General features: G+C 34.1%; 6 protein-coding genes, 2 long non-coding RNA genes and 4 pseudogenes across 12 annotated transcripts; 4 read left to right on the plus strand and 8 right to left on the minus strand.

The window, feature by feature from the left end:
- Window positions 1-11,572: 11,572 nt before the first annotated feature.
- On the plus strand, window positions 11,573-14,088 carry LOC146911567 (uncharacterized). Its single transcript, XR_015020291.1, has 2 exons — window positions 11,573-11,646; window positions 13,767-14,088. It is a non-coding gene; the product is annotated as an uncharacterized LOC146911567 (long non-coding RNA).
- Window positions 14,089-23,157: 9,069 nt separating this feature from the next.
- On the minus strand, window positions 23,158-43,543 carry LOC146911568 (exportin-4 protein). 2 transcript variants are annotated; one of them, XM_085730215.1, is made up of 33 exons: window positions 42,780-42,971; window positions 42,575-42,688; window positions 42,407-42,494; window positions 41,008-41,116; window positions 40,799-40,897; window positions 39,126-39,168; window positions 37,655-37,726; window positions 37,458-37,553; window positions 36,994-37,224; window positions 36,672-36,855; window positions 35,728-35,839; window positions 35,547-35,633; window positions 35,325-35,454; window positions 35,147-35,243; window positions 34,994-35,056; window positions 34,480-34,589; window positions 33,181-33,285; window positions 32,280-32,356; window positions 30,892-30,967; window positions 30,394-30,615; window positions 29,358-29,429; window positions 28,263-28,331; window positions 28,128-28,195; window positions 27,942-28,044; window positions 27,733-27,864; window positions 27,252-27,395; window positions 26,378-26,485; window positions 26,218-26,268; window positions 26,068-26,145; window positions 25,875-25,988; window positions 25,200-25,396; window positions 24,817-24,886; window positions 23,158-23,882 (listed from the first exon to the last, which is right to left on the minus strand). In XM_085730215.1, the coding sequence occupies exons 2-33, from the start codon at window positions 42,656-42,658 to the stop codon at window positions 23,694-23,696; spliced, it is 3,480 nt and encodes a 1,159-aa protein (XP_085586341.1). In that variant the 5' UTR covers window positions 42,659-42,688; window positions 42,780-42,971; the 3' UTR covers window positions 23,158-23,693. The 2 variants fall into 2 exon arrangements, with proteins under 2 accessions (XP_085586341.1, XP_085586340.1); XM_085730214.1 differs by having other exon boundaries at window positions 42,575-43,543.
- Window positions 43,544-45,885: 2,342 nt separating this feature from the next.
- Window positions 45,886-48,231, plus strand: LOC146911569 (L-type lectin-domain containing receptor kinase IX.1 pseudogene; annotated as a pseudogene). Its single transcript, XR_015018069.1, has one exon. The product of XR_015018069.1 is annotated as an L-type lectin-domain containing receptor kinase IX.1 pseudogene (transcript).
- An 831-nt stretch (window positions 48,232-49,062) lies between these two features.
- Window positions 49,063-51,419, minus strand: LOC146911570 (L-type lectin-domain containing receptor kinase IX.1 pseudogene; annotated as a pseudogene).
- Window positions 51,420-58,242: 6,823 nt separating this feature from the next.
- Window positions 58,243-69,047, plus strand: LOC146911571 (putative serine/threonine protein phosphatase 2A regulatory subunit B''delta). 3 transcript variants are annotated; one of them, XR_015020483.1, is made up of 14 exons: window positions 58,243-58,529; window positions 59,506-59,745; window positions 60,443-60,548; window positions 60,792-60,888; window positions 62,792-62,897; window positions 63,317-63,407; window positions 64,435-64,576; window positions 64,713-64,860; window positions 65,007-65,116; window positions 66,021-66,177; window positions 66,453-66,578; window positions 66,677-66,827; window positions 68,162-68,220; window positions 68,541-69,047. XR_015020483.1 is itself a non-coding variant. In XM_085730217.1 (13 exons), the coding sequence occupies exons 1-12, from the start codon at window positions 58,368-58,370 to the stop codon at window positions 66,815-66,817; spliced, it is 1,626 nt and encodes a 541-aa protein (XP_085586343.1). In that variant the 5' UTR covers window positions 58,243-58,367; the 3' UTR covers window positions 66,818-66,827; window positions 68,523-69,047. The 3 variants fall into 3 exon arrangements, 2 of the variants coding, with proteins under 2 accessions (XP_085586343.1, XP_085586342.1); XM_085730217.1 differs by lacking the exon at window positions 68,162-68,220 and having other exon boundaries at window positions 68,523-69,047; XM_085730216.1 differs by lacking the exon at window positions 68,162-68,220.
- A 3,307-nt stretch (window positions 69,048-72,354) lies between these two features.
- On the minus strand, window positions 72,355-72,896 carry LOC146911572 (RING-H2 finger protein ATL16-like; annotated as a pseudogene).
- Window positions 72,897-77,589: 4,693 nt separating this feature from the next.
- LOC146911573 (uncharacterized) lies at window positions 77,590-78,525 on the plus strand. Its single transcript, XM_085729527.1, has 2 exons — window positions 77,590-77,922; window positions 78,148-78,525. The coding sequence occupies exons 1-2, from the start codon at window positions 77,590-77,592 to the stop codon at window positions 78,523-78,525; spliced, it is 711 nt and encodes a 236-aa protein (XP_085585653.1).
- A 3,243-nt stretch (window positions 78,526-81,768) lies between these two features.
- On the minus strand, window positions 81,769-82,299 carry LOC146911574 (RING-H2 finger protein ATL39-like). The gene has a single exon (XM_085729528.1). It carries the CDS (start codon window positions 82,297-82,299, stop codon window positions 81,769-81,771), a length of 531 nt encoding a protein of 176 aa, XP_085585654.1.
- Window positions 82,300-94,577: 12,278 nt separating this feature from the next.
- On the minus strand, window positions 94,578-95,288 carry LOC146911575 (RING-H2 finger protein ATL38-like). The gene has a single exon (XM_085729529.1). The coding sequence runs from the start codon at window positions 95,286-95,288 to the stop codon at window positions 94,578-94,580; it is 711 nt and encodes a 236-aa protein (XP_085585655.1).
- A 2,105-nt stretch (window positions 95,289-97,393) lies between these two features.
- Window positions 97,394-99,388, minus strand: LOC146911576 (uncharacterized; annotated as a pseudogene).
- A 521-nt stretch (window positions 99,389-99,909) lies between these two features.
- LOC146911577 (uncharacterized) lies at window positions 99,910-102,627 on the minus strand. The gene is made up of 4 exons (XR_015020484.1): window positions 101,869-102,627; window positions 100,778-100,864; window positions 100,649-100,664; window positions 99,910-100,326 (listed from the first exon to the last, which is right to left on the minus strand). It is a non-coding gene; the product is annotated as an uncharacterized LOC146911577 (long non-coding RNA).
- A 10,689-nt stretch (window positions 102,628-113,316) lies between these two features.
- Window positions 113,317-115,975, minus strand: LOC146911578 (serine/threonine-protein phosphatase PP1-like). Its single transcript, XM_085730219.1, has 4 exons — window positions 115,541-115,975; window positions 114,807-115,366; window positions 114,176-114,397; window positions 113,317-113,713 (listed from the first exon to the last, which is right to left on the minus strand). The coding sequence occupies exons 1-4, from the start codon at window positions 115,713-115,715 to the stop codon at window positions 113,690-113,692; spliced, it is 981 nt and encodes a 326-aa protein (XP_085586345.1). The 5' UTR covers window positions 115,716-115,975; the 3' UTR covers window positions 113,317-113,689.
- Window positions 115,976-120,803: the final 4,828 nt, after the last annotated feature.

The raw sequence follows: 120,803 nt of genomic DNA on the forward strand, positions 1-120,803 counted from the left end.
GGTACCACATGCATTTGCATATCAAGAAGTTTCATGATGTTTAAGTTGTCAAGTTGTTGAGTTGATAGAGTTGCATGGTCTAAGATGAGTTGTGTTGTCAAGTTGGTGTTGAGTTGATAGTGTTTCATGGTCAAAGATGAGTTGTGTCGTCAAGTTGAGTGTTAAGTTGATTATGATTTGTGATGAAAATTAGTAATGATATTTGATGATTGTATTTGTTATGAAATGAAAAATATACTGATTGTTAATTGTTGACATGTTATTAATGTTTAAGTTGTTAAATGCATTTTATTGGATTATATGCTTAATGTATTGATTGTGAAATCTCACCCCTTCTGCGTATATGTTGCCTCGACCGTGGGTAATGTGCAGGTAATAAAGATTAGAGGCGTTCGTGAGTGGACTCCTCACTTGGTGTCTAGGTGCTCTGATACGTAACGGGATGGGGGCTTGCTTTTACTTCTATTCCTTACGTGTCTCTTTTATGAACTAATTATGAGATTTTCCAATAAGGCCTGCGTGCCAAGACTTTTAAATGCTGAACTATTTTCCGCTGCATGATTTTAGATATTGATGTTGAATTTGAGAGATAATTATTATTATCCATTTTATGTTTTAAAAGAAGTATGTGACATTCCGTTTGTGATCAAAATACTCTGATTTTAAATGAAATTTTTATGTTGGGAAAACGGGGTGTTACAATTGGTATCAGAGCAGGTCGGTCCGTCCGGCCAAGTAGTGAGTCGAGTTGTGTCTTTAGGAGTTGGAATACCACTATTATGATATTCTAAATGTTGTGTGTTGTGCAGAGAAGAGACCTGGAGGCTGCGAATCTTATTTGCTATAAGAGGACTAGAATGGCTGGAAGAAATGATGCTGCGATTGCTGCTGCTTTGGAAGCTGTAGCCCAAGCTGTGGGACAACATCCAAATGCTGGTGCTGGTGCGAATGCTGATGTGAGAATGTTGGAGACCTTTCTGAGAAATCATCCTCCTACCTTCAAAGGAAGGTACGACCCTGATGGAGCACAGACGTGGCTCAAGGAGGTTGAGAGAATTTTCAGAGTTATGCAATGTACTGATGATCAGAAGGTGCGTTTTGGAACGCATATGCTGGCTGAGGAAGCTGATGACTGGTGGGTGAGCCTCCAACCTACCCTAGAGCAGGATGATGCAGTTATTACTTGGGCTGTGTTTAAGAGAGAGTTCCTCAACAGATATTTTCCTGAGGATGTTTGTAACGCCCGTCTTAATTATTTGATTAATTAGAAATATATTTATATATATGATTTAAGTGATTTTCATGATTGATATGTGTGAATTTTATGATTCATGCAGTTGAGTGGTTTATATGATTTATAAATAAATTATGTGGGGTATATGATGTTGTGAAGTTGTTATGACTTATTTTATTATTAAATAAAATAAGATATGAAAATTAAATAAAAATATTAGAATTTGGGATGTGATGTGAAAAGAGCATTTTTAGAGGTGTAAAGAGAAATTAGAGTGAAGTTATAAATAGAAGGAGTTAGGTTGAGAAAAGTTTTTAGGCAGAACGTACGTTTTTAGAGAAAAGGGAGAAAAAGGTCAGAAAGAGAGAAGAACAAGAGGAGGCTGTCGATTTTCTTCAATTAACAGGTAAGGGTGAGACTAATTTTCAATATTATTAAGGGTATAATTCTGTGGAATGAATTTAGTATAATTAGGTTGAGGTTTTGCAAGATTATGAGACTTAGGGTTTGGGTGAGAATTGATGATTAGGTGAAGAAAGGGCTTTTGTTTTCCATTGTTTTTCATAAATTTTTCTTGCTTTAATTATTGCCGTGATTATATGTTGAACTTCATGTTGAATTCATGATTAATATTTGGTTATAGCATCATCCTAATCGTATTTGAGTTTATCGTTATTTTCAATAATATAATATTTTTGATCTATTGAGTTTTCTTTTCATTCGACTGATATATCTTGATCCATCATCCTGCGTGATACATATTTGAGATGGCTTTAATTTTACCTATTGTTTACAAAGCCTATTTGATATGATGCCTATATGCCTATCCATGCCTGCATGAATTATTTTTGTTAACGATGCCTAGTTGTGAATTGGTCTGAATATAAATAAACATATAAATAATGTTCTTTTCCTTGATTTATGATCGGTGCCAATTTTCTTCTCTGTTTATATTATTGATGCAATTATCCATTCATATATGAATATTTGAAAGAATGGTTTGAATTCTAGTTTTACTTTCCGCCGCAAGACATTTAGGATTGTTCGAATTCTCTTAGTTTCATTTATTATTGGATTAATAAACATGACTTTAGGGGAAATTCTTGTACTCCATAATGTTGCAACTTCACAAGAATTGTGTTATCTTATTTTATTGATTAGTTAAGCCTGGTTAGTCTAATTTTAATTACTCCCTTCGTTATGTTTTTGGTTCTTTCGCTAGTGGCTAATCTAATTTTTGTACTCACCTTCACCATGATATCCGTCAATGCTATAATTACTTCAATTTAATAGCGTAGGGTATCCTGAAGCCTAAAGTTCATGCTCATGTCTTCTTTGTGACAGTTTTCGATTTTTTTTTTTTAAGTTGAAGCCAACCTTATGTTATTTAAATTCTAAGTCACAAGATGTTGCCTACTTTTATATAATTGGTTATATTTATTTAATGAATTCCGAGGATAGCAGATTAGGGTGTGCAGAGCATCATTATAATTGGACCGTGAAATCTCTCAAATGTCTTGATCTATTATTTTAATTTATTTGACTATTTGGGATTAAAATTGATGCAATGAAAAAGTAGATATAAATTTATTAGTACTTCACTTGATGTTTTAAATTGTGAATTATTTGATGATGTGAAATTGATGTGTTAATTGATGATGTATAACTGAAGTGCTACTTAATGATGTGTATTTGATAATGATGCTATTTAAAGATGTATTATATAATGAAGTGCTATTTGGAAGATGTGTGATTTAAAAATGTGTTATTTATGATGCTTATGTTGATGCGATGTTTAAGATGTTGATGTTTATCGTTTGATGCTGTTGACCATTAATGTCATAAAGTTGTAAGTGTCGGTCTAAGTTGTGAAGTCGTAAGAAGTTGTCCAAATTATTGGAATCATATAAGTTGTTTAAGAAGTTCAAGATGTCTAAGTTGTAGGAATTGAGTCCATTGCATACTCATTAAAGTTGTGGGCTTTAGGCCCGACAGCCTTTGTGCTCATTAAAGTTGGGGGCTTTAGGCCCGGCAGCCTTTGTGCTCATTAAAGTTGGGGTTGGGGGCTTTAGGCCCGGCAGCCTTTGTGCTTATTAAAGTTGGGGGCTTTAGGCCCGGCAGCCTTTGTGCTCACATGTCGAGAGCCTAATTACGCTCATTTACGTTGCTGATTGGTACCACATGCATTTGCATTTCAAGAAGTTTCACGATGGTTTAAAGTTGTTAAGTTGTTAAGTTGATAAGAGTTGCATTGTCAAGTTGAGTCGTGTTGTCGAGTTAAGCGTTAAGTTGAACATGATATTTAATGATGATGATATATGATGATGGTATTTGATTATGCAATGATAATATGCTAAATGATAAATGTTTGATATGTTAATAATGTTTTATGTTGCTAAATGCATTTTAATGAATTACATGCTTAATTTATTGACTGTGAAATCTCACCCCTTCTGCTTGAAAATGTTGCCCTTCGTATGGGTAACTTGCAGGTAATAAAGACTAGAGGCGTACGTGAGTGGACTCCTCACATTTTGTCTAGGTGCTCTGATACGTAACGGGATGGGGGCTTTCTTTTACTTCTGTTCCTTACGTGTCTTTATGAACTTTTTATGAATAAATGTCGAACTAAAATTATGAGATTTCAGATGAGGCCTGCGTGCCAAGACTTTTAGTATGTTGAACTATTTTCCGCTGCATGATTTGAGATTTTTGATGTTAAATACTGAGAGATAATTCTTATTATCCATTTTATGATTTTCAAGAAGTATGTGACATTCCGTTATGATTTAAAATACTCTGATTTAAATGAAATTTTTATGTTGGGAAAAACGGGGTGTTACAATTGGTATCAGAGCAGGTCGGTCCGTCCGGCCAAGTAGCGAGTCAAGTTGTGTCTTTAGCAGTTGGGATACCATTATTATGTTATTCTAATTGTTGTGTGTTGTGCAGAGAAGAGACCTGGAGACTGCGAATTTTATCTGCTATAAGAGGACTAGAATGGCTGGAAGAAATGATGCTGCGATTGCTGCTGCTTTGGAAGCTGTAGCCCAAGCTGTGGGACAACATCCAAATGCTGGTGCTGGTGCGAATGCGGATGTGAGGATGTTGGAGACCTTTCTGAGAAATCATCCTCCTACTTTCAAAGGAAGGTACAACCCTGATGGAGCACAGACGTGGCTCAAGGAGGTTGAAAGAATTTTTAGAGTTATGCAATGTACTGAAGATCAAAAGGTGCGTTTTGGAACGCATATGCTGGCTGAGGAAGCTGATGACTGGTGGGTGAGCCTCCAACCTACCCTAGAGCAGGATGATGCAGTTATTACTTGGGCTGTGTTTAAGAGAGAGTTCCTAAACAGATATTTCCCTGAGGATGTTCGCGGAAGAAAAGAGATCGAGTTCCTTGAGCTGAAGCAAGGAAACATGTCGGTGACAGAGTATGCAGCAAAGTTTGTGGAGCTGGCTCAGTTCTATCCACACTACACTGGGGACAATGCTGAGTTCTCTAAGTGTATCAAGTTTGAGAATGGTTTGCGTGCTGATATTAAGCGAGCCATTGGTTACCAACAGATCCGTGACTTTTTTGCTTTGGTGAGCAGATGCAGAATCTATGAAGATGACAGCAAAGCTCATTATAAGATTATGAGTGAGAAGAGGGGTAAGGGCCAACAAAGTCGCCCAAAGCCTTACAGTGCTCCTGCTGACAAAGGAAAAGGAAGAGCTAATGATGAGAGGAGGTCAAATAAGAAGGATGCTAGTGCTGAGATTGTTTGTTACACTTGTGGCGAGAAAGGCCATAAGAGTAATGCTTGTACTAAGGATATTAAACGGTGCTTTCGTTGTGGCAGTAAAGGACATACACTTGCAGAGTGTAAGCATGGGGACATTGTGTGTTTTAACTGCAAAGAAGAGGGTCATATTGGGTCTCAGTGTACGAATCCGAAGAAGACTCAGACTAGAGGGAAAGTGTTTGCTTTGACTGGTACTCAGACTGAAAATGAGGATCGTTTGATCAGAGGTACTTGTTATATTAACAATACTCCTTTAGTTGCTATTATTGATACTGGTGCTACACATTGTTTTGTTGCTTTTGATTGTGCTTCTAAGTTGGGTCTTGCTGTGTCTGATATGAGTGGGGAAATGGTTGTCGAAACTCCAGCTAAGGGTTCGGTGACTACTTCTCTTGTTTGTTTACGATGTCCTTTGTCTATGTTTGATCGTGATTTTGAGATTGATTTAGTTTGTCTGCCTCTGAGTGGAATGGATGTAATTCTTGGTATGAACTGGTTAGAGTACAACCATGTTCTCATTAATTGTTTTAGTAAGTCGGTGCGTTTTTCTTCTGCTGAAGAGGAAAGTGGAGCAGAATTTTTGTCTACTAAGCAGCTGAAGCAATTAGAACGCGATGGAATCTTGATGTTTTCCTTGATGGCATCCTTATCTTTGGAGAACCAAGCAGTGATTGATAGGTTGCAAGTGGTGTGTGATTTTCCTGAAGTTTTCCCTGATAAAATTCCTGATGTACCACCAGAGAGAGAAGTTGAATTTTCTATTGATCTTGTTCCGGGAACGAAGCCTGTGTCTATGACACCTTACCGTATGTCAGCTTCTGAGTTGGCTGAGTTGAAGAAACAGTTGGAGGATTTGCTAGATAAGAAGTTCATTAGACCGAGTGTTTCACCTTGGGGAGCGCCGGTATTGTTGGTTAAGAAGAAAGATGGAAGTATGAGGTTGTGCATTGATTATCGACAACTGAATAAAGTAACTATAAAGAATAGATATCCACTTCCTAGAATTGATGATTTGATGGACCAGCTGGTGGGTGCACGTGTGTTCAGCAAGATAGATTTAAGGTCGGGTTATCATCAGATTAAAGTAAAAGATGAAGATATGCAGAAGACGGCCTTTAGGACGCGATATGGTCATTATGAATATAAGGTGATGCCTTTTGGTGTAAGTAATGCGCCTGGCGTGTTTATGGAGTATATGAATCGCATTTTCCATGCATTTTTGGATCGCTTTGTGGTTGTGTTCATCGATGATATTTTGATTTACTCTAAGACAGAAGAAGAACATGCAGAACATTTGAAAATCGTTTTGCAAGTGCTGAAAGAGAAGAAGTTGTATGCTAAATTGTCTAAGTGTGAATTCTGGTTGAACGAGGTAAGTTTTCTGGGCCATGTTATTTCTGGTAGTGGTATTGCAGTCGATCCATCTAAAGTTGAAGCAGTATCGCAATGGGAGACTCCTAAGTCAGTTACAGAGATTAGAAGCTTTTTGGGTTTGGCAGGATACTACCGAAGATTTATAGAAGGATTTTCTAAGTTAGCACTTCCGTTAACACAGTTGACGTGTAAAGGTAAAACCTTTGTGTGGGATGTTCATTGTGAGAACAGTTTTAATGAATTGAAGAAGCGTTTGACGACGGCTCCAGTTTTGATTTTGCCAAAACCTGATGAACCTTTTGAAGTGTATTGTGATGCGTCCAAATTGGGCTTAGGCGGTGTGCTTATGCAAGATGGTAAAGTTGTTGCTTATGCATCAAGACAGTTGAGAACTCATGAACGAAACTATCCTACTCATGACCTTGAATTAGCTGCAGTCGTATTTGTCCTTAAGATTTGGAGACATTACTTGTATGGTTCGAGATTTGAGGTGTTTAGTGATCACAAGAGCTTGAAGTACTTGTTTGATCAGAAAGAATTGAATATGCGACAGCGGCGGTGGCTCGAATTGTTGAAGGATTATGACTTTAGTTTGAATTACCATCCGGGTAAAGCTAATGTTGTTGCGGATGCCTTAAGTAGGAAGAGTTTACATATGTCTGCTGTAACAGCCCAAATTTCCTATTATTCTATCTTAATATTTTTGTGATAAATTATTTTTATTGTGTGTTTGCTCTACTATAATAGTTTTTTTATGTGTTTCCTTGGTAATTTATTTATATTCAGGATTATTCAAAGTATATCTATTTATAAAAAAAAAAAAAAAATTGTACATATAGTAATAATTATGAGAGATACGAAAGGCTTCCTAATGTGTATGTATACCGATATATTAACCTAATACACTAGTGGACTGTGGGTAGATTGATGATGGTATCAAATAGAGCCTTAAACCAAATGCTCATATAGAGACTACATGCCTAGTTAGTAATCACTAGTTATATAGGTTACCTGTGCTATTCGCTTAACCTAACCGGCAAAACATCTGAGACAAATTATGAGAAGACAGAGCCGCACACCCACAATTTTCGTTTATAAAACTACTATCGTCACCTCGAAATTATGATTTACTGAACTACCATAATAGGATTGAGAAACAATCATATATTTTTCATCTCCGCCATAGGATCCTATATTTTCACCTTCGCGTTTTGATATCGCCGCAAACTCGCCGCTGACCAATTCAGTTTGACCCAGTTCATTGTGTGGATCGTGGATCTTTCGTCGCAGCTGGAATTTATGTATCGTATGAGATCATCAAACCAGGTATGGGGTGAGAGAGAAGAGTTCGAGATCATGAGTGTAAATTAATTGGGATGAACGGGAAAGCCGTATTTCCCAAAGTTCATTCGGGGCTCACCGCGACGGTTGTAGCCCTTTGAGAGAATAGTTAATTAATGTGCAAATTTAGATGTGGGAGGTTAAAAGAAGAATTAGAAACATTATTAAGGTGTTGCTTGATTTACACTATGTGAATATGTGGTATTTGAAGTCATGGATAAATTTGTGGGTGCTTATGCTTGATTTGCTGCAACTATTTAGATTGATGACTTATTTAATGATTGATATAGATGTGATGTTATGTATTAGAAGTTGGAATTGTAGTGGTGCCGTATGCCTAGTATAAATAATAGTTTATTTTTTTAAGCGATTTTATAGAGATAATAATTGAAATTATTCTTACTATCTGATAGTGTAAATGAAATATATTATTTGACTATGTGATATTTGAAGATGTATATGATTTAAAGATGTGGTATGTAAAGATGTGATATTTAAGAAGTATAGTTGATGTATTATTTGACTAAGTGTAATTTGTGAATTACTTGATGATGTGAAATTGATGTGTTAATTGATGATGTATAACTGAAGTGCTATTTAATGATGTGTATTTGATAATGATGCTATTTAAAGATGTGTTATATAATGAAGTGCTATTTGGAAGATGTGTGATTTAAATATGTGTTATTTATGATGTTTATGTTGATGCGATGTTTAAGATGTTGATGCTTATCGTTTGATGATGTTGACCATTAATGTCATAAAGTTGTAAGTGTCGGTCTAAGTTGCAAGAATTTAAGAAGTTGTCCATGATTATGAAGTTGTATAAGATGTTCACGTTGTTGTCTAAGTTGTAGGAAGCTTGAGTCCATTGCATACCCATTAAAGTTGGAGGCTATAGGCCCGGCAGCCATTGTGCTCATTAAAGTTGGGGGCTTTAGGCCCGGCAGCCATTGTGCTCATTAAAGTTGGGGGCTTTAAGCCCGGCAGCCTTTGTGCTCACATGTTGAAGAGCCTAATTACGCTCATTTACGTTGTTGAATGGTACCACATGCATTTGCATATCAAGAAGTTTCACGATGATTTAAGTTGTTAAGTTGTTAAGAGTGCATTGTCAAGTTGAGTCGTGTTGTCGAGTCAAGTTGTTAAGTTGTAATGTTTTAACGAATTACTTTGTGATGTCTATTAATGTAATTGTGTTAGACGATGAAGGTGATTATTTGTTGATGTTCTTATGAAGACGGTTATTGGTGACTACATGTGTTGTGACTAGTTGGAATTGAATTGTGACATTGTGTTTGTGAAGTTTTTTTTTTGGTTCTTAAGTTGTAATGATATTTCCTACTAATATAGATTGAGATGATATAGTATATTCTTCAAGGTTCTGAATATTATGTTTGTGATGTGAAACGACTTTGACTTAATTGCTTACGCGTTCTTCTCATTTTTTTATACTATTACATGTTCTCGGAACTCACCCCTTCGTTGTTTGTGTTTGCTGGCTTGGCCCTGCGGTTGCGAAACCGTAGTTATATAGGTTATGAGTCTTGGAGTCAAGTGCATGCCTTTCGTGAGGACTTGTCTTGTGTCGTCGGTTATTTTTGGGAAAAGCACCGCTCTGATAGTGACACGGGAAAAGGGATATGCTTACTTATTTAATTTTGTGCAAGAAAACCATTGTCTATGATGTAAAATGAAACATTTTCAAAAGAAAAAGATTCGATGTTATTATTACTATAATTTTTAATGAAGTGAAATATGAATTATGTTTGTTATGAGTCAATGTGATATCCTAAATTTTGTGGAAGAATTCCTATATCATTAGAGAAGTTTTTATTTGACACTTTCTGCTGCGAATCAAACTCTATTTTTAATTAAATAATAGCAATAATTATTCTTGGGATTTAGGGTGTCACATCTGCTATGATGGTGAAGGAATTTGAATTGCTTGAACAATTTAGAGATATGAGCTTAGTTTGTGAAATGTCGTCTCGAAGCGTTAAGTTAGGAATGCTGAAAATTGATAATGATTTCTTAAAAGATATTAAGGATGCGCAGAAAGCTGATGTTAAGTTTGTGGACTTGTTGGTTGCTAGTAATCAAACTGAAGATAGTGACTTTAAGGTCGATGATCAGGGTGTGTTGAGGTTTCGAGGTAGGATTTGTATTCCAGACAATGACGAGATAAAGAAGATGATTCTTGAAGAGAGTCATAGGAGTAGCTTAAGTATTCATCCCGGAGCTACAAAGATGTATCATGACTTAAAAAATTTGTTTTGGTGGTCTGGATTGAAACGTGATGTAGCACAATTTGTGTACTCTTGTCTGATTTGTCAGAAGTCGAAGGTAGAGCATCAGAAACCTGCTGGGTTGATGACACCGTTAGATGTACCAGAATGGAAATGGGACAGTATATCCATGGATTTTGTGACGAGTTTGCCAAATACTCCTAAAGGGAATGACGCAATTTGGGTGATTGTTGACAGATTGACGAAGTCGGCACACTTCCTTCCGATTAATATTAGTTTTCCTGTGGCTCAGTTGGCAGATATTTATATTCGAGACATTGTGAAACTGCATGGTGTTCCTTCGAGCATTGTGTCAGATAGAGACCCACGATTTACTTCTAGATTTTGGAAGAGTTTGCAAGAGGCTTTAGGTTCTAAGTTGAGATTGAGTTCGGCTTATCATCCTCAGACAGATGGTCAGTCGGAAAGAACGATTCAGTCACTTGAGGATTTGTTGAGAGTATGTGTGCTTGAGCAAGGTGGAACTTGGGATAGTCATCTTCCGTTAATAGAGTTCACTTATAATAACAGCTATCATTCAAGTATTGGGATGGCACCTTTCGAGGCTTTGTATGGTCGGAGGTGTAGGACTCCGCTGTGTTGGTTTGAGACAGGTGAAAGTGTGGTTCTAGGACCAGAAATTGTTCAACAGACTACTGAGAAGGTGAAAATGATTCAAGAGAAGATGAAAGCGTCGCAGAGTCGACAGAAGAGTTACCATGATAAGCGTAAGAAAGACCTTGAGTTTCAAGGGGGAGACCATGTGTTCTTGAGAGTTACTCCAACGACCGGTGTTGGTCGTGCATTGAAGTCAAAGAAGTTGACTCCAAAGTTTATTGGTCCTTATCAGATATCTGAGAGAATTGGCACAGTGGCTTATAGAGTTGGCTTACCACCGCATTTATCAAATTTGCATGATGTGTTCCATGTGTCGCAGTTGAGGAAGTATGTCCCAGACCCGTCCCATGTGATTCAGAGTGATGATGTGCAAGTTAGAGACAACCTTACAGTGGAGACCTTACCTTTGAGGATTGATGATCGTAAGGTGAAAACGTTGAGAGGCAAGGAGATACCTCTAGTGAGAGTTGTTTGGAGTGGAGTAACTGGTGAAAGCTTGACGTGGGAGCTAGAGAGTAAGATGATGGAGTCTTACCCAGAGTTGTTTTCTTGAGGTAAATTTTCGAGGACGAAAATTCTATAAGTTGGGGAGAGTTGTAACGCCCGTCTTAATTATTTGATTAATTAGAAATATATTTATATATATGATTTAAGTGATTTTCATGATTGATATGTGTGAATTTTATGATTCATGCAGTTGAGTGGTTTATATGATTTATAAATAAATTATGTGGGGTATATGATGTTGTGAAGTTGTTATGACTTATTTTATTATTAAATAAAATAAGATATGAAAATTAAATAAAAATATTAGAATTTGGGATGTGATGTGAAAAGAGCATTTTTAGAGGTGTAAAGAGAAATTAGAGTGAAGTTATAAATAGAAGGAGTTAGGTTGAGAAAAGTTTTTAGGCAGAACGTACGTTTTTAGAGAAAAGGGAGAAAAAGGTCAGAAAGAGAGAAGAACAAGAGGAGGCTGTCGATTTTCTTCAATTAACAGGTAAGGGTGAGACTAATTTTCAATATTATTAAGGGTATAATTCTGTGGAATGAATTTAGTATAATTAGGTTGAGGTTTTGCAAGATTATGAGACTTAGGGTTTGGGTGAGAATTGATGATTAGGTGAAGAAAGGGCTTTTGTTTTCCATTGTTTTTCATAAATTTTTCTTGCTTTAATTATTGCCGTGATTATATGTTGAACTTCATGTTGAATTCATGATTAATATTTGGTTATAGCATCATCCTAATCGTATTTGAGTTTATCGTTATTTTCAATAATATAATATTTTTGATCTATTGAGTTTTCTTTTCATTCGACAGATATATCTTGATCCATCATCCTGCGTGATACATATTTGAGATGGCTTTAATTTTACCTATTGTTTACAAAGCCTATTTGATATGATGCCTATATGCCTATCCATGCCTGCATGAATTATTTTTGTTAACGATGCCTAGTTGTGAATTGGTCTGAATATAAATAAACATATAAATAATGTTCTTTTCCTTGATTTATGATCGGTGCCAATTTTCTTCTCTGTTTATATTATTGATGCAATTATCCATTCATATATGAATATTTGAAAGAATGGTTTGAATTCTAGTTTTACTTTCCGCCGCAAGACATTTAGGATTGTTCGAATTCTCTTAGTTTCATTTATTATTGGATTAATAAACATGACTTTAGGGGAAATTCTTGTACTCCATAATGTTGCAACTTCACAAGAATTGTGTTATCTTATTTTATTGATTAGTTAAGCCTGGTTAGTCTAATTTTAATTACTCCCTTCGTTATGTTTTTGGTTCTTTCGCTAGTGGCTAATCTAATTTTTGTACTCACCTTCACCATGATATCCGTCAATGCTATAATTACTTCAATTTAATAGCGTAGGGTATCCTGAAGCCTAAAGTTCATGCTCATGTCTTCTTTGTGACAGTTTTCGATTTTTTTTTTTTAAGTTGAAGCCAACCTTATGTTATTTAAATTCTAAGTCACAAGATGTTGCCTACTTTTATATAATTGGTTATATTTATTTAATGAATTCCGAGGATAGCAGATTAGGGTGTGCAGAGCATCATTATAATTGGACCGTGAAATCTCTCAAATGTCTTGATCTATTATTTTAATTTATTTGACTATTTGGGATTAAAATTGATGCAATGAAAAAGTAGATATAAATTTATTAGTACTTCACTTGATGTTTTAAATTGTGAATTATTTGATGATGTGAAATTGATGTGTTAATTGATGATGTATAACTGAAGTGCTACTTAATGATGTGTATTTGATAATGATGCTATTTAAAGATGTATTATATAATGAAGTGCTATTTGGAAGATGTGTGATTTAAAAATGTGTTATTTATGATGCTTATGTTGATGCGATGTTTAAGATGTTGATGTTTATCGTTTGATGCTGTTGACCATTAATGTCATAAAGTTGTAAGTGTCGGTCTAAGTTGTGAAGTCGTAAGAAGTTGTCCAAATTATTGGAATCATATAAGTTGTTTAAGAAGTTCAAGATGTCTAAGTTGTAGGAATTGAGTCCATTGCATACTCATTAAAGTTGGGGGCTTTAGGCCCGGCAGCCTTTGTGCTCATTAAAGTTGGGGGCTTTAGGCCCGGCAGCCTTTGTGCTCATTAAAGTTGGGGGCTTTAGGCCCGGCAGCCTTTGTGCTCATTAAAGTTGGGGGCTTTAGGCCCGGCAGCCTTTGTGCTTATTAAAGTTGGGGGCTTTAGGCCCGGCAGCCTTTGTGCTCACATGTCGAGAGCCTAATTACGCTCATTTACGTTGCTGATTGGTACCACATGCATTTGCATTTCAAGAAGTTTCACGATGGTTTAAAGTTGTTAAGTTGTTAAGTTGATAAGAGTTGCATTGTCAAGTTGAGTCGTGTTGTCGAGTTAAGCGTTAAGTTGAACATGATATTTAATGATGATGATATATGATGATGGTATTTGATTATGCAATGATAATATGCTAAATGATAAATGTTTGATATGTTAATAATGTTTTATGTTGCTAAATGCATTTTAATGAATTACATGCTTAATTTATTGACTGTGAAATCTCACCCCTTCTGCTTGAAAATGTTGCCCTTCGTATGGGTAACTTGCAGGTAATAAAGACTAGAGGCGTACGTGAGTGGACTCCTCACATTTTGTCTAGGTGCTCTGATACGTAACGGGATGGGGGCTTGCTTTTACTTCTGTTCCTTACGTGTCTTTATGAACTTTTTATGAATAAATGTCGAACTAAAATTATGAGATTTCAGATGAGGCCTGCGTGCCAAGACTTTTAGTATGTTGAACTATTTTCCGCTGCATGATTTGAGATTTTTGATGTTAAATACTGAGAGATAATTCTTATTATCCATTTTATGATTTTCAAGAAGTATGTGACATTCCGTTATGATTTAAAATACTCTGATTTAAATGAAATTTTTATGTTGGGAAAAACGGGGTGTTACAATGTTCGCGGAAGAAAAGAGATCGAGTTCCTTGAGCTGAAGCAAGGAAGCATGTCGGTGACAGAGTATGCAGCAAAGTTTGTGGAGCTGGCTCAGTTCTATCCACACTACACTGGGGACAATGCTGAGTTCTCTAAGTGTATCAAGTTCGAGAATGGTTTGCGTGCTGATATTAAGCGAGACATTGGTTACCAACAGATCCGTGATTTTTCTGCTTTGGTGAGCAGATGCAGAATCTATGAAGATGACAGCAAAGCTCATTATAAGATTATGAGTGAGAAGAGGGGTAAGGGCCAACAAAGTCGCCCAAAGCCTTACAGTGCTCCTGCTGACAAAGGAAAAGGAAGAGCTAATGATGAGAGGAGGTCAAATAAGAAGGATGCTGGTGCTGAGGTTGTTTGTTACACTTGTGGCGAGAAAGGCCATAAGAGTAATGCTTATACTAAGGATATTAAATGGTGCTTTCGTTGTGGCAGTAAAGGACATACACTTGCAGAGTGTAAGCATACGGACATTGTGTGTTTTAACTGCAAAGAAGAGGGTCACATTAGGTCTCAGTGTACGAATCCGAAGAAGACTCAGACTAGAGGGAAAGTGTTTGCTTTGACTGGTACTCAGACTGAAAATGAGGATCGTTTGATCAGAGGTACTTGTTATATTAACAATACTCCTTTAGTTGCTATTATTGATACTGGTGCTACACATTGTTTTGTTGCTTTTGATTGTGCTTCTAAGTTGGGTCTTGCTGTGTCTGATATGAGTGGAGAAATGGTCGTCGAAACTCCAGCTAAGGGTTCGGTGACTACTTCTCTTGTTTGTTTACGATGTCCTTTGTCTATGTTTGATCGTGATTTTGAGATTGATTTAGTTTGTCTGCCTCTGAGTGGAATGGATGTAATTCTTGGTATGAACTGGTTAGAGTACAACCATGTTCTCATTAATTGTTTTAGTAAGTCGATGCGTTTCTCCTCTGCTGAGGAGGAAAGTGGAGCAGAATTTTTGTCTACTAAGCAGCTGAAGCAATTAGAACGCGATGGGATCTTGATGTTTTCCTTGATGGCATCCTTATCTTTGGAGAATCAAGCAGTGATTGATAAGTTGCAGGTGGTGTGTGATTTTCCGGAAGTTTTTCCTGATGAAATCCCTGATGTACCACCGGAGAGAGAAGTTGAATTTTCTATTGACCTTGTTCCGGGAACGAAGCCTGTGTCTATGACACCTTATCGTATGTCAGCTTCTGAGTTGGATGAGTTGAAGAAACAGTTGGAGGAATTGCTAGATAAGAAGTTCCTTAGACCGAGTGTTTCACCTTGGGGAGCGCCGGTATTGTTGGTTAAGAAGAAAGATGGAAGTATGAGGTTGTGCATTGATTATCGACAACTGAATAAAGTAACTATAAAGAATAGATATCCACTTCCTAGAATTGATGATTTGATGGACCAGCTGGTGGGTGCACGTGTGTTCAGCAAGATTGATTTAAGGTCGGGTTATCATCAGATTAAAGTAAAAGATGAAGACATGCAGAAGACGGCCTTTAGGACACGATATGGTCATTATGAATATAAGGTGATGCCTTTTGGTGTGAGTAATGCGCCTGGCGTGTTTATGGAGTATATGAATCGCATTTTCCATGCATTTTTGGATCGTTTTGTGGTTGTGTTCATCGATGATATTTTGATTTACTCTAAGACAGAAGAAGAACATGCAGAACATTTGAAAATCGTTTTGCAAGTGCTGAAAGAGAAGAAGTTGTATGCTAAATTGTCTAAGTGTGAATTCTGGTTGAACGAGGTAAGTTTTCTGGGCCATGTTATTTCTGGTAGTGGTATTGCAGTCGATCCATCTAAAGTTGAAGCAGTATCGCAATGGGAGACTCCTAAGTCAGTTACAGAGATTAGAAGCTTTTTGGGTTTGGCAGGATACTACCGAAGATTTATAGAAGGATTTTCTAAGTTAGCACTTCCGTTAACACAGTTGACGTGTAAAGGTAAAACCTTTGTGTGGGATGTTCATTGTGAGAACAGTTTTAATGAATTGAAGAAGCGTTTGACGACGGCTCCAGTTTTGATTTTGCCAAAACCTGATGAACCTTTTGAAGTGTATTGTGATGCGTCCAAATTGGGCTTAGGCGGTGTGCTTATGCAAGATGGTAAAGTTGTTGCTTATGCATCAAGACAGTTGAGAACTCATGAACGAAACTATCCTACTCATGACCTTGAATTAGCTGCAGTCGTATTTGTCCTTAAGATTTGGAGACATTACTTGTATGGTTCGAGATTTGAGGTGTTTAGTGATCACAAGAGCTTGAAGTACTTGTTTGATCAGAAAGAATTGAATATGCGACAGCGGCGGTGGCTCGAATTGTTGAAGGATTATGACTTTAGTTTGAATTACCATCCGGGTAAAGCTAATGTTGTTGCGGATGCCTTAAGTAGGAAGAGTTTACATATGTCTGCTATGATGGTGAAGGAATTTGAATTACTTGAACAGTTTAGAGATATGAGCTTAGTTTGTGAAATGTCGTCTCGGAGCGTTAAGTTAGGAATGCTGAAAATTGATAACGATTTCTTGAAAAGTATTAGAGATGCACAGAAGGTTGATGTTAAGTTTGTGGACTTGTTGGTTGCTAGTAATCAAACTGAAGATGGTGACTTTAAAGTCGATGATCAAGGTGTGTTGAGGTTCCGAGGTAGGATTTGTATTCCAGACAATGACGAGATAAAAAGGATGATTCTGGAAGAGAGTCATAGGAGTAGCTTGAGCATTCATCCGGGAGCTACAAAGATGTATCATGATTTAAAGAAGCTGTTTTGGTGGTCAGGATTGAAACGTGATGTGGCACAATTTGTGTACTCTTGTTTGATTTGTCAGAAGTCGAAGGTAGAGCATCAGAAACCTGCTGGGTTGATGACACCGTTAGATGTACCAGAATGGAAATGGGATAGTATATCCATGGATTTTGTGACGAGTTTGCCAAATACTCCTAAAGGGAATGACGCAATTTGGGTGATTGTTGACAGATTGACGAAGTCGGCACATTTCCTTCCGATTAATATTAGTTTTCCTGTGGCTCAGTTGGCAGATATTTATATTCGAGACATTGTGAAGCTGCATGGTGTTCCTTCGAGCATTGTGTCAGATAGAGACCCACGATTTACTTCTAGATTTTGGAAGAGTTTGCAAGAGGCTTTAGGCTCTAAGTTGAGATTGAGTTCGGCTTATCATCCTCAGACAGATGGTCAGTCGGAAAGAACAATTCAGTCACTCGAAGACTTGTTGAGAGTTTGTGTACTTGAGCAAGGTGGAACTTGGGATAGTCATCTTCCGTTGATAGAGTTCACTTATAATAACAGCTATCATTCAAGTATTGGGATGGCACCTTTCGAGGCTTTGTATGGTCGGAGGTGTAGGACTCCGTTGTGTTGGTTTGAGACAGGTGAAAGTGTGGTTTTAGGACCAGAAATTGTTCAACAGACTACTGAGGAGGTGAAAATGATTCAAGAGAAGATGAAAGCGTCGCAGAGTCGACAGAAGAGTTACCATGATAAGCGTAAGAAAGACCTTGAGTTCCAAGAGGGAGACCATGTGTTCTTGAGGGTTACTCCGACGACCGGCGTTAGTCGTGCATTGAAGTCAAGGAAGTTGACTCCGAAGTTTATTGGTCCTTATCAGATTTCTGAGAGAATTGGCACGGTGGCTTATAGAGTTGGATTACCACCGCATTTATCGAATTTGCACGATGTGTTTCATGTGTCGCAGTTGAGGAAGTATGTTCCAGACCCGTCCCATGTGATTCAGAGTGATGACGTGCAAGTTAGAGACAACCTTACGGTGGAGACTTTACCTTTGAGGATTGATGATCGCAAAATGAAGACGTTGAGAGGCAAAGAAATACCTCTAGTGAGAGTTGTTTGGAGCGGCACTACTGGTGAAAGCTTGACGTGGGAGCTGGAGAGTAAGATGATGGAGTCTTACCCAGAGTTGTTTGCTTGAGGTAAATTTTCGAGGACGAAAATTCTATAAGTTGGGGAGAGTTGTAACGCCCGTCTTAATTATTTACTTAATTTAATAAGGATTTATATATTTATTTATATATATATTTATATGATTTAAGAATTTAAATAGTTTGCATGATTTATAGATAAATTATGTGATTTTCTAGAATGACGTGAAGTATATTGATGTTGTGAAGTTGTTATGTTGGTGTGACTTATTTTATTATTAAATAAAATAAGATATGAGAAATAAAATAAAAATATTAAAGATTGGGCTGCGTGGTGAGATGAGCAATTAGTAGTGAGAAGAGTAAAAAGGAGAGATAAATAGACAGACATAAGTTAGGAAAAGTAGTACGTACGTTTTTGGAGAAAAAGGGAGAAAAGTCAGAAAGAGAGAAGAACCAAAGGAGGGCTGCGATTCTGCTATTATCAGGTAAGGGTGAGACTAATTTTCAATATTATTAAGGTTATAATTCTATAGGATGAATTTAGCATGATTAGGTTAAGTTTTGGTGAGAATTGAGAATTAGGTTTAGGATCAATTTTGATGAATGAATCAAGAACAGATGTTAGATTGATGCAAAATTAGTGTACAGACCTTAGATATGACTTAAGATGATAATTAGATGCTATTTGGATGAAGGAATCATGAATATAGGTGAAAAGTTGTGATTTTTAGGTTTCTGGCCGTACTGACATTCATCGCTCGCATCTGCGAGCAAGAACACTCGCACCTGCGAGCTAGAACCCAGAACTCGCAACTGCGAGCAATGCAACTCGCAACTGCGAGTGACCTGTAAGCTCGCAACTGCGAGCAGAATAACTCGCCACTGCGAGTAAAGACTTAGGAACCCAGAACGCATGCTTTGCTCGCCATTGCGAGCAAAGTTACTCGCAACTGCGAGTTAGGCTGTTAGTTGCCCAAAATTGTCCCGATGCGATCCTTTCGCACGTATAGTCTTGAGCTGACCTTAGAAGTAAGAATGAGGGTGATTTAGAATGTTTCCAGATGTTACAGAAGTCTGTTTATATGACTGAAATGATTAGTAATGTTGCATGAATAATGTTATGATGTTTTATGATATTTATGTTGATGTAATCCATTCCTTAAATGATGTTGAGATATTCCAACACTGTTATATGTTGTAAATCTGTTGCTGTTCATTGCTGCTGACCTTTAATGTCTTGAGATTGCATGAGTCGGTCTATGTTGCAAGAAATTAAGAAGTTGTCCATGATTATGAGTCGTATGAGTCGTTCATGTTGTCGTCTAAGTGGCTAGAAGTTTGAGTTCATTGCATACTCATTAAAGTTGGGGGCTTTAGGCCCGGCAGCCTTGTGCTCATTAAAGTTGGGGGCTTTAGGCCCGGCAGCCTTTGTGCTCATTAAAGTTGGGGGCTTTAGGCCCGGCAGCCTTTGTGCTCATTAAAGTTGGGGGCTTTAGGCCCGACAGCCTTTGTGCTCACACGTTGAAGAGCCTATTATGCTCATTTGTTGTTGATTGGTACCACATGCATTTGCATATCAAGAAGTTTCATGATGTTTAAGTTGTCAAGTTGTTGAGTTGATAGAGTTGCATGGTCTAAGATGAGTTGTGTTGTCAAGTTGTTGTTGAGTTGATAGTGTTTCATGGTCAAAGATGAGTTGTGTCGTCAAGTTGAGTGTTAAGTTGATTATGATTTGTGATGAAAATTAGTAATGATATTTGATGATTGTATTTGTTATGAAATGAAAAATATACTGATTGTTAATTGTTGACATGTTATTAATGTTTAAGTTGTTAAATGCATTTTATTGGATTATATGCTTAATGTATTGATTGTGAAATCTCACCCCTTCTGCGTATATGTTGCCTCGACCGTGGGTAATGTGCAGGTAATAAAGATTAGAGGCGTTCGTGAGTGGACTCCTCACTTGGTGTCTAGGTGCTCTGATACGTAACGGGATGGGGGCTTGCTTTTACTTCTATTCCTTACGTGTCTCTTTTATGAACTAATTATGAGATTTTCCAATAAGGCCTGCGTGCCAAGACTTTTAAATGCTGAACTATTTTCCGCTGCATGATTTTAGATATTGATGTTGAATTTGAGAGATAATTATTATTATCCATTTTATGTTTTAAAAGAAGTATGTGACATTCCGTTTGTGATCAAAATACTCTGATTTTAAATGAAATTTTTATGTTGGGAAAACGGGGTGTTACAGAGGCCATAGGGTGGGAAAAGTAATACTCATTCTTCAATTATAGGTGTTGTAACGTTCAAATAATGCAATCTAGTATGAATATCAAAAACCCAGTGACTCTAGGTAAAATAAAAAGAGCGTATTACCCAGGAGCGGATCCACACATTTAATATACGTGGGGTTAAAATTTTGAAGAAACAATAATGCAAATTATATTAAAAATAAGAAGAGTTTTTTCTATCATGTACAAATTTGTATATGTTAAGAAATTTAAAATGGTAAGTTTGTCTTATAACTTGTGTATTTTATCTTAAATAATAACTTTTTAATAAACAATTGATGTTTTTCAATGAAAAGTTACTTCCTTTTCGCATATGGTGCATCCATATCAGACACATCAATATCATGCTTATTGCAAATTTTAATAACTTTAGATATAAGTTCTTCTTATCCCTCATTCCTCATTTCTTATAATTATTTTTTGGTATCATTAACAAGTGACAAAACATTCAAAAGATCTTATTTTTAACATGTGTTTTATTTATTTAAAAAAAAAGGAAAATTTCATGTGGAGCTTTAGCTCCACATTGCTCTCAAATGCATCCGCCCCTGGTATTACCGAGCATCCACATCCATGCCACATATATTGGTTGTATAAATGGATTCCACTTAATATATTATAATAGCTTACACTTTCTAATTATTTAAATCACTCAGCTACATTTTTTAAATATCCATACCACATATCTAAATTTTTAAAATGGGTCCCACAATATACATCACAAATGTATTTTATATTAATATGCAACAACCTTTCAAATCATAATTTAATTTTATCAAATGAATTTTATATTAATATGCAACAACCTTTCAAATCATAATTTAATTTTATAATAGTTTATAGATTCAACAATGTATAAAACCACCGTAACCTTGCGGGGGAACGGTTACCATGTCAAAATGTCAAATATCCTTACTACACAAAGTGGCATAGAGATAAGTAAAGACACTCAAAATTTCAACCGATAATGGTGTTCTTAGTGAGCTAACTCAGTTAATACATAAATATCAATGCATTCTGATTTGAATTTTAGATTTTTCACTTAATCATCTTAAAAGTGAAATTCTAACCGCTAATATGTTTTTATAAAAGATAAAGAGCTGAATTTTATAAGCTTTAAAATGGGGAGAGCCGACCCAATAATCTTCAAAAATAAGTAAGGCTTAAATCAAATTCTGATATATATGGTCTTATTTTGTGAGTATATGAGACCATTTTGCTTAAAAAAATTAGTTAATTTTTTTTGGTAGGCCTAAAAAAACAATTTAGGTAGCCTTTTTCCTTCTTAAGAAGACGACTTTAGTAGCCTTTACCATTGAACCACCTTGATATTTACACTTAATTTAGTGTTAGGTGAAGTTTAAAATAACTTGAAAAAGAATATTTTTTGTCGACCTTTCGATAATCCGGAGTTTGATATTTCAATATGAACTTGAACACACAAAAACCAAACAACGTCACACTAAGAAGACATACAACATAAAATACCACTCAAACAACGAAAACACGAAAAAGCATGAAACAAAAACTTGATCTAGTCATTGCTAATAATGATTTATGCTAACATGTGCCTTTAAGGGACATGCTAATGTTTTCATTAAAAGCAAGTATTTATTGGGAAAAAAAATTAAATTCCAATTTTTGTGAAATAAATTGACACAATTTCTCGTGCTTAAGTTTTATATTTGGTATCTTAACATGTAGCATAAGGATACATGTTAGCATTTTTCTTAACTAAATGATAAAACAAACATTAAATTCGTATGTTTATGGATTTTAATTTATAAGAATCATATAATCTATCTCTAAAAAAAAAAAATCATATATAATCTATCCCAAAAAAAGCATATATAATCTATAAATATCGTCTGCACCCTGACCTATACCAATCGTGCATATTGCACATGTTACTATTATAATTTGAATATCGCATTTTTTAATTCGTTAATTATTAAGAAAAGGATGCGCTTATATTGTTAAGTTAGTTAGTCTCTTTTGTGGCAAATGGTGTATAGCCAGAACAAATGGTCACCTATATATGATTAGATGATGATTTGGAAGTTGGAGACTTAAATAAAATATCGAGATATTTTTCCAGAGTCACAAGACCAAATAAATAGTCTTTGGACACACTCGCATGAGGTCTAGAACTAGAATAGATCAAATGATATGAAATGACGTATGTATAGTATATCGTACAAGCAGCCCGCAATCGACGGTCAACCTTTCAAATGCAAATCAATGCAATGTAAGGAAGGACGAACGGTTTCCTTCTACTCTACATTTGTTGTACTGCTGCATGTCGGCAGAGCTATTACCGCCTTGATAATTGAGCCATATTTGTATTTTGTAATTTGGAACTTTACAAATCGTTGATAAGATCTTCAATCAACATTTAATAGATACACACACGCATTGAAAATTTGACTTGCGTCGATTTCCATTTCTCTTGTCAGATAAGAGATGCTTGTGGATGATCCCTTGTGAAAACTGAAAACTGCCCCTTTGAGACCGTAATTCCATAGGAATTATTCGACCAATTGTATACACCTGCTAGTTTCAGATTTATTTGCATTGAGGGGCCATCCCTATCCAATTTTGATCTAAGCATAACAATGTGTGCAAAATGTATGTCGTGACAAATTATGAAAGGATAATGACCTTTTCCAGTCAATCAAACCAAGAACTCAGCATAATGTTTTTTTTTTTGGTACAAAAACTCAGCATAAATTTATACACCACATATCAAAGTTAATATAATACACATACACATTGATGTGTGAAGAGCTTCTTAACATAAGAGGGAGAGGCATCCAAAATAAGATGCAGGCATATATTGATATTACAACCGTAATTGGAAGGAAAAAAATGGATAAAATAACTCATTTAGCATTCTGATACTGTCAAGAATCAAGTTTCCTATAACCTTAAGTCTGCACAAGCTTAGAAATGGTACAATATCTCTTAACAGATTGTCCGCTTGCGCAATAGAGCATAAATATGAAACATACACTCTTTTCAAACTAAGGAAAATATACATCTGCCCAAAATGCAGTTTGAAGAAAAGAATTTTACTTGACAACCACTGTCACTAAATTGCTCCTTGGATCTTCAGATAGGTTTTATGCTTTTCTCAAGTCATGACTAACCAATGAAAAGCTTTTGCATACAACCTTAGTGATTTGTCAATCCAAGAAGGCCCAGCATAGCGTTGGAACGTTTTCTGTAATGCCAAAAAATTTTGCTTGCCTCTATTTCTTCTCCAGCGGCTGGTTCAAGTAGTGAGGTCAGCTCTTCTTTCGAAGCTTTATACAATATAAGTCACATAATTATTCACACGGTCTTTAAAAACCCGCGAACTTCAACAAGGAAGTTATTCAGATTTTTCCTAAATCTTTGGTAATTTATTCGATCAAGGGAGAAAGAAAGCTGATTTGCACTAGTAAGGGACTGCAACGCATTTACCAGCCTTGATCTGAGATTTGGATTTGCTTGTCTCTCTATCAATTCATTGCCCAATCTCTGTAAAGAAAAAGGACCTCTATGGAATCATTCAATAAATGGAGTAAAAATCATAGTAGGAAGACATGGGTGTGTGTTAGAATAGTGCATAGTGAATAGGTATTATTTACAAACTTTAAAAAATGCAAGTCCAGGCAGGGTAACCGACAATAATAGGATTAATGTTGATTCCAATCGGTGCTCCATTTTGGTTAAGTGCAGCCGCAAAAAACTTATTAACTTGAAAGTGTAGTTGCTAAAACAGAACAATGAGGAATCCACATTGATTTTAAAGGGATTTAGATGGAAATCGAGCAAAAACCTAGAAGTAAAACCCTGATAGGAAAAGTTACTTGCATATTCGTCATCAAATTTTGGCTTAAATAACTCTTTTATCTCAATAATATATATATATACTTTGGTTTCACATTCTAGAGATAAAAAACTTGTCAGTTTGAATAGTCCTTATTTTGGTTTAGTCCCTACAATATTTGTCCATATTAATATTATTCCCTGCCATGTGTGTTGATTATTCAGAGCTATCGTTGATTTGTGATATGGCTTAGACAATCATCCCATCTTGAGCTAGATTCAACGGCCAAAGTAATTCTTAAAAGGCTTGGGATCTGAGTTTTTTCAGGTCCAGGGTTGGATCTGATTTTAAAGATTAGCCCCGACCAGAATTTAGGAGTAAATATGAACAAAAATATCATAATGATTTGTCACAACCTGTCCCATAGGCACCTCTGATTCCAAAATGGTTATAGGAAAAAAATATTATAGGGACTAAAACCAAAAAAACAAGGAAAAAAAAGCAATTTGCCTATGTTTCTGGGACTAATACTAACAGTAATTTTTTTTGTAAGGGAGTATACTGAAAAAGGTGTATGTTAAATGGACTAAAAAGTTATTTACAGTTTGGAATTTTTACCAAATCCATGTTAGAGCAACATACCTGATACAGGCCTTTTTCACAAAGGATTAGGGGAAGGAGAGCATCTGCTGCAACACTGATTAGATCAGAACTGTAACAAGGCAATACTATTAGTTACAATGTGGTTTTGCAGTAGTATTGACTCATGATATATTACCTACTTTGAGATTTAAACTAGAAAAGAAGGCACTAACTGGTTCGCAACTCTAAATCATCCGGCATATATTATGAATTCATATGAAGTACTGATAAGTATGTGGATGTACTTTATGTAACAATATTTGATTTACATAAACTAAATTCCAACCCTAAACAGAGATAACATCATTGGCAGGCCCAAACGATGGCAGGAATGGGTAAAAGTAAGAATACAGAAAGAAAAAGAAATTCATTTGCATTCTCACCTGTAATCCTCAAAAAAGAGTAACTGCAGCAATGAACGAAGAAAGCGGCTCAAAAGACCTTCCTGAACCTCCCCACTTGAATCCTTAAGACCCATTGCATGCGCACCCAAGCCAATATTACCATTACCAGTCTCTTTGTAGTGGTAAGAAGCAAGAGCTTGCAGAGCTCTGAGACACTTACTAACCACATCTACATCCTGCAACAATCACTAAGGAAATAACTATTTAGACTTCAGAAGTATAGAATGTAATGAAGAAATTTTCTACTTTTTCTCTTTTTCAAAATAAGAAATTTATTAAGGCCATTTGAAGAGAACGATAAATTAGTGAAAATTCTCGACACTTAGAAGTTTCTCAATGTCAATCTTTGTAGCCTCTTACTGTGTCTCATTACATAGACTTAAACAGTACACTTTTGGTTTTTGAAAACATATAATGCTTTATGAAATAATCCCCATTTCAATTTGTCTGATTTTAGTCTAAATTTAACAACAACAAAAATAATGTCTCTAGTCCCTCACCAAGAATTGCTTTTAAGGATTGAAAACATTATTTTTGTTATATGTAGGGACTGAAAAATGCCATATTTTCAGAACCAGAAACATGGTTAAACCCATCATCAAACAATGTCGATTATTAAAAGAATAAAAGCCACATCTACAAATATATTATGACCTGATGGTGGAGACCAAAATCAAGAGTTCCGAGTATATGATTAAAGGCTTCACTATTTAGTTGTGCAAATGTTTCTGGATAAACCTCCAACAAATGTGACAAGAGAGAAAAATACTGCAATAAATCATATGGTATCAGCTTTGGGAAAACAATGAATTCAGTATTCCTTCTACATTGTACATCAATATCTTACATCATGACAAAGTTTGGGATATTTCAAAAGGTCCATCGAAATCAGCGGTGTGACTATGTGAAGTCCAAAGTAAACCACCTACAAGATCAATGCTTTAGAGATTCATTATCTAACGTTACATGAAACAGCAAAATGTAATAATGATACCACCTGAGATATGTTAGTGCCTTGGGCCTCAATTGAATCTGACGAGAAATCAATCTGCCAAATCAGTTATTTTCAGTTAAGTTGGTCCTATTTTAAGTAGCATGAGGTAAAGGTAGATCTCTTTCCAATTGCCAATCTGAAATTTACAGAAAGAAAACCTTACCATGTCTTTAGAACAAAGACTTGAAAGAAGTTGAAGAAGCGCACGCAAATCTTTATACTTGTCTGTTTGTGCCTCACTAAGTAAGCTGCTTGAAAGACTTAGCGATATCTGAAAGAGAGCAAAAAGGGACTTGATGGATCTTTGTTTAAAATAAAGAAAAAGTAAAAGCAAATTAGCAATGACTGTGGGTTTTCTTTACAAATATTGATAACAATATCATATTGGTTTCACATGACATAACGAAAACGATTATCTTATTGGATTATACAGATTAAAAAGAAAACTAAAGCAAAAATAAAGGACTGAAAATAAACATGGTTCTTTGTATCTCGTAATATATAACTAACAGACAAAAGCGTAATCATTGACTACTAATACTGCAGGTAATATGATTCTAAAGATTGTCTTTGTTGTCAATCTAATCTCACAAGATTAGTAAATTGGTTCAACCAGATTGAAACATCATTAGTACAATTTGAAATCTTTAAAAGGGATTAAATTCCAAGTTGAAGAGGTAGCTTGAGGATACAACCTATAAATCCTTATTTACCCCAAACAATAAAAATCCCTAAATACATTAAAAAAAAAAACTTCTAAAAGAGACGGAGCTAAAAACCTATTCATACAGGAATTATTCTATTTAAATCAATTTTATGATAGCAACTGAATGCGCCCAAACAAACTTAGAACATGGAAGCGAAAAGTAAGTCTCTACAATTTTTGAAGTACCATAACAAAAGTTCTAGCCATGTCTAAGGCAATAATGCCATTCAGAGCAACATTCAAAAGAGTATATCTTCAACTAGTCACAATGTTCCTCCCAAGCTGAAGTATTTTCCCACATAAAACAGCATAAGTGATAAAAGAAACTTACCTTGCCAATATTGTGAGATGAATACAGCTGAAGCAAACGCATGCAGAAATTAACAACGGCAGCAGTTTCTTGGGCCTCCAAGTATGTAATTTGTCCATCAACCCAATCGACTACAAATTTTAGTAGCAGGTAGACAACTGCAGACTAAGCAATAGTAACATTCAAGTACAAAATAGCAAGTTTAGACACGCATGTCTAATTGAAGATAAAATGAAAAGAAATAAAAATTATAATAAACCTAGAAAAGGGACATATTATAAGGATAATATGAAAATGTTCACCAAAAGTATAAGATAGTCCTGGAAATCACACTTGTGTAACAAGAGCATCAAGGATATATATATATATATATATATATATATATAACTAGATAATGTTGTTTCGATATAAGTATTGAATTTTGTTATTTTATTAATACTAATTAATTATTTTATTAATAATCAATACTAAACAAATTAATACAAGAAAATGTGAATGTTACCTCATGTTTATATACTTCAAGCAAAACTAGTATGGGATTCATTACAGAGAACCCCAGCTCATATATAGCCTTCTGTGTTCGAGGTTCAGAAGCACTTGCAGCTCCACGTAGCCGTTCTAACATGCAGCTGACCTAAAGGATATCAATGATGACATTGAGGAGCTATTTTTATATAAACATGAGAAAAAAATAATTGTTTGTGTCCTCACCGACAGGAGGATATCTGGTTGTTGGGCAATGTTTTTAAGATTACTCTTGCTAGACATCTCCACTATATATGTTGCAATATGACCCATGAGATTCCTTACATACCTTATATACAAACAGACTAAATTTTACACGGTGTCGTGAAATTTTTGAAACTATAGAATAAGAAAATTGAGATAAATACTCACTGACTCGACTCTTCAGAATTTCTCACACCTGAAGCTGATCGAACAAGTGTTTGTGCAAGAGATCTCTGAAGCATAAAACCAATGGCATTTAGGCAATAGCTGACAGCAACAAAGTAGCTAGTAGTGGAAGTCGATATGAGAAATGTCCAACAAGAATAAAGTCTTTTCAGTAGAAAATGCATTCGCCAGTTCATGCCATGAATTCTGCATAAGCAATCAGAAATTCAAGACAGTGATGCTCCAATAATATTACTTTTGTTTAAGCAATCACTAGCGTAAAATGTGAAAGGTTACTGAAGGTGTCCTGGATACATGAAAGTAATGGAACAAAAGCAGAAAGTATGCAATGAAAGAAGCATTTGCTATATTGAACTTAGAGGCATTTAATGAAGTGCATCAAATGCCTCTAAACCATTTCCCTTGAGGAACTCACTAACAAACCATTAATTAACTAGGATTTATGTTTATACAGTTTTAATTTCCTTGTAACTAAGGGAAAATTTTATCGGACAACTGTAAGACCGGCTATGTTGAATGGAATGGAGTGTTGGGTGGTTAAGAACCAACACGAGAATAAAATAAGCGTAGGGGAGATAAGGATGTTGTGTTGGATGTGTGGTGAGACTAGACGGGATAGGATCACAAGTGACAACATTAGAGAGAGAGTTGGGGTGGCGCCTGTAGTAGAAAATATGGTGGAAAATAGGCTTGGGTGGTTTGGGCATGTAGATAGAAGACCTGTAAATTCTGTACTAAGGTAAGGAGAGTAGATCAGATGGAGGATAGTCCGATCACTAGAGGCAAAGGAAGAACTAGAAAAACTATAAGAAAAACTATTAGAAAAGATTTAGGGATTAATGAGCTGGATCCAAATATGGTTTATGATAGAACATTATGGCTTAATTTGATCCATTTAACTGACCCCACTTAGTGGGATAAGGATTGGTAGTTGTTGTTGTTGTTGTAATTTCCTTGTAACTCTTTAATTAGGAGAGAGATAGAGCTTATATATTTGAAACAGTCCCTATAATTTACAAGACAATAATTTTTTCAGAGTTTCCCTCTTCACCTTTTAACCTTCATATGCAAGCAGCTACCTACTAAACTTGAATTGCGCATTAACAAAAAAATTATATCATTTCAAAATATATACAGATTCTTAAGTTTGCATCCAGATAAAGTTGCAGATTTTGATGTTTTGTCAATATAAAAGTACAAGTACTAACTCACCAGGGCAACAAGTTGAACACATATATGCCTTTGTTGCACCAGTGAATGAAGTAACATATAACATGTGAGGCCCTGGAAAAAAAGAACAACCACGCAGCAAATATTAAATTAAGAACAACCATGGAATCAGGGGGTTTTCTATTTATTCCAGTATTTCCCACAACAACATTTCCAAATTAGAAATAACTAAATGTACATGTGTTTAGTCTATGTTAAAGAGTCCCACATCGGATAAAAGATGACATGAACATGTGTTTATAAGTTGGGGCAATCATCACCTCACAACCCAGTTTTGTGGGGTTGCGTTACGCCCAACCACAAAGTTTAAGGTGGTACAGAGCCTTTTCCAAGATCCATTGGGCACCTGCTATCAGGTTTCCGCTATCGGGCCACCCACCATTTATATCTACGCACTAAGCTCAACAGTGTTGGGCGTGAAGGTGTGTGTTAAAGAGTCCCACATCGGATAAAAGATGACATGAACGTGTGTGTATAAGTTGGGGCAATCCTCACCTCACAAGCCAGTTTTGTGAGGTTGTGCTAGGCCCAACCACAAAGTTTAAAAGCCTCATCAAATTATGGATACTATAAATCACATGAAAATGTTCTAGTCTGTTTTCTTAAACATCCCTTCAGTCCTCCCAAAATTTCCATGACTTGTGATCTTAATATAAATCACATGGCCTATACCAAATTTTGGATGGAAAAATATACTAGACTTTTTCTTTTTTTGATCATGGAATGATAATCTCCCATGAGGATTAGAAATTGATAATCTAAAAATAGATCATCTAGAGTGTGTAGGATCAGATTGATCATCACTATTCACAACACCTATGATATATGTTTACGTAATATATTTATATTGACAATTTCAAATACATAAGCATGTGAGGACTGTAACTGCAAACATCTGAGTTTGAGTGTATACTTTACATTAGTAAATACAGATGGACCAGGTAACAACTATGTCAAATACTTGATTTAAACGAGAACATCCAAAATAATGAAAATGATAGGAGTTTAAAACACAAACCTGCAAATCCTTTTCCCCTGGATATGATGTAAGTGTGATCAAAGATATACGAACAATAATATCAAGAATAACTCTCCCTTGGTTATGCTCTCCAAAGAAACTAAGCAACACCTTTTTTGAACTATGCTCATAATGATGACCTGAATCTAATATTTTCTCTCCAATCCCATCGGAAGACATTAGATATGTGCTAGACCACCTTGCAAGGAACCATATAATTGACTGCATAGAACATAAATTTAGAAGAGTGATAAGGTAAAGCAGTACCTTGTCGGAAAAGGCATATATAATGTCATACGCAACCAAGATTAATTTCGGTGTAGTTTTTAAAAAAGTGCAATTGTTTAAATAAAAGAAAATAGTTATTGTAGAAAAAATGGTGCACTAGATCATGGGTATAGTATAATAAAGTTCTGTACATGGAAGTTCTGTACATGGGTATAGTATAATAAAGTTCTACTACTACTAAGATAAATGAATAAAAAAAAAATACATTACCTCCATAAGCCGGGGACTAAAAACTGATGCTCTCATTTCTGGATTTAGGCACTGCTCAGCAAATTTTATGATTGTGCTGCATTAATTAATAAGAAGCGAGATATTATGGCTTTACTTCAATTGGATCAATTATTATATCAAATGCAATAATGAAATGTATCCAAGTGTTATCTTGATTTTAAGATTCCATTCTTAAAAATCCAAGGAAGTACCCATACCTTAGCAGTTCATTAATTCAGAAATAACAAGATAAAAAAATAACTGACTACAGACACATGCATACACACACAAATAGACAGACCAAGTGGAGACAGGAGTGGGTCAAAATAACTATTGCAAATTTAACTTTGTAGAGGATATCATTCTCACAAAATCTACCCCTCTATTCCTTTTCAAGTGTCGCTTATGTAGAAAACTTATATTATATTCCTATACGTTTATCGTTTTCAAAGTTCAATGTAACATTAATTATTGTTTTCTCAACAATACCTTTAACTATTTACTGCAAAGGGGGAAATTAGTGGAATAAGATAATATATAGTTGAAGGTATCATAGGAAACAAATAAACAATTCAATAAAAAGTAACAATTAACTGTTTTTCTTGGTGTGTTTAAATAACCTAAAAACGACACCTAAAAAGGAACGGAGCAGGGAGCATTAAATATTTGAACCCTGCAAAAACATGCTCATTACATTAAATTTTATAAAATTTACTGTCGAGGGCCTTAAAAATTTACTTTTGGACAAAAGAAAATATTGTTGATTATTGTCTCTTTATTATGGTTGATTTAGTTTCCGTAAGTAATACCAACTGTTTACTCCAAGTTTCCTAAAAGCTGGTAAGAAAAACATGACAGGCAAGTCTTCCAATTTTTGCACAAATGTCAATCGATCCCCATTCATAAAAACACAATGCTACAGTGTGCACATGCTTGGGTGTAAATATAGAGATATACACCTACATTCCCCATAAGCAAGGAGGCCCAGAATAACAGAACTATACATAAATTTCAACAACAGAGAACATTAGTTCAGTAAAGGGACAGTAAACTCATTTTACCACATGCTAATTGATGTACTTATCAACCAGAGTAGGTAAAGTAAAATTTACAAAAACAGATATGGGGGCTGTTCATTCAACTGTGGTTTCGAAAGGCAATATGGACCAAAAGGAAGAAGTGACTAAAAAGGAAAAGATCAAATGTAAGATGAGAAGTAGATGATAAATCAACAATTCGTAAAAGGTACTATCAACTAGAATTTTAACAGAGCCAAAGCAAAAAAATGCTAATATCTGAACGAGGTTCACAAACATAATTTACAGAAAATCTTAGCAGGAACTCGGTACAAACAACAAATTCCAGAAAAGAGAAGAGAAGTACTGTACCTGGAAAGTAAAATAACAGGATGTTTATCTGCTTCCACAGAATTAACAACAAATTGAGTTTGTATGGCATTAGGAACCTAAATATCACACATGACAACCTTAAATTAATGCTTGCATTACACATCGTCTTCAACATGTGAAAAATAATAAGGGTTAAAGGTATTAATGTTTGCTCCATGTCATAGAGCAAACATGTGAAAAATAATATAGGTTAATGAGTTGGATCCAAATGTGGTTTATCATAGAACATTATGGCGTAATTTGATCCATGTAGCCAACCCCACTTAGGGGGATAAGGCTTGGCTGTTGTTGTAAAGGCATTAATGTTTGCATTACACATTGCCATCAACATGTGAAAATAATAAGGGTTAAAGGTGGAAAAATAGAAGATGATGCACTGTTCTATATGAGTTTGTATGGCATTAGGAACCTAAATATAAAACATGACATAGCCTTAAATTAATGTTTGCATTACACATTTCCATCAACATATGAAAAATAATAAGGGTTAAAGGTTGAAAAATAGAAGATGATGCACTATTCTATACAATTGAGAATACTGAGATAGGATCCAAAAGCTTCCAGTCACTATAACTATCTCTTGATATAAGCAACAGCCTCAGTTAACAGTTATCGTTTCTGTAGATGAACATCTTCCATTGCAATTTGCAAGTATCAGTAGTTATAGAGATGATCATAGCCTCAGTATTCAGTTTATTAAATAGAAAATTTTTCTCGCATTCCTATTCTCTTTTCTATGTATCATGCTGACATTGTTTGAGGAAATCTGGAGTTTTTTCTGTCTATTAAGATTCCTTTCATTCAAAAAGAAAAAGAAGATTTGTAGTTTACTAAAGAACATTTCTGTGTCATAGAATAAGGAGAAACTACATCCACATACCAGTGGCATTTCCCCCTCCCCTTCATCTGCAATTACGTGGCCAATTATGAGCAGCAATGAATAAAGTTCTTCCATAGTTTCAGTCAAGTCAATAATGCCTCTGCCCTACAAATCAAGGGAATAATTTGAGCTATGGTAATAGCTCTGGTAACTTAACATAGAATATTTATGATAGACAGATGAGATAATACAAAAACACAAACAGACAAAGAAAATAATGAGAAATTCTATGAGATTAAGTTGAATTGAAAAATTCGAGTAAACATTTGAGATATATATTATTGTGCTTAGTGTGACTCATTGTTTTTAACAGTGGTTAAAAGTTAAAACTCAACAAAAATTCATGGTATAAATTAATTAATAAAGAACAAATAACCAACTCATTTTTTGCATTATCAGGATCTACAAACTAGTCTTGGTAGATACCAAACATTCACAAAATTGGCAGGTACCAAGCATTATTCTTTGGTCTTGTACACCCATGACTCTGTATGATTACATGGGTAGTGGACAGTATGTTAAAAGCTGAATTAAAATGTTTGCTCGATGTTTAAAGCTGGCGCCTTTTCCTTGTAAGAGCAGCTCTAAGGCAGGGAATCCTAGAAAGATTGATTTATCTTTTGTTGGCAAACAGATGGTAAAAAAGTTACATTCTAACAGCAACAATCTAGGGCAAGGAATATGGTTGTAGTTAGTTAGTTACTTGCTAATTAGAGTCTCGTTACTAGATTCCTTAGAATAAGTTCGGTGGGTTATGACAGGTGGAGTCGATTTTATATACGGTAGTGTAGTAGGAGAGGTGATAAAATTGAAGAGCTGGAGACTGGTCGCGGTTTCATGTTGTGGACATTGTGCTTGGAATGAAAATGAAATATAGTAATATTTCTGAGTTGAGAGCTCCTTGCTTAATTACTTTTGAGGATTCCTTATATCAATATATGGAATGCAGTCAAGCAGCCTTCCATTGTCACTCTGTCAAGCAACCTTCTTTACCTACCTCCTGTAAACTGGTGCTAATTACCTCCTCCTCAATCCCTACCTACCTCCATATACTGCTTCTTTCCACCCTGCGACTAACATCACATTTTTTGCAATCTGAGCAATCACTGATCACAGTTTTGCAGTTTAATCAATTACCAATACCAATTATCGCAGTCTGAACAATTGCTAATCGCAATATTTTGGTCTGAAAATTAATAATCTTTCTGAAGAGGGGAGGAGCCAGACAAGTATATTTGTAGAGGGCCTATTTGAAATTCTCATCCAAGAAATTATCCTCTAACATAGTATGAAACCAACCTGATTCAGGCGTGTGACTCGCTCTGAAAACACACATGTGAGCAAAGGGATTGTAACATCAATAGAAGCTCTTGCAATAAGCGCATATGAGCTTAACCTTTCGTCCATGGCTGCGTAGAAAACATCATTTGTTTTCAAATAGAACAAACGAAAGAAATAAATGAGATTGTACTGTAGGAAACTATGGTAAATAACATAAATAATTTAAGCACATCATAACTTCAAATTTACTTTTCATAGGTGTTAACAAAAAACACTAAATCATTTTCAAGGCAAAATCTTTCAATTTAAGCTTGAAATTGAGTTCTCAAACAAGCCTTGGCACAATACAAGATTGGACTCAGTCTGCTGTCTCTGTAAGACTGTAACTGCTTTGTGACGACGTCTGTATTATTACTTTAGTACAACAACTTAACAAAGTCCAGTAACAGGAAAGCCAATATTGACAAAAACAAAAAATTACAACTGAATTATGGCGCATGCAATTTTATAAATCTTTGTCAAATTTCCATACCAGATACTGAAGAACGAAGATAATCTGAATCACCCTCATCATTAAATGCTGATGCAGAGGCCACTAAATAGAAAGAAGAAGAAAAAAAACTGTGAGGAAAAATAAAGCAAGTAATACAAAAGAAAATAAAAAAGCACTATATATAGGCTTTACTTCTTAGCTCGCATTCTACAATGAAACCAAAGAGATTGGCAGCAGCTTTTATCCCTTCCGATGGAAGCAAATCATTCACAGTTATGGTATTTATCGGCTGAAGAACAATTTAAATCGTTCAGAGTAATGACGAAGTCGGAGAGAAAATTATTTTATATAATTATATTTGAATTAATACCATTAGAAGGGCAGTCCATGTATCCAGTAAGATATCACGAGCTTCCCAGCTCCAAGTCTCCTCTTCTGTATTGAGGACTTTAATAACTTCAGACATCCACATTGACAAAAAGGTAAGAGTACCAATAGCCCTGGAGCATCAACCAAAATGTTAACTCATTTCAACTATCATTATGATAAACAAAGAAATGCCTACAAAAAAATCAAAATAAAATTGAAATACCTCATAGATTTTAAGAGATTGTCAAACACATAAGGAGTTGTTACATTTGCAATAGCCAATATTGCACGGCAACCATCAATCATCTCACTGAATGAAACCAGAACCAATTTGAGGGTCAGATGTAAATAAATAGAACTGTGTAGAGGCAGGTATGTGCACAAGTATGTGGGTCATTCCAAACCTATCACTTTTCCCATTTTCAATAGCTTTTGATACAGCATCAGGAGGGTCTACCCACTCTAGTATCCCAGAAAGGAGTTGCAGGAGATGCCTTTCATGCATTTTCCCATCATCTAAAACACGGTAGCAAATAATCAGAGAAATTCAAATAAAAGTCCCTAACTGAACAGGGGTCGTTTTAGCAACTAGTTATCTAGTTAAGAACTGAAAATGTAGTCACAGGTGTTCATACTATCAAAACATTATCTACTTCTAGAAGGTTAGCCGGATCCCTACATTCTCCTCCCATTCTTTCTAGAAGATATCTCAAAAGAATGATAAAGTTTGTTTATGGGCTAATTAGTTTTGTGAAAAGTCCCAAATTTGATGAGATATGCCTTGAAAATATGTTTATAAGTGGCGGGCATTTATCACCTTATAAACCAGTTTTATAAGGGTTTTGGGTTAGGCCCCAATTTCCTAACTCATGCTTACAAAATCGGCTCATAAGGTGAGGAGTGCCTCCTCTTTATAAAGTCTTATCAAGAGTCTTATCTATCCGATGTGGGATTTGAATTTTTCCCAATAGGCTCAACCCAGACTCTGAGATGGTAACAGAGCTTATCTAAGATCTGCTGGGCCACCCGCTATCGGGCCACTTGGGTCACACTCTTGATGTCCAGTCCTGGGCATGAGGGGGATGTGCTAAGTGTCCTACATTGGATGAGATATGCACTAAAAATATGTTTACAAGTGGTGGACAGTCCTCACCTTAAGAAGTTTTATTCAACATTTTTATCAATGATCTTACTATCAGTAAAACTACTGGACACCTCTATAAAATCCATCCATCAAAATAACTCCCTCTCATCGGAATGAGGCATAATATTTATCAACTTGGAAGATCCTAGTTCTAAGAAAATACACATACAGTCAGCATAAAGACGATGGAGGAAACAGTTATACCAGAAAGAAATACAGTTCCTGTCAGAGAGCAAAATTGTACAATTAGCTTTCGAGCAGAGACTGCAATAGGGCAGTCAAGCCAGTAGCCTTCATATGTGAACTTCGGCCTCAATGCAACATATAAACTCAAAAGCCATCCAACATGACCACTCAATATCAACACATCACGCCAGTCTGAACCAGGCTGCATGTAAGCATCAAGAACAGAATTTTGAGCCATCAGTGGGAGACTCATAACATGATTTTCTAGGAACGACTGTAATGTAATTCTGATGTTTTGCCCAACGCATGGAAACTGTTAAGAAGCAAACCAATTGATTACCTGAACAAGGTGACATTCAGACCTTCTAAGAGAATCCCCATCTTGCCCAACTCCAGAAGAGAAGACATTTATTTTTGTGTCACTGGTATTGCTAGGAAAATCCCAATTCAGGATTTGAAGCATGAGATCCAGTGCAGCAGTACAAACTTTAACCTCAGGTACAACAGAGTCAGATTCAATAATCCTATTTGTGACACTGGAAGCAGCTTCTTGGGTCCATTGGTAGAATGTCTAGAATATAGGTAATAATAATACAAAGAAAAAAGGGAAAACAATTAATCTAACCCAGCAATCAACTTTACAAGCATAAATAACTGTCATTTTTAATAATAAAACCCCAATTAACTTAACAACAAAAGTGTAAACTGCAATGTAGAATGAATATTCAAATGATAAAATTTCAATTAACCTAAGAGCAAAAAGTGAAAACTGTAATGTAGAATAAATATTCTAAATGGAAAGACCTTCAGGTAGTCCCGCTCAAGGGATCTCCTACACTGCTCATGAAATTCCCTTGGAAGGCCCATAGCACTTGAAGTAGAAGGAGAAAACTCAGATACCTATAGATATTTAATAAATATATAAAGCTGGTATCTTTTACAGCTGTCACAATAAAAGGAAATGGCACAATTTCTATAAAATAAAATGAAGTATTACATACCAATGATTCGAGAAATTTGATTCCAGCAAACTGCACATCTACTCCATGAATGCCCAAAATTGCCTGGTTCACCTGCAATATATTTGAAGATGTCAAAGACAATCCTATTACATGAGTAGCTTCAAGTACACCTGCTCCAATTTTTACTGCCCTATAATCAATTTGGTCCCAAAGTAAGGAATAAACAGCTACACCAAGAGTTAAACAAAACTGAATTACTTAAATCAAAATTTATTTAATTCCTTAAAGTGATGATATTTGTACAACCATTTTGTAACAGCTTCTGGGACAGCTTTTTTTTCCTCTCTTATCGTTTTTTTTTTTGAATCGGCCAATATTATTCACGTCGAGCAGTACTAATAACAGTACCACTCGCGGTAGCGAAAAGAAAAATACAAATGCACCGTATATAGGCGAAGCACAAATAAAACACCTACTAGACAAGTACCCACAAAAGTCCAATAAAATGCAATCACCACTAGGCTAGTTATGATGCTAAAGTATGCAAAAAGGACAGAAGCACTAATACTAAGTACCAAGGCACTAAGTCACTTCCAAACCCAACATGGTATACCCAGGCTTCAACACCAGCACACAAACACAAAACAAGCCTAATGCCCCACCACTAACACCAATATAAAAACCAAAACCCCATAATTGAAAGCAAACAGCCACCAACAGAAGTGAGCACACCCTGGCTTCGCACAAACAACCTCTAAGCAAGCTAAAACCATTACCTCCTCACGCACTCTTGTGGATTCCAACTCCACTCATAATATAGGCAAGTTTGCATAGAAAGTCTACTCAAACTCCACCTCCAAGACATCACCATTATTTCCGGTAATAATTCATCAACATGTTTCACTTCATTCCGGAAAATTATGTGATTCCTCTCTTCTTATTGTTCAAAAACAATAGAGAGAAAAAGGAAGTGAGTGAGTATGAGAGAGAGTTGTCCAGAAGTTGTCACAAAATGGTTGTACAAATATCATTTCTCTTTAAACTATAACTCTCCCTCTAGAATTTGGGGAAGACTTTACATGTTGGGTAGGGAGTCGGTTTAAGTAGGAAAATAGATGAGGTAAACTTTGACTTGTCTATTACAAATAAAAGATTACGCCTTAATGCATTCTTAAATATATTACTATAAACTGTTCAATAATTTAGTAGTGCACAGGAATAATGGATTTCATATGTTCATATCCCATGCCAGAGCTGCAAGCCAATAGTTTCTGTTCAAAGAGAAAACACAACCTACGCACTCATATTTACTCCAGCTGTATAGTCACCAGTTAATCAATTATGGGGGATTTGGACAGCCCACCGATACATTTCATGCATATAATTAGCGTTATGAAAATATTCTTCATTTTGAGTCCAGAAACATGAGTAAAAGGGGAAAGAAGAAGAAGAATACGTGCAAAAAGATTAAATAGCCAAAAGAAACTAACGACATAGAATATGTGGGCACCTGATAAAAGAGTGTTTCCTTCTCCGCAGCAACTACCTCAAGCCTACATATAGAAAAAAAATTGGCAAACCAACTATAAGATGAATATACAACCTCAAAGTTTAGCTAATACTAAAATGCAACAACATAACGATCTTTCACTCTTGGTTAAAATTATCGCCTTGCTATGATATATACCAAAAAAATAAAAGAACTTTTCCTATTATGTGTTTCCAATTAGAACATGTCCAACAAAAGATATATCTCAAAATCATTTATTTTTTGTATCTAACTAGGTCAAACTTGTTCATAGTTATTCTAGTAAAGCCAATCCCTAAAGAGGATAACATAAATATCAGAGGTTCTTGTACCTACTGCATTTGATTTTAAGCAGCATCCATATTGTAAATTGGAGGTGCTATTTTTTGTAAAGTAACTTTGCATTTGCACATACGGGTCTCTCTTATAAAAACACACATCTCAAGGAAAGCAAAAGTTCTTTGATAAACAAGTAAAAGTGCTACACTATACATATTAGGAGAAAACTAAGTAGCTTAACTTCTTTATAAAATAAAACTGGTTGACCTTCTCATACTAAAAAGAATTTAAGCAAAGTATATCCGTGACGATAAAATCTTATATTTCCTCTTAAAAAAGTTAAGGAATTTCATTGACCTAACCACTTGTTTTTTGCTAGGTAAAACAACCAATACTAGCCAATACCCGTTTAGTTTGCAAATATTCAATTACAAAGATTTGTACAAGGCATATTTCCCATGGAACTCAACCAACCAAAAAAACAGTGAAGAACGAGATTTGTACAAAACTTTGTACAAGGTCACAACTCACAAATTGACTGGGATCAATTAGAAAGAGATTAAGAATGAACCATTTAGACCTCAACTATCTTTTTTTTAGCATTCTAATTGTTTCTCAATAAAATCATTATTGTTCATTATGATCTCAAAAAATACATATTATAGGTCAAAATAGTTGGGGAAGAATGATGACATGATCAGACTATTCTAATTCTAAGTCGCTTGGAGCTTTTTAAATATTTCATGTCCTCAGCCTACTCTACACACATTTTTAGGGTTTCGGGATTACTTGTTGCAACTTGCAAACAAAGTTTTGATTTTATTTGATTGACATATAATTAGGCAACCGTATCATATATTTACAATACAGTGTTTATATAATAATTTATTAAAAGCAACAGATATTTACTTAAAGCAATTAAATTTTAGAATTTCAGAAAAAGAGAGCCTTAGCACAATGGTTGGTGTTGCTGGAGTATGACTGAGAAGCCACAGATTCAAGTGATGGGATTAAACTCTTGTATGTGTTTGTTCTATAGCATGTATATATGTAACTGTTGCTCTTTTCTTGTGACGTGTGAAATTCCTAACTCGGCAATAACTTTGGGTACTTTTGGTAACTGTCTGTCACAGTAGTCCCAACAGTGACTGTGTGTATGTGTTTTGGTCCTTAACAGAATAATTGTATTGAGAAACAGAAATACAAACAAGTTTCATTCAACACTATTCTCTCTCCCACGTCATTTTCTAAGAGATTATAGCAAAAAAAATCTATGGTTCAATGTTCTATTATAAATGAGACAATGTTGTAAATGCCGGTTAATATTCAGACAATTTTCTGAACTGAAAAAACAATTAACAGAATGCACTACTTACCAGCCCCTTTTCATCAATTGAGCAGCCACAGAAGAAACTTTGGCTTGGACATAACTATCAGGAGAACTAGCATGTTGCATTGCATAGCAAAGACAAAAACTGCAATATATATTTTCGGAACAAAAAGGGCAACATATATATTTAAAAGGTTTTAAATGTATGTATCAAAAAGGGTAACATAATTTGTAGATTGAAAGGTTTAAGCAGACCTAATCAAGCTTCTTTTGTCATCAGCATTAAGAAAACCCCATTCTCTGATAGCAGCTTCTCTGATTGCTGCAGCAGCTTGAAATCTTGCAGTTGCCACCAAGGAATTTTCTGCATAAACAAAATCATTACAGTATCAGCATGATCTAAACCAGAGTAATGCACAAACTTTAAGAGGCCACCTAATAAAGTCTAATGAATAAATATCACAGACATAGATTATTCCAAAACCAAATAACAAATAAGATGCCCCTATTCTTATTTTTTATATAAGCTAGCAACATACTCTCTTTCTAGCACTTTATCCATGATTGAAAGAAATTCAAGTGGGTCCGACCACATTGGAGATGAGTGCCACTATATAGGGAATGAAATCCACGAAATTTAGCGGGATCCACATAAATTTTACCCAATCATAAATAGTGTTACTCATGGTAGTCAAAATCGTGATTTCAATCATACGATTTTGCGAATGTGCTTGCCCTCAGTGATGAAGAGTATACACAAAATCAGTTTTTGGAGAATCGCTGTTGTTAATCGTCCAATCATTTGATCTGCAATCTTTCTGGAGTTTTTGCGATTCTGGTTTGGAGTGGTGTGCAAGGGTGGTGGTCGTGCAGCGGCTGCTAGGGTTAGGAAAAGAACCTATTTTCAGCAAGCAGATCAGAAGAAGACCCATTTACGCGCGCAGACCTATTTTCTGCTAGGGTTTAGGAAATAGGGTTTTTTGTTAAAAATAAAAATAAAAAATGCCTATTAATTATTTTTATTTTAAAAACAGTGTGTGACTTTTTTCTGCCCTACATTAATTTATGCAACCTTCTTGTTCCCTACGGTTGTTTCTGTCCAGCCCTTCCTTGTCTGTTCCATCATTCTTCTTTTTTATTGTCCGTCACTGTCCAATTTCTCTCATTTGTTTTGTTTTATGATTTATTAAGTTATGAGTTTGTAAGAACTTGCTTACGGACTTTCTTATACTTATGAATTTAAATTTATACAAGTATTTAAAGTGTGCTTTAAGTTTCTCTATATCTTACTTGTGTTATTTTGTATGCATATGTATGAGTTTTTTTTTACACAATCTTAGAATCGTAAGTTTTAGGATTTTACTTCCCTTGTCTGATTTTAAGTATCTTGAGTGTTAGAGAGTGTATAGCTACTAGCTAGCAGTCTTCATTCTTTTTTTAAAGGACAGGTGTGAAATGCAAAAGCACCTATACAACAAGATTCTAGCCTATAAATAAACCTTGAAACTGGTTTGGAAATTAAAAAGAACTCCTGGATCAAAAGAGAGTGATAAAAAAACAGCAATAGATCCCGGCATGGTGCTATATGATGGTTGAGTATTGATCCATTTAAACATAATGAAAGTCAAGAATGTAAAGTGTGTGAGTGACTAACCAAGAATGAACTGACAAGTCTTATATGGTTGAGAAGATTGGCCTAATGACAATATAATAGCTTCAGAAGCTGCTGGATTGATTTGCATCTGAAAATAACAAATACATAACATGATTATATTGAGCATTGCGATTACGGTATATTAATAAGAACAAAGAGGAATCGAACCTGAATGGAGTTGCTAGCTAATTCGATGGCTCGCATGGTAGAGTGAAGTTCGGAGAAATCGGTATTTGGAGTAAAACCTTGCATCTTCTTCTTCTTCTACGTTGAATGCGAAACCTAGTTAATTAATCGAGATTCAACTTGGAATGATGTGATGATGCAGAAATTCGGAATCAAATCAAATCGCAACGAGAGTGAGAGAACGAACGTTGTTTGTTTGATTTGTAGAATCAGAGAGGAGAGTGAAAGCGTCGTCGTTCGTCGTTTTGGTTGTTGAGTTGAGTTCAGTGTGCCCCTCTCTCTCTCTCTCTGACTGAGCCCGAGGGGTTTTACTAACTGCTCAGTGCTCGCTCACTACTTCTGTACTCTCCTCCTTTCCTTCTGCTGTCTCTCTCTCTCTCTCTGCATCTAGAGCCCAACGCCTTTTTCTTTTTTATTTAAAAAAAAAAAGTTTTTTTTTTTTTTAACCTTTTAAATATATCATCGGGAAAAAAACTACAAAGAAACCAGACGGGACAAGATATAGTCTGAAGATCACCGACTAACGGGAAACAAAGATTAGCCAATGCATTAGCAGATCAGTTTGTTTTCCAAGAAATATGGATAAAAACGAACATTTCAATCTAGTTTGAACAAATCTCTGACATTTTTGTTGGCATTCTTGCTCTATATCATGGTTTGGATTTGTATTGGCAAGTTGGTCATCGTCGTGTTGTTTGCTATTCAGATTCTCTCTTTGTGATTCAGTTGGTTTGTGACCCCTTGAATGTGTTTTATAGGTTTGACAAGTTGATTAGTTTGACTAAGAAATTATTGAGTCGGGATTGGTTCGTTGAGTTGATTCATACTCTCCGGAAAGGCATCTTCATTGCTAATTGTTTAGCCAAGTTGGGTGCTAGAAGTTCTTAGAATTTGGTGGTCTTAGATGCGGCCATTTGGTTTTGTCTTCTTCTTTGCTTATTGATGCTTTGTTTTGTGCATCTCTTTTCTTAGGCGTTAGCCTTTCTTTTTCCTATTTTCTTTTTGCGTTTTTTCTTTTCTTTTCTTTTTTTCACTTGTAAACTGAAAAAGAATCTTAGAGATTTGTTTTATTTTACTTGATAAAAAAATAAGTAAACCACAAAAATGAGCTCTCAATTTGATTAGAATATGAATATTTTAACCAAGTAATTGAACTCAAGTGGTCAATTAACTCCCTCTAGGACAAATCGTTTGAGTGAATTATAGTTCAATTTCTGGTTGATACAATTATTGACCAGACTTTACTTATTATGTCGAACTCTGAATTATTAGGACTAACTTTTCTTAAAAATTGGAGGATTAACAAAAAAAAAAATATATAAATATTTTAATTTGGTTCTCAAATCTAGAAAATATCTCTCGAGTTTGTCTTTCTCACAAAGTTCATTATTAAATGATATTAATTGTGATTGTCATGACGCGTTGACGGTAATGTTGGAAATCAAAATATTTTAGACTGTATAGCAACACTTTTAAAAAGAAAAATCTTCAAAGGACACCAAGGTTGAGGCATAAATCTCTAGCCAAAAGATCACATGGGTGCATGTACACTTCTAATTTGTTCCATAAGAATGTTAACGTTTTAATTTAATCTCCAATTTCGTTCAAATTTATCCTTTTGTGAAGTCAGACAATAAACGACGTGGATGGTGAAGATGTAGATATCAAGTGTATTGATAGCAATCCTAATAGCATAGAGAAGAATGCACAATGTTTAAAATTGAAAACACATTGGACAATTATGTGCCCTGACCCTTGTGCGCATTTCCTTCTTGCTAACGCTTTATCTTGCTTTAGTATAGTTTGATCACATGTTAACAAAAAGTCTCCTATTTTAATGACATTGATGAATGTCCTTTTTGTAGAAATTGTGATATTTACACAACCAAAAATAGTTGTCAAATACCACACCGTATGCAATTAAACTGTATTTTATCCCACATGCAAATCAAGAAAAAGACAGAAAATAAATAAAAAAAAATTAAAAAGTAGTGTGTTGGTAGAATTATACATTGTCCTACAACTTTAAAGATGTCAAAATAAAATTTCTCCTTTTGTATAGTAGTATTTTTTTAGATAAAAGGGTGATAATTATTTTCACAATGCACATCATCGCACTAATAGGATTTGAGAATTACTCTTCTCACTTATAAAATTGTTCATTCGCTACATCATGGAAATTTAACTGCCGCTCGATATTTTTTAACAGCAATTAACTGTTGCTGACACTTTTAAGATCGGTTGAAGCGACTTAAAAAATGATTAAATCGATTTAAAAATAACTGCAGCTATAGTGAATGAGTAATTTCATAAGAGAGAAGAGTATTTTTAATAGAATTTTGATACTAATTGTCCTGTATGAAATTACTTTTGAACAACATAATATAGAAAACTATACCATGTAGTAACTAGTAAGCTGTGAGGTTTGTTGCAGTAAGCTATAAAACGTGGGAATGTGGGTGGTTTTTTTTTTTTATATAAAAATAATAAAATTAAATTAACAAGGTTAAAATCGGAAGAAATTATAAGAAGGTATAAGTTATAAGCTTAAAAATTACATGAAATAGCATCTCAGGAATAGCTATGAGCTCACGATTAAAGCTTGTTAATAAACACATCACATTTTGATTCAACAAACTAAAGCTAAATTCAATAAGCTATTAGCTAGCTCTTATTGTTACCAAACACAGTCTAAATATCGGGAAGCATTTGGGTGACATAACGTCACCGTGACATTAAATCTGGGCCACACAACACATACAACACATCTGGGTCACACAACACAACACATTTGTGTGGCCCAGATTTAATGTCACGGTGACATTATGTCACCCAAGTATTTTCCCTAAATATCCTCTATGCCAAAAGCAAAGAATACAGTAGTCCTTAATCTGATTAAATGAGCTATTTTTTCACATCATTAAGCATGGGAAATATTATGAACAAACGTTTGAATGTATGTTGAGGAGTAGCATCCAAACTAACAAGGAAATATTTTTTCTTTAAACAAATAAACAGAGTAATATATTTTTTCTTACTTTCCCAGCATTGAATACTCAAATGCGTTATACAGAGAAGTTGATTGTGTTTTTTCACTTTCAACAAACAAACAGACCGGCCTGTGAATGTGACTTAGTCTATAGTTTACTGGCATTGTTTATTAATATAAAATATAAAAGGACGTGGAAGATTAACTCTAATGCTAGAGGTTGATCATGTATTCCAATTTGCATATGGTCACCACTCACTAATTAAGAACTAAGCCAACCATACAAATCCAAAAGTAATATAAAAATATATAAATAACGATCAATGTACAAAATCATTGTCCTAAAGTTTTAAATAATTATGAATATCAAAGTTTGACAATTAAGTACACTTGAGTCATTTGCAATGAAAGCTTTCAAAATCAATTCTCACATAGAGATGACTACTTACCATATTGGTCATCAAGCAATTGGCATCATATTATTGCTCCAAATGATTACTTCAGTAAAGCCAATCTCATTTAATTATGAAGGCTTTAAATATGATGATGTGAAGCTAGAAGGAGATGCTTCTTTGTTGGATTCATACATTCAACTTACTTCAACCTCAAGATACCAAAGCAATGCTTTCAGTGTTGGGCGAGTCACGTGTTTTGAGCCATTGCAACTATGGGACAAGACCTCAAGAAAAATCACTGATTTCACTACTAAATTTTCCTTTGTAATTTACTCAAATGAGACTGGTTTTGGAGATGGATTAGCATTTTTCATTGCAGATCCAGAACTTCCATTTGTTGGCTATACGAAAGAAGGCGGTGGTCTTGGTCTTGTGGATAAATATCAAATATTGAATTCTACAAAACATTCATTTTTAGCAGTGGAGTTTGACACACACCAAAATGGTTGGGATCCATCCGGCATACATGTAGGTATAAATTTCAACTCTGTGGTGTCTCAGAAAACTAAACCATGGTTGATTGATATTAGGAATAAGAAGACTTATTATTCTTGTAAAATTCAGTACAATTCAAGTGCTCATAATTTGAAAGTTTCTTTCACCGGAAACATAGTCAATGATAAGCCTGTAAAAACTTACCTCTCATATAATGTTGATTTGAGAGATTACCTACCTGAGAGGGTTATTTTTGGCTTTTCAGCTGCTACAGGACTAATGTTTGAAATGAATACATTAAAGTCATGGTCTTTCAATTCAAGTTTAGAAATTCAGGATGACAAATTGTCCTCCCCAATCTCAACAAATCCTAGTCCTTCACCAATTCCCAATAGTCTCAAAATATCTAGCAACAAACGTACTGTATGGCTAAGGCTAGGAGTTGGCGTAGGTATTGCATCAATTTTCCTTATTTTAGGATGTTTTTGTTTTTTGATGTGGAAGAGGGCTAAAGGGAAAAAAGAAGATTCAATTTTTGACATGAAAATGGATGATGAATTCCAAAAGGGAACTGGACCTAAAAAGTTTTGCTATAACAAATTGGTGTGTGCAACCAATAACTTTGAAGAAACACAAAAGATAGGACAAGGTGGTTTTGGCGGTGTTTATAAAGGCTATTTGAAAGACATAGATTCCAATGTTGCTATAAAGAGAATATCAAGAGAGTCTAAACAAGGGATAAAGGAATATGCAACTGAAGTGAAGATCATTAGCCAACTTAGGCATAGGAATTTAGTACAACTAATTGGTTGGTGTCACATGAAAAAAGACTTCCTCCTTATATACGAGTTCATGCAAAATGGTAGCTTAGATTCTCACCTATATCGCGGAAAAAGCATATTGACATGGCAAGTGAGGTACAACATTGCTATGGATTTGGCTTCAGCATTGTTGTATCTTCATGAAGAATGGGAACAATGTGTGATTCATAGAGACATAAAATCCAGCAACATTATGTTGGATGATAGTTTCAATGCAAAGCTTGGTGATTTTGGGTTGGCTAGGTTGGTGGATCATGAGAAAGGATCACAAAGTACCACGATTATTGCTGGGACTATGGGGTATATAGCTCCTGAATATTTCACAACAGGGAAAGCTACAAAGGAATCTGACATATACAGTTTTGGTATTGTTTCATTAGAGTTGGCAAGTGGAAGAAAACCAATTGATCGTAAGGCCAAGGAGGGTCAAGTGGCTATATTTGATCGGGTCTGGGACCTTTATAGAGTAGGAAGGTTGCTTGAAGTAGTAGACACAAAACTTGGGGATGCATTTGACGAGGAACAAATGGAGCGTTTAGTGGTTACTGGTCTTTGGTGTGCTAATCCAAATTATTCATGTAGGCCATCTGTAAGACAAGTGATTCAGGTGCTTAAATTTGAAGCTCCTTTACCAATTTTTTCAGAGGAGATGTTTGAGTCAACTTATCCTACTACAACAATGAGCACGATTTTTGATCCAGTTTCTTTTCCTTCTGAGGCTTACAATTCTTAAACTGAGATAGAATAATGTGATGTGACATGTTTTTGAATTTTGGTGTGGTGGTGACATTCCATCAAGTCATTGTTTGGTGGAGAGCTGTGTAGTAGTTCCATTTTTTTCAGTTGTGTGTAAACTCTAAATATCATTTAGACAGTGGGTGTGCATTTGTTTTCTCATGGTAACATGTAAGTTTGTGATACAAGCAAGGCATTTTTATATAAGCAACTTCGTGTACACACACTAATGTATGCAGAAGAATATAAAAAAAATAAACGAGCATATTTACAATTAGAGACCTTAACATGTCACTTAAACATCTTATAGCAGCTCATATATAATAAAATGGTTGGATTACTTATAAATGGAATGAATTTCTCTATAATAAATAAAGATATATCGATAAATGAGTCGTCATCTCTCTAAACCAACCTCTCCATTCGTGAAAGAGGGCCAAACCCCTTACAAATCATCCATCATCCATCATCATGGTATGGATGTGTGGCTTTTTCTGCACTTACAGCATCACCACAGTCTTAGTCGTGAAGCTCCTACCTATTTCTGTTGAGCTATTCATTGCTAGCAAAAATGGGCTTGATATTTATTACTTTGGAACCGGAATCGGAATCGGACTCTCAATCCCCCTTAACCTTTATTTATGAAGGCTGTTTTCTCTACGGCGTTAGAGATACTAACATAAATAATTTTTCTTGGTAAGTTTGTTGTATATGTTACTTCAGTAAAATTAATAAATAAATTTTCTTATATATTCCTATCATATAAGTTTATTTGGCCAAATCTATGGTGCACACAGGACACAAGTCTTCTCTCCTAAAACAAAAGGACATATGTCTTGCACCATGTACAAGGGTATTTCTACTATTGAGTCAATATATTTTACTATTAAATTAAATGAAACATGATGGGATTTAACGATACAACAATGGAAAATAAATTTGTGCATGGTGCAATACCAATTTGTTTGTGCAGACAAAACTTGCTGCGTACATTCTTCTTCATCAAGCTACTGGGGGGGCACATGAAGCTATATATACGAGAATGCTTTTATTAAATCACAAACTTATGTAATCAGGAGAGTACAAATGTGCGCGAGCACACACACAAAAGTTCAAATGATCTTTACACATAACATATAACTGCAAAAGGAAAACTACACACTTTAACTGTCAAATAAATAATAATGACTAGTGCAATGCCACCACCACACCAAACTTAAAAAGCATTGACATCTAGTTCACCCATGGATCACATTATTATGAAGAAGTGTAAGCCACCGAGGCAGAAGAATCTGGATCAGGATTTGGACTCTTAATGGGAGGCGGGAGAATCGGTAAAGGAGCTTCAAGTTTAAGCACCTGAATCACTTGTCTTACAGATGGCCTAAACGAATAATTTGGATTGGCACACCAAAGACCAATAACCACTAAACGTTCCATTTGTTCCTCATCAAATGCACCTCCAAGTTTTGTGTCTGCTACTTCAAGCAACCTTTCTAATCTATAAAGCTCCCAAACCCAATCAAATATAGCCATTTGATCCTCCTTGGCATTAAGATCTACTGGTTTTCTTCCACTGGCTAATTCCAATGAAACAATACCAAAGCTGTATATATCCGATTCCTTTGTAGCCTTCCCTGTTGTGATGTATTCAGGAGCTATGTACCCCATGGTCCCAGCTATGATTGTGGTGTCTGATTGTGATCCTTTCTCATGATCCACAAGCCTTGCCAATCCGAAATCCCCAAGCTTGGCATTGAAATTGTTGTCTAACATAATGTTGCTGGATTTGACATCCCTATGAAGCACACATTGTTCCCATTCTTCATGAAGGTACAAAAGTGCTGAAGCCAAGTCCATAGCAATGTTGTACCTCATTTGCCATGTCAATACGCTTTTTCCACGGTATAGGTGAGAATCTAAGCTACCATTTTGCATGAACTCATATATAAGGAGGAAGTCCTTTTTCTTGTGACACCAACCAATTAGTTGTACTAAATTCCTATGTCTAAGCTGGCCAATGATCTTCACTTCAGTTGCATATTCCTTTATCCCTTGTTTAGACTCTCTTGAAATCCTCTTTATAGCAACATTGGTATCTATATCTTTCAAATAGCCTTTATAAACACCACCAAAACCACCTTGCCCTATCTTTTCTGCTTCTGCAAAGTTATTTGTTGCACTCACCAGTTTATTATAGCAAAACTTTTTAGGTCCAGTGCCCTTTTGGAATTCATCATCCATTTTCAGGTCAAAAATAGAATCTTCTTTGTTTCCTTTAGCTCTCTTCCACATTGAAATACAAAACCATCCTAAAATAAGGAAACTTGATGCAATACCTACACCAACTCCTACCCCAACCCATATACTACCTGCTTTGCTATCAGTTTTATGGCTAATTTTAACATTGGGAATTGGTGAAGGACTAGGATTTGTTGGGATTGGGGAGGCTTCAAATGGAGATGTTTGATTTAAACTTGAATTGAATGACCATGACAGCAATTTATTCATCTCAAACATATATCCTGTAGCAGCTGAGAAACCAAAAATAACCCTCTCAGGTAGGTAATCTCTCAAATCAACATTGTATGAGAGGTAACTATATGAAGGCTCACCATTGGTTATGTTTTCAGTGAAAGAAACTTTCAAATCATGAGCACTGGAATTATACTCAATTTTGCAATGATAAGCCTTCTTATTCCTAATATCGATAAACCATGGTTTAGTTATATTAGACCTCAAAGAATTGAAATTTATACCTACATGAGTGCCTGGTGGATCCCAATCATTTTGGTGAGTGTCAAACTCCACTGCTACAAATGAATATCCATTAGAATTCAATATTTGGTAATCATTCACAAGACCAAGACCACCTCCTTGTCTTATATGGTAATAAAGTGGAAGTCTTGGATCTGCAAAGAAAAATGCCAATCCATCTCCAAAATAAGTCTTATTAGAGAAAATTACAAAGGAAAATTGGGTAGTGAAATCAGTGAGTTTTCTTGAGGTCTTGTCCCATAGTTGCAATGGCTTAAAACATGTCACTCTCCCAACACTGTAAGCTTCGTCTTCGTAACTTGAGGTTGAAGTCAGTTGGATGGATGAATACAGCAAAGAAGCATCTCCTTCTAGTTTCACATAATCATATTTAAAGCCTTGTTGGTAATTAAATGAGAGTGGCTTTACACAAGTAATCATCATCATTTGGAGCAAGAAAATTATTCCAATTTCATGGAGACCAACACGGCTAATAGCCATCTCTAGGTGAGAGTTGATTTTGAAATGTTGTCATACAATGTACAAATGATTCATTTATGTACTTAATTGTCAAACTTTGATCTTCATAATTATTTAATTTTGGACAATGATTTTATTCATTGTTTATATATGCTTTTTGGATTTGTATTGTTGTCTTAGTTTTTACTCGATGTGACCATGCAAATTGGATTAGATGAGCAACCTCCAGCTTAAGAGTTCATCTTCCACACCCTTTTTATATTAAATAAACAAGGCCTATAAACAATACAATAAGACAATTTTTTTTTTCCTTCACGTTACACAAGAACTGGTAAACAAAAGTTCAGCAGAGAAAGGTTTAAAAAGAAGTTTATAATCTTTTTTTTGTTGGTGGCCGGGGTTTGAACGTTGGTGGCCGGGGTTTGAACCCCGGACCTTGCATATTTTATGCATTGTCCATACCAACTGAGCTAAGCTCACGGGACAAAAGTTCTATAATCTGTGTTTGGTGAAGGAGGCGGAGAGATTGTTTTAAACAAAAATGTTTCGGTCACACTTTATTTTTCAAAAATGTTTAGATCATGTTGAAAACTTTAAAAATTATGGTTAATCGTGTAGTTAAATTAAACAAATTTTGACCGCAAATTGAACTATGTACTCAGTTGAATTATACTCCCTCCGTTTCAAAATGAGTGTCGTTTTAGGCTTTGGCACACAGATTAAGAAATGGAATGAAATAATCATTGGATACAACGCTTTTACTAAACCGTCCTTACTTTATTAGAAAAAGACAAACTTAAAGTTGCATTGAAAATTGTGTGAGAGAAAAGTTTGAGAGGGTAAAGTTGGAAGAAAAAAATTAAAGTTGTATTGGAAATGTAAAGCGACATTCATTTTGAAACAATTTTTTTGGCTAAAGTGACACTCATTTTGAAACGGATGGAGTATAATATTTTTTATTTTATTTTACTGCAAATTGAACTAACTATGTACTTAACTTGATTATCCGATATTTTTAAACATGATTAACCAGGTATAACGAATACAAGAAAAATGAGTAAATGAATATCATTTCTTTATTTTAGATTTGCTTTATTGAATTAAGTATTCTAATCGAAGTGGAGGTGAAATATGTCATAATAATGCTTAAAAAAGAGTAAGTTAGTTTGGGTTTGAATACAACGAGAGTGCAACATTGTTAAATTTTTTGAAGAAAAAGTTTTGTCACTCATTACAGTCATATATGATCCAAGATATGAGTCTTTGCAGTTGCACACAAAGGATATCCAATTCACACAAAAACTAGTAAATTAATTTTAGATTAACTAGAAGTGAATTTTTTTTTATGCAATCTAAAATATTGAAATGGTACACATGAGTTGACTTAAAAATAAAGATCATAAATGTTGACACAAAACATTTGAAGGACCATTGTTTGAAGAAAAATTGAGACTAAAAACAAATATGATATATTTATAGGGACTAAAATGGCTAATATGTTTAAACTATTGAAAATGTTTGCTAATTTTTTTTTGAACAATCAAAATGTTTGCTAATTTAGAATTGAAAACAATAAAAAATCTGATTTAATAACAATAGTAGTAATAAAAAACATCTTTCACATTTAGCTAAAAAAAATATTGATTTTTTTTTCCTTTAGCCTCGCTTTTTACTAAATACTCATTCCGGTCATATTTATAACCAAAAATGTATTTTTTAAGTTTATTGAATACATAATATAGTTAGTCTATTTGTAGACGAATGAATCTAAAAAATACTTTTTTACTTCTAAATGTGAACAGAGGGAGTAATCTTCTATAATATATCGACTAAACTAAGGGTAAATTTGTTTGAAAAAATATCCGATTAAAGTTTAATGGTAGTTTTTTTTTAGATAAGTTATTAATAGTAGTTGATTTGGGATTATCATTATATAAATATGATATAAATATATCATTTTTAACAATAATAATGGTCCAATGTAACTTAAAGTACTGTTTGGATTTTCTTTTATGACACACCTTAACCTATATTTAGTTTCATGTTTGGAGTAGCTATAAATTTTATTCTCGAGATATGAAATTAATTTTAACATATTTGATTGCTTTTGAGTATGATTGATTTTCCTTCTAAAATTGATTACAACTTGAAACAATGATCTTTAACTTTTGAGTCAAAACATGATTTTCACGCTAAAGTTTTTATTTGTTTTTTGAAAGATTTCACCTTAAAGTTTGTTGTCAAACTCATTTTTACTAAATGCGTCTAAAGATAATCTACTTTACATTCAACCTAACTTTAAGTAAAATCAATTTTCATTCGAAATCAATTTTTGTCACAACAAAACCAAGCATGCGTTTAAAAGATTGTAGATGCAATTTTATTATTATTATTATTATTTTATAGACAAAATGATTTTATTTTTGTTTTTTTTGATGTAATTAAAAGAAGATAATTGCTAACAATTTCCTTCATGATAATCACAAGCTTTTATTATATTTACACATGAATGAAAAACAAATGGGCAACAGGTTGCGCCGTTAATTTTTTTTGGATGACAAAACCAATCATATGGAAACAACATTCATAGACATAGATGACACAATGTTGTTATGCATAATCATTTGAACATCATTTAAAAAATTAAAAGACAACTTTTGTATAAAAACTGACTTATTCACTCTGACAAGTAATTAATTTGTATTTCTATTTTTTTAATGAATTCTTTTTAAAGGCACCTTAGCATGATCCTTTTAGAAAACATATATATATATATATATATATATATATATATATATATATAGGGCCGGACCCTGGGGAGTGTAACGCCCACTTTTTCATAATTGTTATTTGAATTGATTTATTAGAATATTATGTGAAATATTATTAATATATGTTATATTGGTGAAATATATGTTAATAGTTATTAAATATGTATTTTTCTAAGTGGGGGAGAAATATTATTATTAGTAGAAATAATTAATTATTAAAGGAAAGAGTAGGACTGTGGTGAGAAGAGCAATTAGAGAAAGAATAAAATCAGTAAGTGGGAAAGAAAAACATAACGCGTATAACTGAGAAAGGAGGGGAGAAAGCAGAGAAGTCAGAGAGAACCCTAATTGGACGAACAACGCAACTGTTGGAATTCAGAAAACTAATCTAAGGTAAGGGTGGGATTCCTTTCAATAATCTTGATATGTAATTCTGAAAATTGGTGAATTGTTGTTCTTGAGGTTAGGGTTAGAGAAGTTATGATAATTGATGAATTATGATGAATTATGTTGTTGAATGCATGGTTATATGTTGTTTTACTTGCTATGTTGTATATAGAATCTGTAAACATTGTTCTAAATCATTTTGGGGGTTTGGGTGATTGAAAATTGGTTTTTAATAGTGATTCTTAGGCAAAAAACGCATTGATAAACTGATTTTTGAACTGCTGAGAAGCCCAAAATCAGCCACCGAATTGTCAAAATCGGCCACCATTTTCTGATCTAAATTTCCAGTTTTAGTTCTGGAAAAATCGGCCACCGATTTGTCAAAACCGGCCACCGATTTTCTGACAGGTCAATCTAGGAAATACTCACATTTTTCACCCGTTTCTGTTTTGAATTAGCCTTCGGTGTAAACATAAAAGTTGTAGATAATTGAGTTAGCTTTCTAATGGCTAGAAAATTATTTGTAGATTTTGAGTTATGATGAAAATAGTCCAAGTGAGTCTTCAGAAAATTTTAAGAAAACTTAGCATGACTAATCTCTAGTTAGTCCAAAAGCTTATGGTTGGTTTCCCAACTTCAAACTTAAGTGTTAGTGATTTAATTGAGGTGTTTTATGGGTATTTAACTTATGTTCTATTGATCAAAACTTAATTGCTATTGAAGGATGTTTTGAACTTTGAGAGGAATGTAATTGATTTTATATATATGCTATGTTGTTGATTTCCGTTGTTGACGTTGTTGTATCGTCTAATGTCGAAGTTGGGGAGTGTGTCATAATTGTTTTAGGCACATATGTTGTTGTTGTAGGTGCTGTTGTAGTTGTATGTTGATATACACTAGTTGAGTCCATTGCATTTAGAGTTGTGTTGTTGCATAGTTAGCGATGAGGGCTTAATGCCTGACAGGTCCTTTATGACCTTAGCGATGGGGGCTTAATGCCTGACAGGTCCTTTATGACCTTAGCGATGGGGGCTTAATGCCCGACAGGTCCAATTATGACCTTAGCGAAAGGGGCTTAATGCCCTGGTGGTACCACATGCATAATGAAGTTGTCTAAGTTGTTGTTGAGTTTGTCTAAGTTGTTGTTGAAGTTGTAGTCGCATTGTTGAGTTGTTGTCGTCGTTGTTGCATGGTCGAGTTGTCGGTGTCGTGGTTGATAATGAAATTGTTGTTGTTGGTGTTCTTGTTGCTGAAGATGATTATGTTGATGCTATATGCATTCTTTTATATACATTTCAATGATGCCTGTTGTGAAATGTTGTATTTTCATTAATTTGATGAATTATATATTATTATTATTGGATAAGTTTCTCACCCCTTCTGCTTGAAAATGTTGCCCTTCGTATGGGTAACTTGCAGGTAATGATGACTTGTAGGTTTGGTCGGCTCAAGTGTCTAGGGCTCTGATACATATTAGGATGGGGATTCGTCGCGAATGTTTTCGTTTTCTTCATTTCTTTTATGTATCATATTTTTGGGAAAAGACTTAATAATGGAGTTTATCGTTGTTGAAAATAATGTTGATTACGTTGAGGCCTTTGTGCCAAGATTTTCCTTTATGTTGGATTTGGTTGAAATTGTTTTCCTTTATGTTGGATTTGGTTGAAATTGTATTTCCTAAAGAATTATTCCGCTGCAGTTTTGGAGATATTTAAAATGTTGATTTAAATAAATAGCTATTTTCTATTTATGAAATTTTGATTAGCAGTGTGACACTCCGTTGTATGGTTTACTCTGATTCTAATAATTAATATTACGTTGTTGGGAGAACGGGGTGTTACAGGGAGTGCAAGAGGTTCTACAGAACCGAGCCTCCAAAAACGATGGGCCTCAAAATTTTTTATAAAACCCACCGCCATTTAAATTAAAAAATTACATGTTACTTTTTTTTTCTTCAGTACACGTATGAGTTTTTTCTAGACTCTAGTTCTACTTTCTGGACATAAATTTGATGCTATCAAACCACCATCAATTTGTATAATCACTTAATCAGTCAATTTGAAAGGCTATTTCATTGAAAGAATCACAACAATTATTTCTTTTTCGCATAAACTATTCGTTTTCTCTTTTCCTACAACGTAGGAGTGACATTCCAAATGACACCGTTGGGTAAATTTCACTTCTCTTTCATTTAATTTTATTTTGTTTTGTTTCATGTTTAAAAGTTCTTCTGATTCTGACTTTTTAATGAAGCTTAGCTACAAAAAAAATGCATTTTTATTTTACTCGGGCCTATTTTAAAAATAGAACCGAGCCTCCTATTTTACAGGAACGACCCTGTATATATATATATATATATGCCACAAGTTGGAATGTTACTTGAATACATAACAACGTTAAAAACACTGGGGAAGCGTTTATTGGCCACTTAGATTTCACAAGACCCGAAAGATTAATATTTGCATTTAGGTTTCACAACATTAAAAAAGAAAATACTTGATTAAAAAAATTATTTCATAAAAACTTGTGTTTTATAAATAAATAAATAAAGATATAATAAATGTTCACAAATCTTAGTTTCACTGACAAAAATGACAAAACTATCGTTTCAAACGTCACAACCAAGATTCGAATTCTGACACCTCTATCATTGTGTGAGTTTATAATAACTTTGTTATTTTATAAAAAAAAATGTAAATATAAATTTCTCCATAAAAATTTTGAAACAAACACTTTGGTTGTAGCAAAGTTGAAAGAAACAATATCAAAAGACCCAAACCACAAACCACATCACATGGTCGAAACATGGAAGTGGAGTTGACTAAATGTACACTCTCAAAGATGTTACTAAGACCATGTACAATGGTTTTTCCCTTTCAATACCCTTCAACACCCACTTTTTCAATTCCCAACACTCCACATCATTTTCTCTCTCTTAATTCAACACCCATTCAATTTTTACCTCTCCAATGGTTTTCATTCAACACCCTACCCCACCACTTTTTATTTCTTATTCTTATTTAATTTTTGTTTTTATAATTGCATAAAATTATAATTATCGATTATAATTAAATTAAAATAATACAATTAACAATTTATTTTTTAGTTTTTTTTGGAAAAACAAAATTTTGTAAAATAATTTATTTTTATTTTCTTAACTTAAAATGCAATACAACAAATTAAGCATGTGACACACAAATAACTTAAGAGAGTGAAAAACTTGGTTTTTTTTCTGTGTCCAAATCAAATGATCCAAGTCTCTATTTGTAGAGAAAACAAAATCACGAATTTTGGTAAAAAAATAAATTAAAAAACTTTTTATTTACAATGAAATAATTGAGTCCAAATTATTAAGAAGATAAAAATCCAAGCAGCCAATTGTAGCAAGCCACGTGGCGTCTGCGGGCCAGCTTTCAACATGTTGAATCCTTTCAACACCCTCTTTCATCCACATCATCTTCAACAACCATCTACAATGGTTTCAACATGTTGAAAATGGCATTCAACAAGCCATTGTAAATGGTCTAACTGATGATTGGATTCATAAGTATTGTATTGTATCCACACGAAGCCACGTGTCACCGCTAAAAAAATCCAAAAAAATAAAGTATACTACAATTTCAATTTTTTTTTACTCTTTTTCGTGTCACAGGATTTTGATTGGAGTATTTCATTTTTGTTTCTAAAAATAAAATAAAAAAAAATATACAAGCAACGTAAACGTAACACATCAATCTCTTTGTTTGTTGTTTTTTTTTTTTTTTTTTTTTTCTGAGTATCTGCACTTTTATTATTTTTATTTTTGTTTCCATAATCATCAATCATCGTGTGGATCTCTGCATAAAATTGTTCAGATCTAGGGTTGGTGTTGAATTCACATTCCAATTCACGCGTTTTGGATCCAAACGCATTGAAATATCGAATCCACGATTCATTTTTGTTTTGATGAACATGGAGGAGGCGGAGGCAGTAGTTAACGATGCGGCGTCGTTGGATGTTGAATTGTTGCAGCTTCCAGAAGTCTCTTCTTTGGCTCTCAAGCCTCACACCACCTTCGTTCAGACACTTTTCGATCACTGGCTTTCGCTTCCCGAAACCAATCGTTTGGTATATTTTTTTTTTATTGAAATCAATTTATTGTTATCGTTGTATTCTTCATTTGGATCTTATTGTTTATTTATTTATTCATTCAATGAATGGAACGGTTACCGTTGGATATTAATAATTATTAGTGTTCATTTAAGTACTTAATTGTAGTAATCATTAGCACTGTTATTAAATAGCAGCTATAGCGTAGCGGAATTTAGATAATTGTGATGTTCTACCTTGTGTTGTTTTGTTCTATCTAGTACTTATTTTTTTAACGGATCAAATGCACCCTTAGTATAAAATGTTGTCAAATAGCGGCGCTCTATCCCTATTGCATAGAGGAATTTTAACAATCCACTTTTTTCTGCTATCCGCTATTGACATCATTGAATAGTAGTAAAACCCACAAGGTCTGTGTGGGATGTGCATTAATTATTGTTTATATTATTATGTCAATAAAAGATAGCCATCATCATGGGATTCTGTGCATCTATCTCATGAGAAGCGAGAACGCAACAACTTTTCCTAGATATGCTCACCATATTCATTGAGTAATATCGATCACAGATTGCAGAAAATAGTCGTGTTTTAAATTCCGCTAAGCTACAGCGCTGTTGTAGACACTATTTGACAACACTTTATACTTAATCGCGTACTGTAGTGGAACAATAGTAGCTTGCTTGAATTCTGCTACGCTATTTGACAACATAGGAAGTAATGAATTTGAACTCTTATCCATCACTCTCGTTCTGTCTCTAATCTTCAGAGTAGTCATTGTAGTTTATTCTTGTAATTAAAAGGACTATATTAAACTCTTGATGTCTACTCTCCCAAGTGCCATGAATGATGTATAATGTATTGATGATACTTGAAGTGGGTGAATGAGATATTAGCAATCAAGTAGATGCGTTTTTATTTTATTCTTGAGTTTCTTCTACAAATATGATGCGTGCATTTGTGATTTTATTCGTGTCTAACTGGCTCTTTTGTGTAGGTAACATCATTGCTAAATGATGCAAAGTCTGGTGTTCCGTTGAATGTCCCGGGGAATTGCTCGAGTCCAAATGCTTTGAGCAATTCTTTGCCTTCTATGTTTCCTGCTGGCACTGCACCACCTCTTTCACCTAGAAGTTCATCTGGTTCTCCTCGCATAGTGAAACATAGAGTTGGCCCTTCTAATTTGGGTTCTCCTTTAAAAGTTGTTAGCGAGCCGGTTAAAGAACTTATACCTCAGGTGAGACTCGTCCGATATGTTTTCTTAATGTTTTATATGATAGTAAAGGTTAACTCACTATAACTACATCTAAAAGGAGGATATGATATGCTCCAAAACTAAAAGTGTAAAATAAATCAGAGAAGGTGAATTGATTTTTAGCCTAAAAAAGATACAACTAAGGTACCCAATTTCTATGTGGTAATGAAATGGAACCTTCCTTGAAACAATCATTATCAGAACACAGAATTGATGCCATTCATAGAATCCTCTCCCGTAACTAATTGTGGAGCTAAAAGACACACTAATGTGCCAGCATTATGCTCCAGGCATATGCACCGAAGGACTGCACATTGCCACAAAAAACTTTTCCCTCCATGTTTTTGCTGATGCCAATGCTATTACTACCAAATAGGACACATCCAATACTCATAAAAAACTGTGTGAACTAGCAACAAATCATTCATATTAATCCCAGTACATACAGCTGCCCAGTTTTCCTAAAATCTTTATTTCATGATACTTTTTTTTGTGCCTCGTCTGCTAAATGCGCGCGTGTGTGGTGTGGTGTTTGTCGATTCTCGCCCTCGCTCACCCTGTTTTCATTTTATGTTCATGTTTGTAACAAGTAGTTTTGTGCTTGCAGTTCTACTTTCACATTACTCACCCTGTTTTCATTTTATGTTCATGTTTGTAACAAGTAGTTGTGTGCTTGCAGTTCTACTTTCAGAATGGACCTCCTCCTCCCAATGAACTGAAAGAACAATGCTTGCTTAGAGTTGACCAGTTATTCCCTGATCACTTGCATGGTTTGCAGATACATGGTAAGATATTGCTCATAAATGGGTTATAGCCTGATAGGCCGGTTGCTAACTCGGGATTTTTTTTTCCCAATTAGCAGCACACTTTAGCTGTTTAAGCAATCACATGCCCTTCCGATTTTGAGTAAAATTAACTTATTTTTAACGTTTCCAGGAGAAAAAAAGTGATTAAAGTTCACTCTATAACATACAAAAGAGTTGTAATAATAGCTCAGTTCTGATTTTCATTTTTCTATGGTATGTCAGAATTTAAGTCAGTTACCAAGGAAGTATGCAAGCTGCCATCTTTTCTTTCCACATCTCTTTACAGAAAGATTGAAAATGGAGCTGGTATTGTGACAAGGTTTGCACTTTAAACTTTTGTAGCACAACTTTCATACTTCTCTGTTCCATGAATGGTGGTACCCAAATTTAGTTGTTTAGATGGTTAATAGGTTGTTGTCTCAAGTGTTGTCAATTACGCATCGCGGAAAATAATGGGTTGTTCAAATTCTGCTATGCAAAATTGCTATAGGTGCTATTTGACAAAATGTTGTACTAGATAGAATATTGTGCAACAATAGCGGTCTGTGGTTTAAATTCCACTACACTATAGTGCTATAACGCCGCCATTTAATAACACAGGTTATTTCTAGATGCCAACGGCCTGAAATACCATAAAAATTGTTGTGTGCTAATACTAAATAGTATTACTGATTAAGTGATTATTCAGAAAGGAGAAGTACTCTTAGGAATATACTGCACCTTTATCCCTGATTTAGAAATTGCTTGAAAATAGACATTCATATTGAAGTTATGTGGTTGTGTGAATCTGGAAAACTTCACATCTTAAGTTTAATATTGAACCTTTAGTGGCAAAACTTTTAATAATTTTGTACATATTGAATTCAGAATTCTGAAAAAGATTCCCATTTGACATCTCGGCAGTGTAGTAAAGGAAACTATTGTCATTTAATAATGAAGGGGTACATTAAAGAAAAAAAAGGAAACTATTACTACCTCCGTCCCTATATGTAAGAACCCTTTTGCAAAATTTTCATGTCCCTTTTGATAAGGCCCTCTTCAAATTATACGGTACATTAATTTTTCTTCTCACAAAAATACCTCTAGTTAAATGAAGTGAATTAAAAGACCAACAATTTCTATTAGAAATCTAAAACTATTCTAGAGAGAATGTAAAGTGGTAAATTATGAATTTGTTATTGTATTCAATCATTGAATTATTGAATGATTACAAATTACAATGAATGATGAATCTATTTATAAATTTAGGGTTTATTATAGATTCATCAATAGGCACAATGTTGGTCAGTTAGTTGCATTTTGTGACAAGGGACATTATCCCATACATGTAGTGTAGGGTATTGCTAGTTGAACTTGAGTGAGTGGATTCACTCTTTTAATAATTTTGGTAAGAGAATGTATATTGTTGACAAATTTAATGTAAACTTTTTTTTTCTTCTTAATTCTTGTGCATTGGCCAAAAGGGCTTACACATAGGAACAGTGGCAGTATCATTTAAAAAATGAATAGCGCTGTGTTGAGGAGACTGTTGAACTAAAAAGTTTTGATCTAGTCCCTGAACTAAATATTTTCAACTTTTTCCGCACTTTCTTTTTCTTCAGTATTAACAAACATGGCTAAGGCATACACAACGTTGATTGCTTTAACTTTCAATGTTAAATAGATTTTACTAACAAACCTAAGCTAAAGATTGTCAAGTTTGTCAGAGTAATTTTAATAAGAAAGAACATTACATTTTTTCTCTTCACATTCTCCTTCTGTTAACTATGTTCTTTGTAATAAGACATATGACTACAATACAATATCTGACACCGTACTGTCCATGGATGTAAACATAGAAACCATCAATTAAAATATAGAGGCAATTTGGTGGAACGAAAGAAATGCCCTGAGAAAAATGGTTCTGTACACGGTTTGGCTGAGTGTGTCTTTGTGGGCCTGCTGTACTTGGTGCTGAACAAGAAGTTAGTCTTGCAAATAGCTGTTTCATTTCAATTGGGCAGTATGCCAATGAATTTCTTGTTTGAAAGATCTTATTTATTATTATTAATAAAGTAAACTTGCTTAACACTTCCCTTCCCTTCCCATACTATAAGGATTATAATTTAATGGTCTTGTTCGCCGTAATTATTATTTCTTATTACTCATGCTTTAATCTTTTGATGTGATGTTCCTGTAGGAAATCATTTAATCTTTTGATGTTTGATGTAATGTTCCTGTAGGAAAGCATTTATTGATTATTGGATTAATGGAAACATGTTGACGAGGGATATAGCGACCCAAATATACACAATTTTGAAGCAACCACAACTCAATTACCTAACTCAGGTTTGTTGCTTCTATTTCTTTTTTCTTCTCTGCTTTCCATTTCATTTATTTCTCGTCGCCTTGACATTACATTCCGTTATGGCCTGATGAAATCTATCAAATATATTATTTATTCAATTCCCATTTGATATCAGGATGGGTAACCTTGGCGCAACTGGTAAAGTTGTTGTCATGTGACCGTAAGGTCACGGGTTCAAGTCCTGGAAACAGCCTCTTGTGTAAAAACAGGGTAAGGCTGCGTACAATACACCAAATGGTGGGACCCCTTCCCGGACCCTGCATATGCGGGAGCTTCAGTGCACCGGGTTGCCCTTTAATTCCCATTTGATAGCAAATGACTTACCTTTTTATTGTCAAATTTATTGATTATCTTGGCTTTGATATTATATTCACACCCATCTTTTTATAATTGATATCAGGATGATTTTAAACCTATACTACGTGAGCTTTTGGCAACTCATCCTGGGCTGGAGTTCCTGCAAAGCACACCTGAGTTTCAAGAGAGATATGGTTTGTCTTCCATCTTTGCTATAGCTGTGCATTTAGAGGTTCATCGAATTGTAGGAATCAGAAAAAGAACTTGAGGTTCTCACTATACTCGGTTTCGTAAAAACACTTTTGGGGTTATTACAAGGCACTGAATGTGTCCCTCTAACCTTAGAGCAGTTTGTGATGGTTGGCAGTGGGAAGATTTACTTGGTTTCTAATGGAAATTTAACAGGCATTTCTGTCAAGATTCTGACTGAAAAGTTAGACATTCCATGCCCTAGGAGAGTTGTTTGCTGTGCTAGGTTCACTGAACTATCTTTTCTCTTAATTTGACCCTAATAATGGAGGGGTTAAGTTGAAAATACAGCAGTTTTCTGGCAGTGTGCAGATTTACTTGGTTTCTAATGGAAATCTAACAGGCATTACTGTCAAGATTCTGACTGAGAAGTTAGACATTCCATGCCCTAGGAGAGTTGTTTGCTGTGCTAGGTTCACACTGTGAAGATTTACTTCGGATTCCGACTTCACATTATTAGCATTAAGTAAATCTTGGTTTCTTAATTTGACCCTAATAATGGATTCCGACTTCGGATAATTACTTATGGTTTTATACGTTTTGTTGAAAACAAGATTATCCTCCTTTGGTTATATGTATTTGATATTTTTGGAAAGTAAAAAAGGGTGTGGGGTGCTCTAAGCCAGGGTGCAAGTTTCTTAATGGATTCTTGTGCACAATCTTTGACATTTATTATGTATTTCTTGCATATTTTTCAAAAAAAAAATTTCTTCTGTATTTTGTTGGTTGCTGTCATGTATCTATCCAATTTTTTCCTTCAAAACGTAACACGCTACTCCACCTTTCGAAGCAATGGTCATTGGTTGCATATACTAGACGCTCTTTAACCATTGACTTTACTCCTACCTAGCCAACCCACTTTTCTGCCAACTCCATTTGTTAATCATCTTTACACTTTTCACACTCAATACTAGTCTTCACTCTTTGTCAGTGGTGCAATGTTCTCATGTACTTGCTTTTTCAATGGCCCAGCTGAAACTGTGATATATAGAATATATTACTACGTCAATAGATCAGGAAATGGTCGTCTTACCCTGAGGGAGCTGAAGCGTGGAAATATTATTGATGCAATGCAGCATGCTGATGAAGAAGAAGACATCAACAAGGTTTTGAGGTAGATATACTGATTGATAATGTCATTACCATGAACTTCAATAAGCGACCTTGGTTTCTTTCTTTCTCAAATGAACTCAATATACTTATATCGAAATGCAGTAACCGATTTTGCCTTTCCTTAATATTATCTGCAGATACTTCTCTTATGAGCACTTTTATGTTATATACTGCAAGTTTTGGGAGCTGGATACAGATCATGATTTCTTGATAGACAAAGAGAATCTTATCAGATATGGAAACCATGCACTTACCTATCGAATTGTCGATAGAATATTTTCTCAGGTTGGTGTAGATAACAATATTATGTGTTGCTTTTATCTTATGATTTGACTACAGATGTCTTCAGAGCTAGATACAGTCTGTCCACTTTTTTATTTGATTTATCAGTTCTTTTTTTGATAACTCATATTTGGACTCTATCATCTCAGGTTCCAAGAAAGTTTACTAGTAAAGTTGAGGGAAAGATGGGATATGAAGATTTTGTTTATTTCATACTATCAGAAGAGGATAAATCATCTGACCCAAGTCTTGAGTATTGGTATTTTGTTTCCCATGTATTTTTCTGATTTCATTTGTTAGTTTGTCCCCTCCGTTAATATGTCCCTGGATTTATTTTAGGCATGGGTATACCATGTTTTATTTGATTTAGGCTTTGGACTGTGTATATGCATGTGCACTAGTCCATAGTTATCTGAGAGAGAAAGTTGGGATGCAAACAATAAATTTTGTTGCTGAAACTTCACCCTAAGCGAAGTGCAAAAGAAAACAAAGTTTCAGTTTTTTTTTGAAGTAACAGTTTTTTAGAAATAACATTCTAATTTAATTTTTCTTCTTCTGGAAATAACAGTTTTCAGATATGATGTACTTAAATTGTTTTGGATTATTTCATTTTTGAAACAGTTTTTGAAAGGAAAGAAAGGAGCAACAGCATTTTGTATTCTAGTGCAGTTATTGACAACAGTTTCCTTGAGTTGTTTCCTTATTTTCAACTACTTCAAAGTACAAAAACCAGAAAGAAAGAAAAATTCACCTCATATTGGCATATTGTAAAACAATCTCCTAATTTGTTTTTTTAAATAACTTTTGAATTAAACACACATCCAAACTATTTTTTTCGAAAAGCATGGTCCCCCATCTACCAATTCACTAGTGTCTTAAAGAGCAGTGAGTATGATATCATAAGGTTTGTAGAATTGGGTAGTATGCTTGAGAGGAGCGCAGCAAAAGGCACAGTTCTAAGTAAGACAGCAAAGATGGATTTATCTAAAATTTGAGCTTCTAGGTAGACATGGAAGAAATGAAAGTTGAACATTTGATGCATTTTCAAGTTTATTTTTGAAAAAGCCTTTCCATGCTTGCAGTTTTTTTCACTTCCCTCTATTTTTCACCATGCCCGCAAACATGCCCTTATTAGATGTTGACTTTGACTTTGTCATGATTAGGTTTAAGTGTGTTGATTTGGATGGGAACGGAGTCCTAACACGGAATGAACTGCAATTTTTTTATGAGGAGCAACTGCATCGAATGGAGTGCATGGCTCAAGAACCTGTGCTTTTTGAGGATATATTGTGCCAGATAATTGACATGATTAGATCCGAGGTTTGTTTTTCAATCTTCCTTTTATTGATTGTTTGTGTAATTTTTTATTGTGTTGTTGGGAAGTCACATTAGGTGGAAAATGATGCAATTCTACTAAGCAGTTAGAAAGTTCGTTTGTTGTAATGGAAGATGACATATTCCAATATGCATTTTTGGTTCCTCCCTTTTTATCCTCTTTCTTTGTCATTTGTTTGATTTCATATCATTACTTAAACTTTATACGATATCTTTCTTTTTCTCTTTCTGAATTTTAAATTAAATTCTTCATTTTGCAGAACGAAAGCTATATCACTCTGCGTGACCTGAAAGGTGGTAAACTCTCGGGAAGTGTTTTCAATATCCTGTTCAATCTAAACAAGTTCATGGCCTTTGAAACTCGTGACCCATTTTTGATTCGCCAGGTGCATGAATATTCAATAGAAATTTTTATGTTGTTTAGTCATTATGATTGGCTCTTGTTGGCTAGGTTTGACCTCTGGTGTATGTCATGTGTGAACAGGAGCGCGAGAACCCTACATTGACGGAGTGGGATCGCTTTGCTCACAGAGAATATATTAGGCTTTCAATGGAAGAAGATGTAGAGGATGTTTCTAATGGAAGTGCAGAAGTTTGGGATGAATCTCTAGAGGCTCCCTTTTGACATCTTCTATGTAAGTTGCAATATGATGGAAGAAATCCACTTTTACTTTGCATTACAATATAATTCAGAAATTGGGGCTTGCCCACTGATATAGCTCGACCAAAATCAGGCTGGCTAACAGGCCTTGGGTCAAGCCAGCAAAATGCTAGAACAGCCCTCTATAAATACTGCAGGCACTGCAGCCCTTTATAGAGAAGTGTTTCGTAATGAATGATGACTAATGCCGTATGCAACTGATTCCCAAAAATTATGAATGTTTTTGGTACTATTTTTAAGGGTAGTAAAAAATTTCTCATTCCACCATATTTCTTAACTAATGAATATTTATAATCTAAATTATTGGTATTTTATTACATTCGATAGGACCCATGCTCGCACGGGTCGATGGTCTAGTTCTTTTCTACTTTTATTGTTTTTACTCATTTAGCGCATATATTCTACGGCAACCTTGCAGTAGTAGTTTGTGGTAAATTTCAGTCCAAGAGGCAGAAGCAATGCCAGAATGCTCTGCCTTGGGATTTCAGATGTGGAAGGTTGCATTTGTCGCTTGGGACTATGCCTATGATCTTATGGTGTTTCCTACGAAAAAGAAATTTAATACCCGGGGGGGGGGGGGGGGGGGGGTGGTGGGGCGTGTGGAAAAATTAGGTTGACTTGACTAACAAATATACCCATTGAAACAAATAGAATATTTTCAGTAAGCCTACAGCTTTCAAAAAAAGAAAAAAGGAAGAGAAGTATCCTCCATATGGTTTTAGAGTATAGTCTTATTCATTGTAAAAAATACAAATAAGTCATCTGTGTTATTATGCCCGCTTACCCTGTTGCGCATAGCCCTTGCACACTCATAGATGTTACATTTTTATTTGGTATGTTGAATTGAGCACTGTAGAATAAGCTTATATAAACCAACATGTGTCCAGGGTTCACACTCTGACTTGTGTATGGAGAAAATCTGATTAAAATAGAAGAACCCACCTTGTGTGCCAAATAGATTTCTTAATGGAGATTAGCTATTGTTGAATGATGGTGGATACTTCTTTTTAAAAAACATTGGGGAAGGGGGGCATTTTTATTAATTCAAGTGGCACAACCATCCATGAGGGGATTCGAGAACTCAGTACCTTGAGATTACAATGCTAAACTGTTACTACTAAGCTAGCACCTCAAGTGTACTGATGGTGGATACTTCGTGTATATATATAATATGGTTAACAAAAAAAAATTATAATACTGAGAATTGTTTGATGTGAAACTTGTGTAACTTTATCCATTAAATTACTCTTACATATTAAGATGATGAATAACTTATCGTGTTCTTTTTTTCTATTTTTTTTTTTTGAGAGGAATAACTTATCATGTCTTCGGAGTGACAAGTGGGATTAAGGTTGATATTTTGTCAAGTATGTGATGTTTTTACATATTAAAGCATTTAAAATTATATTAGTATAACTTTTTTAGATATAATTTAATTTTTAAAAAAGGAGAATGCTAACAAAAAAAATGTGCCCTTAGGGCATTGTTTATTGTTTAAGTAATGAAATGAGGTAACTTATACATAGAAAGTTGTTTATTTATTACTTTTATAAGTATTTGACTTGTATTTTCAAAATGCTTTTAGGGTTACTTGTTAGCATGACTATAAGAACAATTATCAACTACCCATTAACTAATACATCATTTTTACATTCCATCTCACTTCAAGCATTGTACATCAATACAGTTTATGAAAAGATATCAACGCCCTAGATCGGATGGCTGCAGAGAGTATAGAGTCGGGTCAGCTTTGCGTCCCAACTTCGTCCCTGCAAAATTGGGAAATTCCAATCTTTACAATGGAATGCATTTTGGATGGGTGCAGCGGCAGCAAAGATATCCAGATCTGCTGGTAGTGTCAGACATTGGGAATTTACCATGGAAGTTTTGTTGTTCGTACCAATTGTCCATGTAAATTGAGGACATTTTATTAGAGGCGATTAAGCCCCCAAATAGAATTAAATTAAATTGACATCATTGGGTATTCTTGTCATAAGTAACGATAAATTTAGATGGTCTAGTCCCTTAGCCTGTGATCAGTTTACTTTACTTGTAGATTATATTTCCAATTTTTTCCGTTGTCTACTATGGCTGTGTTTGGTAACACAAAAAAGCTAGCTTATAGCTTGTTGGACTAGCTTATAAGCTTGTTTTTGTAGAGTGAGACGTGTTTGGTAAAAAGCTTTTCTCATTAGCTTATAGCGTTTTTTGAGAAGCTAATTCAAGTAGCTTTTGAGCTTATAGCTTTTAGCTTTTTACATTTTCTTCCATTTTTAACCTTAATATTATTTTATTATATTTTTATAAACAAAAAACTAAGCACGTCAAAAAGTAAACTACCCACGTATTATTCTGCACTACCTTGGTGCTCTTTTTATTTATAAACGGTTTCTCTTAGATTTATATTACTACATATTTAGCATTATTATTTTTTTCATAAAAAAAAAGAAAGATATGATAATAAAGTTGAGCAAATTTAGTTAAAAAAATATCTCAATTAAGTTCATATATCATATTTATAATTTTCAAGAGGAAAGATACATACACACACATGTGTGTATATATATTAGTGAAAAATGTTTATAAATTTTTTTAGGTGAAAAAAATGTTTATACATATAACTTATACAAATTAAATATACATGTACTTTTATGTCATTTTATATCTATTAATTACTTAAAAAGCTGATTTTACCAAACACTTTAATTTTGAATCAGCTAACTTTTCAGCTATAAGCTTTCAGCCATCAGCTATAAGCTAGCTTTTCAGCTATCAGCTAGCTTATAGCTTAATTTTACCAAACACATGTCAAAATTTGATTTTCGTTTTAGCCTTTTAGGCCAATCAAAGAATTTAATAGTGTAATGCTGCAAAAATAAAAGGTTTTGTTGTCTCCATAATAATATTTTCCCTCCAACCATGAGCACATTGGAATGAACATCTGTCAACGGCATCATTGTCGAAAAGGCACAGATTTATGGTGCAGTAATTCAGTAAAAAATTATATATTTAATTTTTTAAATAAAATATATACCACTTCTCATAAAGCCTAACTGAAAAGAAACCCTAGTCTCTTTGAAGCTCTATTGAGAAGGTCTTTCATGGGATTGAGGAGAGACATACTTTTCTTTGCTCGTGATTGAAAGCGTTTCAACAACAAGATTCTGCACTTCAAGAAGTAACATTCTTATATTGATTTGTGACAAATTCGTTTTAATCCAAAGAAGAGAGAGTAAATTTTACTTATCCATTGTGTTTTATATCACAATTCCCTTCGTATATATGTTTGTCGTATTAGTTTGTTTTTGGTTATGTGTGCATAATTCACGTTAAGGTTAATTTATTACTATCGAGTATTACTTAAAAAGAAGTTGGTGTTTTATTTCTCCAAAAAAAAAGTTGGTGTTTTATTATTAAAAACAACACTGTTCATAAAAAATTCATGTCCATGAAGTAAGTAATATATACATGAAGGATGCTTTTAATATATGTTCCCAAAGTAATTTCGTTCATGGTAGATTTAATATGGTATTGAATTTTTATATATTGATTTAGAAATTATTCAAGCATGTAATTTTTGGTAAATACAAATATATTTGGTTTACGATGCTTGGTTATTTGCGTTTTAACTCATTAATAAATTTGTGTTTTTTTGACAAATAGTAAATTTGTGTGTATAATTCGAACTCCATGCGGATCAATCGACATTTTTCACAAATTTTATGAACAAAGGCTCCTACTTTCATATTTTTAATTTAACTCCTTAACAAAAATTTAATGCCAAATCTATATATCGGAAGAAAACTTATAATTGTGCCTCCTAAAAAACATGTTAAAGTTAAAAAGAAGTCTAATTAAATTAAGTGACTTGTACTTCCATTTTTTCCTTTAGTCTTTACCGGTCGTATACATTAATTACGTCCAATTTTTTTTTTTAAACATAGCCTAGAATCTTATTTAAATTCTATTTCTCTAAAGCAACCTGAAACATACCCTCAGAAGTTATTCAGTAATTTAATCTTCATGAATTTTTATTTCTATTCTAGTTAATATTTTTTTTGAGAGAGTAAATTTGTGTATATGAATTTCTTTAAATTTGTGCAATTATAACTTTGATTAATTATTCATGATAGTATATATCACGTTGTTTACTTTTTTTTTTTTTGAGGGGACATCAAAGATAAAAATTATGCATCGTTGGGTAGATTTATTTATCCAAATTGTATTTTTTTTTCAATAAGTATTTACTATATGTGGAATTCTCAACATGCGTCCTTCGAAAATTATTCCTTTTGAATAAATATTTATTACGTGTGGAATTCTTAACATATGTCCTTAGGACAGATGTTAGCATGACCCTTACAATTTTTTTGCAGCATATTGTTTTTTTTTTTTATAGATTTGATAGCTTTTTTATAGATATTTTTTTGAACGTTTTATAGATAAGTTTAGAGACATTATAGAGATAATTTCATAGAAAAAATATATACCGTTGATTAAACCAAACATATTGTTTATACCGTTGACAAAATATATCCCTATCCTCTATTTTTTTTTTACAAAAATATTGTTTAGACGTGAGAAAATTTGTTTTTGCCTTACACTACAAACCCTATTCTTTTTTGTCAAAACCCTAGAAATAGTACTTACTTAGTAGAGTTGTTGCAAGGTTTGATAAGCGGGCTACAGTACAGAACACAGTTTGACTTGTTGGCGATTCATCAGTTCCTTCGGATGTTGGAGTTTCATCATTCATGGAAGTATGATACTTATTCTATGTTTTCATTTAACCATAGAAAAATATTGGACACTGTGAAAAATCATTATTTTGACCTTATATGAGAAAAATACTGAGTTTTGGTGTAACATTTTTCTTTTTTAATTTTATTTTTCACTTCATTATTTTTTATCATACTATTTTATCATTCTTTGCCAAGATGGACACATTAGTGTTCGCCACTACGCTAATAAATAAATAAATAAAAAACAATTATATATACCGGCGTTTAGACGGACACTCCGATATCTATTTGCACACCTTTTTATTAAAATTATATGTATAAATTTTTATGATTTCTAATTATAACAAACCATTCATATCTTTTCCAATTACTCCAACGATATAACAAATAAAATATAAAATTCTCAAAGTAGTTTAGAATCTACAAATTAATTAAAGTTCTTTTTACTCTTAATAATTAATTAAAGTTCTTTTTACTCTTAATCGACCATTATCCATACAATCAAACTTAATAATTCATTCAAAACGAAACTTAAATATTCATAATACAATAACAAACCTACAAAACAGGTTAAAAGAGAAAGCATCGACCTCTCCTAAGTTTGTCTAACTTACATCTTTAGTAAACAAAAAAAACAACATTATCTCCGTAGCTCTGGCACAACAACGCCTCTGGATCACTGCACCAGCTGGCTTGATACTACAACGGGGATTTAAAAGAGCCCACTTCCTCTGAGAAACCGGTGTTCTTCCTCTAATACTACGATGGGGATGTGGTGGCAGGGATGTCGATGACAACCATTCTCTCTGGAGACAAACTCGGCTCGGAACCAGATGCATTAGAGCTTTCAACATAAAGTCCTCCTCAAAAAAGTAAAGACATGAGCGACACAAAGGACATCTAGGGTTTGAACGAAGCCAAACATCAATACAATTGAGATGGATAGTGTGGGAGCAAAAAGGAAGGGTACGAATGTGATCATTATCTTGGTATTCCTCCAAGCAAACGACACACTCACCATGAGATTCTTCTTCTTGTTCAGACCTATTAGTTGTGTAGATGAAGGACAGGATAACATATATAACAGACTCATCTAAGCCATGTGGAGCCTCCTCCTCCTCCGTTGTTGTTGACTCGACGTCATTTTCAAGGGATTCCAAGTCGCTCAACGAGGAGAAGGAGGAGTCAGGGTGGAACCGGCGGCAAGTGTGGACAATGATTAAAGCGATAAGTACGAAACACGATGCTGCCAGAAACGAAGTGAAGACAATCACCAGAATATCAAAGATATAATTATCCATGCTAACGGGGAGGGGAAGGTAGTTTACTGTGACGGTGTTATGTGAGGAGACTCTCTTTGAAGGAATGTGGGGTTGTGGGGGTTTTAGAGTTTCGATTCAATTTATAATAATACTAACTAAATAGCTATATAAATCACAAATCAAATTTCCACCGACAAAATAGCTATATCTTCACTAAACAAAACTAACTAACAATATATCTATATACATTCTTAAAACTTTTTTTTCTCTCCTAGGGTTCAGGTCCCCCTTTTTCTTCTCAGATAAGCCGCCGCACAAAATCTGTTCCATCATCCCTCCTGCTAGGCTCCGACCTTATCCCTTGTGAGTGTTTTTCGATTTCATCTGGTTCTTTCTCTGAGCACCTAGATGTTTCTGATCAGGCCTTTATATACAGACCCAAATGGGTAGTTCTGTTCACATTCCCAAAACCCTAATTGCAATTCTCCTTCCTTCCTATAAATTCAGTTTTTCTACTCTGTTACCATGTCTACTGCTGACCTTAACCTTCAAGGCCTCACCTTAACAGATGAAGGATTGACTCTCAATCTGGATTCTACCACTGATGCTACTCAAATTCTTGATCACTGCTTAATAGGTCGTGTGCTCACTGACAAATTGATTCGTTTCAATTACTTCAAGGAACGTATGGGGCACATTTGGAGGCCAGGGAAACGTGTTACCATCACCCAAGCTGAACCTGATTTTTTTCTGTACCAATTCCATCACCGGCTTGACGCTGCAAAGGTCCTGGAGGAGGGGCCGTGGCTCTATGATAACTACAACATGGTGGTGGAACGTATTGCTCCTGGAGTTGTTCCAGCAAGCGTCAATTTGAATCATCTGGACATATGGGTGCAGGTGCATCAACTACCATTTGGTTTGAATCAACCTCGTGTGGGCAATGGAATCGGTAAGTATCTCGGAGAGCTGATTGAATTTGATTCCAGGAATACTCATCATAGTTCTTATATGCGGCTTAAAGTTCGAATTGATGTTACTGTACCTCTGAAACAAGAATGGCAGATTCGAGTGAATGACGGTTCCTATGCGACAATGCAGTTTAAGTATGAAAAGCTTGGGGTGTTCTGTTATCTGTGTGGTCTGTTGGGACATACTGACAAGACCTGCCCGAATAGGTTTGAAATGGAGGAGGACAACGATATACGTGGATGGGGGGAATGGCTGAAACCAGTGGTAAGGCGTTTAGGTACGGCTGCTACAAACATCTGGCTGCAGGATCCTATCCCACAAAGACTACAACGTGACAATTCGGTGCAGGAAATGGGTCAACATGTTTCTGCTGCTGGAAACTTAGCTGCTGGGCCATCAGAAAAGTGGGCGCTGGCAGGTTGAATTACTGCTGTTCATAAAGAAATTGATTCTATAAAGTCTCATATTTTGGCTGCCCAACTTAATTCTCTATCAAAATCAAGTAAGTCTTTGACAGATGTGGCTTCACCAAGCGGAACAAACCAAACTCTGTCTCTGCCGCGACTCACTATGGAGACTCAACAGCCTAATCCACTCGTTCTTGCGCTACCAGCTATGTCAGGTGTTTCTACAGGGGGAGATAACTCTTCTGCTACTGCTGTGGACGACAATGAGGATGTCACTGTGGTTTCTGACCTTAAGAAGCGCAAGCGTATAAAGGGAGCTGAAGAGAAAAACGTCAAAGAAAGTCTTGTGTTTGATGTAGTGTCAAGTGTTGCTGGGGATATGGGAAAATTTGCTGTAGGTACTGATGTTAGTAATGGAGGGATGTTGTCATGACTGTTACTAATCCTCTGTATGATGCTAATGCTGATAATGATGTAACGGCAGGTCTTGGAGTCCAGGCCTGCCGAGGTAAATGAGTGTTGTAAGTTGGAACTGCCGAGGTTTAGGTAGCCTGAGCGTAGTTCCTGATCTGAAGTACCTTGTCCGGAGTTACAACCCGAAATTCCTCTTCCTAAGTGAGACGTTAGTCCACGGCAATAAAATAGAGGCTTTGCGTTATATTCTTGGTTATGATTTTTGCTTTTATGTTAATAGTGTTGGTCGTAGTGGTGGTCTTGCATTATTTTGGCGTGTGTCTTTCAACTGTCATATCTTTAATCATTCAAATAACCACATAACAGTAGAGGTAAAAGATTCTAATTCTGCTACATGGTATCTTACCGGTTACTACGGGTACCCTGAAGGGGGACGTAGACGTGCCGCATGGGATTTCTTGCGTCAGTTATCGGCTCAGATTTTGGGTCTGTGGTGCATTTTAGGGGATTTCAATGACATTTTGGATGGTTGTGAAAAACGAGGAAGTAATCGCTGTCCGAATTGGTTGATAAATGGGTTCAGGCAAGCTGTTGTAGACTCTGGTTTATCGGATGTTTCTGTGGAGGGATATCCTTTTACTTGGTTTAAGAGTCTTGGTACACCCCGTGCGGTCGAAGAGCGGCTAGACCGTGCTTTGGCTAACCAATCCTGGTTCAACATGTATCCGGATGCTACACTTGAAAATTTAGTGGCCCCGGCTTCTGATCACTACCCAATCATGCTGCACCGTACGCAAGTGAGGCGTCCCTCAATCAACCAGCGAAGTTTTCGGTTTGAGAACGCTTGGAAATTGGAACCGGTGTTTGATGAGATGGTGAAGGAGTGTTGGCTCTCCCATTCGGGGGATTCTCTTATTCATCGGCAAAATAATTGTGCGGCAGACATGTGGACTTGGAGTCGGAATCATTATAACAAGCTGAAAATAGACATTGAAGATTGTCGTCGTCAATTAGATTGTGTGCGTAACAATTACACGGGGGAAGAACAATAACAAGTTTGGGCTTTAAGGAAGCGCATGAACTGCTTGTTGGCACAAGATGATGCTTATTGGCGACAACATGCAAAAGCTCATTGGTATAAGGACGGGGACCGCAATACAATTTTTTTTTTCATGCTGCAGCTTCAGCCCGTAGAAAAGTGAACCACATTTCATCTCTGCAAGACGATTCGGGTACCAAAGTTACAGACATTCAAGTATGAGCTCGATTGCAAAATCCTATTTTCATGATTTATTTCAGAAGCAACATAGTACATCTGCTCCGGTAATAGATGTCATTCGCTCATCTGTCTCAAATGAGGATAATGTGTCCATCACACAACCATTCACCAAGGAGGAGTTTAAGAGGGCGATTTTTTCTATGCATCCAGATAAGTGCCTTGGCCCCGACAGATACAATCCAGGTTTTTATCAACACTTTTGGGATTTATGTAGCGATAGTATTTTCACTGAATGTTGTAATTGGCTAGAATCTGGTCAATTTCCGGCTGACCTTAATATGACGAATATTGCATTAATCCCCAAAGGAAACAATCAGTCCACGATGAAAGATTGGCTTTCGATCGCGTTATGTAACATTTTGTATAAAATAATCTCCAAAGTTCTTGCGAACAGGTTGAAAATGGTCCTTCCTCAATGTATATCTGATTCTCAGTCAGCTTTTGTCCCGGGAAGGTCGATACTGGATAATGCTATGGTTGCAATAGAGGTAATTCATTTTATGAAAACTAAAACACGTGGCAATGACGGTTGTGTTGCTCTTAAATTGGATATTAGTAAGGCATATGACAGGATGGATTGGGACTATTTGAAAGATGTCATGGTGAAGATGGGTTTCTCTGCAAAGTGGATTCAATGGATGACTCTATGTGTTGAATCAGTGGACTATTCTATTCTTGTAAATAATGAGAAGGTCGGTCCGATTATCCCAGGAAGGGGGCTCCGGCAAGGTGACCCTCTTTCACCTTATCTTTTTATTATAGGGGCAGAAGGTTTATCATCATTAATCAGGGACGCCGAGGAACGCCGAGACATTACAGGAACATGTATTTGTAGTGGTGCACCGCCGATTTCACATCTTCTGTTCTCGGATGATTGTTTTTTATTTTTCAAAGCCGATGAGGGTGAAGCTCTAGCCATGAAGAACATTCTTATGGTTTATGAAGCGGCATCGGGTCAAGCTATTAGTTTACCAAAGTCTGAAATTTATTGCAGCCGTAATGTTTCCATTCCTCTAAAAGATTCAATTGTTAACATCATGGGTATACAATCTGTGTTAGGTACTGGTAAATATTTAGGATTACCATCTATGATAGGCCGAGATAGAACAACAACTTTTGCCTACATTAAGGATCGTGTCTGGAACCGGATTAATTCTTGGAGCAGCAAATGCTTGTCTAAAGCAGGTCGGGAAGTGATGATCAAATCTGTCCTACAAGCAATTCCAACATATGTTATGAGTTTGTTTTACCTTCCTGCAACACTTATCACAACTATTGAGCGAATGATGAATGCGTTTTGGTGGAGTCATGGGGGTCCAAATAGTCGTGGAATTCATTGGCTATCTTGGGAAAATTTATCAATGCCTAAAGTTCATGGGGCATGGGCTTTAAGGACCTTACGACTTTTAACCTCGCAATGTTGGGAAAACAAGGTTGGAAGCTACAAACTGATACACATTCCTTAGTTACTCGGTTGTTTAAAGCACGGTATTTTCCTTCTAGCAACTACTTTAACGAGAAGTTGGGTCACAATCCGAGCTACGTTTGGCGGAGTATTCTCCGAGCGCGTTTCATTGTCCGCGGAGGGGCACGTTGGTGTATTGGTCCAGGTAATTCCATTCCTATTCTTAATGAACCTTGGCTTAAAAATGGCAGATGCATGGCAGGTAATTCCCCTGAAACAGATTTTCTTCAAAATTTCACTGTTGCTTGTTTGATTGATCCTGATGCCAAACAATGGAAATCCAATTTAATCCATCAACTCTTTAGTAATGCACAGGCTGCTGATATTTTGAATACACCGCTAGTTCCACATATACCTCCTGATAGTTTAATTTGGAAAGCAGAGAAAAATGGACTTTATTCTGTGAAAAGTGCATATAGGTTGTGTGTACATGAGTTGATTGATGTTTCGCACTTGCGGCGTCCGGGCAGCTGGAATGTCATATGGAATTTAAAGGCTCCTCCAAAAATTAAAAACTTCCTTTGGCGCGTATGCAGGGGGTGCTTACCAATTAGAGCTCGGCTACAGGCTAGGGGGTTCAATGTCCAGCCAATTGTGTGAGTTGTGATGCAATGGTGGAAGACTTGATTCATGTTTTTTTTCCACTGTCCATTTGCAGTTCAGACTTGGCAAGTAGCAGGTTTGTGGCATACTGTCATGACAGCAATTCAGCAAAGCATATAAGCTGAAGCGGCTATTTTCTCCCTTCTTCAGACGCTTCAAAATGAGTTACAACAAAGGTTTGCGGCAGTTTTATGGAGTTTATGGAAGCACCGTAATAATAAGCTATGGCAAAATGAAAATGAGACGGCTGCCCAGGTGATTTTTAGAGCGCAAAATCTTATGGAGGGTTGGGTATCAGTGAATGCAACGTCAAATTATTCCTCGGTTTCACATGGTTCTCGAGCAGATCAGCACGGACATTTAGTACAGGCTAATGCGTGTGTATGGCAGAAACCGCAACAGGGTCGTTTCAAATGCAATATTGACGCCGCTTATTCCTCCGTGTGGAACCGTACGGGTATTGGTGTTTGTTTACGGGATGACGATGGCACGTATGTACTTGCTCAAACTAGGAGTTTTCCCACATAGCTCACGGTTGATGTTGGAGAAGCCATGGGGTTGTTTCACGCCATACAATGGCTAGCAGACATAAAATTTGATAATGTGGACTTTGTGACCGATTCCAAGGTAACAGCTGATGCTTTTAATTCACCACGACACGACTTAACGGAGTTTGGTTACATAATTACGGCATGTCAGAACCTGTTCTTTTCGCATTTTGCAAACTCAAGGGTAGAGTTTAGTCGGCGACAAGCGAATGTGGCAGCTCATATTCTTGCGGGCGAGGCCATATTCTCAGCTAGTCCCATAATTCATTTCAATGTACCCTATTGTATTGACTCTGTTATTACTAATGAAATGCTATAAGCATATTTCTTTCAAAAAAAAACAATATATCTGGTAAAAACAAACTAAATGACAATTACTATTTTTTATGAATGTATCTTTCCTAACAAAATTTTATTTAGATTTAAATTTTATTTAGACAAAAAGGGAGCAAATGGAAGACTATTTGCTAACCCATAGATAGATTAAACATGAAAAGTTACAAGCAACTAGGGAAGGTAAATCTGACCCAATGAACCAAACAAAACAAAAAAACATAAAAATAACCCAAAGATATTACAGTCAAGTCCAAAAGGGTTCAATAAACAACAAGTGCACAAACACGTAACACCGGTACAATCTAGCGAGTCCGCATACGGATTTGAAACCAAATTGCAAAAAAATGGTGATGTACACGAGGAGAAACTTAGAACGAATTCAAGCGAACTTGAACTTTTTACTTATGGTGATGAACCCTATCGCCAACACGATAACAAATCCACAACCAACAACCCACTAGGATCAAGGACATGACATTAACAACGCCATTTCTGGCCAGGCCATTCGTATCCTCCGGCACGTGAGCAATGCTTGAAACAAACATATACCACATGCTCATGCACCGTGCTCCACTACGAAAGAGGCCAAGAGAGTCAACGAAGGACCAACCGGATCTGCAAACGAAACTGAAACCGGATCTAAACGAACTGGCTTAGATTTAAATATACACATTGTTTATAGGAAAGTTGAAAACTAACTCCTAACGTAAATATTTTTCTATAAATTTCCTCTTCATATTTTCTTGTTAAAGTTCAGATTTACTTAATTTACACAACCTATATATTAAGAGATTTTGGTCTCTATAAATATTTCAACTTTTTGTTCGATTTTTAAAAGTTATGTGTACACGACATATTTTTAAATGTGTTTTTGCATGAATGCTTAAAATATTATAAGAATCTCTACAAAAAATAATTAGACATTAATTAAATATGAATTTTTAAGAGCCAGAAACATAAAAATTCATATTTAATTAATGTTTTATAAAAAAATTCTAAACTTTTTGGGGAGAGATTCTTATAATATTCTAAACTTGAATGCATAAAAATTAAAATTTTGAAAGATTTTGGGCTGACTTTTTCACCTCAAATTTTATCACTTATTTAAACTATTATATCTACTAGCGTGCACGTCTGTCCGTTATTTTTATTGCGCTAATACATATAAATTATGAACAATAATTTTTAATGAAATTCTGATTTTAGTTAGCGTTCCGATCTGAATCTGAGAGGTCTCGACGCTAGGGTTCCGATATGAATCTGAGAGGCGCGAAAGTTTCGAGAGGGTTGCGATTGGTGAGAGTGGCGAATGAGTTCAAATCTAAATCTGAGAGGCTCAATGATTTTACTTAGCACATAAAAAAAATCTGGATAAGTGGTTTTCTTTTACATTTTTACAAATTTTCGATTAAAATCATAAATGAAAATTAAGAATACAATTCTTTTAATCTAAATAATAAATTAGGAATAAATTTTATAGCATGATTTTGATTTTACGCCCCAATTAGGTATTTACATAAATAAATAAGGAATACATTTTTACATAATTTTTTAGAGGAAAAAAGTTTATAGGAATTGGGTAGTTCAAATGATTTGAGCTAGAAGATAATGAGTTGAAGAAGTTGTTTCAAACTCTAACAAAGAAGTAAAAACTAATCCAACAACTGATTACTAACATTTATTTTAAAAAAATATAAATAAATTATATTTAAATTTATTTCACTAGTTTAATGACTTCTCAAAAAAATTACTAGCTGAATTAAATACGATACAAATTATTTCATAGAATCGAATATTTATCAATAGAAAAATCAATTGTCAACTTCCTTTCTAAAAAAATATTGACATCAACTTATTATTCCCGAAACATCAATGTCATATCTAGCCAACATTTTTCGGGAAATTTCACTTACGAGTGTGTGTGTTTGAGTTATAAACGCAACTGCATATCATGTATGTAAATGCTTAATGTCGCAAGACATAATTCGTGTGTGAAAACTGACGAATGAGGATGCTTTTTACACACCATATGCATCGCAGTAAGTTCTTGTGAAGGAACACAACACATGATCATCATATTTTAAGTCTAATAACTTTCCAATTTTAACACCTCCAATGATTAGGCAATCATGAATAATCGTAATTCCTTCGCTGTAATTCTTTTCACTATCTTTAATTAGCATTTTCTTACCGAAAATCAAAATCAAGATAAACCAATAATTATCAATCAACCATTATGAAAAAATCAGATATTAATTAGATTCGAACAATAGCTTTCTCGCAACGAGGTATTCTTGTATGGACACAAATACAAATGAATAGTATTTGGTCACACACACATCAAAAACCTTTTTCTCAAAAGACTAAATCATTTTATTATCAATTTCTTTTTTATTATTAAAAAATAATCTTTTAATGTATGTGTGCCCAAACACTATTCATTTATGTTTGTGACTATGATAGACTTTCTCACAAGAGCTATTGTTCATTATACTAATATTTTAATAATTTATCAAAAAGAAACTTTTTTTTTTTAAGGAATTCAGAACTGAAACTTATGTTTTCATGATATAATAACTCACATAAAAGTAACCTTAATATAATAAACATCAATCTCTCTTAATAGTGGCGATTTCCCAACTTATAAATAGCAAAAAAATTATATATAAGAAAAAAAACTCTAGTAAAGATAAAGATTATTAAAATAGAAAGAAAAAAAAAATACACGGATAGCAATTAACCCTAGGTCCATTGCTCCGGCGAAACAACACCTAGATCCCAACACGTCAGCTGGCTCGATTATCCCCTCAGTCTAGAAACCGTTGTTCTGCCTCTGAAGCTAAGATGTGGATGTGGTGGCAGGGACGTCGTCGACTGTCCTCTCCGGCTACAAGCTTCGCTCAGAAGCAAATGAATAAGGGGGTAAGGACGGAAAGTCCACCCGTCCGTTCTTGTTGTTGGCGATGGATGTAAGTAAACAACAGAGATGACAGCAAATAAGGGAGCGACATAGAGGACAGTTAGCGTTTGAACGAAGCCAAACATCAATGCAATCGAGATGAAAAATGTGGGAGCAAAGAGGGAGGCTACGAACTCGATCATTATCTTTGAATTCAGTCAAGCAAACGGAACACGTTTCTTGTTCAGACTTAGTAGTAGTAGTATTGTAGATGAAAGACGGAATAAGATTTATAACAAACTCATGTAAGCCCTGTGGAGCCTCCTCCTCCACCATCATTGAGTCAACATCGTATTGAAGGTTCTCCCTTTCGCTCAAAGAGGAGGAGGAGGAGGAGGAGTTAGGGAGGAACCGGCGATAAGTGTGGACTATGAAGCAAGCTATAAGGAGGGAACATGTTGTTGTGGCAAATGCCAACAAGGTGACAGACAACAGAGCCTCTAAGATCTCATTCTCCATGGTAATAGGTTTAGGGTTAACGTCTGTGCGTGTTATTGTGAGAAGATATGAGCGACGAGACTGTGGTTTATGCACACGAGATTGTGGGCTTTAGAATCTGTATTCAATAAATAAATGCATAGCAAAGTAAATGGAATTTAAGAGCCGTCCAAAATGAGATACAAATAATAAGCACAATTTTTTTTTTGAACAAGAATAATAAGCACAATTTGATCTCATTTGATATGCTTTATTGAAATCGTAAAAGTGTTTTACTGTTTTAATAAAATAAATAAATAACCAAGCCAATGGAATTGCTACAAGGTTTTACCACAATGTAAGGAAATCCAAACCCTCCCATCATGCAGAACAAATAGGAATGTTTATGAACATGGACATTTATGCAATGCGGAATTTGAGGATGCCTATTAAACTTACATGCACAATATGGCAAGTTTGTTTTTTTGGACTTCACATCGGTTTCCGACCCACCAATGGTGCGCATTGGGCAAGTGTTGTTCCCCATGGGTTTTTTTGGACTTCACATCGGTTTCCGACCCACCAATGGTGCGCATTGGCCAAGTGTTGTTCCCCATGGGAATCGAACCTAGTATCTCCCGGTACGTCCTTGGAATGAGCTCCTTGCCACTGGAGCCCAAACAACTTGGTTGTGAGTTGTTTCATGACAATTTCTATGTACACTCAAATTTTCGACTATATGGGTACATTCCATTTTAAATTAATAGCTAAATAAGTTATTTTTCGAAGAAAATCATTATTTTTTATCATTTTATATCTCCAAGCCTGTCTGGATTTTCAACGCCTCAGAGTCCATGACCTAAAGAGGAGCCGAAGGGAGATGGCTAATAGATTGACTTGCTTTTTACCTTTTGTATCCGGCGGAAGTAAAACTTTGATAAAAAATGTCGGCGAAATAAGATTTAATTTTTCTGAATTTTTATTACTCATAATATTAAATATTGATTCTTTTTTACGATAAAATGTGAAAGAATTAGTTTGATTCTTATAAACAAAGAAATAATTTTTTTTTGTTTGAAATGATATTTTCTAAAATAGAAAGTCGATAAATAGCTCTTTATTTCATAAAAATGACCGTTAATTTATTGATTTAGAAAACAAGTATATCAATACACTTTGATTTATGAGTGTACCGTATAAACTCCTTTGTTTCATTGATCTAGCTCAAATATTGTTTATTCACGAGAGATAAACACAAATGTAAGACTAGTTGAATCTATCAGCAGAGTCCACTTATTAAACGAGTTTCACTAATCTATCATTTTTGTCTACATCTCATAAATTTATGGACAATAAAATGAGAACATTGTTTGTTTGCCAAAAGGGAGGTCATTAGACCGAATTGCAAAAGAACTCTACGACTAAAAAGAACATCAAGTACTTCCTGCCATAAAAGGTTAAGACAACACAACAGAGGATGCTTAAAATAATGGATAATCATGGGTATAGATTAGTAGTGTAACCTCCAAGCCAGTTTGATGCATAACATGAGAAATATAATTAGGTCCCTTGATGGAATATGGTTGTAAAAATGCATAGCCATGTCGAGTTAAGTCAACATGAGATATTAAACTTATTCGTGATTACGTATATTCTAGAATTTAAAAATATAAATAATTAACTATACAAGATTGACACTATCTATGTTTTACGTTCAATAAGTGTTTTGTCTATTCACTAATATATATAACACTTGATTAGTCCAATGGAACAGAACAAGTTTATAATCCAAGACCCATTCTTTTACATGATATATGTCGGAGTAAGTCCTAATAGTCAATCTATATTGATTGTATTTGTCTTTGTATTATAATATTCATATAAATATATAGAATACGTTGACACCAAATTTCAACCCTCCATTTAAGTTTGATCAAATGCACATATATCTTATTCAATGGTCTCAAGAAATGCCCAAATTTTTTGGTGTACCGAATCTCACTCTTTATTTTCATTTTCGACAAATGAATCTCGCTCTTTATTAATCGTATATTATTTTGTTAAAAAAAATTAGTCGTATATTATTCAGTGAAATCTTGTTTCTCCTCCCCGATCTCAAATTACATACTCAATCTTTGTTGACTATTGATTTTTTTTTAGACAAGAGAATTGGCTGCCAACTCAATTTGATTTAAACTTGTCAAAAAAAAAAAAAACTCAATCTGATTTAAAGGGTTTTCTATTTTATTAAACTTAAGTTTGACATCAAGTGTCAACGGATCCTGAGTCATATATATATATATATATATATATATATATGGGTTATGATAAAAGACACCTTTTATGAAGGTGTCTTTTATCAAGTTACTCTATGAGCATTTGCGAAAAGACACTAACTTACTTTTATGAAGGTGTCTTTTAGCAAAGTTATAACTAAAAAGTGAAAATCACACCTTAAGGTGTGACTTGTTAAAAGACACCACCAAAGGGTGGCTTGTAACAAAACCCTATATATATATATAAGAATTGATATTTTATTTGTTATATTGTTGTGTCAAAAATAATAAAAATAGTTTCTTATAATTTGAAGTCATAGACTTTTACATTTATATTTTTAACCAAAATCAAAATTTCATAAAAAAAACACCGTTTATAGTTTATAAATGTTAGTGCAGTAAAAAGAGCGGAACGACAAACACATGAGTGTCTGTCTTTTTGCTAGTATATATAGAGAATACATTGTTTTAGGCTGGCTATTTCACTTCTCATAATACCCTTAAACAAATTTGTTTATAAGAATATTATAGTGAGGGTAGAATGATGATCAGATCTCACAGATCATGGATAAAGAATTGTTAAGTCTTAATATAAGTATAAATATTATGAGTGATATCTATATTAGAGTACTCTGATTGTGTAAAGACGCTTTACATAATCAACCAATTAAAAATAATTTCTTTAGAAACATTAGCGTAAGTGTTTTTTTTGAGGGAATAGACACATCAGCGTAAGTTTGACATCAAGTGTCAACGGATCCTAACTTTTATATATATATATATATATATATATATATATATATATGGGTTTGCTAGGATACACCCACTAGTTTTTATTAAGGTGTGTTTTAGCAAATATATAACTAAAAAGTTGTTAAATACACCTTAAGGTGAATGTTGCTAAAACACACCTTCTTAAAAAATAAGTGGGTGTACGTTAGCAACTCCTATAGGCATTTGCTAGAATACACCCACTTATTTTTTAGAAGGTGTGTTTTAGTAAGCTATAACTAAAAAGTAGTTAAATGCACCTTAAGGTGTAGCTTGCTAAAACACTCCCACATAAAAAATAGTGGGTGTGTTCTAGCAAACCCAATATATATATATATATATATATATATATATATATATATATATATATATATATTTAGGCTGGCCTTTTCACTTCTTATAATACCCTTAAACAAATTTGTTTATAAGAATATTATAGTGTGGCTAGATTGATGATCAGATCTCATGGATCATGGATAAAGAATTGTTAAGTCTTAATATAGGTATAAATATTAGGAGTGATATTTATTAGAGTACTCTGATAGTGTAAAGACGCTTTACATAATCAACCAATTAAAATTACTAGTTTTAGACACATCAGCGTAAGTGTTAAAAATAGAAGAAGAAAAAAAATCAAATAAATTTTTTCCCATTAATTGCCTTCTTCCGACTTCTCTTATTATACCGTTTTGATGGTTTCTCTTTTCCATCACCATTGTCCATCATCACGTACTTACAACCAACTTTCACCATTTCAAAAGTAGTTCATATAATTGGCTGAATGAGATCATGGTGAGTTTCCCAACTTGATTCTATTTTGATACGAAGAAACAAGTTTTAAAATTGTTTCGGGTCGGTTTAACCTTAGGTTTCATACCAATTTCAAGGTGATGTTAATCTACATCTACAATATAAACAATTCAAAGGTTCTCTATTCAAATAGTACACATGTCATCTTTTAAAGACATTTTTTTTCTCATAAATCATTAATGCTATGTAATGTAATTAATGCTAATTCTCAATGTCATCATTCTAATGGCTTCCAATCATATTACATTTTTGTGACACGTAATATGATCATGATCATATTGCATTTTTTTTTTTCTAGAATAGTTGACTAAATGAGATCACAAGATATAATCCGCATTCAATTGTCATCAAAGCAATGAACGAACTTCATATTTTGACCAACACTATTAAAGTACAGTAGTATCTTTAAATTCTATTACCTTCTAAAAATGAAATCAAAACAAAATAAGCAGCAATTAATATATGAAATGAATTTTTTAAATACATTAACGCTCATAATAATTCTTTGTCTCCTATGTCTACAAAAAAAAAGTAATTTTCGGTCTCCTAATTACATTATTTTCGGTCTACAAAAAAAAGCAAGCAATGTGTATATGATTACATTCAATGTGCGATGTCAACGTAAACCATAATTACATTATTTTTGAATGTAAACCATAATTACATGATTGCATTCAATGGCAATTTCGAATTACTAAAATTGAAATTGCTCAATTCCCTTCAAAACCATATTTTTCTACTATATAATGCAAACGTTGTTGATAGTTTTTACACAATTTTGAAGTCGTTTCACAAAACCTTCCATCTTTATTTTTTTCTGCATGAATTCTTTACCCTTTTTTTTATATTAAATCAACTAGATATACCACCCTAAATCGAAATCATCTATGAAATTAACCCAATTGACAAGGGATGTTTGTTGTTTCATATTTTTTCTACACATATTTTTGATATTTTGTGTACCCAATGTTGTTGTTTTCATTATTTGTGTGTGTTTTGTCCGAGTTGTGTCCGGCGACAACCACCCTTTAATTTTCTTTGGATATAATTACGGATTAAACCACACTTTTAGGTGAATATTAATACTATCTATATATTATATCTTATGATTTAAACTGTTTATCACATTTTATAGGGCCAACAAAATCCACACTATTGTGTGTCGTACTTTCATCTATAAGTCTGATAAAGACAATAAAAAGGGTAATGTGTAACTCAATATCTAACTTCGTGGTTTCTTCAAATACTGGTTTATTGCATGATCACTAGGCATGAGTATAATCTGAATTTTTAGTTTCACACAGGTTAAGATTTATGATTTGAAAAAATTCCCATCAAACATTTATATCTATCTAATTCTTATATATTGACACATATTACAGGATTTTTAGTTCCACACAGGTTAAGATTTGTGATTTGAAAAAATTTCCATCAAACATTTATATCTATCTAATTCTTATATATTGACACATATTACAGGACACAACTTGAGTTCTTCCAGAAAAGAGAATGAAGGTGGAAGGTTTATGTTTAAAATCATAGAGAAGTAGAGAAGAGAGAAGAGTGATCTATGAACCTCTTAATAAGTCAACTCCTTAGAAGCAGAGAAGGACCATCAATAATATATGGTCTTCCGCAAGATCAAGGGAATGCTGCCAAGTCTCTTTTGTTTTCTTTACAAAAAAAAATTTAAATTAAAAATTTACCATCTTTTTGAAATCTAGAAAAAAAATTATTTATTTAAATCTTGATTTGTTTTTTTAAAAAACAATGTTCTTGGCCAAATTTTTCTGTGTCTTCATTTTCGAATCTCGAATTGTTTCTCTTTGTGAAATTTGAATATTTTAATTGTATTTTTGGTATAATGTAATGTTGTTACTTCAATCTTACTATTTCAATCATTTATCTTTTTTGAGAATGGTCCATGTAAATATTATTCGTTTTTAATACATTTGATGGATTGTAAATACAATTTAATGTAATTGATTCATTTTAATAATATTTTTAAAGTAGATGGAAATGATCCATTAAATCTTTATTTTTAAAATTGTCTTCAGCAAAGTTACTACAACGTGATAAAAACGTAGAATGTAGATGCAAATATTTTTTTTTTAGGGATCCATAAGCAAATATTTAATGTCTAATTTTATGTGGCTTAACCTCAAGGTTCTAATCATATGTGTCATATTTCTAATGATACCCATTAATTAAACTAAAACAAATTAATATAAATTAAAAAAACACAATTAATGACTCATATGAATTTAAAAGAAATATTTCTATAAAAAGAATGTAACGTAAATATTATAAATAATTTAAAGTAGGGTTAATTAAGTTTTTAGTCCCTATAAATATTCACAGTTTTGTTTTTAGTCCCTACAAAATAAAATCACACTTTTTAGTCCCTGTGACATTTTCCTTAAGCATTTTAGGGACTAAAAATGCTGATGAAAATTTTTATAGGGAGTAAATTGATGGAAAATTTTATAGGGACTAAAAAGTATGATTTTATTTTGTAGGGATTAAAAACAAAATTCTGAATATTTATAGGGACCATTTATTTAATTACCCCTTTAAAGTAATTACTTTTTTTTTTGACAAAATTTTAAAGGAATCTCAATTTTTTTAAATCTGGCTTTTATAATATTCAAAAGTAAATGAGAATTTTTATTGGCATTTAATTTTGGGATTTAAATGTTTGTAATACCTTAAATAATGACTAGGTGAAAGCAAACCGCATCATATTTCTTTCTAATTTCTAATGTTGGGTTCTTCTTCTCTACCAAAATAAATTCCAGAGCTTCTATTGCTTTTACTTTTTCCCTCTATATATAATGTTTGACTTCCGGTTTGTTTTGATTTTTTCTTTCACTTTCGTGCATGAAAGTCCCATGCTCTATATTTTTCGTATAATTTATATTTCCCCTTGATTTATTTTATTATTGTTGGGTATAGTTGTTTGGCAGGATTATTTTTAGATAGTCACAAGCCCAAATACAAAATTTTTAGGCACACTCACAAAATATAAATTCCACATCTTATTCTTTTAATTATTTCAAAAGTAATGATAAAGTTAATTTTATATTTTGCTTTTATGTGAGTGTGTTTAAACTTTTTTTTTTAAGAAGGTGAGTGTGTTTAAACTTGTGTCCATAGTCTTGTGACTATGGAAGACTTGCTCTATTTGGTATTGGATTCTGTAGTTATTTTTCGTCTATATTTTTGTGTGAATATGTGATTGGTGAAAACAAAGGAACATATGTCTACTAATACTTTTCACAAATAAACTACTTGGGGTAACTAAATCCACATTATTAGTATAGCTAAATATAAAAATACATTAACTTATGAAAAAATTAAATGAACCAAAGAAAATTGGGTAGCCTATCCAAGGCCATCCAAACGCGACTATACCATCCGCCTTTGTGTACCCTATCACATTTTAAGGGTCGGTGTTATATGATGTTATATGGGATTAAAAATATAGCGTGGGGGAAATAGAGATGATAATGTGATTTGGATACAGAGCATCTTCAATGGAGAGTCATTTACTTGATAAGGACCTCAATCTATTAAGGACCCCGTAGGAGGAAGAAAAAAATGGGTATTTGTTAGTTATCGATAATTATGTAAGGACTATCTCTTCAACGAATAACGGCTCCCACAATCATAATAAGAAAGAGTATATATAAAAGTCGGTCTCACCATCTCAAATTCATGTGATTTTTGCTCTTTTCAATTTCTTTTTATTAATTTTCTAAATGCACACATTAAAGTACATATTAGTGGGACCAATTTAAGGACTATTTTTAGTTTACTACCATTGGAGTCATCGATTCCTTATTCAATTCTCTCATTAAAAAGGTATAAATAAGTTATGAGTACATATGAGGCCCATTTAAAGACTCTTTTTAGTTTACTATCATTATAGATGTTCCAAGTAACCTTCACTAGAACATTATTACAATCAAATTCTTTTTTAAAAAACTCTTATGTGCAAAACCTGTATCGTGCCATGATTGTGTTTATTATTCCTTAGTTTGCTAAGTTACATTCGTGTATTCTTTTTAATTTATTTTAATTTAAACTGAACCTCCATTTGATAGAACTTGAAAATTAAGAAATGTAGAACATATTGACTAAATTTATGATTTTTTAGAATATACCTTTAACATATAACTTATTAATGAATCTGGTCATTTTATTTTCGGGTTTGAGGTTTCATATAGGGTAACGAAGTTTTGAGTGGTGAGTAGAAAAATTTGATTAAGTTCAAGGAATATCATAATTAGTGCAGCTCCAAATTATTATTTTAACCATGTTAATTGATTATTCAATTTATGTATTATTTTTTTTTCCAGAGTGTTGATTGTGCTTAGAAATCAGTTGGTAATGAATTATTATTTGATTTCTTAAAGAAGAATCAGTGTTATCATGGTAAAAAGAGATGATTGATTTATGTATATAATATGAAGTACATTTTTTTGCTCTCATTTACCATGATTCTACAATTCATTGGAAATTTCGTGCAACATATGATATAAAGTGTTGCATATTACTGCGACAAAGAAAAATAAAGAATTGTCTCACCAATACATTGTAGTCAGCCAATTGTTCCTGCTTGCAATAATTTATCTATTCATCTACATCTTCAGTACCATAAATATATAAGAGACCAATTCTCTAACTTCTTTTTATCTATCTGGGAGTGCTTCAATCGGTCTATATTCTCCTTCCCTCGACAAACAATGTTTCTTTTAGTAATAATTTACTAAAATTTTATTATAGCAAAATTAGCATTCAATTTCTTTTATAATTGTAAGAGACCCGTGTTAGCAGGGCAAAATTATGGTGCATAAGTCATTTCCTTATGCACCATGCATAAACTCAATTTTTCCATTCTACACACAATTGAATTCATTTCCTTCTAGAATTTTCCATTTCTTATCTTTGTTCTCTCTCCTCTAACCGTTTTCATCATCGCCAAGTCTCCACCGCAACAAACTTCTGTCACCGTTGCAGCACCAATCCTTCCGTCCTCTTCCGCCGTGCATGCATCTCCTCCGCCACCACTGCTCCATCATTCCCAATGTCGATTGTTCCAACACTTCCTTCTCCGACGACCGAAGCTGAACAGAAATTTCCGACTCCGGTGACGGAGACGGCCACTGCTTCTCCTTCTGTTGAAGTTCCCGATGTTATTCCATCTGTCGTTGCACCAGTTTCTGGCTCAGTTTCAACTAAAACTTCAGTTATTGAAGTTGAACAGAAGCTTACTCCGATCACCGCTACTCCTCCGATTCTGTTTTCTGGCGGTTCTGTTTCCAATTTCACCAGCGAAGCTCATCGTACCTTTATAGAGTACTGATTTTCGGCGGTTCTGTTTTCAATTGCACCCTGCTGGATCAAAGAAAACCATTAAGTACATCTAATGGTTTTGGAGTACAACTGCTGGAAACCATTAAGTACATCTAATGGTTTTCCACAGCAAAATGGTTTTGGCATTCTGGTACGGTGATGACGGCGATGATGATGAACGACGGTGTTGATGATGAGATTGAAGATTCTGGAAACCATTTCCATAGCAAAATGGGTTTGGAGTACAACTCACAGAAACCATTTCCACAACAAAATGGTTTTGGCATTCCGGTACGGTGATGATGACGGTGATGATGATGAACGACGGTGTTGATGATGAGATTGAAGAATCCAGTGGTGATGATGATGAATGACGGTGATGATTCAGTTTGTTTTTGCGCTTGGGGGGTGTAGGAAGCAATTATGTTAGGATTTATGCACGGTGCGTAAGGATTTCCTTATGCACCATAACCACTCCCGTGTTAGCAGTGTACAAAATCTTTATAAATTCGTTGTGAGGTAGTGCAATTATAAAATCGTATGAATTTATAATTTATTATAACCAAAAAAGGAAATTTTTGTATGAGAATTTATAAGTTACAATTTTTTTTTTAACCCTCCAGTTCATATAGAAAGGGCCATGGTAATTTGAGTTTGGCCAAAGATAAATAAAGCTTGACAAAAATTTGTTCCCACAAGTTCTCCTGGAAATTTTGTTTGTATGGGAGGAGTACTTATTTTAAAATGGCAATTTTTTAATTTATAAATTATAATCAATTAATATAAAAAAATGTTGATATAGAGTAGTTTTTAGTTAGACCTAAAATAATCAGTTTAAATCATAAAATTGTACCATTATAGTAATCATTTTAAAAGTTAAGTTTGAGTACAATCGATCATTTTAAATGTGAGACAAACATATTATATTTAGAATTTCATCGTGGTTTCTATTTTATTAAATGGTTGCCTGTAATTTGACAAATTTGGTAGATATAAGCAATGGTTGCATTGTATAAAAAGACCATGAGCAATATATCTATATGCCATCTATGAATTAACGATACAACAACGTCTATCTATTTTGTTTTTTCCTGTTACCAAGATTTGCAAGTTCCTTAATTATCTTATCCAAGGATAAGATTAAATCTCATTCAAAAGCTTAATAACAAAAATGATATTAACTATATTATTAAACCAACAATCACAATATCTCTTGATTTTAAAAAAAATATTATTGATAAGGGGTGGCTAAATTAATACTTATCAGAAAATCATGTTGTTCATACAAATTGTCCTAGAACTTGCTCAAATTGTAATGGAAAGAGACAATTGAAGAGAGCACAACACGTTTTAGTCCATTGCCTTGCCAAACTAGGCTGATCAATTTGCCATTCTCAGAGTTTGGAATTGGAATATTTCATAATAAGTAGCAACTATCTTTTGAAATATGAGCGAAATAAAAATCCACATTTTGGAATCATTCAGGAACAAAATAAAAAAAAGGACAACATGATCAAAAGAAGTTGAAAGGGTGGCGGTGTGTGATGGGAGAGAGAGAGAGCATGATGGGTGGGAGAGAAGGAAGAGAGGACAGTTGAACGAGGGATGGAATAAGCGAGGTAGAAACATTGGAGAAGAGGAAGTCAGATTAAAATTAAAGACATTAAGGATAAAGAGGTAGTTTAGTTTTAAAATCTCATATTCTCTTATGAATCATGCATGTATTTAGCTAAGATTTTCCCACCTCATTCCCGTCCCTAATCTTTCCTCTTTTAAATCAAACATATATTTAATTAAAATATTTTTGTCCTCATGAGCTTATCTCAGTTGGTTGGGACAATGCATAATATATGCAAGGTCCGGGGTTCAAATCCCAACCACCACAAAAAAAATTAAAATATTTCTCATCCTTTCCCTTCCCTCCATTAAAATCTCTCATCTATATTAACTATTAAAATATTTCTCATCCTTTCCCTTCCCTCCATTAAAATCACTCATCTATATTAACCATTGGACCCGAAGAAGAATGAAAGGTTCAAAAGCGTCAAAGGTTTGAATAATCCTACACTCTTCCACCAATCAACTAATCAACTAGACTCGATCCCATTTGTAACTAATACTTTATAAAATAATCTTGAATTTATATTTTAGTAGAAATAAAATATTAACATCTTTTTATTTAAAAATTAACAACGTTATTTTGTTTTTATATAAATCAAACCTTATACACGGGGATGAATATTTATGAATAAAGTTTTTTAATATAATTAACATCTTTTTATTTTAAAAAGATTAATATTCTTTAAGTATAATTACTATTCAAAAACCCTAGGGACGTGAATAATTTTTTACAAGTAAGACAATATGACAAAAATAGTTTCCGTGAACATATTTCAGTTGGTAGATACAATGCATTGTCGGATGCAGGGATTCAGTTTTGAACCTAATCTAGCCATTAGACTATTTTATAAAAATAAAAAAAAATGAGAAAAAAAGTCTACGTATCTTAGGACGGGATTCAAAGTTGAGTTCGTCACATTGTGATTAAAATGACTATAACAATGAATCATCATCCTTTTATTAATTTCATTGTGACTAAATTATTTTCTTAATAGTGGTTTTTTTACCCCGTGCTTGGCACGGGCTCCATACTAGTTTAAAAGAAATAATATACCACTTAAAACTGAACCAAAATAAATAACTCATTTAATTAATCGAAAGGGCCACAACACGAGCACACATGAAATTGTAAACAAAATCAAATAATTTCATCATAACTAACTTACCATTTGAATAACAATGATGAAGTAATTCTTCACTAATTAAAGAAATTACATGAGAAAGCCATCATCGTCCTATTATCTAAATTAACTCAGCAACACATCCTCATAGATTGTTGATGATGAGAACCACATAGAAAAAATTCAAAACGAATAAAATACTCACATCAATCTAGTAGCGATTGTCTAACTCATAACTAGTAAAAAAAAAAAAAAAAAAAGTACTCGGACAGCATTTTACCCTATGCCCATCCCTCCGGCAAAACAACACGTCTGCTGGCTCTATGACCCCCTCTGCCATGAAACCGGTGTTCTGCCTCTAAAACTAAGATGTGGATGTGGTGGCAGGGATGTTGTCGACTGCTCTCACTGGCGACAAGCTTTGCTCAGAAGAAAATGAATAAGGGGGTAAGAATGGAAAGTCCACCCGTCCATTAAAACTAGTCCCGTTGTTGTTGTTGGTGATAGATGTAAGTAAACAACAGAGATGACAGCAAATAGGGGAGCGGCATAGAGGACAGTTAGGGTGCGAACGAAGCCAAACATCAATGCAATTGAGATGAAAAATGTGTGAGCAAAGAGGGAGGGTACGAACAAGATCATTATCCTTGAATTCAGCCAAGCAAACTGAACAATCTTCTTGTTCAGACTTAGTAGTAGTATTGTAGATGAAAGAGGGAATAGCATTTATAACTAACTCGTCTAAGCCCTGTGGAGCCTCCTCCTCCACCATCTCCACGTCCCTCAAGGAGGAGGAGGTGTTAGGGAGAAACCGGCGGCAAGTGCGGGCTAGGAAGCAAGCGATAAGGAGTGAACAAGTTGTTGACGCAAATATCAACGAGCTGAAAAACAGCAGAGTTTCTAAGTTCTCAACCATGGCAATAGGTTTAGGGTTAATGTCTGTGTGTGTTATTGTGAGAAGATATGAGCGACGAGACTGTGGTTTACCACAATGTAAGGAAATCCAAACCCTCCGATCATGCAGAACAAATAGGAAACGTAAGCTACAATAAGGAATGTTTATGAACATGGACATTTATGCAATGCGGAATTTGAATATGCCTATTAAACTTACATGCACAATAAGGTAAGTTAGTTATTGTTCCAAAAAAAAAAGGTAAGTTAGTTATTGTCCATTGCAATCCAATAGGCAACATGTTTTTGTGAGTCCAATTTTGTTTCATGACAATTTCTATCTACACTCGAATCTTGTTTCAATAAATATTTACTATATGTCGAATTCTTAACATGTGTCTTTTGAACCCTCAAAAGAAACAATTGGACCGCTGGTGTTTATCATCAAACAAGATGTTAACAAGAAAAAGACAAAGGTCAACATAGAGTTTGGTAAGCACCGCATTATAAAAAAGACGTGAATGATTTGGATAAGTGAGAAAAAACTAAGGTACAATTTAGTATTCCTGATAAAAATATCATTTCGAAATGTGTAAAATAACATAATTAAAGAACCACAAGTGAATTGAATTTCTTTTCCTTGCTCATATTCCATGCAAATTTAAAGAAAATGAAAAGAAGATGAAGTGAATATAAAAACCAAGCAAAAGTCATGATATACCGTCAATGGAAGACATTATAGAGATGTTTTTTTTTTTTTTGTGGTGTCCGAGATTCGAACTCCGAACCTTGTATATATTATGCATTGTCTTTACCAACTGAGCTAAAGCCCACATGGACATTATAGAGATAATTTTATAGACAAAATATATACCGTTGATTAAACCAAACATATCCCTAGCCTCTAATTATTATTATTTTTGACAAAAATATTGGTTAGACTTGAAAAATATTGTTTTTATCTTACCCTATAAACCCTATAAATAGTACTTACTTAGTAGAGTTGTTGCAAGGTTTGATAAGCACGCCAGGAATGCAGTACAGAACACAGTTTACGCAATTCCAAGAAGCTATGTATTGAAGCTTCTTGCATAACGCGCGTCTGTGTCCAATCAAATGCAATAACAAACAGACGCTAAGATGTTTAGGAGACAGGAGGAAGCCTTGGTTGGAGTATAGGGAAGCTGAAGTCAACCTTAGGGAAACCAAGGTTGGAGAATAAGAGCTAGTTTTTTTGACTATGACGTCCGAGAGAATAAAGGTTCAAAGTAAGGCACTTGAAAATATGTTGAAATCTTTGAAGGAGGTAGGAAAGACTAAAAGAATAAAAGAGAAAGAGCTGGAGAAGGAAAAGAAGCCAATGCTTGTTGATCGAGAAAGTTTGGAGAATTCAAATGTTATCGCTTCTGGCTCAAACTATTCTGCAAGGCATGTATCTCAGCTTCACAATTGCACGTCCAAGCTTTACAGTTTATCTAAAGAAACAGATTCTGTTGGTACTTCATATATGGCTGAGACATCCCTCGAGTATGATGTTAATATAGAAAAAGTGAAAGAGCCTGCGTCATCTCCCAAAGGTTGAGGAGGCCAAGGAGTTCCTAGGAACAACCTCATGAGAGTTTGCAAAATTGCCATACTGATCATATCAAAGGAAAAAGTGGAGAAGAGTCCAGTCACACAGAGAAAGCTATTGATTACATTATAAGGAAGCGAACACATCCACAAACTTCTAAGATTGCAGAAGGTGAGTAGAATGCTGCTGATAATGAAGGACATTCAGACAGTATCACAGCTGGTGGGCGCAAAAAAGAAAAGGTCAACATTTGCTCCACCCACCCTAGTTACAGGGGAGAAGCGATACAATCTCAGGCGGGCACCACCCAGATACAATCTTAGACGGCATCAGATGTAAGTTTAGTCTCTGGGTCCTTGTGGTGTGCCAATTGTCGCACTAATTGGCTTGATTGTTAATGTGGTTTCCCAGGTTGCTTCAAATTGAAATATTAGTTAGTATTTGTTTGTTTGTTTAAAGTCATCTAAATTGATTATTGGGAATAACCTTTATATGCAAATATTATTCCTGGTTCTGTAATAATGAAGTTTGAGTGAGGTGTGGAGGTTGTTCTATAACCATATTTTCTCTGCAGATCATCATAATTCTTATGTTAATAGCAAGAACAGTATAGTGTATGTTTGGTTTGCAATTTAAAAACTGCAAGTCTTTGGACCCAAAGTATCCAAATAATTTAATAAGAAAATTGTATGTTTAGTTGTGTACATCATATGTCATAGGTGTTTGCCGACCACGTAACAGCAGTTATCCAACGGTGTCTTCTCTTCATCTGAAGGATAACTACTTGCATAATGTTGTGAAACTTTTGTATGTTTAGGCTTTGTTTGGCAGTCAAATAAACAGAGTTGTCACATTTGACAAAATAAAATAACATGAATTTAGCCGGTGATAAATAAACAGAATTTAGCTATGATTGCATACCTTTTATATTAGCCTTGGAGGAAGATGCTGATCTTGTACACTGAGATGATGTTACTCAATGTCTTTAATTTCAGATTTAATTTCATTTAAGTTACAAAGATATAGAATTGTGGCATCATATAGCATTGTTTAAGGACTATCCAAACATAAGGGTATGGTACCTCTGCTTCAGCTTTAGTTTTTTCTTCCTGTTGCTTTTCCTCTTGCAAATCAACCTTTCTCTTGGCCTCTTCATACGCTGCATCATTTCTTATTTAACTTTCCTTTAAATGTGATCGGAGTTCACAGTCCCGTTGAATAGCTGTCAAGTGATTATCAAGTGCTTTTCCACAACACAAAATTGGGAAATATCAATCATTAGTCCGATTGAAAGTAACTTGTAAAAAATGTGCAGTTCAAATAAAATAAGCAACCAAGGAAGTAAGTGAAAGAAATCTACTTGTGAACATATAAAAAGACAGGAATTACATTTGAGCTGATTACATAGTAAAGAGGTCACCAAAAGTCATTAAAATTCATCTTCTATATTGGATTTCATAGCAGATTACAATTTACATCATTTAAACATTATTTGCCAAACTCAGAGACAATACAGTTGAAAATTAATTCATTCTTCAATAATGAAATTCAATTTTTAGTACCTATAATTAAATTATATGGATAATGTAGACTTTTGAATGAAGGTAACAACCTGATCACCTCCAACCTAAATGGAAAACTACTCAGCCAGCCAACACCATCCACAATGGCATGCACTGCATTAATTCAAACTCAACATGCAAGCTACTATATTATTGAGAACCAAACTGCAGCAATATTTTTAAAACAAGTTCATAAAAAAAAGTTCAATTCTAGCATTTCCGCACTAAAACATTCACTTCTCCATCTCCACCTTCTCTCACTCGGTCCTTCTCCTTCAAAAATTATATATGTACACAGTTTACATTTAAATTAACAATCATATTTAGGAAGAGATCGACTAAAATTTGTAGTTAGTTTTTAGTTTCTTAAAGTATGGTGTAGATTTAAATTTAAATTTCAAAATAATTGAATTGCTAAGGGTACAATTGCATATTTATAACAACCGAATCATAATTAATGAATGCAAGAGTAAAACTATTTGAGTGTAATTTCGGTATATTGAAATTAGGCTACACCAAAAAATATGTATCTAACAATCAGTGTTTTCCTAACCTATAACTCTGGTAAAAAAAAAAAAAAAAAAATAACACTATGTTCGTGGCTCTGGCACAACAACGCCTCTGGGCCACTGCACCTTAGTTGGCTTGATACTACAATGGGGATGTGGTGGTAGGGATATCGATGACGACTATTCTCTCCGATGACAAGGTCCGCTCGGAACTAGATGCATTAGAGTGTTTGGGCAGATAGCCCTCCTCAACAAGACAGGAGCGACATATAGGACAGCTAGGGTTTAAACGAAGCCAAACATCAATGCAATTGAGATGGAAAGTGTGAGAGCAAAGAGGGAGGGTACGAATGTGATTATTATCTTGGAATTCCTCCAAGCAAACTGCACACTCAGCACGAGATTCTTGTTCAGACTTTGTGGTGGTGTAGATGAAAGACGGAATAGCATTTATAACAGACTCATCTAATCCCTGTGCAACCTCCTCTTCCTCCTCCATCGCTGTTGACTCAACGTCGTATTGAGGGGATTCCACGGAGAAGTACTTGTGGAACAGACGGTAGTAAAGGAGAAAGACGCAACAGAATCCAAAAAGCGTAGCCAAGGCAAACAGAATATTAAACATAAAATTATCCATGGTAATGGGGAGGGGAAGAACAAACAATTATTGTCACTGTGTTATGTGAGGAGACTGTTGTTTATTCTTTTTGAAGGAAAGAAGTAGACTTGGTTTATTATGAAAGAATGCGGGGTTGTGGGGTTTTAGGGTTTGGATGAATAACAACAAACTATATATCCATTAAAAAACCTAACTAATTGTATCCTCTTATTATTATTTTTTTCAAGGAATAATTGTATCCTCTTATAAAAACAAACTAAATTACAATATGATCGTATCTTTTTTGGATGAGTTTATTTCGAAACAGAATTCTATTTAAATTTAAATGTACGCCATGTTCAATGAAAGTTTTTTTTTTTTTTTTTTTTAGGGAATGTTCAATGAAAGTTGAAAATTAAATTATTACTTGAACATTTTTCTAAAATTTGATTCATATATATTTCCTATACCCTAATTTAAGGGTTAAATATGTTTTTTGTCTTTATAAATACTAGACCATCGACCCGTGCTAACGCACGGGTCATACAAAAGAACAAATATAGCGCAAATATGAAAGTAAATACTTACCTTGAATCGAAAAAATAGTATAATTCAACTCATAAAATAAATTGCCACAAACGTTTTTAATGTACCATATTAAACAATTTCCATGACATCGACCCTGTTACAGAAAGGAAAAACACTGAATCCTAAATGTCTGATTCATGGAGATTGAAGAAATTCGATAACAAAGCAGATAGTTCCAGCATTCGAGCAAGTTAAACAGCTTTAGTGTCGGTAGGCTCAATCTTGACACGAACAGCCCTGTTAGGTTTTGTAACTGATGCCTGACCAGCTTCACCATGTTCAACAGCCACAAAGTTAATGCTATCAGAGGACCTCTTAAGACTTGTCTTGCTGGTTGTTGTGTCAATCACAGAGGTATTGTTGCATGAGTCTTCAACCTCCTGTACATCCTGCAGACATTTGCGTAAAAAATTTGTTTAAAACATAACTTGAATAGATATAAAATACCCACGAATTCTTTTACAAAACAATACAATTGAGTTAATGTGAGTTTGAAAAATTACGTTGACTCCGCCATAGGATTGGATACACAGTTTTTTAATAGGGTACCTTAGAAATACATTATCTCAATAAGGCACTTAATAATACTAAATGTATGCCTTTCACACTGAAGAATATAACATAATGCATTTACAATGTCATTAGATTGACTTTCAATACATATATTGACCGATGGGTCTTGAAACAATAATGGCATTAAAATCTGCTCACCTAGCTCCCAATTCACCTGCCAACATTCAAAAAAAATACAATTTGAGAAGCATGAGTGTTTATATTAACATATATAAGTAATCATCTAAATGTTCCATCCTGAAATATGCCTATTAAACTCGAACATACCAATAAACGTTATGTCTTTCAAGTGAACAAACGGATTGAGCAGCATGTATCGCAGATCAGTGGGTCTACAATGTCACCTGGTTTCATCTGTACGAAGCGTACATGGCTAATAACATCACATACAGACCGAATTCTCGGCACAAAGACTGGAACAAACAAAGGAATCACTCACAATACAATATCATTATACTATATACAATTCTGTTAAATCTCAAGTCACAATTTACCTGTCTCCATGCAAAAGTAGCATCTCAGCCACAACAGCAAAATTGATTTGATTTCAAACTAAAACTACACATTGCAGAAAACTTCTTTATATACCACATTTGATGTAGTGTTGATGTAATTACCCTCTTCATCAATCAATAGAATTTTCAGTCTATTTCTTGATGTAATTATAAATACCAGCATGATAATACAAAGATAATAGAAGATTCACTTTAATAAAAATAACATGATAAACATTGATCCACGTCTTTTTTTTTTTTTTGAATTAATCCACATCCTTTCTTGTATTACAAAAAAAAAAACATTGATCCACATCAACGATATGATGATAGGAGTCATTTTTTTTATGTTTTGGATCAAATTAAAGATATATTCAATTTCTTCTATAGACTCTATAGGAATGCTAAAAGATGTGTTCATGAATGTAAGAGAAGTATTGAATATGAAATAAGAATAGAGATTTATGCTACTTGGAGAAATTGAATATTTATTTTTTAGGCAAGAAAACTCATCATTTCATTAAGAATAAAATCATGAATACAATTTGGTACAATCTCATAAACTTAAGGATTAATTGTGTATCCACTCAAGCCACTACATCAACTTGCCTCCTAGTAAGCTCTACCACAGAGTTTGTAAATACAGTTCAACTCAGATAAATCAGGTGTCGTGGGACGTGGAATTAACATGATCATCTACTATCGTAAAATCTAGCTCCAAAATGATGTTATCAGTATTCAACTCATGAATCTGCTTTATAGCATAGTATAAACCATATGCTTCCCCTTTTGTTACACTTATTTTGGATTGGAGTCTAATAGATTTAACTTGAAGAAAATTACCATACACATCACGAAAATTACCATGATTGCAAGTTATGGCTCTATAGCAGCACCACTTACTAAGCTCCACATGTGATAGTGATGCTACAGAACAGCTTCCATCGTGCATTTTTGTGCCTGTGTTGCTGCCATATTGATGAAGAAACATGACTGTCCATAAATAGATACTGAACAAAAGAAAACAAAAGACTTCTTCAATTTTTTGGTGAATTAGGACAGATATAAAACAGATGCACACTTTCAAAACTTTTAGGTGATGCATATCTTTAAAAGCAGAGAGCAATATGAATATGAATGAATCCTAACACATTAGTAATGCACTACATTCAGAAAACATTTGTTAGCATGTGGGAAGGAGGCTTATCAAATATCATACTTTCACCAAGAGTACATATTAGAACTAACTTAAAATGAATTCAATGGAGTAAGAGATCATAATGACTTATCATAACTATACCTACCCATAAATTATGATAGTAACAATTCCAAAATAGTTCAATGAAAACAGAAATTGAAGAAAATTGTGAGAAGCAAAGCATGAATGATTGTAGTTTCCCCATAAATGTAAATGAAGAGGATTACACCAAACGATAAAATGGGGAATTGAGAGTCATAAGCATTTAAAGAGTAGATAATCAACAACCTAATATTTTGAAAGTGAACAGATTTTTTTATTCATTAAAATGTTTAGAAGTCAGTCAATGTCCATTTCTAAAGATCTTTAACTGCAAACTTTTATATGAACACTTGAGTTTTAAAATACTTTACAGAATCAGCCATCAAATATCAGAGCACACAATATGACCAAATCAAAGCGCTTAATTACCAAAACAAATCTTTCGCATGGAATATGTATTCAATTCTCACATCAATATAGCAACAATGAGTCAAAATAGACTTCTACAAAAAGAAAAAGATAAAAATTTAAAACATTCTTAAATGAACTAATTGACACACATTCTGCTTCCAAACAATGCCCTTCACTTCTGTAAAAAGAAAAAAAAACAATGTTCTACAGAAACCTTAAACTAAGAATTTTAGTTTTGCAAAGATACGAAGAAGGAGCAAGTGAAGGAAACTGTAAAGGTAAAAAGTTGTTGACATGTGATCAAAATCATTGAGTATTTACCATGATTTACAAATTATTAACTCAACAATATCTTGAATACAATGTCTTATAATTTGACAAAAAGAATATTCTGGAAACAAAAAGAAACAAATGTCTTATAATTTGAACAATATATGATCCGTGCGTCAGCACGGGTGAAAAGTCTAGTTTTAATAATAAAAAAAAACATTATCAAATTACCTATATAGTAAAAAAAAATTTAAAGATATGAAAGAAATGATATCAAGTGTATTATTGTAAACTACCTTTTTCATGAGCGTGAAGTTTGGGAAAAGCTCCATGCTTGGCGTTGTCTTTATCTATACATGTTTGGTTCCCATTTTCCGAATTTCTTAAACGCTTCAGGACATACCTACCCGTCCCAATTCGACTAAGTTTCCGAGTTGTTTGTGCAGTAGATGCTTCAGGCAATTGACATGGAGGAATTACTAAACAATTTAATTGAACACACATGAGAACAGACTCATTAAACAAAGCGATTTATATGTGTCCAGTAACTTGCAAGAACCACTGAAACCACCACCAAAACTCTAGTTTTAGATTATTAAAAGAAACAAAATATAGGGTGCCAAATATATAAGACAACTAAAAGAAACCAAACATAGGGTGCCAAATATGTATTTAACATAGATTTTAATAATATATTTTAATAATTGCATGGGTCATATACAGATAAAACCATACATTACAAATTATAAAAAACAAAACCACAAAGATAGTAACTTTTAGAGCACTGCCATGCCACACATCAACAATCCGAAACTATATCCCATATCTTATCTCAGGATAGGACAAAATTTCAGACCACCTTAATTCTTTCAAATGCTAAAGGCATGACTAATTAATTGATCTAGCTCCATTAAGCTTAACAACATTGATCATTTCTTTTGTTTCTTCTACATTAGCTCCCAAACCAAATTTAGATTGTATCAAATACTACTACAGAAAGAAAAAAATGAGGACTTTGCATGCAAACAAACTAATCTAGAGTGGAAAATGGAATATCAATGTGTCTATAGTATTCTTTGCTTATGTGACACCATAAGATACAGTTTCGCCCAAACAAAGCTTACTTCAGAATGTAAAATAGTAACAATAGGAGGACCAAACTTAAATTAAGCCTAAAGCATAAGATAAATCATTATTAATGAGTATGACTGCTCAGGTCATCTCAAATCACTACATGTGGTTAGCATTCTCCATGAATGCTCTTGCTATACTTACTTTTGCTTCATGGCCAAAATGATCTCTACAATACATACCATCACATTATAAGTGTTTTATATCAAGCATGGAGAATGTCATTTGTAATCTTTATGTCAGTTTATTGCCCAAGCATGGAGAATGTCGCCATCTCCACAATTATCCAAGGTGAACACCACTGTAAAGACTTCAACAATCATAAGCTTATTGTCCAATTGTAAAAATAAAGTCATCATTTTCCCAATGTCACCGACACTATTGTTTTATGAAGAGAAAAGGAGTTATCCAAGGTGAACACCACTGTAAAGACTTCAACAATCATAAGCTTATTGTCCAATTGTAAAAATAAAGTCATCATTTTCCCAATGTCACCGACACTATTGTTTTATGAAGAAAAAAGGAGAATTGATTAATAATTATTCTTTAATTACCTTTAGGTGAAGCTTGTAAGTGTGTTTGGTTGCAACTAATTATCTTTATAGTTGTCAAGCTGCATCATCTCATGCCATTTTATGTAGAGTTGGGGCATTTTCTGTATGACAAAAATGTTGGAGAAGTGTAAATGCTATAAATAATAGAATAGATAAACAGATAAAATAATGGAATTTTTCTCAAAATATAAAAGAAAACTAATTAACAAACAACTGAACTGAATCTCAATCAAAAGCGTGGAACATCATTTTGATTCTACAATCTATTAGTTTTCATTCCTCAAATTTCCCCCCATTTGCCTATACTAATTTACTCTCTTCAATTCCCACTATATATGTATTCTAACTACCTATATTAACATGAAAACATTTGTTAATACTAAAATTTGCCAACACTTATAAATAAACTATACTGTCGACTAAAAAAATAGTGCCAAACAAAATTGCAGCAGGACTACAAACAGCATCAACAAAGATTGAAGAAGCGAACCTGAACTAATAACTCTGCATAAAACAACTGCAGCTGCACAAACAACAGGAAATCCAACTCGAGCAGAACAATTTACAACAGGCCTGCAGTGCACAACACAAAGTTTCAGGAAACAACATGAAAGGTAGTCCACACCCAAAAAATGCAAGGAGACCTACAACTAAAACATAAAAGCGCTAAATGCATCAGCTAGCACTCAAACAAAAACACAATAGCCACTCCAAAACCCTCAAAACTAAACTAATCTCCTCCCCATATATAGTCAAACTGGTCCGACGACCACTTGTAAAATATCGCCATAGCTACTAATACAACTATCCCCTTAAAGAGCAACCTGCATAATTATGCAGGAAAATAACTTGTAAGCTTTCCAACGCTTCTATCCGGATACACTGCAATTAAAACATATTATCAATATGAAAAATTGAGCAGAACAATTTACAACAGGCCTGCAGTGCACAACACAAAGTTTCAGGAAACAACATGAAAGGTAGTCCACACCCAAAAAATGCAAGGAGACCTACAACTAAAACATAAAAGCGCTAAATGCATCAGCTAGCACTCAAACAAAAACACAATAGCCACTCCAAAACCCTCAAAACTAAACTAATCTCCTCCCCATATATAGTCAAACTGGTCCGACGACCACCTGTAAAATATCGCCATAGCTACTAATACAACTATCCCCTTAAAGAGCAACCTGCATAATTATGCAGGAAAATAACTTGTAAGCTTTCCAACGCTTCTATCCGGATACACTGCAATTAAAACATATTATCAATATGAAAAATTGAATGGTAAAATTATAAAATTGAGTAAATCAATAGCGCAAAATCAAAGTTCATAAACTAAAAACATAAGTGAATAAGCTAAAGAGAAGAATAGAAGTACCTTAGTAAACACAACGTGATTCAAGAAATATGCCCACTTGCTAAACTAAGTTACACACCATCTATATTCAGCTATAGACCCTTTCGTCTCATATGCAAACTCAACCAATTGTGGATCCAATCTTATAAGCTCTTAACTAACCCTGCACTTTCACGATGAAAATATTGCTACATCAACTACAAAAACTGCAGTGGAAATTCACATATGTTGTAGCTTTGGAGTAATTTTAGAAATATTATCATCACAGATGGTATTTCACTTTCTATTCCATGGATGCGAGATCAAAATCATGTGGAATTAGGCATGACATAAACAAAGAGATACACTAACAGATAATTTGGTGAACATAAACTTCAACCTATCATTTACCCTAAACATTATTGATGTAGAGAAAAAATAATATTATTGGAACAATCCCAACTAATAAATCATTGATAGAGAAGAGAGTATGTATCTGTAAAGTGTACAAATGAAAATCACACCCTACATATCCCAATTGAAGCTATGCATTTTGAGCAATTGTGATTAGTCAATAAGGCAGAAACAATACATTATTTAACTTTGTTTCAAAATTTAACTCTTTATTGAAAATGAGTAAAATATGAACAATATTTGCAATTGAAAACTTAAAATTGTCATGCGCACCAAAAATACGGAGGTAGGATTTACCCTTCATCAAAGAGGCATACATGTCAATGAAAGGTGCATATCTTCGTTGTGTTTCATTTTCGTTGAAACCTGGATTCTCCACTGCTGGTCTCTCTACGACGATTTTTGCAGCGCAAATGTCAGTCATTCAATCAAGCTTCTGCCAAAAACATATCTTCTTTCATGTAATTCAGAAGGAAAATAATAGAAAACTTCAAAAGCATATAATAAAATCATCAAATGTTTCAAATATGATAAAATAAAAGAAGAATCAAGGAGACCAACAACACTCATCACATGAGAATTCTTTAGGATTGAAGAACCTTTGAGACTTTCGGCACGAATCTCGGCGGAAGAACTTCATCCTTCAATACTTTTTCAATTGGTCACCACCATCGTCGCCTCCGCCGTGCTCACCCTATGTATCTGTAAAGTGTACAAATGAAAATCACACCCTACATATCCCAATTGAAGCTATGCATTTTGAGCAATTGTGATTAGTCAATAAGGCATAAACAATACATTATTTAACTTTGTTTCAAAATTTAACTCTTTATTGAAAATGAGTAAAATATGAACAATATTTGCAATTGAAAACTTAAAATTGTCATGCGCACCAAAAATACGGAGGTAGGATTTACCCTTCATCAAAGAGGCATACATGTCAATGAAAGGTGCATATCTTCGTTGTGTTTCATTTTCGTTGAAACCTGGATTCTCCACTGCTGGTCTCTCTACGACGATTTTTGCAGCGCAAATGTCAGTCATTCAATCAAGCTTCTGCCAAAAACATATCTTCTTTCATGTAATTCAGAAGGAAAATAATAGAAAACTTCAAAAGCATATAATAAAATCATCAAATGTTGCAAATATGATAAAATAAAAGAAGAATCAAGGAGACCAACAACACTCATCACATGAGAATTCTTTAGGATTGAAGAACCTTTGAGACTTTCGGCACAAATCTCGGCGGAAGAACTTCATCCTTCAATACTTTTTCAATTGGTCACCACCATCGTCGCCTCCGCCGTGCTCACCCTCTCTCGCATTCATATTTGTTCTGTCAGCCTCACTCTCCTCTCCAAAACATAACATCAAAGTGGCCGGAAGTGGAGGTTCTGATTTAGAGAATAACAAAAATGAGATAGAAGAGTAGAGGTTCCAATTTGAGCAAGAAGAAAGGGTTGGGGTCGGAATCAGCACCGGCTGCGGCGGAATCAACACCGGCTGCGAATCGGCCATAGTATCTGTTTATCGGCAACTACCTGCGATAAAACGATTGAGCAAAAAAAAAATTATCAATCAATGAAAAAAAATAAAAACCGATTCCGCAACAATAACAGAACAGAAATCTCAATCGATTAAAACGAAAAGCAGAAAAATAATCGATTATGTGAATAGCATGCATATATTTGGAATGAAATTAGGGATAGAAGAGAAATTAGGGTTAGAGAATAGGAGTTGAAGACTAACAGTGGTGGAGATCGAGAAGAAGATGAAATTGTGAGGAGGAGATTGTTTGAGAGAAAGCGCAGTTCAGCAATATGTTTATCTTTTGCGGATTTTTTTCCTCTTCTTTTGTTACTATAACTGTTTCATAATTAAGGTTTTGGTTAGGGTAAAACAGTAATTATAATCATTAGGGCTTAGGTAAAATTAGGGCGAAATTGTTTGCTTGGGACAACTTTTATATATAGATTGATATCAATTTTTCGTTTTAGTCTCCTTAAAATTTTCCTTCGACTTTTAAATTTTATAAAATTTTCAATCACCATTGTTGTAGTATGACTCAAAATTTGATGGATGGAGAAATATTGTTGCTAAAATTCAGCTTATCGTTGCTAAAAATATAAAAGATTTGTTTCAAATATATTTTGTGCTGAAAATATAGTTATGGACAATAAATATATTTTTGTACCATATGAAGGACGATTTGATGCAAATATATTTTGAAAGGGAATATTATACTTTTGATGCAATTCCGTTCCAAATTTACGAGTTATATTTCTCTATAAATATAGACCTTGTATCAGAGTAAACCTGGAGATAGAGGGGGCTGAAACAAGGGTTTAGGAATCAAACTAGGGTTTGTATAGAGTTTGCTCTTGGCAACAAACACTAGGGTTGGGTTGATTCACCTTGGGAAACACTATTAGGATTGAGTCTCTTGGTCACGGAAAGAGATTGGGGCTTTGGGTAGAATTAGGCGGGAGGCTTATTCTTGTAACCCATTGATATCTCTTTTGTAAAGTTACTCATCATTATAGTGAAACGGAGGGCTGCTCTCTCCCCCAGACTAGGTCAATTTGGACCGAATTGAGTCAACAAATTCTTTTGTGTTCTCTCTTTCTTTCTCTCGCTGTTTTCTACTTTTGTTTGTGATTATAACTTCCATACACTTTTTGGTTGCTTGACTATCACTTGCTCCACACATCAAGTTTATTATTGGTGTGATTTTTCATCGAATTCAAAACAATTGACTCTCACTGTGGGGCAAGGGTCAAAGGATAATCAAGTATCATGGGTTCGAAGTGAGATATTGAGAAGTTTACCAGAGATAACAATTTTGGGTTATGGAAGGTAAAGATGGAAGCGGTGTTAATACAACAAAAGTGTGAAAAAGCTTTGAAGGGCGAAGGTGTGTTACCGGTCACCATGTCATGAGCGGAGAAGACCGAGATGGTGGACAAGGCCAGGAGTGTCATTGTCTTGTGCCTTGGGGATAAAGTTTTGAGAGAAGTAGCAAAGGAATCAACCATCCATCAAGTTTATTATTTTTAGCAACAATATTTCTCCATCCATCAAGTTTATTATTGGTGTGATTTTTCATCGAATTCACAACAACCACTTTTAGTCTCTACTTTTAAGCCAACTCATGTTTAACCTTTGTATTTTTTAATAAAATTGTGCATAAATGTGTAGAATATTATGAAAATCTCTCCAAAAAAAAAGTAGAATTTTTTAACAAAACTATAAATATGAATTTTTAACGGCCAAAACTATAAATATTGATATTTAATTAAAGTTTTGTTAAAAAAATTAATTTTTTTGAGAGATTCTTATAATATTATAAACTTTTTTACAGTCCCCATGAGCTTAACTCAGTTAGTAAGGACAATGCATAATATATGCAAGGTCTGGAGTTTGAACCCAGGACACCACAAAAAAAATTAAACTTTTCTACAAAATTTTATTTAAAAATATGAAATCTACATACGAAAAGTTGATATATTTATAGGGATCGAAAACATATTTAAACCCTAATTTAATACTTTTTTTTTGGGATCTTTAGCATTTTCCTAAAATGTGGTATTTAAATTATGGTGTAGATTCATATTTTGATTTGAAAAATAATTAAATTGTTAAGAGGATACATCAACCAAGTCATAATTAATGGATGCAAGAGTAAAACTATTTGACGGTAATTTAGTTATATTGAAATTAGGTTACACCAAAAAAGCCGTGCATCCCCTTTTTTTTTTTTTGGTTACCATGCGTCCCCTTTATTATTAGTACAGAATATAAAAATGGAAAAAACTTAGATACAATTCCTTACGTGATGTTTTCGCTGTTACCCAATAAAAATATGACACGTGTATAAAATTTTCACATTAAAAGCCACAATAAACTCAACTTAGGGTGTGTTTGTTTCAAGTTATATTTATTGATTCCTAGGAATAAAATGATAGAAATGTATATGTCAATGTTTGTTACAAGTTTACTAAATTTTATTCCCGTATAAAATGTTCTTGGGAATAGAAAAAATTTCCCAAAGAAAATGGTGGGAATAAAGCTCCCATGGAGATGGAAATAAATTTATATGTAGTTACCTATTATAATCCCTATTTTTATGGTTCCTAAGAATATTATAAAGTTAACCAAACATATTTTTTCTAAATACCTTGAAATAAAATTCTCATCTTTATATTTCAAGGAATGTCATTCCTATAAATAAATTTGATAAATTTGAAACAAACACACCCTTAGTAACCGCAACGTTAACGTTAATCTCCCGTTAACCTTTTTCCTTCTCCCGCATCAATTGAACTCTTATTTTTCATGGTTGCTTGGCTTTGGTTGTGTACCTAGAAATTTGATGGCAATCATGTTTTATTATTCACCAATCATGAATTATTTACAATTATAACAAATTTTCACGGATAACTACAAAATTAATCAATTTGTTAAGAAAATTATGGATAATGGTCATCAAAAGTCTAACAAATTTTCACAGATAAGTATATAATCAATTTATTTGGTTTTTGGGATGAAAAACTAACAAGTCTTTGAAATACTTTTAAAACATTATTTGTTTTTTAATTAAAAACAAAAAGGTTTAGTCAATTTTTCTCTACAAAAAAAATTGTAACTAATTTGCACTTCCACGAATAGGTGGATATAAAAAAATTATTTGTTTTTTGGATGCAAAATTAATAAGTTTTTGGAATACTTTTAATTTTAAAATATTATTTGTTTTTTTTTAATCTACTAACTATATATAAAAAAATTATTTTAAAAAAATACAAAAATCAAAATCCAACAAAATTTCATAATTGTCCTTTTTAAAAATCAATATATTATCTTGATAATTACAGACGACTATCTTTCTATTTAATTTTGGAGATATAATCACATAAATTCTACAATGGTGCGGTGTAAGTATATAACGGTATTTGGGAGAAACAATACAGTGATGTTGATATTTTGAAAATAGTTACGAGTTTTCCAAATTTTACATTTCGACTATCGCATATCGTTACATAAAAAAAAACTGCATATATAAGCATATAAAATTGTCAACGAGTGCGGTACAAATATTTAACGGTGTTTTAAATATAAAATAAAAAGTTATTAATAGAAACACTACATTGATGTTGATATTATGAAAATAGTCGAGTTTTCAAAATTTTATCATATCGATTTCTCATATATGTACATATAAATTTATTTATGCATATATAAGCACATAAAATCTGCAACAGTTGTAGTGCAAACATTAAACGATGTTTTGCATATATAAAATAAAAAGTTATTCAATAGAAACCCTATATTAATTTTTATATTTTGACAATATTAATGAGTTTCCACAATTTTATCATAGCAACTTTCTCATATATTTACATAAAAATTTGTTTCTGCAGATAGAACTCATAAAATCAACAACGAGTGCGGTGGAAACATTGAATGGTGTTTTGCATATAAAATAAAAAATTATTTAATAGAGACACTACATTGGTGTTGATATTTTGAAAATAGTCATGAGTTTCTAAAATTTTATGATATCAATTTTTTTATATATGTACATGAAAATTTATTTTTGCATACATAAGCACATAAAATCTGCAACGGGTGTGGTGCAAACATTGAACAGTGTTTTGCATATAAAATAAAAATTTATTAATAGAAATATTATAATCATGTTTATATTTTGACAATATTAATGAGTTTCCACAATTTTATCATAGCAACTTTCTCATATATTTACATAATTTTTTTTTTCTTCTGTTGATAGAATGCATAAAATCAGCAACGGGTGCGGTGGAAACATTGAACGGTTATAAAATAAAAAATTATTTAATAGAAACACTACATTGATGTTGATATTTTGAAAATAGTCATAAGTTTCTAAAATTTTATCATACCGATTTATATCTATGTCGACACCTGCTACTGATCTTATTAGAAGATGCTTTGTAGGGATCCCTCTAAACGAATATCAGCTGAGGAAACTTTGAGTATTTCCACCTTCCTTTCTCTCGCTTTTATTTATTACTATTACTTTTGAATATGATATACTAACATCAATATTACTATTTAGTATAAGTTTAATTTCTAGTTTTTCAATCTAAATTTATTTAAATTGATGCATCACTTTAACTTTAAGGTGGGATTTTATGTATATTAATGTATGTTTCTCTTTATGTCATTGTTGCAGTGCATCTGTGGATCTTGAAAGGTGGAGTGATTGGTGACAAAATTCAGCCACTAAAGCGGTGCAAGAAATTTCTTTAGATCCCATCTCCTCCTTTTAGATCAATGAGTTATTTTTGTTGGTTCTCCTAAACGGAGCTTTTGTAACATAGATACACAATTTCTGTTTGAAGAACAAGGATTAAGAAATGTAGTGTACGTTGTTTATTTAATTCTTCTGTTGATATATAGGCGATTAAATTATCATTCTTGCTAACTAGTGGTTAATCGAGGTGATTAGAGTTTGGTTAAATTGACATAAATTCAATCAAACCGACCATTAGTAAATTATTTTTAAAAGTGTACCATTTTATTTCTCTGATGAGTGCTTTCTGTCACTAGCTAATAAATCAAAAAAATTCTAATTTACTGGAGACACCCATCCCAGCTACTTTAATGGATGCAGTAACCAACTTTTTTTTCAAGGAAGATACAATAACTAACTTGTTACCAGTATTTATTTATTTTGACCAAAACTTGTTATTCATTAGAAGCAAGACCAAATCTGTATGTTATTCTGATTAATAGCTACTGGCTTCAACATAAAAATCCCACAAGGAACCATAAACTTTAGTCTGCATGCAGCCAAGGCTCATTTTTCTTTAAGATTCCATATCAGAACTGACAAAATCAATACACATGAAACTGGCTCGAAGTTTCCGAAGGATATCAAGTTAAAATGTAGAAGATCCTGAACTAAAACAAGATTTTCAACATAAGTAACTATGAGAAGTATATTGGGAATCAGAGATTATTCAGTCTTACCAACCTCATCAAAGCATTTTTAAATGGTTCTCAGCCCACATATATTCATCTACGCTTGAGAAGCTTACAATTCAGAAAATATACCAACTCTTCGTGTACAACTGAAGACAGAGACTATGACTCCATCTCAAAATGTGAATTTGTACCGATAAAAAAACAATGGTTTACAAAGTACATGATGGTGTTTTCCCTTTGATTTTACAATTCCAAATATCATAGTGGACGGAATGGACCTCAACTTTTCTTGCAACCATTGGGAGCTCAGGGCCAGGTTGACTAGAAGTTACGCAACAATCTTTATAACACGGCTTAATATCATACTTTTGCACCAAGGAAGGACTGCCAGGAACAATAAGAGGGAGACGAATTTGAATTATAAGTTATTATATTTGCATGAAGGATGAAAAAAATGTACAATATAATAAAAAACATCAGTGTCAAGTGATGTGGTACAAGGGCCACAGTAAACCTTTCATGAACAAAAAAGCGAGAAATAAAACAGATTCTAGGATGAACCAATGAGCGACATACACCAACAAAATCATAATCTAATCCCAAATACATACACAGATCAATTCTCAACCATATACAAAAAGCAAGCTGTTGTGAAAATGGCAATTTGCTATGGAGATTAACATTCACAAAAATCTATATTGATTCAAAGAAGCTTATATCAAAAGATATCTCTTTCACAAGTCAGACGCATCATACGATATGTTCCTACTGAAGAGCACAAATTACATAAGTATTATTTATTAAGTTGAGCATGTGTTGCCAGAAAATACTAAACTATCTTCCTACCTTTACACCTGCTGGAGAGTTTCCAGGCTTAGCAGTGGTTGTACTTCCAAAATTGAGCTTTGTTTTTTTATCAGCAGGCTTTAATATTTGGAAAGAGCACATTAGTGTCTCATCAACACTCATCATAGCACCAGCATTGTCAAACTCCCCACAATAATTAGGTGCTGAAAATATTGTTACGAGTTGTCGATTAGCAAAGAACTCATATCCATCCTCCACAACCTGGTCAAAACATGAAGGGAAAAAACCGTTTACATTTAACAACATAGTTGTTTGACACATAATATTCTCCAACATAAACGCAAGATAATGTACATAATGAAGCATCAAATGCCAAACCTAATGAAATGCACGAGATGTGGAGAATTTTAGGGTCAATGCATAAAACTATGTCATGTCAAGTTTACAAAGGAAAATATAGTTTCTAGTTCAAACAAAATAAAGTAATTATGGAAACAAACAAAAAAGCAATTATAATACACTGGAAATATAGTAACAGATTAGAGCATATTAATGGAAATATATTTCATTGTCATTTTAGTTTCAGTCATAGAAAATTAGAAATGGCCGTACAAACTCAACCTCCAAAACATGGTAACATGTTATTAAGCAATAAAGGTAGGAGTTAGACCTGATGAGCGCGGCAAATTAGGTCAAGATCATGTTTCTCAAGAAACTCTGTGATCTTATCAGCACCAAACGTATATGAAACTCCCCTGTCATTCATTCCCCATCCTTGAACATCTTTGCTAGGGTCAGACCAAAGAAGATCACAAAGTAAACCTGTATCAGGAACATCAGTGGGACGTTGTAGATTTCTAATCTGATCCAAATTATGTAAGTCAGGAGAAAGCCCCCCATGCATACACAATATCTTTTCATCAATAAGAGCTGCAACAGGAAGACAATTGAAACAGTCTGTAAATGTCTTCCATAATCTTACATTAAACCTTCTCTTGCACTCATCGTAAAATCCATAAATCCGATTTATGGAAGCACATTCGTGATTTCCTCTCAATAGGAAAAAGTTTTCGGGATATTTAATCTTATAAGCAAGGAGAAGGCAAATTGTTTCTAAACTCTGCTTCCCTCGATCCACATAATCACCCAAAAACAAGTAGTTAGCCTCAGGAGGCAATCCACCATACTCAAAAAGTCTTAAAAGATCAGAATATTGACCATGTACATCGCCTGAAACGACATCAATTTACATGACATGACATGACATGTAGAATCAATTTAACGAAAAACGCAGAAATTATAGCTTAGGTATGATTGGAAAACATATATTAATTATGACAAGGCAGAGTTTAAATATGAAAATCTTGCTTGCAGTAATTGAGTGAGGTTAGAAGAGAAGAATACCACAAATTTTGATAGGAGCTTCAAGTTGTAATAAAAAAGGTTGTTTGAGAAAAATATCTCTAGAAACATTGCAGAGTTGACGGATCTCTGACTCTGATAGTTGGACTTGCTTCCCTGGACGGTTTCGAACTTCTAGCAGTCGATTGATTATGTCATCAACAACCGATTGCTCCATTTTCTTCTTCTTCTTCTTCTTCAAAACCAAGTCAACACAATCTCTCTCTCTCTCTCTCTATCTCTATTCAATCAATTTGATGATGAAGAAGAAAAAGAAGAAGAAGAAGATGATGTTGTTGTTGAAGATGAAGATGAAGATGAAGATGCCTCGGGGAAGAAAACGAAGATTCTGATGTTCGAAGTGACGCTCGTTTTGGTCGTCGAGGAGCGTCGTTTTGGGATTTGGACTTGTTCACTTTTGTTGGACACGTTCCCTTTGGGAAAAGTAAAAGAGAGAGAGGGACGATTTTTTATTATTTTCATTTTAATTTTAATTTTAATTTTAATTTTCTTCTTCTTTCCTTTTTATTTTTATTTGAAGTGGAAAAGCTATGATTAATAGAGAAAGAGATATGAATGGTTTCATTTTGAGTGAAGACATCTCAACAATAATTAGGCGGAGTCAAGGTTTAAGCATTTTTTTTTTTTTACCTGCTCTAACCCCTAACCCATCCGTTTGACTCAAGACTGAATCTTTGGTGATAAAAGGATTCAGATCATTTTTTCTGTATGACTTGTGAATTTTATAGTTGATAAATATTACCACTTTTATAAATTTAGTCTATGGGCTAAGTTGTTCACATAGATTTATTTTTCTTGTAAGTATAAGTTAGAGTTTAATTTGTTTGTATACGATTTTTGTGTAAAAAGAAAGATGTACACCATTTTTTTACAGGGAAAAAGATGATGTACACAGTTAGTAAATCACAACCAATTAACTGAATTTCTTTAAAATTATTAAAGATTAACCGTTCTAATGATCTAACGATTATGATTGATTGGCGGTGTAAAACATATATTTACACAAACATACATTTTAACACTGTATATAAATTCAATCCTAATTTTTCTTCTAATAGATTGGATTAAATTGGATTTTGCATTTCTTTTCTTGAAACCACATCTCGTCTTCGATCTTTATTTTTATTTTAATTTTTTTCGCTAAATCTATTTTTAGAAATCAATTACATTGATAAAAGAATCGATGTAATTTTTTATCAAGAAAATTGAATAAATATATTTATATCTCTGTTTCTCCGACATGAAAAAGAATATGAAAGGAAAAAAATAAGACAATCTAAATAGAAAAACATAAGATTTGATTACTCTCGTAACATCGGCTACAAATCAATTAATCACTCTCAAATAGGCATGGCAATGGGGGGGTGGGGACTGGTTTTACATTCCTCGTGATCATACCTGATTCTACTTACTCGTTACCCTACCTATACCCAACGGGGGATAATAAATTGAACCTCATCCCCGTCCCGACGGGTTCGAGTATCCCACCCCATCCCCGTCCCCGCATTGAATAATTTTTTTTAATAAAAAATATAAGTTTTTTTGCAACCCCTAGAGAATTATTGTAATGCTTTATCCAAAAATATGTTCACTTTAACATTTGTTAGACCGGTTGATCCTTTCAATATCAATGGTAGTTTTTATAACACGGCAATTATCAAACAAAATAACATGGCATATCAACATAAAGTATTTTTCTACATTCGGGACAGGTTTGGGTATGGGTTCGGGGTGGGTACCCATACCCATGTTTTGAAATCGGGGAAAACCCAAACTCATACCCAAACCCAGTCAAAACGGGAAAACCCGTCAAATTGGGTTCGGTTCGGGTGAGTAACCACAGATATGGGTTTTGTTGTCATGCCTACTCTCAAACCCTTGGTTAAAAGGCAAGCATTATTTTTTACATTTATCTAAAATCCAATCACCATCGACAATGAAGACCTTTGGCTAAAGTTTGAACACTCAAATTATTGGTTAAAAAGTCAAGAACCGTTGCCAGCCAATATTTGAGCACTCTCTCAACCCCTGGACAAGATACACAAGTGTTGTCAAAGAAGGCGTCAAAGAATATTGGTTCCTAGGACTCTTAAAGACCATGGGTTAAAGAAAATCACCATCAATAAGAATCCTTGGTTATGAAGTTGATATTTGTAGTTATGCTCAAATCTCAATAGAAGTAGGGAATGGATTTAATTTAACTTGGTTTTTAGATATCAAGAAAATCTAGCTAGTCACAGTAAATAAAACAGTGTATGACATTCGTAAAAAATAAAAAACGATAGTGTATAAAAACTCATTATAATGAAAGAAAACTAGTTTGTTACTATCAAACTTATTTTTATTGTTGTATATAACTCATGAGTTACGTCGGTGTAAGTGTTATGATGTTAGTCTTTGTTTTTTTTCCTTCTAGATATTCTCGCTTTTTTAACTGCAAGGAGTTTAGCAGCGAAACTCACACATTAAATATTAAAAGGGAAATGTTAAACAAGTGTTCTTGACACATTGTTTAAATTATCAAAAGTAGTAACTTTTGTGTAGAAATGTGTGTATTTATTACTTTTTCATATGTTTGACTTGTGTTTTCAAGAGAATATTTATATTTATGGTTTCTTTAAATAATGCTCTTAGAACACTTATAAGCATGATCCATATTAAAAATGGAAAATTGGGTGTTCCTAGGGGCACATCTGTATTTCAAATGTATTTGCAACATATTCTCTTTAGTTGAAGCAACCATGATAAATCTCCAAAAAATAAATAAAATTGATGATAAACGCTAAATAAGTATACTTCTTTCCATCGTAATTTTAAATTTGATTCGATGTGTTGTTGGAGACTTGCTTCATTACGCTTTCATCAATCTAAAACCAGACTTTGTGTAATCAAACAATATGTCTAAATCTTTGTATCCACACAAGAATTGCTCCAATGAGAATCAAAGAGTTATTGAAAAAACAAAATATATGAGTGAAAGGGTATTTTATATGAAAGGGTTAAGAGTCTGCTAATTGCTACCTATGAGTTTTTTGGAAGAAGCTGCTACAATTGTTGTGTACTTGATTAGGATATGTTCATCCTCAGATATGGAGCTTTGGAATCCTTGTTCATCCTCACTCTCGAGATTATTTGATGTACTAGCCTTTGTCCATTCATTCATGTTAAACTGGATAAACTAGGACACCAAGGCACCGTGTGCTCTAAAGTGTCCATTCTAACTAACCCTTATGATACGACAACGTTTGGTATGAGAGTCGTTTTTGGCAACTGATGCACGTTTATTATATGCTGTCTTGCACCGCCTCCAGAGAATTCTTCTAACTAAGGTTTTCTGTTTTCTTTGTTGATCATAATAGCCAAGGCATATATCTCTCAACATAGTATTGCGTCATAAACAAGTGTGTTTTGATTCACTACATCTTGCCATGAAACATACTACCTGATCCAAAGCAGATACAGTCATCAAATTAGTTCCCATCTTCTCTAAATTTCTCCCTATAGTTCACTTGGGTATTGATGCTTTTGTAATCCTACATATGTACTTGTTCAACTTTCAATGTTTCCGAGTATACTTCTTTTGATAGATGAACACGCAATGTCATGTTACTTAACTTCAATTCCATTCCTAAAAAAAGAATCAGAGTATGTCGACTTCCAATTGCATTTTCCACGCATAATATAGCTTCACTTGGGCTTTTGATTATTCTAAAATCTTGAAGATTACCATGATGCTGCAATACCACGTCCTGTCCTATGAACTTGTTTAAGACCACAAAATGCCTTGTGTTCATTTTAATTTTTCTTCCTCTTCCTTCGCTTGGATTTTCATAAATATCAATACTGGAAATTTCTTTAATCTTTCTCACCTCCATTTTTTGTCTTCCATGTACTTAGTTTTTTATCCCTCCTAGCAGAGTTCTTTCATTTTTCAGTTGAAATCTGTTGTAAGCTTAGGAAATGCTGACATATCCATTCAAAACTCTTGGTTCTACTTTTCTTTATCAGTTTATCCTTTTTGCATTTGGAGCATAAGAAAAACAATCACAAGCAACGAGTTTTTCTTAAGAATGCCGTCATGTTTGAATTTTGCTCTCCACCCAGCACGTTTTGCTCGCACCCTGCAAGCCTACCAAAAATACCCTTGCGCAAGTTAACTTGCGCAAGTGTTAATTTCTGCGTTAGTTAAGTCACGCAACGTGACTTAACTAACGCACCTTATAAACTCTGCGTGACTTAAGTCACGCCGCGTGAGTTAACTCACGCACCCTGTGTGAGTTAACTCACGCTAGTTCAAAGTCATATGAATTGCTCCAACATACACAGAAGGCGCATGGGACCCAAAGTGAAGTGAATTACGTGACTTAAGTAACGTAACTCACTGGTTTTTTCTCTACTATTTTCCTTTCTTCTTCTTTCTTTCTTTCTTTCTTTCTTTCTTTCTTTGCATCTTTGCCTGTTATTTTGAATTGCAAACAACCTTATCAATTTTACAATTGTTGCTTGCTAAAATCCTATGTCAAATCTCATTAGACGGTAAGATCTTTTTTGAATCAATTTCACAAATCAAAATCAAAATCAATTTCATTTCAAAACTGGTATACCTCAACCGCATAAAGAAATAACCCAACTGTTCAAATAATTCTCTTGCTAAACAGATTTCAAGTGAATTGGCACAAATAACCCAGCTGTTCTTAATTTCATAAATGAAGGAAGAAGAGCAGAAATGAAATTGGAAGAGAATTGGCACAAATAATCCACTTATTCATAATGTATAAGGGACCCTTATCATTGGCACAAATGATTTATTCAAAATTGTAATGGAACGAGAGAGAAGGAAGAAGAGATGGATTGAATGAAATTGGAAGGAGAGAGAGGGAAGAAGATAACCAAACTTCTGTTGTTGTTTTCAGCGTGACTTAACTCACGTTGCGTGAGTTAACTCACGCGGCGTGACTTAACTAACGCAGGGGCATATTAGGAATGGCTGCAGGGCGCGAGCGAAATGTGCTGGGTGTAGAGCAAAAATCGTCATGTTTGTAGTTTTTTTGGCAACAAGTTTTTATATATGGGGCATAGTCATAACGTATATTTTTTCTTACTCACACCATCCTTGTGGGGCAATGGTAAGATGATACTCAATGCCCTATTCTTCACAAAATATAACCAAAACAATATTTGTATAACCAAAACAATATTTGTTAATTTGTTTCAGACGTTGCCCAAAACAATATTCTATTTTTTT

This window comes from Medicago sativa, chromosome 7, assembly GCF_051527215.1.
Source record: "Medicago sativa cultivar Bolivia chromosome 7, Bolivia_mono, whole genome shotgun sequence".
Classification (NCBI taxonomy): domain Eukaryota; kingdom Viridiplantae; phylum Streptophyta; class Magnoliopsida; order Fabales; family Fabaceae; genus Medicago; species Medicago sativa.

Coding starts and splice junctions, on each gene's coding strand:
- LOC146911575 (XM_085729529.1), bottom strand. CDS start 95,288: ATGTCCATGTTCATAAACATTCCTTATTGTAGCTTACGTTTCCTATTT.
- LOC146911571 (XM_085730217.1), top strand. CDS start 58,368: ATGAACATGGAGGAGGCGGAGGCAGTAGTTAACGATGCGGCGTCGTTG. Junction 58,530..59,505: donor TTCCCGAAACCAATCGTTTG/GTATATTTTTTT, acceptor TCTTTTGTGTAG/GTAACATCATTGCTAAATGA. Junction 60,549..60,791: donor GCATGGTTTGCAGATACATG/GTAAGATATTGC, acceptor ATGGTATGTCAG/AATTTAAGTCAGTTACCAAG.
- LOC146911568 (XM_085730214.1), bottom strand. CDS start 42,658: ATGCAAGGTTTTACTCCAAATACCGATTTCTCCGAACTTCACTCTACC. Junction 40,898..41,007: donor GACAAAAGAAGCTTGATTAG/GTCTGCTTAAAC, acceptor TATATATTGCAG/TTTTTGTCTTTGCTATGCAA. Junction 30,968..32,279: donor CCTGTTATTTTACTTTCCAG/GTACAGTACTTC, acceptor TAATTAATGCAG/CACAATCATAAAATTTGCTG.
- LOC146911573 (XM_085729527.1), top strand. CDS start 77,590: ATGGCAGGTAATTCCCCTGAAACAGATTTTCTTCAAAATTTCACTGTT. Junction 77,923..78,147: donor TTAAAAACTTCCTTTGGCGC/GTATGCAGGGGG, acceptor TCCCTTCTTCAG/ACGCTTCAAAATGAGTTACA.
- LOC146911578 (XM_085730219.1), bottom strand. CDS start 115,715: ATGGAGCAATCGGTTGTTGATGACATAATCAATCGACTGCTAGAAGTT. Junction 115,367..115,540: donor AGCTCCTATCAAAATTTGTG/GTATTCTTCTCT, acceptor ATGTCGTTTCAG/GCGATGTACATGGTCAATAT. Junction 114,398..114,806: donor TAATTTGCCGCGCTCATCAG/GTCTAACTCCTA, acceptor TGTTTTGACCAG/GTTGTGGAGGATGGATATGA.
- LOC146911574 (XM_085729528.1), bottom strand. CDS start 82,299: ATGGAGAATGAGATCTTAGAGGCTCTGTTGTCTGTCACCTTGTTGGCA.